Source organism: Anomalospiza imberbis, chromosome 20 (genome assembly GCF_031753505.1).
Source record: "Anomalospiza imberbis isolate Cuckoo-Finch-1a 21T00152 chromosome 20, ASM3175350v1, whole genome shotgun sequence".
Taxonomy (NCBI): domain Eukaryota; kingdom Metazoa; phylum Chordata; class Aves; order Passeriformes; family Viduidae; genus Anomalospiza; species Anomalospiza imberbis.
This window is the reverse complement of record NC_089700.1, coordinates 10678732-10788679: the sequence shown is the minus strand read 5'-3', so window position 1 is coordinate 10788679 and position 109948 is coordinate 10678732. Positions and strand designations below refer to the sequence as shown.

The 109948-nt window shown below is 46.2% G+C and overlaps 6 protein-coding genes across 13 annotated transcripts; 3 read left to right on the top strand and 3 right to left on the bottom strand.

The window, feature by feature from the left end:
- Positions 1-3520: 3520 nt before the first annotated feature.
- On the bottom strand, positions 3521-9252 carry TNFAIP1 (TNF alpha induced protein 1). Its single transcript, XM_068210766.1, has 6 exons — positions 8836-9252; positions 7207-7376; positions 6478-6567; positions 6339-6391; positions 5560-5755; positions 3521-5215 (listed from the first exon to the last, which is right to left on the bottom strand). Exons 1-6 carry the CDS (start codon positions 9050-9052, stop codon positions 4997-4999), a joined length of 945 nt encoding a protein of 314 aa, XP_068066867.1. The 5' UTR covers positions 9053-9252; the 3' UTR covers positions 3521-4996.
- A 1426-nt stretch (positions 9253-10678) lies between these two features.
- On the top strand, positions 10679-12722 carry IFT20 (intraflagellar transport 20). Its single transcript, XM_068210769.1, has 4 exons — positions 10679-10880; positions 11082-11167; positions 11753-11856; positions 12289-12722. The coding sequence occupies exons 1-4, from the start codon at positions 10754-10756 to the stop codon at positions 12368-12370; spliced, it is 399 nt and encodes a 132-aa protein (XP_068066870.1). The 5' UTR covers positions 10679-10753; the 3' UTR covers positions 12371-12722.
- A 659-nt stretch (positions 12723-13381) lies between these two features.
- TMEM97 (transmembrane protein 97) lies at positions 13382-16622 on the bottom strand. The gene is made up of 3 exons (XM_068210768.1): positions 16468-16622; positions 14861-15005; positions 13382-14346 (listed from the first exon to the last, which is right to left on the bottom strand). The coding sequence occupies exons 1-3, from the start codon at positions 16585-16587 to the stop codon at positions 14096-14098; spliced, it is 516 nt and encodes a 171-aa protein (XP_068066869.1). The 5' UTR covers positions 16588-16622; the 3' UTR covers positions 13382-14095.
- A 516-nt stretch (positions 16623-17138) lies between these two features.
- NLK (nemo like kinase) lies at positions 17139-52639 on the bottom strand. 3 transcript variants are annotated; one of them, XM_068210729.1, is made up of 12 exons: positions 52457-52639; positions 51888-52323; positions 31391-31520; positions 30305-30360; positions 26005-26111; positions 25242-25327; positions 24164-24373; positions 23740-23841; positions 21178-21264; positions 19939-20137; positions 19304-19397; positions 17139-18842 (listed from the first exon to the last, which is right to left on the bottom strand). In XM_068210729.1, the coding sequence occupies exons 2-12, from the start codon at positions 52310-52312 to the stop codon at positions 18788-18790; spliced, it is 1551 nt and encodes a 516-aa protein (XP_068066830.1). In that variant the 5' UTR covers positions 52313-52323; positions 52457-52639; the 3' UTR covers positions 17139-18787. The 3 variants fall into 3 exon arrangements, with proteins under 3 accessions (XP_068066830.1, XP_068066832.1, XP_068066829.1); XM_068210731.1 differs by having other exon boundaries at positions 19298-19397; positions 51888-52639; XM_068210728.1 differs by having other exon boundaries at positions 51888-52639.
- A 1282-nt stretch (positions 52640-53921) lies between these two features.
- LYRM9 (LYR motif containing 9) lies at positions 53922-83597 on the top strand. 4 transcript variants are annotated; one of them, XM_068210760.1, is made up of 6 exons: positions 53965-54027; positions 64717-64789; positions 75387-75531; positions 76143-76235; positions 77236-77284; positions 79871-83597. In XM_068210760.1, exons 2-5 carry the CDS (start codon positions 64785-64787, stop codon positions 77251-77253), a joined length of 261 nt encoding a protein of 86 aa, XP_068066861.1. In that variant the 5' UTR covers positions 53965-54027; positions 64717-64784; the 3' UTR covers positions 77254-77284; positions 79871-83597. The 4 variants fall into 4 exon arrangements, with proteins under 4 accessions (XP_068066862.1, XP_068066861.1, XP_068066860.1 ...); XM_068210759.1 differs by lacking the exon at positions 79871-83597 and having other exon boundaries at positions 77236-77483; XM_068210761.1 differs by lacking the exons at positions 64717-64789; positions 79871-83597 and having other exon boundaries at positions 53922-54027; positions 77236-77483.
- NOS2 (nitric oxide synthase 2) lies at positions 77264-109618 on the top strand. 3 transcript variants are annotated; one of them, XM_068210714.1, is made up of 28 exons: positions 77264-77284; positions 79871-79973; positions 93341-93517; positions 94162-94258; positions 94842-94964; positions 95055-95203; positions 96639-96801; positions 97203-97294; positions 97652-97793; positions 98197-98336; positions 98881-99055; positions 99390-99491; positions 100079-100273; positions 100619-100701; positions 101009-101153; positions 101378-101482; positions 101650-101699; positions 101801-101975; positions 102443-102575; positions 102960-103038; positions 103485-103663; positions 104267-104430; positions 105198-105408; positions 105747-105834; positions 106236-106357; positions 107262-107410; positions 108099-108293; positions 108819-109618. In XM_068210714.1, the coding sequence occupies exons 2-28, from the start codon at positions 79954-79956 to the stop codon at positions 108897-108899; spliced, it is 3534 nt and encodes a 1177-aa protein (XP_068066815.1). In that variant the 5' UTR covers positions 77264-77284; positions 79871-79953; the 3' UTR covers positions 108900-109618. The 3 variants fall into 3 exon arrangements, with proteins under 3 accessions (XP_068066815.1, XP_068066817.1, XP_068066816.1); XM_068210715.1 differs by lacking the exon at positions 77264-77284 and adding an exon at positions 91837-91925 and having other exon boundaries at positions 78963-79973; XM_068210716.1 differs by lacking the exon at positions 108099-108293.
- Positions 109619-109948: the final 330 nt, after the last annotated feature.

Sequence of the window (109948 nt, the reverse complement as noted above, 5' to 3'; positions counted from 1 at the left end):
GGAGAGGGGGACACGGGGAGAGGGGGACACGGGGAGAGGGGGACACGGGGACACGGGGACAGAGGGGACAGAGGGACACGGGGAGAGGGGGACAGGGGGACAGGGGGACAGGGACAGGGGGACAGGGGAGAGGGGGACAGGGGGACAGGGGGACAGAGGGACACGGGGACAGAGGGACAGAGGGACAGGGGGACACGGGGAGAGGGGGACAGGGGGACAGAGGGACAGGGGGACAGAGGGACACGGGGACAGGGGGACAGAGGGGACAGAGGGGGATAGGGACAGGGGGACAGAGGGGACAGAGGGGACAGAGGGGACAGAGGGGGATAGGGACAGGGGGACAGAGGGGACAGAGGGGACAGAGGGGACAGAGGGACAGGGGGACACGGGGACAGGGACAGGGGGACAGGGGAACACGGGGACAGGGGGACGGGGGGACAGAGGGGACAGAGGGACGGGGGGACAGGGGGACACGGGGACAGGGGGACAGAGGGGACAGAGGGACACGGGGACAGAGGGACAGGGGGACAGAAGGACAGGGGGGGACAAGGGACAGAGGGCCAGTGATCCGTGGAGCCGGGGGGACAGCGGGACACGGAGCAGGCGGACACGGACCCCCGCTGCTGCCGGCCCCGGTCCGGGAGCTCCAGCCCCAAATCCTCGGTGGGGATCACATCAGCAACCCGGAACAAAAGTTCCGGAGACCCACAATACCAATAAAATGTTGGAGAAAAATCACAGAAGACAAAATATAGCACTTTATTATTAAAAATTAGTGTTCTATTTCCTTTTAATGCACTGGCAAAACACTTTAATCAACAGATAATTGATTAATTACCGCATTAACTAGGTACTTTGTCTGTAAAACTGACCCTTAAAAGTTAGACATGAAAATAAAACAAAGACTGAATCTCTAAGAAAATAACTTGATCCCAGAATGTCAGTTTAAACAAGATCAGCAATCATATTTGTTATCCTCTGGATATAAAATATCATAGAACTCCAGAAGAATCCTTTACTCTTAACAAACAAATTAAGTGTCAGCCACCGTGTGAGGTAGGGAAGGGTCTCACTACTGTCCCAGTGGATGAGGAGAAGAGACACACGTGCAGAAAACAGCCTGCCGTCTGTCCCTGGGGGAGGACAGAGCTGGAACAGGACTCCAGGCACACCTGAGCTGTCCCACAGCACGGGGGAAGGCTGAGGCTGTGAGGACCGAATGCCACGGATTGTCACAGAACACAGCCTCGCTGTAAGGCAGGGGCTGCTGGGCACACCCACCCAGTTCAGGCATAGCTCCAGTATTGCCTGCAGAGAATTCTGGCTGAAAATGAAAAACCTCGAGGAGAACAAAAGCAAGCCCTCAGTAAGCAATGCCCATTCAAACACAGGCCTCGGTGACAGCACGGCCCCTCCAACACCCTCCCTGTCCATCACTTATTTTCTATTTTAACCAAGAAGTGCACAAGGTGAAGGCCACTGGAGTGGAACGCTGCAGCAGGATAAATGTCTCGCGTTCAAAACACAGAACGCCAAGGTGAAGGTGAAGCAGTGATTTTGTCTGGACGCTGACCGGCGGCCGGAGCCGAGCCCTGCCCGGCTCTCCTCGGCACTGCTGCCCCATTCACGCCGCCCTGGAGCTCCTTCCCAGCAGCCCCGCTCACACACCGAGCCTCCCTCCTGCAGAGGGCTGGCAGGGCACGGGGGCTGCTTGGGAAACAGCCCACAGCCCTTTGGCACCGGGCTGGGCACGGCTGGCACCGAAAGGCTCCCATCCACTCCCCCCGCCTGCCTGAATGCACAAAGGTTTGACTAAAATTAGGAGTGAAGAAGACAGCGAGTCCTGTAAGAATGACAGCTAATGTAGTCACAATTCACACCCCACAAGTGGGGCAAAAAGGCTCTTTTTTCTCCCAAAGGCTACTCCAAATTGCCGGGTACACCATGAATGCACCCACTGGTGATGGTCTGGGTGGAAGCCAGCACAAGTCTCAACTTGCAAACACATATAATTAGAAACCTGTATTGTCTTAATCTGTGCTTAATTTGAGCAGAGATCCTCGGAGAGCTCACTGCAGACCCACCAATGCTGCCTTTGGACTGCATCATCCTGCTCACTGCCGCTGCTTCTGCACCACACTGGCTGTAAACTCATGTCCTAGAATGTCTAGAACATTCCTGTCCCAATAATTAATAGCCTCCAATGATGTAAAGACTGATTGAGGTGAGAATACAATGCATGTGTTACATCTCAACTCCAGTACTCGAAATGATCAGAACCTGGTGGGACAGAGACTGGACCAGGGCATGATTTTGGGGCCAGGGAGATTCAGTGACACCCTGTGCTGGAGCAGCTCCAGACAAACAGGACTCGGGAGAAACTACAGGGAAATGAAAAGGATATCTGCACGTCTTTTAAACATGTGCATAACTGCTGACAGCTCTTACTGGTACTCACATTCCACAAACACCAAGAAGATCCTTTGCACTTGGGTAAAAGATTCTCACAACCCAGATGGTTCTCAAAACTGTTTGCTTCCCAGGTTAATGAATCTAAATTCAAATCAGAAATCAATACTACTTGTTGGCTGTGGGAAGTAGGGAAAGGAGAACTAAACCAAAACACAGGCTTTTTCTCTGCTTCTTACAGTGTAACAATTCACAAGCTGGATCCATTTCGTTAATGAATCCTGCGAGTACAGAAAGCCTCTGCAGTAGCACACGGCTCTGACATTCTCTTTCACACACTCCTTCCCACACCTGTCCTCCCCAGAAAAAAATAAAAGCAAATGTGACATTTTTCTGCTTATAACTTCATTTAAACGCAGTTTTGCAAGGCTATCAGCATCACTTACTTACTCTGTTAACATTCACTACGATAGTAAGAACAAAAAAAAAAATATAAATCATTTGCCAAGAAACTGAAGTGCCACATGTTTTTTAAATGGCATCAGCCTTTGTTACAAGACAGAAAAAGCACAAGATAATAACTTGAAGCTATTAAATGCAGCACAAAGACCCCATCACTGCAGCCTCTGCTGGTGCCTTCTAATTAAATAGCATCAGTGGAAGGAAAAATCTTTAAAAATCCACATCACACTCTAGCAGAATTAGAGAGAAATAACACAAAAATCTTTGTTGAAACTAAATCTCAACAGCTGTATTTTCCCTGGCACAACAGAATAACCAGCTGGAAAACAAAAACTTACAGAAAGAAATATAAAAGAGGTTGTTAGGATTATTAGAGATTTCAAGAGGCCTTTCACAAGAAGGCAGGTGCATCCCTGTGCAGTGCTGCTTCCTGAATGTGAGGAGAATGAACTGAATCCTGCCACGTGTAGAGGCAAGAAAATCCTAAAAGTCTGTTAGTGTTTTCTTAATAACCCACAACATTTTAATTTTCTAAATGGGTGCAAATAATTTTTTGTTCCCTCCCCCCTTTCTATTATGCCCAAACCATCTACATCTCAATTTTCCTTATGAACTCCCTGCATTAAGTTGGGATTATTTTCTTGTCAGGCTTCTGCAGTAATTTTCTTTAAATCTTACAGGTAGATTTGGCAATGGTCAAAGCAGTTCAGGACTGACCATGGTGGAATCTGGAGCTTCATGACCGAGTATGATATGGGAACACAAAGGCAGCTGTGGAATATATCCAAAATATCCCTGGCTCCCAGGGGGCAGCCAGCAGGAATAACCATAACAGTGGCAAAACTGCTACTTACAGCTAAAACATACAAGAAAATGTTTAAAAATACGACAATGGCTTTTCATACTAAACTTGAAACTGTTTCCAGAAAATTTCCAGAAATTCCTAAATTTTCAAATTTCCAATTTTACTCCCACCTCCTGAAGTGCCTTGTTCAATCAGCACCCAGCCAAGCACTCATAATAAAAGTGATTATTTCAGTTTAAAATCCAGTATAAGCCACCTCTCTCCTGTGCCCAAAGCCTCTCACAGTTCCATGCTAGAAAATATTTTCATGGCTGTTTTTCTTCTTCAGCTTCTACACTCTAGAAGGGATTCAGGACACAGAACTTGAATTCACATGTTCTAGCCCTAGAAAACACTGTTTAGCCTATACTTCTCCAGCCACTGCAATTATTCCCCCGCTGCTCGAGAAATTTAACATTAAATAGCACTTTTAGGCCACAGGAGGAAAAGAATGTAAAACCAATTCCCCAGATTGCCCTTGTTTATATAAACAGGATTTCACAGTGACAAGCCTCAACCAGGGCAACAGTGCCACAATCTGCTCAAGTTTGCTTACTTCAGGTTTCTTCCCGCACCATACCCATTTCCCCCTCTCCCAGGACAAGTCATTACCTACACATTTACATTTTCAGAGATTTCCATTTTTCACATGGAGAGGTTGATGACTTGGTTTTTACCACTTTGGAAGAGCTTGCCTTGGAATCAATGAGTTTTAAAGACACTATCCTGGAACACAAACCTTTGCAGGTGTTCTGGGAACAGGGGTGGGAGAGCACAGGAGCAGCTGACCGGCCAGCCAAACGTTTCTCCCGGGGTTTATCCCGTGCAGGGTCTGCCGAGAGCAGCCACATTCAAGTTCTCTCTTCAGTATCTTGATTTAATAACTGCAAGTTCCACTATACAAGGCCCTGAAAGGGGAGCTGTCTGGAAAGAGCTTTTCAGACCACCCCACCTCACTCAGGAAGAGCAGTGCTGCTCACGGCAAGGGGGAAACTGGCAAATCGTTAGCTAGGAAAGAGCAACCACAAACTGAGAACCAGCGTCCCACATCCCCTCCCCGGCAGGAAGAGGGGCCAGCCTGCAGGCAAAGCACAGGGTGCACAACTCACACCTCAGTTCTCCAAGCCCTCGGCCTTTAGTGCTGCTTTGTGCACACAAATCCCCGTTTGCTTTTCCAGGGGGCCGAGGCGCCCCATGAAGATCGATGTGCAGGGGATCCCTCCCTGCTGGCCGAGGACGAGGCCGTGAGCTGGAGCAGCCCCGCTGCAGGACACAGCACAGCTAGTGGCCGAGCTGGCGGTCGTCGTAGGTGCTGTATCTCTTGACGTGGATGCGGCGCACGCGGTCGCGCAGCTCGAAGCCCTCGTCGTCCTCGCTGTGCGAGGCCTGGCTCCGGCTGCGGCTCGTGGCCTCCAGCAGCGAGTTATCTGGGACTCGGGGCGTCTCGTACAGCAACACGTTTAGTGTTTCCTCATAAATCCGTGCCTCAGGGAACTCGACCTACAAAAGGCAGCACACGTCCTGTTCCTCATCCATCCAGGATAACAACTGGAACACACACCCACACGTGAAAAGGTACTGAGCCATAAACCCACACGTTATAAAGAGTAAAAAATTTCTGGTAGAGGGTTACTCCCACCACCAAGTCACCTCCCTCGCCTAATCTTTTAGATTGCTCTAGAAGGGAATACAGTATCCCTGATTCTTGACATTGGACCCTGGTAACCTCAGCTGCACCACTGCAAATTCAAAGTTAACTCCTCAAGTTAGAGAAACTCTGCAGACTCCTGAAGCTAATCACGACCGTTTCTAACCCGTAGCACGGGCAGGTGAAGCTCCATTACCTTGGTTTGCTTCTTCTCCGTGGCGTAGACGATGGAGGTGCAGCAGACCTCGGCCAGCTTGCGGCCCTGCCCGTAGAAGGACCAGCAGCAGATCTCGTCCCCGATCACGTCCTTGATGAACAGCACTCGGCCGTTGAACCGCAGGGACAGCTTGTCAAACAGCTCGATGTTCTTCAGCAAGTTGTCATCAGAGTTACTGAAACACAGCAACAAAAGCAGGAACAGGGCTTTTCATGCAGCCATCTCTGCCTGTTCCGCCAGCTTTCAGCACTGATCCAACTGCAGAATACAAATAAGTAGTGACTCACTGCCGCATGCTGCCAAGAAAAGAGGGGTAATAGCCCATTTCAGATACAAATACACTGCTCTGACCCCATGAGCAAACACACCATCCTTTAGAGGTCAGCTCACACAATTGGTAAGGACAGCACAATGTCCCAGACCATTACATCAACTACCCACGCTCAAGATGATCAAACCCCACTTCACTGAAGTTCTCTGGCTTGATGACAGCAGAAGTCCAGAGTTGGTGTGCTCAGAGCCATGTGCTCTGCATCCTGCACACCACAGACACACTGCCAGCATGAACACATTATTTTAAAAACTAAGGTGTATTGACAGACATGCAATGTAGGACCCTAATTACTTTTCAAAGCAAGATACAGTTGTCAAAACCCAAAACAAACCAAAAGAAGTGAAGTTAGATCATCATCGTCGTCCACTCCCAGAGTCAAAAAGCAGCTTTCCCACTAAAGTGAGGGGGAAAAGAAGGGACATACCTGGTGTAGGAGTATTTATTGTTGCTTCTATTATACAGCAGTTTAACAACAGGCTGTTGGGAGTGACAGAAAAGAATACAAGGTAAGTTCCGTGTTTCAAAACATTTAGCATAAATCCACAGTTGATAAGAGCAGTTACTTTCATTGATGACTCTATCAGTCTCTCCTCTTCTTTCGGAGAGGTGATAATAGGGATGCTGCAGACAGGTTCATACAAGTCTTTCTTGTCCTGTTTAATGAAAGAAGAAAGACAGGAAATAAGAGAGGAATGCTAAAGCTGACATTGCTGCTGCTGCCTCCTTCAGCCCCTCCAGCCACGTTCCCAAACGCTGTGATGCACAGGAAAAGAGCTGGGTTGCTACAGTAACCACACAGCTTACCTTGATCTGCAACCCAGAACCACAGCAGAGATTTCTTATCCCCGGAAGGCAGCAGTAATTGAAATATTGAGATGCAGGTGGATGTCCTCAGCTACAGTGAGGACAAGGTCTAGTCATACTTGGTTTAAGTGGGTTTAATATTCCATCCTTTCTTGAAGAAAAGGACAGAAGGAGTCTGCAGTAGTTTTAATCAGCTCAAACCACTGCACAGAAGAGCATCAGCCACTGTGAACTGAACACTTGGCAGAACAGGATGTCACCAACATGAGCCAGCCCTAGGGACACAGAGCAAAACCCAAGTGTGGCCAGGACAGGCCATGTCCCCAGATCCCTCACCACCTATTTACTAAATTGTATTTTAAAAATGCCTTGTACACCTCGGACTTGGTGCCATCTCTAAGGCCATGAAATAATCTCTCAAGTTGTCTTAAGTAAATTTTATAAGCAAAACACCCATGAAATTCTTCAGAGGATGCTTCTGTTCTTACCTGCAGGGCTGCTTGGCACATGTCCACTAAGCCCTGGATGAGATAGTATTTGGCTTCTGCCATCAACGCTTTGATCTCCTGCCTGTGTTTTGGAAGTGCAATCGTGTCATCTCTGAGATAATTTAAAATTGTTCCAAAGTGCTTCCCACAACGGTCTATAAGGATCCAGCCTGAAAAATGACCAACACCTTTCAGTCACCTCAACACTAGAGGCTAGAAAAAGCTCCCTGGAGAGGTTAAACAACACTGAGGTTTCCTGATAGTGCTCAGGACACTTCTCCCATTTCACCCAGTGGAAGTCCCTACTGCCTTTGAGCAAACTGAAGCTGGTTCCAGAACAGAGCCTGACAGTGGAGCCCCTTCGATATTGCCCAGACGTTCCCACTGCTTTCCAGCACCCCAAAAGCAAAGCTCCAAGCGAAAAACATTCAGCTTCCAGCACAATGCACTGAGATTGCTGCAGGGACCCAACTGCAGTGCTACACTGTGATGCTGGGCAGTCAGACACTTCTGACAGCCAAGGAAAGACTAGAAGAGAGAATTCACCAATGACTGCAACAAGTAGATCTGGGTAAGTTCTGTGGCCTAACAAGGAGGATTTGGCAATTCTCCAAATACAACTGCTACTGCTGTTTGGAGGTAAAAAGAGAGAAATGTTCTGGAGATGATAAAAGGCAGATCAGCCCAGAAAATCCAGTGTGGGGGGATAAAGTTGCTCTAGTCCCCAAACAGGAGCAAAGAACAGGACAGACACATCAGGAGGAAGCACAGAGGGGATGAAGCAGAGGAAACAGTAGCAAACGGACAAATTCTTGCAATTTTACAAATCCCTGAAGTCACATTCCTTAAGGAAACAGGATGTCTGATTGCTGCCAAACAATAGCAGTGTAGGATGCAGGCACACACAAGGCTTAGTACGGTGCCAGACCCTTTCCCATAACGCGTAAGGCAGGAAAAAGGTGTTATTTTAGAATCTAGGTACAGAAAACAACCTAGGAAAGCAAGCTAAATCCCTGTTGGACTCTTCAGCTGGAGCTATCAGAACATGACTCCTGTTTTCCATCCAGGCTGAGGCTCTTACACAAAATTGCCTGTTCTGCCCTTTATAATGTATCAGGGATTTAAAATACCCTGTGTCCAGCTGGAGCTGACACACTGCCTGACTGATCCCTAAACGCTGCCATGGCACCATGAGCCACGACAGAAATATGCTGCTCAGGAAAAGGGAGAAAAAAAAGATTTTCAACAAAGCAAGGCAGGCTATTCTGAGCCTCAAAGCTGAAAACTGCACGTCCCTCCTTACGTGCGTGGTTTGAATAATGCCACTGCTCGATGTGACAGAAATGACAACCCACAGACTGTCTGTTCAGTCTTTACAACACCACCACCAACCTGCTCACCAGCTGCGAGGGCAGGAAAGAGGACCAGACCATCCCCAGTTCATTTGAGTAAGAAAACCAAGTATTTCTACGAAGCCAAAGGATTGCTAGCACCAACAGGAGGACTTGGCTTCCTAATGTTCCCAGTTATTTTTGGCATATATCATTCTCTACATCCTTAACAGAGTAAAACCACCACCAAACCCCAGCTGTTTTACAAAACTGTCAGCAATGAAAGCCATACCCTTACCTTCCTTGTCGGTGAGCACCTCCATCCTGCCGCTGAACATGGCCTTGAGCATGGTGTCGTGCCTGGTGAGCACCTGCACCGTGGTGTAGTACAGGGAGCCGCCGACGTTGAGCCGCACGTACTTGTTCCCCAGGTTGCCGCCCTTCAGCCCGCCGGCCTTGGGCTTGTGGCCCGCGGCCGGGCACAGGGCGCTGCCCAGGCACGTGTCCCCCGACATGTCCTTGTCCTTCTGGAGGTAGATGACCACCCTGCAGCGCGTGGGCCGGGCCGGCCCCGCCGTGGTGCCGCGGTCACGCCTCAGCGGGCCGGGACGGCGGGGCAGGGGCTGGCATCACCTCGGGGTCAGCGCGGCGAGGGGCCAGCACACAGCGCGGTCAGCACGGCACCCCACGGCCACTCCACACACAGACAGGGATGTCACTCTGCGGAAGAGACACTTCCTAAGGACACAACTACACACATCCTGACAAAACTCGATTCAGCCATTTTCCAGACAATTGATGAATCACACTTCTGAGGCACGTGAAGCTCTCCCGACTTCCTGTTATTGTATCTCCAGCCAGCACTGCAAACACCATACAGCAGAGAGGCTCAGACGCTGCTGGAATTCAGCTCCCCCTCGGCTTCCCAAAAGAACCCAACTCTCTTTGAGCCCAGCTGAAATGCCCTGGTAGAGCTTCCTGCCCCTCCTTCAGCTGGGGTGCATGTGCGTCCCCCTGAGCGGGGTTTGTTGACGTTGGTTTGACTTTAAACTGGAGACACAAATATCGCTTCAAATGCCTCAGCGCCGAGAAGATGGATCACAAGGTTCTATTTTCTGGTAACTCCTTTCATTCAAAACTGTCCTGCATCCATCCCGGAGCCCTGACCGGTGAACGTAGTTCTAATTTGAAAAGAAAATAAACAAGACTCCCCATCACGTACACCACTGTTTGTCACTGCTGTCCTGCCTTGCTTTAAAGCCTCAAAACGCCCTTTTCAGAACAGTGGCATGTTTGCAACAGCAGCCAGACCGAGCCTTTGAGGCGACAGGAATCCAGCCTGTCCGACCAAGCTCCTCAGAAGAGCTCGCGGTCAGTTCCGTCCCTCCAGGCACTTTCTCACTGCTCTGACCGAAGAACGAAGCTAAACACGAGCAAAGAAGCTAACCCCCCTGCCCAGCCAGCGCAGGCAGGAGCCAGCACAACTCCGGTACCTGGTCCCCGAGGAGCTGCGAGGCCTCTGCTGTAAACAGCCACCAGATTTTAATTACCCCTTTTGACACGGCCGAAAGCTCCCCACATCCCTTCCCGTCCCTTCCTGCCCCGCGTGGGAGGCAGGACGGGCTGCGGAACAATGGCCCCGCAACGGGACCCGCCCCGGCTCGGCACCGCCGGGAAAAGGAGCGGCCCGAACGGCTCGGGGGGAGCCGGGGGGACCGAGGGCACCGGGGGAGAACGGCAGCAACCCGAGGGTACCGGGGGGGAACGGGAACCCGCCCCGCCGCGCACCCCGGGCAGGGCCCGGCCCCGCGCGGGCCCCGGCGAGCGGCCCGCGGGCCCGGGCCCGGCGCTGCCGCGGCTGCCCGGCGGGCACGGCCCGGGCCGCGGCCCCGCTCCGCCCGAGCCCCCCGGGAACGGCGGCACGGCCCGGGACGGGCTCCGTCCGCCCCGGCCACCGGGGAAGCGAACAGAGGCGGCCCGGCCCCGCACACCGCCCGGCCTCTCTCACTCACCCGCGGCCGCCGCTCAGCCCCGGCCCGGCCAGCCGCCCGCCCCGGGAACCGCCGGCCCGGAAGAGTTTCCCCGGCTCCCGGCGGGCGCAGCGCTGGCGGAGGCGGGGCCGGGCCGGGCGGTGCCGCCGGAGCCCGAGCCCGGCAGTGCCGGCAGAAGCCCCGCTCGCCCCGCTCGCCCCGCTCCGCTCCGCTCGCAGCCCGGCGATGGCGCGGGCGGCGCTGGGCGCGGCGGGGCTGCACTTTGACGAGCTGAACAAGCTGCGGGTGCTGGAGCCCGAGGTGGCGGCGCAGACGGCGCAGCTCCGCGAGGAGTGCCGGGCCTTCGTGGACAGTGAGTGCCGCGGGCCGCGCCGCCGGCTCCCGGACACCTCAGCGCTTCTCTCGCCCCTTCCTTCCGATTCCGCCCGAATCTTAAAACGTGCCTGTTCACTGTAAATGCTAAACGGACACCTAAAAATTATACGACAAAGCAGGAGCATGAGATCTGTTTAGGGAAGTTCTGGGTATCACTTGATGATATTTTTCTTTACAGAAACAGCAGAATTTCAGAAAATAGTGGGCAGCTTGGTTGAGCTCGTTGACCAACTGGCCAAAGCTGCGGAAAGTGAGAAGATGAAGGTACGGTGCAGTAAGTTCCTCGCTTCTCGTGTGCCCTGCCCTTTGTGGGGCCTCTCTAATCCCTCCCTCCCTTTACAGCAAAAGCAACGATTCCCTATCAGCATCCTGCTGGCATTCCCATGGATTAACTGGGCCTTTTGAATTGATATTAATGATAATACTAATCAATAATAGTGAATTCATGAAACTTATGACAGTGTCACATTACTCACACGTGTACCAGTCCTGCTCTCCCTGCTTGTCTCTGTTTCTGCACAGAAACAGAAGGTGTGCTTTTTAATCGCTCCATCTCGGTAGAACTTGTCCTCCAGAGGCAGGAGCGGCCTCTGGTAGCCTGAGCCTGGCTGTAGGACCCGGGCTCAGTTTGTGTGTCCAGAGGAGCCGCTGACTTGGTTCCTGGAGTCTGGGGGAAGCCCCAGAGGCCTCGCCCTGCCCAGCCCCAGTCCCACCAGCCCCTCAGGGGCACGGCATCGCCCTCCCTACTGCTGGCATGGCTGAGATGCCTCACAGTCAGCCTGCTGGGAGGGAAAGGGGCTAAAGGAGTTAACCAAGAACCCTCCACACATGCCTGCCCCGTCCTGCCAGGCCATCGGGGCGCAGAACCTGCTGAAGTCGATCGCAAAGCAGAGGGAGGCTCAGGAGCAGCAGCTCCAGGCTTTGATAGCTGAGAAAAAGATGCAGCTGGAAAGGTGAGTTTTGCGTTCCGTGCTCTGGGGTGTTGTGCAGGCTGCGACGGCTCAGGGTGCACACGGGTGACTGCTGCTGTGCTGTGGGACCCTTGGCTGGTTCAGACAGCCCCACCTGCACCAGAGGTGTGTCCTGGCCAGAGCACACGGGAACAATGCCACAGGCCTGGAGTTACCTCCAGGGGTTACCTTCCCTGAGGACTTCGGGGCTGAACAGAGGCAGCACGGGCAGTGCAGAACTCGGGCCCCTGCAACAGCCCCGTGCCTGGCTGGTAGAGAGCTGCTCTGTGTGACTCAGGCACCTGCCGCTCCCAGGGGACTCACACAGGTAGCCCAGCTCCTCACACAGGTAGCCCAGCTCCCCTCCCACCTCCCGGGGGCTGCCCTGACCCACCCCGCACAGGGGGGTCCTGGAGCCTCTGTTTTGTCTCGCAGGTACCGGATCGAGTACGAGACTCTCTGCAAAGTCGAAGCGGACCAGAACGAATTCATCGACCAGTTCATTTTCCAGAAATAGAGGATTTTCAGATAAAAACCAACTCACATGGAAACTTAACCATTCCAGAATCTTGAGAATTTCAGAAATATGCAATTAACACTGAGCAGGAGTGCAGATGGGTTTGTACAACGGAGGGGCTGTACCTCGGTTTGAGTGTACCATGGCAATAAGGAGGGCTGACAGCTCACAGCTGCACAGACTGTTCTGGCCTTTGATTTTATACCAGTTTTGTACAGTCAGTAGTTCTAATTCAAATTACAGCTGAATTAATGCTACTGGTGCTTTGTTGTGTCGCTTTTTGAAGTCTACAGCTCTTTCATAGAAATCAGAAAATAAATTATTGTTCTCCGACTGTCTGACTGTACCAGAATTAGTTGCTCCTCCTCTGTTATTTTTCAGTGTAAAGATTTACACACGAGCAGCAGTATTGGATCTATATCCGCTTATGTTACTTTTTCTATAGAACTATAAAAGAAAGACGGAAATGTATGACTTCCAGAATGGACCAATTACAGATAGAAACCAGCAGAAACTACAGGATAATTAAGACCTTTGAACTGTTCCTGAGGAATGTCCATTCAGGACTGTCGTAATTTGAGAGCTGAATCCTTTTATGGGCATTATTAGGATGGAACACCAGACTGATGAGGGAAACCATTCCAAGTGTCAGTGACACCAGGAGTGCACTAACTATATCTAAACCACAAACACAAGTGTGAACTCGAGCCTCATGTTGGAAGTGCAAATAGGTGCATTTTGTGTGCGTCTGTAGCACTTCAGTACGGAAATGTTGCCCTTTCCAAAGCCTGGGGAAGGATTCAACTTTACACAGTGAATAAAATGTGCCAGCAGTGTCTGAGCAGCTTCACGGGGCCCGCCACCTCACCAGGCTCCAGGTGAAAACCAACCCCAACCACAGAACTTCTATCTGTAGTTGTAACTTACGCGTGGATTTACTCTGTGAACTCTCCACCATCTCGTGGTCACTGTAAGTTCCTTCAGCCATTCCCTGAAGAACAATGAATGCAGTTTAATGCATTTAGTTATTTATTTCCATACCAGAAATTATTTTAGGGAAGAAAGAAATTTCCAACTCCTTGGTTACAATTCCCAAAGGACTTCAGAATCCTCTAGGCAATACTCCTGGTTGTCAAGGGTAACTTTAAGCATTCATGAATCCAGATTTTGGCACATTTATCATTGATCAGACATTTATAATTAATCAAAATGAAGCAGAGCAAAGGCAGTGGAAATTTTAAAGGAAGGGGCGAGGAAGTTAAGAATCATGATATGATTTGAAATGCTGCAAAAGAACAGCTTTGCAAATCTGTGTGTAATGGGTTGGGGATTCTTCAGAACATGTGGTTGGAAGACAGATTTCCTACTTGAGTGGTTTCCAAACAGTCATTTTGGGAAAAGGGACCTTGGAAGAACAGTATCAGCTGCAGTGTGTGTGTGAGTGTGTGTGTGTCCCCTCACAGAGTTACATGTCGAAGGGTTAAAAGACCATTTTCCTGGGAGACAGGCCTTGCACAGACCCGACCCCAGGCCCCTGCCAGAGCTGTGTGTGGTCGAAGCAGGGTTGTGCACTCCAACCAATTCCATTTTTCCTTGCAGCAGCCAGTGCTCTGGGAAGAGCCGCTGCAGCCAACACGAGGGAGACGTTTGTCCCAGAGGACGCCGCCAGCGTAGGGTCGGAACCAAATGCAGCACAGGTGTGGTGTGTTCGACTTCCAGAGCCGGCTACTTCCTTTTCCTCTTCTCCACGTGTTTGTAGTGGGGGTTGCAGAGCATGGTGAACAGGAGCAGCAGTGGGATCAGCAGGTACGGCAGGTAGATGGAGAGCAGCACGAGGCGCTCGCGCAGCGTCTGCGGGCCCGCGTGCTCCGACTTGGAGAAGTCGTGGAACAGGATGTGGGCCAGGATGGCAAACAGAGTGGTGGCCACGTGGGTGGAGTAGATAATGGCAGGAGTCCTGATCCATCTGCAGCCACCTGTACAGAAGCAAAAAGGAAACAATATTTAGGTATTCTGAAACAACCAGAATTCCGAGGCTTGTGACAGAACACTGACTGCTGCTTCTCTGCCAGGGTAAGCCATCACTCAGATCGAATAGGGAGCAGAAAAACCCCTCAGTACTAGTAGAACCAAGGAAATTTCTCTCCCCAATGGCAATTTAGAACAAAGGGGTGATCCTGAAAGTTCTGAAGTAACAAAATGAGTACACAGGCTTGACCCAGACCTTTAGCTGCCCTGGAAATTAGCCAGATGTCAAATGCTGATGGTGCTTACACAAATGGCTGCACCTGACAAGGGCCTGCAGTTACAAGGTTTTGTTTCTGACAAACTTTATTCCGTGCTGCTTTCTCAGGTAGAACGCCCGTATGGGTCCCAGCAGCCCAGCCCTCCGCAGTACCTCCCTCAAACCCCCTACTCATGATACAGAAACGTTCTCTGCTGCAAAAATGCCCCCAGGACATGCCCTCTGTCACTGTGGTTTCCCCCCACCTTTCAGGAAGGCGTAGGCAGCGATGGGGAAGAAGGGCAGCTGGAGAAAGGCTTCGCAGTAGATGAACGCCTTGAACCACTCTGGGGGCTGCAGCATCATGGGGTCCCTGAAGGCAGTTGCATACTGCTGCAACAGGTCTGTCAGCTGAAAAAACCCAAAACAACAGTCAGTCATTGAGCATCCACCACAGCAGGGCAAAGCTCATGGTTCTCCATGGGATGAAGCCACCAGGGTGTGACCCCTGGTCCTGAGCGGGGCTGGGGGCTCCTTCTCGGGGCTGCTGCAGGGGAACAGCTCAGCACCAGGATTTGGGCTCAGTCAGTTGCAATCGGTTTCTGACAGAAATGTAAACTCCAGCATGGCTTTACGTTGGACTTTGAACAGAGAGATATGCATTGAGATCTGCCAGTTAACTATTAATTGGAAATGGTTCCTATACCGGAGTAGTCCTACAGGCAGTTCCGATGGCAAGGACCAAATCACCAGTTGTAAAGCTCAAACAGGAGGTGACAGCCCACTGCACCCTGACGATGAGGGCTGAACTAATTACCTGCCATCCAACTGTTATTTTAATTGATTTTATGATGCTTATTGTCTTCTATGATTTTGCTCAAAACCCAGCAAACCAGAGACTTTTACGAATAAATTCGGGCGCTGGCATGCCCGCTCCTGCAGCGGCAACAGCTCCCTGTTGCATTTTTGGCAGGAATTTGAGGAAAACTCGGTATCGGAGAATGCCGGGGCCGCTGGAGCCACGTCCGGCGCACGTGGCGCCGGCCCCGCGCTGCCGCAGGGCCGGTGCCGAGGGCGACAGCGGGACAGCGAGGCCATTCCCACAGAAAGGCTGTCCTTGGGCACTTGTGAAACACCCTCAGCCCGCTCTGGGCAGAGGAACGGCCCCACCGCCCATTCCCGGGGGGAGCGGTGGCCCCGCACCAGTTCCCCGGGGGTTTCCGTGGGACGGGGACACGGAGCGGCCGCCGCATCCCCGTCACAGCCCCGGCAGCAGCATCAGCCGCAGCGCCGGACGCGCGGCTGAAGCGTCCCTCTCCCGTTCCCTCTCCCGTTCCCGTTCCCTCTCCCGTTCCCGTTCCCTCTCCCGTTCCCGTTCCCTCTCCCGTTCCCGCTCCCGTTCCCGCTCCCGTTCCCTCTCCCGCTCCCATTCCCGCTCCCGCTCCCGTTCCCGTTCCCTCTCCCGTTCCCGCTCCCATTCCCTCTCCCATTCCCGCTCCCATTCCCTCTCCCGTTCCCGCTCCCGTTCCCTCTCCCGTTCCCTCTCCCGCTCCCATTCCCGTTCCCGCTCCCGTTCCCTCTCCCGTTCCCTCTCCCGCTCCCATTCCCGTTCCCGTTCCCGTTCCCGCTCCCGTTCCCTCTCCCATTCCCGCTCCCGCTCCTCCCCAGTGAATGACCCGGCTGTGACTCATGCCGTGGGCACCGGCTCCGCTTCGCTCCCAGGCGCTCTTGCACACCTTCGCTGCAGTTTCTCCCCCCCACGACGTCTCCACACACGAGACTCGGCGAAGGCCGCCCCCGGCCCCATCAGACCGGCGGATGCCCCGCACGCGTTCGCGGAACGAGCCCCGGCCCGACCCCCGGCCCCACTCACGGCCCGCGGCGCGATCCCGGCGGGCAGCAGCGGCTGGAGGTCGATGAGCGCCGTGATGGGGATGTGCGAGAGGAAATAGAGGGCGAAGAGCCGCTCCCGCCACCGCGGAGCCGCCGCCATCGCCGCGCCCGGGCCCGCCCCCCGCGCTGGCCCCGCCCCCGCCGCGGCCACGTCCCGCGGCACCGGCCCCGCCCCGGCCACACCCAGTCCTAGCTCCGCCCCGGCCACACCCCCCGGCCACACCCTGTCCTAGCCCCGCCCCTGGCCCTTGCCCCGTTCTCTTCCCCTTTCCCCGTTCTTTCCCCCGTTCTTTGCCCGTTCTTTCCCCCGTTCTTTGCCCGTTCTTTCCCCCTTTCCCCGGGGCAGTGCCGGCAGCCGCGCCCCCCCGGCCCGGCTCTCGTCCCCCGTGCTCCCGCACCTCGGCCCAGCCGTTTCTTCCCCGCACGCGTCGCTCCCGAGCTCCGGCGCTGCCCGCTCCCGTCACAGCCCGGCTCCCCGGCTCTCCCGGTCCCGAGCGGGTCCCGGCCCCCGGTCACAGCCACGGCTGCGCTAGCCGCACGGGGCCGGGAGCGGCGCCTGCCGCCCCGCCACGCCCGCGAGGAGACAGGGAAACGCTACAAAGAGCAAGCAGCCCGGGGGAAGCAGGCGGGAAGGAAGGACGGCACCACCGCTTTTCAAATGTCACATTTAATGTTTTCACCACTGTACTCCAAATCTACATTTTACAAAGTGACCAGCAAGTGTGCCACATTAACTGACCAACCTCTGAGATTTTACCTTTCATACCAGTGTCTTCTGGGGCTCGATAATTAAACACGTTTCTCATTCAAGTGAATTGAAATGCTTCAGTTGGTTTTATTCTTAGGAGCCTCATAAAAAACAAAGATATTGCACCATCTTTGTTCAGTTATTCAATGTTTGTCTCTTTCACAGCAAATAATTACTTCATTGAAGTTAAAACTTCCAAACATAACTTACTAATAGTCTCCAATTCCAGCTCAGATCACTCTTGTTGAAAATACTCTGCTAAATACAGATAACTTACAATAACTTTAACAGTTAATTGTCCATAACAAACACCATGGTTTCTCTCCAGACCAAGGCTCAAATTTTAAGACCACCTTTTAGTATTCCTTTGTACAGGTGAAAAACAGTCTTCAATTTTCTAGTCTTGTTTTAAATACAAAAGTTGGAAGGGACATTCAAGTTTCAAGTCTCCACACTAAACTTAAAAAAAAAAAATCATGTGGAGGTAAACAAACCAAGTTGTATACTCCAGGAGGTAGAGGCCTTCAATTTGTGTTCATATATACATATGCACAGAATTCAGTGTTCCAACAGAAAAAGAATTAGCCAAAAAGTAATAAAAGTTATTTACTACTGTGACATTTCAAGACTTCCACAGCTCTGCCTAAAGACACGAACACAATTAACAGAATTCCCTATGTGCTTTTTTTTTGTCCTTTTCTTTTTTTTTTCTCTCAACTGTCCAGTGCAGGAAAAAGTTCTCACAAAATTTCACAGACCTAAAATGTGCAAGCTAGTTGCTCTCTATACAGCAATGATGTCAGGGATCTCTGAAATTAGCCCATAAATGGAATTATTTACACACATAGAAGATGCATGCTGGGGGGTTTTATGTAAGAAAGAGCAGAAAAACTTCTAATAAAAATAGATTAAATATATATATATATTTATACTGGGTAAGGAAACAGAAGTTTAGTCTCTCCTAGTCACAAACTCATTCTCTCTACTCACAACATTTGATTTTAGAACAGCACACATCACCATCACAGCTCTAGTGAGAAGCTATTTATAGGGTTGGGTATGAGGGGACGTGGCCACTTCCCATGGCCACAGCCACCCAAAGGGACTTCATGATTGGTCGCAGTCAAGTTTTCTGTATTCCTTAGTTTTAGAAAACCCAAAATCTTCAGGAATGGCTCAATATCAAAATGTACGTCTATCTGTTTGTACAATCTCACTTCAATAAAAAAAAAAAGAAAAAAAAGGAAAAAAAAAAAACCTCCCCGAATTTGGTTCACTTCTGTTTGTTCTGAGCTGAGCCATCACAGCTGCACTAGAATTCATAAAACACGTGCAACTCTGGGTAAAATATTTTCTTCTAAAAGCACAACCACTTTACAAGATTAAAAGTCTAGTACATTTCTAAGTATTATTCATATTGTACAAGTAGTGGTTGTTAATTTAAAACTTCATTAGTAAAATTACAGTACAAGCATGATTAACCTCCAGAATTGCAAATCCCAGACTCCAGTGGAAAGCTACATTACATCTTCAGTAGTACGGGGCGCTCCGGTCACTCCCACACCAGCGGCGACGGCGGCATCTCGGAGGGCTGGGCGACCGTGGAGCTGCACGGGGGACAGACAGACAGACAGCTCACTGCGGGGCTCAGGGCCACAGCCTCACTGCTCAGGGGGACCAAACACCCGGGACGGCGGCACCCCAAACCCCACCCGAGCCCGACAACGGCCACCAGCACCCGCAGCAAATGCTCCCTCGTCTGCGCACTCTCACCCCTCAGCCCCTCCTTCCAGCGCCTTCACCGTGCAGCTCCACAACCAAAACTCAACTTGCCAACCTTCCCACTTCCAGTTTCAGCCCGACTGCTGCTCTCTTGCACAAAAACATTACTTGACACTTTTGCACATTTTACTTAAATTCAAGAAGAATTCATAAATACAGTTCACAAGGGTTTTATCTATGGGCCCTTCCTCCTCTCGGGAACTGAAAACCTAAAACATTCAGGATGTCTGAATTCTGTACTTCTAATAAATGGGAATTAATATCAGATGTGATTACATACAGTTACCTAATAAAGCTCTTAAAAGCAGCAGACTGAGGGTTGATGCAGAGAGGCACTCTGTTTCCTTTCTGCTGTTCCAAAATGAACTGATGAATTATTTCTGTACACAGGAGAAAAATACAAAACAACACAGCATTAACACTTCTGGCTTCAATAAAACGCAATGTCAACTGGAGGGAAACAGAACTTCCCTTACAGAGAGTACATTTTAGTGAGGATAAAAGAGCTCCAGCTTCCCTAAATCTGACTGCTCAGCTTCAGCTCCAGGCTGCAGGACAGCTGTGGAGGTCACACCTCACAGCCCCAAAGGCCACACAGTACATCCCCTTCCCCAGCGCCATCCTTCAGCAAAAGGAGGAGGAACAGGGCACCAGGGATGGGCACTGGTGAGGTTTGAAACCCACAGACTTCTGCAGCTCAGCTCATGCTTGTGCCATTGCCTTATCTCAGAACACTTACAATTCTGTTCTTTTGGTGAAAAGAAATTCTTTCCAGTGTCTACTATGGAAAAATACCTAACAGAAACCAGCACTGGGGTCACTGTGTGGATCCAGAGCACAAATCCCAACTCCATCCCACGTTCCCCTGCTGCAGGGTGGAGCAGGGGGACAACCGCACGTGCAAGGTTAACTCCTGCTCACCTTTAACCTGCCGAACAGAACTGAGGTTCTTCTCAAAAGTGTCATCGAATTTGGGATTAGTGATGGGCTCAAAATCACTGGTATAAACTCTGCCAGTCGACGTGGAGAAACAACATTTGCACATACAGGTGTGGTACCGCAACCGGCCCTCGTCCAGGTAGGGGTGAGCTAAGGCATCCTTAGCAGATATCCTTTTGGACTGGGAACACATGGAAAGGGGAGAGAGCAGCAGTGAGGGTATGCTCAGAGCTCTTGGCACTGCTCCATGCATCCTCAGCGTTTCATAAACCCATACTGGTGTGAAAGCAGCTGCCACTAGAGGGGAGCTGAGGCTCACAAACCAGCCTGGGTGGCACCGACCTCCCGCAGCCACCACTGATCACACAGCTTTAGGAACATGCCTTTACACGGCTTTTTTCTCCAGATAACCTTACAATTGTGACTCCTGCAATAAATCAGAACAAGCTGGGAAAAACAGCATTCTAAGTGTTGAGGGAGTCAGAAAGGAATTTTTATTTTTAATGTGGAACTTATGGTTTAACATTTCCACGGGTCTGTTCAGCAAAGCAATCTTAAGGTTTAAAAAAAATACACTCCAAAGGCAGTGCTTCTAAACGATTCATCAACCCCCAGCCTCCTCCTTTGCACTGCAGTCGCTCTGTTTTACATTTTCAATATTGGGGGGGGGGGGGGGGGGGTTTCTGTGGGAATGAAATAATTAAAATTATCAATTCCAATATCATATTTTCTTGTGACAATTCTCTACAATGTCCCAAGAAACAAAATCCAAAATCCACAGCAGCACATTTTTATTAGAAAAACAGATGCTCAGTGGAAAAATGATCCTGTTCTGTGACTGGGGATGCAGGAGGAATTTTTTGTGTGTTGCAAGACCAGGAACACCCCCGTGTCCCTAATTAGAACTGCATCAAAGTAGCTGATGTTCTGCTACCTACACCCAGCTCGGAAAAGAGCGTGAGTCATGCACAGCCTCATCCTTCCCACTGCCAGAGCTTCCTTCCCAGGACCACTTGTTAGAAATGTGAAACCCCCATTCCAGGGGGAACTGATCGGCCAATTATACAATATTTTTACTTTTTTCATGGACCAAAAGTACTGCAATGCCATGCAGAAGGAAACCAGCTAAAGCAGTCCTTGACTTAGAACACTCATTTGAGCACCAGACAACAAAAACTGTTCAAACCCGAAGTATTAGAGGTGATTTTCAGTCCTACTTACTGGATCAAAGACCAGCATCCTGCAAAGGAGATGAACTGCTTCATGTGTAGCTTGACTGGAGAGTGTATATAGGACAGGAAGGGATGGCTGTAGGGGGAATGGGAGGAAGAGAAGCACAGAGTGTCCTGTCAGATCCATCAGCAGGAAAACCCTGCTCCCGCACGCGCTGTTCCACAGTCAGCAAGGACAAACTCCTTGTTAAAGGGGACAAGTGGCACCTAACACTTCCCAGCATGACAATAATCACCATTACAAAACCCAGCAACTGTAATAAAGGCCCAATTGATCACCGTTCCCCCTAGTTCAGATGTAATCCCTAGAAAAACCTGCTTTTCTTTATGTATTTTTCTCTACAGACACCACTCCCAGCAGTAGCTGCTCCAGGGTTTGATTAACTCCATCATTTCCAGCAGTTCATTTTTTAATCTCAATCCCTCCCAAATCATGGATCACTTTGATTTTCCTTGCCCAGGCAATCCACAGCTGACTGACAGTGACAGAAGGACTGTACTGGATGTCAGGGCTGCTGTAATTTCCCAGTATAAGTAAGAATTACACCTCCACAGTGACTTCAGTCGAAGTTAACCCTGAAGTGCTGCACAGAGCGCTGAGCACTTCCCAGCCTTGGTTTCTCAGGGCAGCCTATGGAATATAAAGCTGCAGTGTTTGGTAACTCTCCTCCTCCTGGCTCGCTCTCCCACAGCAGAGGGATCACAACAGGCAGGGGATGGACTCTACACGTTTTCCTCTGGGAAGGAGGTCAGCAGGGGCAGGGACAGGGACAGCTCGCTCACCCTGGGGCTGCCAGGGACACGATTCACTTGAACTTTTAAATCCCAAACTGACAAAGTCTACAGAGTATGTAAATACCCATTTTGCCAGCACACAGTGGGGTAGAGGGGGTTTTAATCAGAAACTTCTCGCATTAATCTATTTTTACACAGAGCAGCAAAATGCCTCACCCCTCTCTCCCACTGCGCTCACCTACGGCGAGTAAAAATAGTTGGTGTGACAAAGCAATCGCCTGTTTCTAACTTGGGCTTCTCTCCCTATTAGTCTAATTAGGAAACCAGTAACATTTAACCATTTACAACCAGCAAAAGCTCCATTTCAGAATATGAAAAGCCAGGAATTTGCACCCAAACATGAAGTGTGCTTCAAGTTGAAAACAAAAATATCATTAATCACCTGGATGCTCTATATCCCCTGTCTCCAAGGTGCAATGAGCACACCAACTCCCATGGCACTCCAGAGAGAATGAACACTGTTTTCCCCAACACACGCACAAATAACTCTTAGAGCATATTTCTTACAACTTTGTGGCTACAGGACACTAAATCTGTAGTGGAAAGTTTTTATACCATTTCACCTCACTTGCTTTTTAGGATTCCCACCATCCTGTGGGTCACAAGACACTGGGTTCAGGAGTCACAACTCTTCTAGCACATGATAGCAGAAAAATATACTGGACTTAAAACTGGTGGAGAAAATCTGAAGGAAACCCTCCTGTTATTAATGCTCAAATTAAAAAATCTTGTAATGAAATGGAACAGCGACAACTTTATGTAGTGGATCCAAAGTGCCAGGGAGGCAGAACTCCCACATGTCAATAATAAAGCAGAATATACATGCAATGCTCATTTCTATGGTAACTACTATTGTAGCGAGCAGACGTGAGAAATTACTTCAACATGCAGAAAATAATGATGCAAACTTAACTACTGGAGCAAGTACAGGCCAATAATTTTGTTAATTTCATTAGCAATCATAAAAGTTATCCTACTGGAGGGCCACAGAGCCTTATCTAGCTGAACTAGAGATGCCTGCACGAGCATTTCTTTGTATCTGTTAACACTACATTGCATTTGCCCTTTTTATTGCCCAGTCAGCACAATGACTCCATCCTGCATTTTTCCTTTGGTTTGGTGTCTTTGTCAAAGCTAACTTTTTACTCCAGTTGTGTTGAATGCTGTATCTCAGCTTTCAGCCTCTTGTCGGGCCTTCCTGAGCAGTTCAGGTCTGAGCTCAGGTGTGCAGGGACCCTCTGGGCTTGGGGAGCTGGAGGTTCTGCCCTGGGCTCTGGGCAGTGGGTGAATTCCACCTCGAACACTCCTGATCCTGGCAGTGCAGCAGCCCTCCAAGGCTTTCTGAAATATACTGTCAATTTTAATTTATGTCTCTTGCCAGTACTAACACTTAAATTTAACATCTTCATTCAAAGTAGGTATCAAAACACTGCTGCCTCAGAAAGGGAGACTGTCACCTGGGTCATCAAGTCCAACAATCCCCCAAGGCAGAAGCCAGAAATGCCCCTGACTGGTGAAAAGCCCCCTTGTCTCCAGAGCAGGTGGACTGGGCACACATCAACCCCCATCCCAAGCACCAGAACCCCCGGTGCTCAACTCCCCGTTCCCAGCACACTCAGCTCTGAGAGCAAACATCCAAGCGGGGCATTTTTAACCAACAGGCCATGGGGATTCAGTGAGGATGGGAAAGCCTGGCCCTGCCCAGAGGAAGCCCTGCCTGGTGGGGCTGGGGGGCTGCAGCCAGCCCTGGCAGTACCTGTTTATGAGGACCCCTGAGTATGTGTGCCTTGGCGCCTTCACAAGCCGTCCTCATCGCCTCCAGCGACGGCGTGCCCAGCAGGTCTGTGATCAGATCCAGCTGCACAGAGCACACAGGACACAGCTCAGACATCAGCCGGGGATGCTCCCACCGGAGCAGCACATTCCCCAGCTACAACAATCCACATCCTGTCCCTGCCCCCTGGGAGCAGAGCCCAACCCCCGGCTGTCCCTCCCATCAGGACTCGTGCAGAGCCACAAGGTCCCCCCTGAGCCTCCTCTCCTCCAGGCTGAGCCCCTTCCCCAGCTCTCCCTCAGTTCTCCAGACACGCTCCAGCCCCTGCCTGTCTCCCCCGAGGTGCATGACTGCCTCCAGGAGCAGGGGCAGCAGGACGCTGGCAGGGAGAGGGGAGGGTGGATACCTGCTGGATGGGACTCTGTGCCTGGAACAATATCCTTCTCCCAAGCAACTCTGCAAAGATGCAGCCAACAGACCAGATGTCGATGGCATTGCTGTAGTGCCGGCTGCCCATCAGGATCTCCGGAGCGCGGTAATACTGAGTGACAACTTCCTGAGTCATGTGCCGGGATTCGTCTAACTCTTCCACCCTGGCCAATCCAAAATCACAAATCTAAATTGAGAAGGTAAATAAAAAAATTAAAACAACCAAAACACCTTCTGCATTTCAAATAGGTAACCTTCTGGGAAGGAGGCAGGGGATCCCCAACCAGCATTTAAATACATCAGATAATCTGCTGTAACCGCGTAAGCCAGGGGAGAGGGGATAGGAGGAAATTATGTTGCTTTGCTCCACAGCCATTTAAACTTCCTACAATTTGATTTGAAAACACAGGAAATTTTAAATTGGCATTACAATATTTATAATCTGAAAGACTAAAATGCTTTGCACTACAAAAAACCCAACTTCTGTGTACAGAGTATTTCAACTCAAACAAACTTCATATGCTCATGACATGTCTCAAAATATTAAAGATTCAGCTTTACTCATCTGGGCTTGGAGAATTGTTAAAAATATCTTGAACCAGAAGGGTTAAGAAAAGAGACCAAACTTTGCCAATTAGAATTCTTAGCAAAACCCTGTAAACAACACTGAATTTTTGTGTTTGGCACAGCTGTAGGACACACCTCAGTCCTCCAAAATCCCAGACACCCAAAGTTAATGGAAGTGCCTTGGGCATTCGGTGTCATCTTCCCCCCAGGAGCACAGGGACACTGAGAACCCCCTGCCCCTCCCAGGCACAGGACATCCCCCCCAAGCCACACTCAGGAACTGTCTCTCTCTTGCTTTCAGAGATCTGGGGAGAAGCAGGGACAAAAGGGGAAAGGCAGAGGTTTGCTTCATTTCTACTTTTTAAAAGGTCTGTAGGATTTTTTTTCCATTTACATGGACTTTCAGGGAAAGTGTTCACACTGAATGTTTTTTGTTCAAAAATTAACAACATACACACACGAACATCTTCAATAAATGTAAGCAGCACCTTAAGGACACAGTTGCTGTTCACAAGTAGGTTCCCTGGTTTAATGTCTCGATGTAAAATGCCAGCAGAATGTAGATATTTCAGACCTGAAATATTAAAGAAAATTTTTTTTTTCCTTTTAAAAGAAGTTTAAGGCTGACAGCATTTTCCTGGAAGGTCTGGCAACTCCTGATCAGCAAAGGCTTTGCCTGTGCCTCAGTTTTTATATGAGCCAGTCCCAGCCACTAGTACACACTCAGTCACTTAATGACAGGGTAAAATTCTGGAGTATATAAAATACACAGAAAAAGGAATTCAGCAGTCTTTTTAAAAAATCCCCCTCCCCACAAAAATCCAGCAAACAATAAATCAAATGCAAAACATCGTCTCTCTGATTACGGCATGGATACTCTGCTAATCCCCACACTGGAATTTTTAGATACTCTTACTGCTCTGTTTTTCAGTAACAGAGCCTTAAGGGGATACAATTACACATATTTACCCATCTGGCTCATTCTAGGTGTCCTTTTTGTTCCTTGATTCTAAAAGCATGACTTTTCTCTCCCTGACAATGCTTTAAGGCAGCAGGGGTGCCATGCTCTTGTAGCTACAATAGTTCATGGTATTGGTATTGGTATTCATGGCTTGGTATTTATTCAAATATGAAATTAAAGAAGTTCCTACAGGAAGCTTATTCAAGACGAGAATATCTTGAGAATAAACATTAAGAAAAAAAATGTTTCTACTACACAATTTTCATTAAATTTAGAGGAAGAAAAATTACCTCTTAAAATCTGGTAAAGAAAAACTTTGACATGATCCGAGCTGAGTGGCTGAGGAGAGACGATAATCTTATGGAGGTCACTCTGCATCAACTCAGTGACAACGTATCTGCAGGTCAGTGTTAAGGGAAAGCAGAACAGGCACAGAATCTCCTGAAACATTCACTAACTCCTACTCACTTGAGCTCTTACAGGTCAGAACTATTGACTTAGAGAGAAGAAAGCTGCTTCCGAGGTCAAACCCTTACAGGAATGAAAATAAAAAACGGCCTGTGAAAGAAAACAGACTAGTCCATGAGAGTTTGCATTGAGGTACTTGTACAAAGTCACTGAAAGGCACAGCACAAGTGAGACTGCGGGGAGGTGGCTCCCAGAGGGGTCTGCGTGTTCGGGGGGTTCAAAAGCAGTGAAACAGGGTGAAAGCTGCACACAGGACAGAGACAATCCCGCCGGTGTCCTGCCTGTGGGACAGCAATAACACAGAGAAACCATGCAATAAATACTGGGGGCACCACAGGCATTAATTAAAAACATTACTGCTTCAACAGCTTCCTTTAGCACTCACATTTGAAACAGAAGTCGCTGCTGTTATCACGTTTGTGGCTGAAGGAGGTAAAACACATTTGCCCCTTGTTAACTGATACAGCCAGGTACTGAAAGCTCATTTTCTTTCATCTCTGCCCAGTCAATGCTCTGCTTTCATCTGTTGCTCTACAAACCCTCTCCAGCCAAATCCCTGCTGGCCCAAGGGTTCATCTGCCAACAGAACACCACACAAAAACTCATTTTATAAATTAAATATCTCCAACTTTTTGAGGAAAAAAATATTAAAATTACATTCATAAAGAATTCATAAAGAAAAAACCCAACTCTGCAGCACCATAATTTGTAGTCCTCTAATTTTTCTTTTCCTTTAGCAAAGACCCTCTTAAATATTTATACCAGACTATTAAAATTTGCAACAAATACCTGCAAAAAATCTTAACATTCAATTTAACGCAAAATATTTTTAAAAACCCAAAAGCATTACTCTGCACTTTATTATGATAAGATTTTTGTTTTGCTACGCCACAAATCCTCCTAAATCTCAATCCCGAGCATAATGTCTCCCAGATGTCTCAACTAGTTGCCATGCCAACTAAAGCAGCTTAAATTAAATGAGGGCCTGAAATGGCACCTGCACCACTGCAGGTCTGGGGCGCATTCAATCAAGCCCTTGACAGGGCTCAGAGGTGCCATTAACCCCAGCAGCAGCCATCTGATTATGGTCTCTGCATAACTGAGCCAGGGCTGAGAGCAGGGGCAGAACGCGCCCAGACCCGGGGGATTTCAGGCGCACAGGTACCTGCAGTTTGCTTTTTCCAGCGCCACCGCCGGGCCCCGGCCATGGGGCGCGCCGCTGCCCAGCGCTGCTACCAGAGAGAAATTGCTCCTGACAGCACTAATTAGTTAAGTAGCTGTATAAAATTAGATCTACAAATGTACCAATTTGCTTCAGAGTAATTATCAAAGCAAACGCGCGGCACAAAAGAACTCGACTTGCTCTGCTGGCTGGGACCTGCTGAGTTGGTAGATTTTATAAAGCGACAGATGAACGTTAGAAAGGGATGAAGTGCCCTTGGCGATGTGGCACTCTCACCGTGCCTTGGACCGTGCTTTACGTGGTCTCGGCATCCCTCAACCCCCAGCTGTCTGGCTCAGGAGTGACCCTGGCAGTCCCTGCCAGCTGGTCTGGGTGCTGGCCCGGGGGAACTGGCCCCAGTGATGGCAGAGAAGGAAAGCCCTGTCCCAGGGCGAGCCCGAGCTGCTGGTACAGCAGGGCTGGCACTGACCCTCGGTGCCCGAGCAGCCCCTCTCCCCTTGCTGCTCTCTGCCCTCCTCCACCCCACAGACACGAGGGACCTACCCCAGCATCCCCCAGAGCACAGTTCCTTCAGCTCCCTGAATTTACTGCACACCTTTGCTTTTACTGCTGTTCAAGCCTTTTCCAGACCCCACCCTGAAAAGTGGTGACTTTTCAGCAGCTTCTGATACCCACTTTAACGGGCAAAGTTTCCAAAAAGTTACTACAGAAACTTTGGATGGTTCTTAAAGGAGAACATCCGTGGGTCTGCAGTTGCTGAATTCAATATTTCAATCAACTGTGGAAGATTTTGTAACTGGAAAAAAGAGCTATCGATCATTCATTTTTGCACTAGGTGATATTGGCAAAAACATCAATACCTGTAAGATTCAAAATGGCCACAAAGATTTTCAACTGAAAACCTCATCATTAATTCAAATTATATCTTAATCTGAGTGTTTGCCAGGAATTTTCATCCTAAAACAAAAATCCCGCTAGATTAAAATTCCTTTATTCAACACCGGTTTCCTTAGAAATCTTTTAATTTATCATTAAAATGTTAAGGTGGTTTTATAATTAGTTCTCTTTTAAAAAATACACTGCAATTCTTGCTGGTACCTGTGAAACACTGAATAATTGAAATTAACTCTACCAGCTCATTTGCAAAATATCATTCATATAATTTTAGTCATCCATTTATTACATTTCTTTCCCCAAAAAGGGCACTACAACTCTTTGGAAAGAACAAAGGAAATCATTCAATACCAACTCCAGCCCTTTACACTTTTATCACTGTTCAATATGTCTTACTGTAAAATGGAACAACCCTATGATACCTTTGGGAACTCTACTAGTGGGCCAACAAAAGAAGTTTTGACATCTACACTCCCCCAAATACGGAACATCTTTACCTGATCTTCTTCAAACCAATCTCAAGTAAGTTCTCCTTACACCACAGTAAGCAGAAACATATGCAATTAAAAATGGCTATATAAATCAAAACATTTACTAACTCATTCTTTTAAGGAATTTAAGGGTCCTAAGTGCACTTCTGTAATTATTTCAAAATAAAGGACAAAGAAGACTACACAGAGCAACAGTCTTTTGTTGCCAATATTAAAGTCAAGAAATTAACAAAAATATAAAAGAAGACAGCCCTAGAGAACACAATTCAGAATGACTTAAAGTCAGTTAGCCATGAAGGAAACTAACATTTTGGTTTTATATTCAAAACTTGGCAGTAGCTAAGCTCATAAAAATAAGCTTATCCCATTTAAATATTCTTGATTGTACAATTACACGGAAGGAGTAATCCTTAACCTAGATCTGATTTATAACTCCTACGACTTGTTTTAAATGAGGGCATTGAACTAGTGCACATAACCAAAATCCAGTTTTTGAAGGCTACTTATATGCTCTCATGTGAAAGAAATATCAAAGCAGAATTTTAAAGCCTCACCTAAACTCATATGAAAAAGCCCCAGTACAGCACAGCAATATTTTCAACTAAATATTGTGTTTGTCCACCAGCAAGTTGTGCCATACTTTGGTTAAAATCACCACGTTGATTACACCTCCTTTCTTCACCAATCAATCCAAGGTATTATATAAATAGATCAAACCATACTTGAAAAGTTCAGGTTACCTAAAAATAATGACAATTTCCCACCCGTTAATTGTAAAGTGGGTCACACAAAAAAGCAGCTTAGACCCACCAGCAACGAAACCCAACCTGGCCAAGTCTAACCAGAGTGGCAAAGCACTTCTCTTCCCACAAGAGTCAGAGCCCTCCCAGCTCAGGGATTCACTTTTCAGGATTTCAGAAAGCAGAAATTCCCTACTTCACAACTAGAAAACAGCCCAAGCCAAGTCAGAAAAGGAAAAAAACCAAACCAAAACATGGCACGCCTGTGAAGTTTTCCCTCAAACTCCCTGCTAGAACAGAGCTCCCCAGAGGCAGCCGGTACCTCTGCAGCAGGGACACAGAACATACGTGGGACACAGCTCTGGGCAACGTGCTCTGCACCAGGACAGAGCTGACCAAGGAAAGCCACAGCCCTGCCAGCCCACGGAAACCTCTCTGATAACTCAGCGTTTCAAAGCCTCTGAAACCACCACAAAGTCTTCTAAAGCCCTAGTAACTGAGAGGAGATTAATTACTGGATATAGTTTTCAAACAAATATTCTGGGGGAATCCCCGTGAGCAGCAGCAGGGCCTGCTGGTCAGTCCCACACTGGCCCTTGTGCAATCAAAGGCTCGGTCCTGCACCATCCCACCCCCAACAGCCCCTCAGAGTTTGGGATGCTACGGGCTCACTTCTGGAAATAAAACTGTCCACACGCAGGCTCGAGGCTTCTGTGGCTCCATTTCATAGACTACACCAAACGCTGGCAGCTCCTGAGCTAATGAAAAATCACACTACCTCAATTAAGATGTTCTATTTTTATATTAAGGATACATTTCTTCAAAATAGTCGATGTGTGGAGGCTGGAGGATGTCGAGGGCAGAGAGTACCTAGGAAAACACCACACAAGGTCAAGGCCTACTCCAGAACAAATCCCTTTCAGAAAGACAGACTGCACATTTCTCACACGGCTTCATTTTATTCTACCCCACAGGCAGACCAATGTTCTGTCTCACCAGGTATGTAAATTTAATAACCCACCATGTCAGATATTCTGTACACTCAATGTCTCTCTTTTTTTTAGCTCAAAAAATTTTTTCCAGCTGTTTGAGTAGTAGTTTGAAAGCACAAATTTATCTATCCAATAAAAAGTGGTTTCTTTACAATATATATGAGCATAAAATCTTTGAAAGAAGTCATTCCAACAAAGAAATGTAAAAGCAGAAGATACTACACTTTGTTCTGCCTTTAGTCTTTCAGAGTTTTGTGATTCACTGCTTCCACAAGGGAATTGCAAACCCCAAAGTTGTTCCCATTCTACATAAGCAGCTCAGTGGTAGGAAAAGCAAAAGGCAAAAAGGTAGAAAAAAGCAGCAGCAGAGGATTCCCATCCTGTCACAGAAAAAGATACTCCTTGGTGTGGTCATTTGGACACTATCCTAGAAAGGTTCATGACATTTGGGTGAAGCACCCAAACTTCAGATGCACTTCAAATTCATGGGTCAACCCAAACAGTGTTCAAACGTTTTACCTTAAGCTGACTGACTTTACCTAAAGCAAGCCTGGGAGAGGACCAGCAAAGGGGACAGCACCATGGAGCACAGAACAGCCCAGGAGGAACAGTGTCCAGCTGACACAGCCCTGTGCAGCCTGAAACAAGGCTGGGCACAAGTGTACTGACTGTCTGTTTGCAAACACTTTGGAGGGGAAATGATGAGTATCCTGAGATTCTTGACGGTTTCATTTTTATAGTGTTTGTAACAGTAATAGCTGAGTTTCCAGAAAATCTGATCACTGTAAAATCAGAGAGCTTTTAAAGCATTTTAGATATTCTGCAACAAAACACACTTCTGTTACAGAGACCTCCATTTTACATTTAGGTTTTCTCAAAGATTTCAAGATTCCTTTGAATTTACTTACATTGTCATGCTTAAAAAAACACAACATCTTCAGCTCCCGGAAGACCCTTTTACAGGAGACCAAATTCTGGAAGACGTTGGGCATCTTTTTGAGTGCAACTCTCTTTCCATCTCGTGGATCTGTTACTGACCTACAGAATAAAAGATAAAGAACATCACATACTCCTGTTAGACAGTTTTTCTAAAGAAGAAAAGAGTATTTTAAAGTTTCTTATCGTTCTCAGCTCAGTGAGTCAAAACAAAGGGAAGCCATTTCTAGGGAGAAAAAGCATGACTGTGAGGGCACTGAGCAGTGTCCTGCAGAGCCTGTGTCACACCGATGTGCCCATTCTGCGGACGGAGCACACACCCAGCCCAGCAGTGCCACACACTGAGCTCATCGTGACATCACCACCTGCAGAGGATGTCAGGATAAACACCTCCTTCACCTCCCAAAAACACCTCATTAGGACGCTCTCTCAGTTGCCCAGATCAGATTTTATGTAGCTCACTTCTTCCTCTCCAAAGAGGGTAAAAGATCTAATAATCCCGTTCTGAGAGAACACTGGCAAGTGTAAGACTATTTATTGGTCTACCACCAAATCACTTCACATCTGGAGAAGCACCAGCACGTGGCATCCAGATTTCCACAAATGTAAAACAGGCGTGATACTGGTCTTTCTCCCACACAACTTATGGAATGCAAGCATAGTAGCTCAGGAATTATAAGGTGCTTTGCACATGGCAAGTATTTTAATTTAAAATAATTGGATTCTGAAAATAGAATTTTATAATGAGAACCATAAAACTAGAGCAAGGAGATTATGGTGCCTCAATTCCCAATCCCAGTTTTTAAGGTGAGTTTCTCAAACGTCACTACAGAATAGAGATTATGCATATTTATACTGGGATGACCAAAATAACTTCAATAACTTGCAGTGTTGAACCCACAGAAGAACCCACATCCAGCTATGCACCCTGGTAACTACATTTGTTTAAAAAACTGCTGGCTTTTCTCTCTCATGTGACTCAACAGCAGACATGCAAGGCAGCTTCTTATGCCTCAGGTCCATGCTTTAAATATCTAAATAAAAAATTAGACTGGAGTGTTCAGATATCTACCTCAGTCCCATGTACCACATCTGATTTCAAAGCCATTCAACCAGTCCAAAGTCAGTCCCAACACCTCGGGCAGACACCTGTTAACAGCCCTGCACGCTTGTGTTTTAACCAAGGGGCAAGGGAGGACTTGGGAAAGGTGATAGCACACTATTTCTATGGTGAGAAACACAGCTAAAAGCAATCTGAAAATGTCTTTTAATCCAGGATAGATTTCCTATTTTCTCCAGGACTTTTGCCTCTTGCCTGAAGTGATGAGAAAGGGCAGGAGAACTGCAGAGCTCCAGCTCACACAGCTCCACGCAGGGCACGGGGGACCTGGGGGCACCTGCAAAACAAGGTGTTCTTCATCACCATCAGGCACACTTGGGGCTCAGGATCCAGCAGAGGCAGAGGCTGAACAACACGGGCACGCAGCAGGGTGCCTGTACAGCTCTCTCATCTCCTGCCTGCAAATTCAGGCCGTATCCACAGCAATCAGCTTCCCAATTCCTGCCACACCAGCAAGGCACCACTCTGGTTAGTCAGAGAACATCCCATCCTGTGCACAGTAACAGCACATCAGAATCAGCTGTGGAGTTTTAGGTGGTTTTGAGATATTACAATTTCATAAACTGCCCAGCACAGGCTCATCCATGCCCAGGAGCTGATGAAGCAGGGATAACAAGTCCTCCAAAGCAGCTCCCACCATCCCCAGTGGGGATGTCCCTGCTCAGTGTCCAGCTCCACAACCAGCTCCTTAACCAGCTCTTTGTCAAAGCAAACGCCACAGAAATTATTTAAATGTTCCGTACAGGGTGTTTTGAATGCATATTTAAAAAAACACCTGATTTTCACTGTAAAACATCTGCTTAAATAGTTCCTATCTAAGAAAATTAAATTTAAAAACTGCTAGCATTTCCATTTTATTAGTCTAAAAATCAAGCTAATAAAGCTAGAATGAACAGTCTTGTCTCAGTCTCTCATAGAGGAAGGAGTTCAGTGAGGTTGATGTGGCATTCGCATTTAAGACCAGTTTCTTTTTTCTTTTAAACAACCCACTTCCACAAACAAGTGATGATCCCCTGCAGTATCCATCTGGAAAGCAGTTCCTCTCCTTTTTCCCCCACAGCAGCAGCAACGCCAGCCTGCCCCTCACCTCCCTGCCATGGGCTGGGAGCTCTGTACTATTCACCAGCAATTTCACTTCAAGGGGCAGCACAAATCTAACTGTCCAAGTTCTGAAGATCAGAACTGTCAGGCTGGCATTCCAAAGAACAGAAACAAAGGAAGAAAGGAAGAAAGGAAGAAAGGAAACAGCCTGTCTGAAAACCTGGTATTTACAGCATCCAAAAAAAAGATGCTGAAAATGTTGCTTTGTGTTTGTGTACAGTACCTACTTTGATACTAGTAAAATAATTATTTATAGCAATATGCTATCAGGTCACATATCCCCAGGAGAAACTAGAAAAGCAGGAAAATCTCCTAGGAGCTAATTGAGAGAACAGCTAGAAAGGCAGCTTTCCTTACTGCTGCTCTCAGAAGAACACATTTGAATTCCCTGCCCTGCTTTGTGAGGACATTCCAGCACGGGTGAATCCCGCAGCAAAGGGCCCAGCAGGCAGGAGCCATCCATCACAAGGCACTACTGAAGCCTCAAAGGGTCCACTTACTAACACCAACTGCAGCTGGGGATAAAGAGATCACAGACCAAGATTCAAACCAAAAATAACTTAGCAAAAATTTATATATAGGTATGGGGCAAAAAGTAAGTTATTAAATCTTGTGTCAAGGCAGATAGCTCAGCTCTAACCGTGCCTTTAGGAGCGACACTGGACAGCGACCCTGAGCTGGGAGATCCAGCACTGAACACTGCAAGTGCAGGCATCCCAAGCCCCCACGCCTGGAGTGACAGAGCGGGAGCTGGGCCAGCACACAGCTGGGGAAAGGGCAGGACGTCCTGGGGAGCAGATCACCACCAGAGCAGGTGGGGGACAGCAGGAGACCAGCCCTGGGGCCAGCACACCAATGGGATGCATCCCCGAACTGCAGCAGGGCCACTCTCCTGCCATCAGAAACCCTTTTGTTCTGCTGATGATACATAATGTATGTATGACTTGCTATATTTAAGAACTACATGAAAAGCTTTTAAAATAGTCTGACATGAAACACATAAAGAAAAAAGATACTTTACAATACCTGCACCTTCTATTTACTTTGCAAGCTAATCACACCAGAAATAATACAATTTTAAAAAGTAATAGGACTACAGAAGAGATTAATGACACAATCCAGACCTCTAGTTAAAATGTTTTCAAAGACAATCCTTATCTCAAAGAATCCTTGCAGGCATTCAGCCGTTTCAATTACGCATTATAAGCCTTTAGCAACTCTCTGCCATGTTGATGGCAAATTTTCAAGGTGGAGTCTATGCCAACAGTGACTTTTTCTCTCCCTGAATCCAGGTCAAGGCATACACATTGTTCTGTAGTTTCAACTGGTAGAAAAACAAGTTTGTGACTGCTCCGTGCAATTATTACACAGGAGCAAGATAATGAAAGAATGCTCTTGGGGTGGTGTGGGAAACTGCTGGTGGAGTTTGTTCTATCACGGAAACAAACCTCCCTTCACATTTATAGAGACTATCTATAAATTTACATCAGAACTCACCAGAAGGGAGGGAATTTAATAGGATTACTCTGCAAGTTTTTCTTATTAGTCAGTGAACTTTTTTTCTCAGTTGCTTGACTCGTAATCAAAAGCTTTTCCAGCAAGCCTTACTCTGAGATATGTAAGTGACCTGGTCCCACAAGCATTTCAGCTGCTCACCCAGGCATGTTTGATGTACCACTTTAAAACAAACAGCACAGCTCATACTCAAAGGCATGTGATCCCAATATGCCACTTTTTCAGCACATGGTACTGCAATCAATCACATCTTGGCATATTTCAAAATATACTTGAGCATGGGATGATATTAAAAATCCCTTAGAAAAGCTCACAAACCCACAAGATTCCCAAGATTGAAGTGGAAGGGCAGGGAGAGGCTGTGCACTTATCAAATCTCTTATCTGGGAAATGCTTGATTGAGTACATAAAATTTGCACACAGGCACAGGTCATGGGACCAGGCCCTGTTCTCTGTAAAGTCACTGCCAGGCACTGAGCCCTACCAAAATGTGACAAAAACTGATCCACAACATTTAATGGACTGTTGGGTAGCAGAGGGGAGAGGTGAGGAAAATAAGGACGTAAATGTGAAATCCTTAAGAAAACAAACCAATACATACATGTGGATTTAGCAACGGATGTCTTACTGAAGGAAAAAGAGGAAATGCATCCACACAGGCTGAGTTTTTACCCGATAAAGATTCAAGCACCAGGGAGACAGGACAAAGGTGACGTCCGGGCTCTCCAGTGACCTTGCTTGCTGACAGCAGTGTTTTCTCCCATCACAGACTGCAGTCTGTCCCACACCGCTGGCCAACGCACACAAAACGCGTTTTAAAGCTCTGTGACAGCTCCTAATGGAAGTTAAATTATTCAAATGCTGAACGGTTCTAACTTCAGTAGCCTGAAAGTCAGTTTTCCAGCCCAAAGCCGCGAGTGAGGCGCTCCTGGCCCGGGCAGCGGCTGCTGCAGCTCGGGCTGGCCCCAAACAGCTGTGCTGGCACGGTGACACGAGCAGGGAACAGCCCCGAGACAAAGGACAGACAGACAGACGAGCAGGGAACAGCCCCGAGACAGAGGCAGGACAGACAGACGAGCAGGGAACAGCCCCGAGACAGAGGCAGGACAGACAGACGAGCAGGGAACAGCCCCGAGACAGAGGCAGGACAGACAGACAGGAACAATGGCAGCCCAGGCATATGTCAGAGAGGCTCTCAGTCCCACTCTGCTCTGCCAAGTGAACAAGGAGAGGGAGAGGTGGGATTAATCTCTTTTTGAGGGCTCCTGGGTAACACATGAACTGTTTCTCTGGAGGTGCCTCACCCCAGCAGTGAAAGCAGAGAACCAGCAGAGCCTCCTCGCAGATAACCGGGCTCCTGGTCTGAGGAGCCCAATTTTCTAATCTCATATGAGTTTTTTCTCCCGTGCTGTGTGTCACAGCCCACTGTGCACCCTGTCCTGCCAGCGTGGTGACCTGGGCTCCCCTCCAGCAGTGCTGGGACAAGGATCCTCAGGAGCCAGGTTTTGTTTTGGTTGGATTTCTCACAGGAGAGTTTTAGCACAGACACTCATGCAATTAGTGTAGCATTATAATGGGTTTTACCCTCTGGCTGTATATACATTGTCTGAAAGATGCAAAAGCTGATACAATCTCGTTTAAAGGAGATATTCATAGTCATTTCAGCTATAATTTTTAAAGGAAAAGCCACCCACAGATTCGTTAGGAAAAGGAGGAAAATAGGACAGCAGAGCAGCGCTCAGTCCTCTTCACTTTAGTGCCGTGACCAGAGCTCTCTGGAAGGCTGCTCTGACCTTACAGCGCGAGGCCTGTCCCCACCAAGAGCAATAAAACTGGCAGCCAGGAGCCCCAGAGCCACAGCAGCAGGGAGGCTGCAGGAGGAGCGCAGCCAGGGAAGCACACGCAATCCCGGGGTGACCCCACGAGTGGGGAACCGACCAGAGGAGGATCCTGCACCCACCCACGGGCCAGAGACACAGCTCAGGGACAAATCACATCATTCCCTGTTAAATCACATCACTCCCTGCTATCCCTCCCACCTGTGAGCTCCGTTAAATACCTGCTCACCCCACGAGACTCAGACACTGACACGTGTGGCCACCTATTCACATCAGCACTTCGGGGACTTAAAAAACATTCCACAACTTGCAGTAAATCATTGCCTACAAAACGTCCCAGTAGCTGCACCACAGAAGAGTCTGAAACACCGAGGCAGAGTTGTTAGCGACAGCACAATTTTTAGCACACAAGCATGGAAAAATAAGGTTTCATTGTTAAAAGACATTATCAAAAAGAACAGCTGTTATTTTTTGAGCTATTTAAGCACTGGATGTGCTGTTGATTTTCAGGTCACTATTGCTCTGTAGCAGCCTCCAGCTGGCAATACTTCAAAGATCCTAAAATGAAATATTTACAGTGGGGAAAAAAAAAAATCTTTTGAGAGATATGATATGAAAGCAAACTGCAAAAAGATAGCTAAGGGGATACTACAGAGCAAAACTTCGATTTCACTTGGATTTAACTTGGAGGCAGAGAAGCCAAGTCACACAGTTCCCTGTTTCACCCATCCTTGGGGATCAGCTGCAGGAGTCTGAGTTGCTCACTGACACAGCTGATCACCCGACAAGAAGCCATGGGCAGGCTGATAGGGATTGACAAAAGCTGGGTGAAGGTGTTCACAGACAAAAGTAAAAACTTCTTGTACTTTTACACATCTGGGACATATAAAAATATACTCCACCTGCTAAATATTTTCTTAGTATTTTGGCAAGTAAAGTAGGTTTTGCAGGCAGGAATCTGCATGTGAACAACAATTTGTGTTTGTTGGAAAGGCACTGAACAGAAAATAAGTTACTTAAGAAGATTACACAAAAAGACAATTTAATTAACTGACTACCAATGTGCATTCTCAGCATTTCATTTAAGTTTTCTCAACATTCTCCATGGAATACTGTAAAGCAATCAAAAAATACCCAAAGGCACTTCAAGAAAACCTGTAAGTTACTCCAAACAGCCAAGTCTTTCTAACACATATCCTCAGGAGCTGGTCTGTTCAATGGTATGGGATCTGTTCAGGGAAAGAACTGACTGAATGCAAGCTAACAGATTCATGTGGAACTTTCACATGAGCCTGAAGAAAACATCCAGATTTCCTTTCCACTTACAGGTATTTTATGGGAAAGCATTAAGTGACTTCAGAGGTGTGCTTCACTCCCTCCTGCTAAATGCAGACCTCTCCAGAGCTCCTTTTCCAACCACGATGTCCTAAAAAAGCCTTTTAACGTTGGTTCTAATCACACCCTCCAGCATGTGTGCCATTATCACTTATTCTTTACAAATCAGGGCTAAAAGCAAAACTGATTACTGCAAGAAATCTGTCTCCTTGAACAAAAAGTGATTCAGAGTATCTTACTTAAAAGAAAGGAGTGAAAATTAAAGGGATCCTGTTATGGCTAATATCTTTAAAAATGTTTAATTTGTCTTCCTTCATGGAAGCTTAAAACTGAAACTGCTTTCCAAATCAAATTTATTTCCTCATTTACACAAAATTTTCTGACTATGCTTCAGACCTTTTTGTTCACTTCTCATCTGCCTATATGAACCACAGCTACAACAGATTACTATACTACACGTGACATTTATTTGGATACATTTTTAATTTCATTTTTAATTCTTTTTTTCAGCCAACGGCATAGCTCTGGATGTGATGCTCACAAATAAATAACACGCCCAATAAACACATAAAGCTCCATGTATTTTTACAGTTCTTTTTTCTTTATTTTAAAAGCCTATACCACTATAACATGCACATTCCTGCCCCAATTCACTGACCTCTATTCCCATTCCCACCAGCCAACCAAGAAAAACCCCGATGAGAAACCTTCCTCTCCAGGTCCAACGAGCCTGCAGGCCTTGGCACAGTTGCTGGAGTATTTCTGCACCCCCAGAGCAAAGTGGGTTAATAAGGCTTCTGGTCATCCCAGCACCTCTGCTTGACCAGCAGCTTTCCCCTGCACCTCCCACCCTCCCAGCACGGGACAGAGCAAGCCAGGAGGAAACGGTGACAGCTCCCTTCTGCTCACCGCTCGGTGAAATCACACAGCAATCCCAACAACACCTCCACGCCTCCTCTTACAGGGGAAATCTGTCCTATTTCAGCCATTCCTCCTTTCACCACCATCAAGTTTGGCTGTTTCCTGACACAGGAGAAAATCAGAAGAGGATTCAAACCAAAGGCTACCACAAACATTTGAAACTCAGCACTTCAAAGGAATTACACTGCAGTGTTCCCTGCTTCCACCAGGGAGATATTTCTATCTGTTGGTTAAGGATTAAGCCTCGGGACTTTGATGTAATTGTAAATAAACACACAAATAAATAGGTATATATGTATGAGGCTGAGGGTACCTTTTAATTTTATGATCTACTGCTATTTATATTCATCTCCCCAAATTCTGTAGTGATGATAAATACATGAACATTCATCAAGTTTTTTAGCTGTAAGAGCCAAACCTTACTTACCAGAAAGAGGTGATCAATTCCCAAGGAAACCCTCTGAGATCAGATAACACCCAACTGCTCCCTCTCCATGCTATAGCAACTGGAAGAGACCCCTTCTCCCCTTCTCCCTGGAAGAGACTCCCTTTCCCCCCTTACCAACCTTTCAAGTTGCAATGTACTCTGCCCGTTCCTTATTCAGAGGAATTCTGTATTCTACAGTAATACAGAACACAGAATTGAAACCAGAATGCTTCGTAGCTGACACTTTCTCTTCCATTCTCTTTACCAAAAATTATTGTAGATAACAGTATTTTATTTGTCTTGCATAGGCATGGATATTAGAATCACCAAACTTTAAAATATTACTCAGAATACACACTAAGCCTGTAAGATGCCTAATTCCCAAGCCCAACACTTCACAACAGCCAAAGTAAACATTAAGCAGAGACGTCTCAACTGCTCTGCTGCTGAACAAACCACAGCAAGAGCTGAGAGCCAAGGGAGCAGCACATCTGACCCGAGCTGTGCAGCTTTTCCCAGAGTGCCAGCTCAGGATCATCCTTTGGGCTGTCTGACAACGGTGGTAAAGGCCCAGCCACATCAGCAGCTGTGTCCTTGTAGCTGTACACAAGGCATTTCACATCAGCTTTTCCAAGGCTTCCTCTGCACATTTTACTCATGGAAATTATTGCAAACTGCTGCCATTTTTTTTCTATGTAAAGATTTCTATGTGCTCAACCCTGCCCAGTCATTCCTTCTCTGAATTACTGTAGGAACAGAAGGGACATGTCAAAACACAAGTGTGAAATAAATAAATTCATAACCTCTACAGTCCAAAAGTCTAGAAGATGTCTCAGATGGGATATTTTTGGAACATGAAAGAAGTGCTTTATATTTTAGTACATGTTAATGAAGATTTAAGAAAGACCCATAGCCTTACAAAAAAAGAAGGAAAAAAAAAAAGTAAAAATCAGTCTTCTATTTATTGCCAGGGCATTTAAAGACACATCAGTCTCCCATTACCATGGGCCAGTGAAGTGAATGATCCTCTGTCACATACCATCAAGTCTCATGGTGCTGTAAAAATTCCACCTATTTCCTTGACAGTCTCAATTACACTGGAGCCATAACCACTCCTTTTCAATAGATTCAAAAGGCAGTTTCAGAAACCCGGAGCCATTGGAGTGACACACTGAAGTGGAGAGGTGAACAGCACCTTTGAGTGAACAGCCTGCTGAGAGTGGGATGAGACTGCTCAAAATTCTTCCGTGTCTGCATCAGCAGAACACATAACTGATGAATTTCTATGAGAGGTCGTTTGGTTACTATCCAAATGCCTGAAATACTGTAAAATTTGCAAAATCCAAATTTTCAGGTAAGCCAGCCAACCCTGTTCATGTGTTGGTGCTGGGGCCAGGTGACCTGTACCAGGTGCTGGAGGAAGCACAGCTCCAGTGATCCTCGGCCTTTTCCCCCTTCTAAAACTCACCCACAAAATGTCATCTCACTGAACTGTTTTAAATATTACAAGATCTTCAAGGAAAGTGTGTCTCTCCCTCTTCCCACCAGAAGAAAACCAGCCTGAAGTGTTATAAACCGAATTAACTGACATGCTACGATGCAGTTGGTTTGGTTTCACATCTCCATCCACAGAAACACCAAGGTCTGACCTGCAGGACTCCCTTCTGACCTCCTCGTTTCACAGCTGTATTTAGCTTCCAGTGATCTCCATGAACTGACAGGAAAATCCTAATATATGTTACTCTATTCTGAGTCTGTCAAAAACCCTGTGATAACAGATGGAATCACTACCATGGGTGCAATTCCAGGGGAGTGGAATTAATGACTCTAAAATACTTCAAACCCAGAGTTTAAACAATAGTTCAGGATGAAATAAAATTATTACAGAAGAATTCCCTTTACTGGGTCATATGGTAAATGACAAAATCTCCTTGGGAACAACTGTGGGAGTGATGATATATACATTTAATATTCAAATTACCAAACACCTGTCAGTTCTCAGTGTTTTAGATGAGGTTTCACATGAGTAAACAGTAGCTTAAAAATGATAAGGTGACATGCCCAAGACAGAGATCAGAAAAAAAGCCACAAGTAGGTCAAAGCTGGTCCTGATTCTGTCAACATTCACCTACTTTTCCTCAACTGCTTCAGAAAACAATAAGCAATCCAAACCCAAAGAACATACATGCTTTGTTTCTTCAGCAGGGGCAGAAGGGAAGCTCAGCTCAGCTTACAGGCTCGCGTGAGGATGTGAATGCCCTGCCAGCAAAAGCACGGTGCAAGTCCTTGATCCTGACTTCTCAAGTGCAATCAATGAGCAAATATGCTCAGAAAAGCACTCTGATACCTTGAGGTATCTATAATAATTGAAAAAAAAATGAAATGTACTTTCCACTTCATAATTAAAATCTGCTTTTAGTTAAGCTCTTAGGTAGAACTCTTGCTGTCTTCAATTAAATCAAGTGATCCATGGTAAAATAGATTTTTTTAAATACATTTTTGCCTCTCAGAGCGGCTGTAGGACATTCTCTTTTCGAACAGTGGTGCACAAAGACTGGCAGGATGCAGGATCTGGGCTGGTCTTGCTTTAGTCACTGACACAGAAGGATTCCCCAGCACATACAGACACTCCCCTCTCCACACACCGTCCGGATCTACAAGAGAAGATAAAATTCCTTCTCTGCCAAATCATAAATGGCAACTTTCAATGGCTTTTAGATTTAAACCTGAAGAGGATTCTAGCAGGTCTAAATTTTACATCCTTTTGTTCCAGCTCATCATGTGGATATTCACTGGTGAAGCAGCACTGGACAGAGCACTAAGGATGCAGGCCACTGTCCCTTTAAATTAACAGCAATTATTATGTGGGAGCTTCTGCCCCCAACAATTTGAATTTAGACATAAGAATAAAGTAGATGCTAATCATTACTCACTGCCATTTCACTTAAAAAGCTGGGTATTATTTTTATACTAGCCTTGGTTGGTTCTGTGTTTGGTAGTTGTTTTGTTGTTTTTTTTTTTTTTTCATTTCCATATGCTGAACTACAGCAGAACAAAAAGCACTAAACCCCACTGATCTTTACCTGTACATCATGTTTACAACAGCGACTCTGAGAACAATCACTTAGAAGACACGTGCCCTTGACAAAACCATGGGTAGATCTTCATTTTTTGGGTCCATTCCTATCTGTCCTTGAGATTGAGATACGAGCGGTGACTTGAGAAATGTGAATTTATCGGGAGACTCCCCACTTTTGTTCAAGAACAGGAATAATATCTCAATTCCCCTTGCGTTGTTTTGACTGTCTTTATGGTGTTTTTTCTAACGAGCCCAGAGCAGGTCTGAGCTGCCCTCCTGGTGCCGGGATGCCCTGCACACAGCCCCCGTGTGACCTTGGGCAGTGCTGCTCTGTGCGCTCACGTGAGGAACACACGGCTCTGCCTGATGCACAGCCCTTCCTCCAGCCAGAGCAACAGCAAAACCAGAAATTCTGCTCCAGCATCATACCCACCAGCTACAAATCAACACCCAGGAGGGCTGGTCTCGACTTCAAACGCATCGGGCAGAACACAGGGGAGCCACAAAGCACTGAGAGGCTCAGGAAATTCTTTTCTTCATTTTACCAAAAACGCTAGCCTAGGAATTGATAAAATTAAGAAAGATGGACGGCAAGCAGCCCGGAGATAATAATGCATTCTCTTCCCTGTCCCGAAAAGAAATCTCCCTTCCAAAGACTGCTCTGAACGAGCCAAGCAGAATTTACAGAAACACCCAAAGAGAAGTTATACTGCAAGAGGAGAACAGCCTTTAAACAACGCTTTTGTCCGGTCACCATGCAATCTCTGGGGGAAAAAGCTCTAATTGAGGGCTTTCAAATAGTCTCACATGGGCTGCCAAGGGCCTTGAAAAACGAAGGCAGGAGGAAGCCAAGCAGGTCCCCAGTTAAAAGGCAGAGACACACTCGTGCCCAGAAGCCAGTGACCAGCAGCTCCACTCCAGACAGGAGCGCCCTACATCAATCACGGGGTTCAAAATGCACTGGGAGAGAACTTTTTCTGTATTTCCTGTAGCATGCCTTAACCCATGAGGAACCAAAAGAGCTAAGGCTGAACAGAATGGTTTTCAGAGAAAGCCAGTCCCCTGGCCCAGAGCGCGTGCCAGGCTCCCCTCCCTCACGCACACGAGTGCCAGCACACACCTCAGCAGCTGTGCACGGCAGGAAAACTGCTCCTTGCTGAAAGCTGCTACTGCCTTTATGGAGTAAGTTTTGCTACTCACACACAAATACTCTTCAAGAGTTACATGAATTTGTATCAGATAAAACACTAAAGTGCATTACCTGCAACAGCCAACTCCACACACGCTGACAAAGGGAGAAGGCAGAGTCAGTCACTTTTCAGAAAAAGCATAATAAACTAGCTCAAACCCTGAATAAGTATTTGGCCACCAGCTCAATACCATCCCCAACTTCACTGGTCCCATTAAGCAAAGGCTCTACCCTGACACCACTTAGGTTGGAAAACTAAGCAAACCCTAAGAGCACCGCCTGGTGGTACCCGGATAATGGAGACAAACTGCTATGAACCAGGAGCAGATTGAGGATTAGCACCACTCCAAAGCGACAAGGAAACTGGAACACCTGTTTCTCTGGTGAGCAATTTTTAATTTTTTTTTTTTTTGCAACTATTAAAATGCATTTTCATGTAAAAGAGAACGGAGGAAAGAAAATCCTCCTCTAAAGTCCAAGGATTACTACAGTTCCCACTATATTTCACTTTTCCATAGAATTTCCTCTAAGAGTTTTTGAACAGAATGCTTTTCTTGTTTCGAATTACACCAAAGTACCATCATATCATGTTCTAAGAAAATTAAAGCAATAAGAGAATATGTATTTTACACAATGATTCTGCTATAACCATTCTGATGTTATATCCAACAGCATAAAGAGCATAAAAATTCCACTCGTACACAAGTGCTTCCAAGCCTTTATAGAACAACACCACATCAGGAAATTAAAGAATGATACTACCAGGACACACTGATTCTGCCACAGCCCACAAGATTAAAGCTCAAGTTCTTACTAAGCACTTTTAAAGACTGTACATGGCCATGTTCCAGAGCTGTAGCCATGGAAGTTGTTTCATATCAAGGCTGGTCTAAGTCTGCTTTTATTTATCCATCACAATTGCATAAGATGATGCAGCTCTAAATAGTGAAATGAAGTCCAGACTATTCTGGTAGGTTTGGTGCATTGTTCTGGTGACTTTTGGTACCTGGCTGCCCTTCCCCGCAGCTTTCTGCCCTCCTGTCCCCTCTCAGGGCTGTACCCACACCAGCCTGAACAGCACCACGTGCACTCACTTCACACACCTGAGTTCACCTGAACACGACTGGCATTTTTCCACAATTACTGAAACCCCCCCAGGCAATTTGTAGCAAAACTGGGGAACTGTGAACCTAGAAAACTGAGCTGACAAACTCATTGACTGAGGCTCTCAGCAGACTTACAATACAAAACCAAACATTACAGCATCAGCACCTCAAGTGATTTTAAGGCATCTGTGACCATGGGCAAGTTGGGGGTTTCCCCAGATGAGACTCAGTTCTGTGATCCACATGCTGGAATCACAAGTGCTCACACAGTTTGCAGCCACAGGCTGCAGCCCATCCACCCTGTGTGCCCACAGGACACACACACTGAGGAGGGCCACGTGTTTCTGTAGAGGAGATGACTCTGCCCTTTTCCACGTTCCTCCTGCAACACACTGTGGATGGAGCTCCAGTGATTTCCACAGGGAAACATTATTTATTTTCTACAACTTACCCCTCGTCTCCAAACACTACTGTTTTCATTTAAGCATGCTGTTGGTAAGCTGCACTTCATACCAAGTACCACAGACAATGGCAGAAAATAAGAAAAATGAGCAGAAGTGATAAAAGGTCAGAAAAGACAGTGGGGGAAATAAAACTTCAATAAAATATATTATCTGTGTTATTAAAAAAATACTGCTACAACACATTAGCTTTTCTAACCCCTCTTAGGTAATGGCTATGGTTTGTACCACCTGTAGCTACCACCCATTCAGTCCCCATCCCATCCCCTTTTTAAACCCTGCTACTGCTGATTATGAGCAAATATGATCATCAATAAACAAAGCATTGTTTCCAGAAGTCTCTATCCTTTTCATACAGGTTTGTACTGCCTGCCATCTGCCACTTTGATTTAAGCATCTCCCACCTTACTCAGGGGTCTACTTTTACAAAACAGGTGCAGTAGCTAATCTGACTACCAATAAATCAAAACTTACAGCATCTACTGTAAGATTTTCTAGCACTTCAAACTCTTTGTGGATTTAACATACCTTGTAAAAAACATCACCAATTATATTAATGAACACAAATGCCATTTAAGCAAACTCGACACACCTGTGAGCCAGCTTTTCTCACAAGAACAGCTGCACATTACCTACTCCAGACCAGGAGGCAGAACTTTCCAGAGGATTAAAGATACATGAGACCCAGATACAACCATTACAAGTAATCAAAAAACACTTCAAACACATCCCCAAGGTTTCCTCCACTTCACCTGCCCAAAGCTATTCTTTCTATCCCATTGTTCCCTGAGAAATGAAGCAGCCCAGGCACACCCAGCAGCCTCCCCCCAGACCCTTTCATGGCCTTTATCTCCTGCTCTGGGGGATCCCACACTTTGGACTGCACCCTCACAAAACACCAACAGCTCTGTTTTGGATTAGGGAATTCAACAACTTTAATAGCCTCTTAAAAAGAGATGAAAGAGTCAGGGGAGAGAGAAAAGAACATCTGAAATATGTCTTCTGGAAAATCAATATTAGACTGCAGATCCAGTCACAAGCTGTAACATTCGCAGAATTCAGAGGAAAGAAGAAAAAACACTGAATGCTACCAGGATCTAACTGGATTATCAGCATCCAGTCCTGTGTGGATACAAACAACATCAAGGTCTGCAGGTGCTGCAAAGCAACTTGCATTTCAGGTGACCTCTGAAACTCTGACCTTGGCAGAATTTACAGTGAACTAATTTATCCCAAATGGTCCTCGCCCAACTCTGAGGAAAAAAAAATGTTATTCACATTCCTTCTTTCTTGCATCATGTTACAAGACAATAATGAACAATCTCATATATTACTTGGATAGAATTTCACCTAATCCCAACGTCTAATTTGAATGCAAGGAGTTATTATATCCATTTCATTTAATTCACTCCATTTGGGAAACAGTCATTTAAATGTGAAGGGAATTTTTCTTTTCAGGAAATTTGAAAAAAAGCCCCAAGCACTCAAACACATAAAGCTTTGCAAAATTTCCCATACAGAAAAACCTGAATAAGGTCATTGTTCTACTACATTTCTTCACAAACAAGGTCAGAATCCAATTTAGATAAAGCAATCCCATAAAAAATACTGACATAGGGATCCAAGATCATCACCCGCAGCTCCTTCCATTGTGATGGTGAATGTGAAACCCCATCCCCGCTCTACTCCGTGCCCATTGCCAGCCCTGCCTCCTTTGCCTTAGGCATCCTCCTGGTTGCCTCCAATAACTGGATAAAAACGACTCTGCCTCCTTCTTATGAAATCACTGTCTATCTGCATCATCCAGACAACAGCAGAACTCACTGAAGTAGAACACAAAGAGTGGAAAACTCGTGGTCTAGGCCTGGCCCCACAGAGCTGGGCGCAGGCGACCTGGGGAGACAAACACCCCACTGCCAACAGCCCCTCTCTGCCCCCCTGCTCTGTGCCCTGGGCACGGGGCCACGGGGCTGGAACAGCCCTGAGCCCCTCGTGCCCCCAGCCCTCTCCTGTGGGCTGGGTGAGGAGCAGAACAGCGCCAGCCCTGCTCAGCAGTAGCAGAAAAGTCACTTCAGACTAACACAAAATGTCACATTGCACCGTTCAAAGCAAACCACTGTCCACCTGTTAATTAACAGAGAACATTTCCTGATGGTCAAGCACTGTCTTCTGCTAGCAGGTGAGTTTTGAGGGACTGGAAAAAGATGACACAGACAGCTTTAACTTCAGAAAAAACCTCTCCCACCGAAAGTCCTAATGAATTTCATAAAACAAATGTCTATAGTTCAGCTTTTGCTAAACTTTCCTTGCTTACCAGCCCAGGCATCAGTAATAGGATTAACTATGCCAACATCATCGTGGTTTTCAGCAATAGCAGATAGCAGAAGGGGAACTTCTCCTGCCACTTCTCAGACTTCTCTGAACCCATAAGACCTTTTTTCCCTTAGTATACATTCTGGCAATTGTGCCCCAAACACATTATCCCCACTGTATCCTTGCTCAGCAGGACAGGTTCCTTTAAAGGAAAGGGAGATTATCAGTTTATCCTGGAAACGTCTTTCCTGCTGCTGTGCTTAGTATCAGTGCTGGGATAAAACCCTCTTAAAATAGTTCCAGGGTCCAGGCAACAATCCCCTGTATGCAATATTCTTTTGGGTTTTATGGAGCAATGACTTTGGCATTTTCAGGCCTTTGGAGGCCAGGAATGAACAGTAGATTAAGGCTAAGTTATTTCTGCCCTTAAAGTTATGACAGCCTGAACATGATGTCCAAACAGCCAAACTGTTTGGAACACTGTACTGTCGTGTGACCTCCTGAATAAAAAGGATTAGAAGCAAGTACATTAACCCACACACACAATTTCAAATGGGGTAAATCAGGAATTTAAAAATATTAATTCAAATACTTTCTTCTATTGTCACTTGTAACAGCTTTCCCACAGAGATGCATTTTAACATGGATTTGACATTATTAAGAGAGATTGCTTGGTTCCACAGCTTTTGATGAACGACAATAACTTTTCAAAATTAAGACACACAAGGAAGACAAGTAGAATTCCCCCACACCTTACATTCCTATCCCACTGGAGTAGATATATCCCAGCCAACAGGACATTTCCACATTTCAGCAGCAGTGTTACCACCCTGAACCAGCAGCAAGGGTCATTATTCCCTATCTCCCTCCTGCAGCTGCAGAGCCTCTTCACAGGCTCAGGAACCCTGCATGGAAACAGCACCAGCACCTCTTGCAGAGGGACTGAGGCCTCACCCCTCCTTTCAAACCTACCAGCCTTGGTCGATTCAATCGATACATTTTTTAAATTATCTTTATTATTATTTTTTTAGGAATCCCACCAGATGGCAGCAGCATGTCTCCCCAGCAAAACTGGGAGCACTTCTCCAAAGGACAGCTCCTTATTCTTGGAACAGACATAAGATTTCCAAAAGTCAGCCCTGCTCAGTCTGAACCACAGAACACAGACAGAGCTTGTAGCTGACATTAAAATCTGGGTTTTTTCAGCACTTTAGGAACATGAGAGCAGGGAACACTCCAAGAGCAAATCACTCTGGTTTTGGCAAATGAGGAACATGACTGTGTTTGCAGCAATTCACCAAACCAGAGCGTGGGGAAACAAACCTGCAGGACCCGGGGAAAGTCCCTGCACACCTGCCCCTGCTTCAGCAACACCGTGCCCGCGCCAGGTCAGCAGGCAGAGCAGATGCTGTGCCAGGGACAGCTGATTTCCACAGAAGTGGTGCCCAGCTGAGCGAGGCCACGGCCTGTGTGCGCAGACACCAGCGGCAGCAGCACCCGCCCGCAGGGGTTAATAATCAAAGTGCTGAAGCACGAGGCTTTGGCTCTTCACGAGTGAAAAGCTCCAGCAGCACATTAGCTACCCCGAAACATCATCGAGTACCAGACAAATGAACTAATGACAAATGCTAATTCAACTGCCAGGAGAAAATCTCTCTCGGTGAGGTAACAGGAAGTGCAACACCACACGCTGATCGCTCGTCTGATGCACTGAACTGAGCTGCAGGTCAGCTGTACCTCCCCAACAAAGCAGGGACACATCAGAGCAGATGAAAGACTTCTGCAAACACCCCGGCTGTCTATGGAATAACATCCATTTCCCTCAGAAGCACTGAGAAAAACTTTTCAGTTACCTATTAGCACACATAATGTTCAGACAAGGTACTGAGAACAACGAATCCTCCTTCCAAAGTCACTCAGCCTTTGTGAATCCCGTGTCATGCTTGAACCCAAGAGCACATTGCTCATGTCCAAGTCACCTCAAACTATAAATACTCAAGTCAGTGTTTACTTTATCTCACATAGCTAAAATTCAATTACCTGGGCATTCTACCACATTTTGAATGAAACTAAAATTCTATTTAATTACTGCTTACAGACTCCTAAATTGAGCCTGCACTCACCAGCAGAAGCTAACATGAAATGCCAAAAGCTGAGCAGGGACCACTGAATTCAAACACACGTGAGCAAAGAGGAACTCACTCCCACCAATGACATCCTCAGCCAGAGCAGCCGCAGCTCTGCCGGAGGGATCCCAGCTCCCAGCTTCTGCTTTTAGCTAACACCCTCCCCCTTTGTTGTTTTCTCTTTCCCAAGCTGTTGTTACCTCAAAGCAAAGCTGTAGCTGCAGCTCTGCAGGCACAGTCCCCCAGGGGCAGGTCCTGCCGGGCGGCCGCAGGTGCGCAGCCCAGGGCTCGGGACGGGCGGATGCTTTTGGCACTGTCCTTCCTACCTGATGTCAGTCAGACCCTTCCCTCTACACCTCCTTTCTCCCCTCAGCACTCCTAATGATATTATATTTGAATATGCAAGCGTGACCTTTCATTCCACTGAATATTGTGGAAGCAGATCTCTCTTTCTGCACCTTGTTTTTTGGCGAACAGAACGGGGAAAATGAAGACCTGGGAAATGCACAGGCAAACAACAAAACACCAGTAAAAAGGGCTGTTCTTACATAACGACACAAATTTAAGCAAAGACCGTAACAAATTAAGTTATAAAACTCCATACTTTAAAAAATATACAAACTGATGGAAGTATCTTTAGATAACTTTTTACAGCAGATTCCTTGTCAGTTTTCATTCTTTTACACCCACTTTTTAATGCCGTACCACAGCCAGAGCACGGCAGTGCTGACTGCACAACAGCTCCCCTCTGACTGGGAGAACTCGGCGTCTCAATGAACTCCCCAGCTCTGAGGGAAGGCACACAGAGCAACCACAACACTGACCTGCACCTCGCTCCTGCAGCTCCCTCGGCCTTCCCAGAAAGCACCGTTTTGCTGCCAGCACTGGGCTGGTGACCTGTGGCCAACTCGAAGGGCTGGGCTGCAGGCAGAAGGGGCTTTGCTCTCCTGAGGCCTGCCCTGCTGAGCCCTCTGTCTCCCTCCAGGCACACACCGTGACCCAGCCACTCCTCCCACTGAAGCTGCAGCTCGGCCAGTGCCTAAAGCAAAACCCCTGGGGCACCCCAGAGGCTCGGCTGGGAACGCTGCAGAGGGCTGGGACACCACACACAGCTGCACGCTGCAAACTTTGCATTCGTGCTGCAGGAAGTGCACTGCAACACGCCTTGCTCTCCAGAACAACCCCTGCCAGCCTTCATGCTTCCCAGGCACCGCTCAGAACAGGGCACGCTGACAAACATTTATATACAAATATATATACACTGCTGCCAGCTTTGTGTCAGTGCTCCTGAAGGGCACTAATTACACACATGGCTCTAAGGTAGTCATAAAATGCATTAGGAGAGATTCCACTCCGCTGACAGACTCCTCTGAAACGTGGCTGGGGGATAAAAGGGCCGGAGGCAGAGCTACAGCGAGGCAGGAAATCCCATTTCCATTTTTGAGAGGGGAGCGGAGTTCAGCTGTGCTGTTTTAGGTAGCACACAGCATTACCGCGGGTCAAACCGCCGTGAGACAAAGATCTTGACAGGTGACTGCACAAGGAAGACATTTTCATACGCTTTTCATTTCTGACTCTTAAGCCAGGTCAAAATGAATATTCCAGTGCTCATTTGTTAACCTGAAATTTTAGGAAGCACGGCTTAGCTGCACGGATGCACGCTCTCATTAAAGGTACAGAAAGGGCATAAACAAGCTGTATTGTCTCAGAAGAGAACGGCAGGGTGGGCTGTTAGTCAGAAGTGGCTCCTCACCACTGGAAACCTCGTTCTGCCAACGCAAACAAGCGAAGCAACTTTCTAAGAACGGAGAAGAACCAGCAAAAACACTCTTAGTAAGCAGCTCTCTTGTATTCTGATTCAGATGACAAAAACAAGGATGAGTTATGACCAGGTAAAGAATGACAAGGAGGTATCGGTTCACTTTTGTCTCTACTCACCAGACAACACCAAAGGCTCCGTATCCGATGGGTCTGTCCGGCTCAATGTCCAGTTGCTGCTGTGGATGTTGTGAGTGCTGATGATGGTGCGCTTTGACTGCAGCAGCTGCTGCAGCCTGTACCTGAGCTGGGGCTGCTGCAGCCGGTCCGGGGGCCTGGCCCGGGGCCGGGGATGGGAAGTACGGCTGCTGCTGCCCTGGGTTCAACATCGCGGCGGCGGCGGCCGCGGCGGCGGCGGCCGCGGCGGCCGAGGAGGCATGCTGCTGCACGGGGTGCACCGCGGCCGCCGAGCCGGCGTGCAGGTGGTGCTGAGCATGGTGGTGGTGATGGAGGTGAGGAGGAGGGAGGTGAGGAAGGTGGTGGTGATGGTGGTGGTGGTGACCTGCTGCTGCCGCAGACGTACCGCCATTGTAAGCCGCCATCATTTTTGCGTTGGCTGTTGTGCCACAAAGAGACATTCAAAAAAATGCCCTTTGATTGGATAACAACTGGGTCAAGCTGTCATTTGGCCATAAAAATTAAATCTGCTACACTTTAAAAGAAGTTGGGTTTCATCATACACGGCCCACCTTTAAAAACATGGAGCTCCACTGGCCTTATCTCCTCGCGAAGCCAAACAACTCGGGGAGTCTCTTCATGTGTGCGGGCGCCAACCCCTTCCCCAGCATCCAGCCGGGCTTGGCTACTCCAACTCCATCCTTGGGCAGCTGGGGTGGGGCTGGGGTGGGTTTTTTCCTTCACTTTTGGTTATTTTTGTTGTTTTTCTTGTTATAAAAATTAAACACCGTGATCGATCCCCCTTCCCTCCGGAGGGAGGGCTCGGAGCCTCTGCCCTGAACACGCCGCGAGGGCTGGCCAGCCTAGCCCTGCCATTCCCACACCCTCTCCATGTGTCCCCCGAACCTCCCTGAGCCCGGGCACCTCCTACATCGCTCCCTCCTTCCAGACACCTGCTCCCTCCTTCCAGGCACCTGCTCCCTCACAGCAGCAACAACTCGGGAGTTTGCAACTTTTCCTTGAAGGCCTGAAACACACACAAGGACCCAGAGAAAGTGAAGGGGGGGGGCCGCAGGGCGAGGAGAGGGGGGCGAGGGGGCTGAGAGAAGATAAAAACAGAAAGAGGAAGGGAAGGGCCGGGGCAGGACAGGGATGGCGGGGCGGGGGAGGGGGGGGGGATGGAGGGCGAAGGAGGGGGAAAAGCGGCGAATGAATGACGGGGCGGAGCGGGGCCGGGGAGGGGGCGCAGGGCAGGACGCAGCGGCCCCTGACAGCGCGACCCGCGGCGGGGCGGGGCCGGCCGGGCCGGGGGGGTCGGGCCGGGGGTGGAGGGCAGGGGGCCCGCGGCGCGGGCGGCGGGAGGGTCTGGGGGCGGCCCCGGGTCCCCGCCCCGCCCGGCCCGGCCCGGCCCGGCCCCGGCCCCGCTCTCACCTGGTCCCGCCGCCCCGCGCCGCGCCGCGGGCACGCGCTCCCCCCCCCCCCGCGGGGCGCGCGCCCGACGCCGCCCGCAGCCAATCGCGCCCGGCCCGCTGGGCTGCGCGAGAGCCGCCCCCGACCAATCACCGCGCGGCGCCCGGCGCGCCCCGCCCACCGCGCGCGGCCGTGCGGGCCCCCCCCCCCCGCCCCCCCCGCGCGGCGCGGCCCCGCCCCCGTGACCCCGCCGGCCAATCACCGCGCGCCGCCGCGCCCGGAGCCGCCGAGACCCCGCGAGATTCCCTCACCTCACACAACCCTCACCCCGGGCGGCCCCGCCTCCCTCACCTTCCTGCCACTCACCGCGGGCCGCCGGCCAATGGACTCTGCTCCCCAGCCAAGTCCCGCCCCCGGGACCCGCTTTTCGCCCAATCGCAGCCGCCCGTCCAATCCAATTAGCCAATGAAGAGACACGAAAGCCCGAAAAGAGGTTACTGGGCCAATGGCACTGGGAGGCGGGGCGGCGGCGTGACCGACAGCTCTCCTCACCAGTGGTCGGAGCCGGTGGGCGGGGAAGGAGCCGCCGCTCCACAAATCGCGGGGCGCGGCGCCGCGTGACGCATGCGGAAGCGGCCGTTGCGCCCGCCCTCAGGCGGCAAGCGGCCAATGGGCGGGGGCGATCTGCTGACGGGCGGCGGACGGGGCCAATAGCGGCCCGGGGCGGGGTGAGGTGAGGACGCGGCGCGCGCGGGGTCACCGCGGGCGCTGAGGGGGCGGCGGGAAGCGGAGCGCGAGCCGCGCCGGGGGCGGGCTGAGGGGCCGCGCCGGGTCCCGGTGTCCTTGTGCCCTCGCACTGCCCGCTTCCTGTGCCCCCGGCGGCTCCCTCTGTGCCCGCTCTGCTCCCGCCCGCCTCACGGTGCCCTCGGGCCTCGCTGGCTGCGGGCCGACCCCGCTCCGTCCCGCCGGGGCCGGTCCCGCAGCACGGGGGGCCGAGCGGGGCCGCCCGCGAAGGGCGTGGGGGTCTGCGCGGTTTCGGGGCCTGTTTTTCCAGTCTCTGAGGACCGGAGAGCGGCGGCAGCGGGGCCGGCAGCGGGGCCCCTGGGCTGCGGCAGCAGGGGGTGGCACCCTGTCAGCTCCCCTTGGCAGGAAAGGGAAATAAACCGCTAGTGAGAGCGTGTAGATGCTCCCAGTGCACGGCCGTGGCCCATTGCCCGAGGCAGTCCCTGCGAGGCTCCCTTCAGCGTGCTCAGAGCACGCTCGGGGCTCACTGCGAGGTACGTGCTAACCAGGACCGAATATCCTTTGGTTGTTCGAGTTCCCTCACGCTGTGAATCTGCATGCTTGGGGACTGCAGTGACTTGGGCAAGGCATCAGTGTTCCCTGAAACACAGAGGTGGATAAAAACTCGACACTTTTAACACCTTCCATTTTCTCACGTGAATATTAATCATATCTGATTGATGGCTCTACCTCAGAAAAACTCTCCCAGGTTACTGGAGCCTTTCCCATGGTGGTGGAGTTCATGACCGCGAGGGTGACAAAGAGGTTCTTTCGGGTGACCGAACTGAGCAGTTCGAGGCAGTCCGTGACTGACAGGGATCTGCTCTGCCGTGCTGCGAGGAAGCTGACAGCCTCTCCTTCGTCGGGGCAGAAGAGAGCCCAGCCGGGCTGTGACAGGACAGCTGCGGTGCTGAGCTGTTGCCAGCAGATCCCTGAGGGTGCAGTCCTGTCCTCTGTCCTCTCTGTTCGCCTCTGAAAGCTGGACAGCATCGGGCTCCTCTGCAGGGGGAGGAAGAGAGAGTAGAAATGTGACAGCCTGTTGTGACTCCCGAAACCCCAGTGCAAAATCTTTGCAAGTGTGGGTTTGATACTTTGGGGATACTTTATAACAATGGGGTTTGGGTAATTTTTGCCTGCTCTTTGAGAATGTAATGAAGAAAAATCTTGCAGGACTGAAGATGGGTTCCTTTGTTAAAGCTGTCCCTGTTGCTTTTGGAAATATGGTTACTAATAGTCCAGTCTGGAATTATATCGGAGTTTTGCTGTCATTTTACCATCTTAAAAACTGAGACTGCACTTAAAAAAAGAAAACAAGCAAATTTTGGTTTCCAGCCATTTTATATTACCTATTGGACTTAGAGACAGAATACTTATTTAGAACTCACATTTGTAGCTGTCTGAGGTTTCTGTTGGAGCTGATAGCAAGCCAGGTCTGAATATGGTGCACCCCAAGGGTTCTCCTGGTTTCTGCTTCCCCTGGGGCTCTGGGGAGGTGTGGTGTGGGGGAGAAGGAAGGAAGTGGGTACAAAAGGGCATAGAGCTGTGGTGGCAGGACTGGAAGACTTTTAAAACTCTCCCACACGTTTTCACTATGGACTTTTCTTTTTTTCTCTTCTGCAAAACCTTTTCAAGTAGTAAAAGGGAGCAGTGGCCTAATAATCCTTGTATGGGAAGCTGGGTTCTCAGTGTATTTGCAGGTCAGTGTCTCAGTGCCATTATTCAAGTCTAAGCACACAGTGTCACCTGAACTGTTTGTTCAGTTAGGTGCTTTACTGGGTAAATAAGTGTCTTGCCTTAGAAGTACCCTGAAAGTGTTGTTAGATGCTGTCATGTCGGTGGATTCTAAGCAGCAGCAGCAGAAGTGCAGGGTTTGCAGTCCTGGCACTGGCACGTGTTTCCTGACAGTCCTTGACCAGATCACTCCAAACCGCACTCCCCAGCTTCCATCTGTAAAGTGTGGGTGAAATCTGGGACCCACTTTATTGATTTCAGATGCACTAAATGCTACAGCCATGTTCTATTTGCCCTTGGAAGCTGCAGCAGCCCTGCTCAGTGAGGTGAAGCCTGGTGAGGGATGTGCTTATCTTGGTGCCCATATGGAGTTCTGTCAGCTGCCAGTGTTGGGTGGCCCACCCTAACCAGAGTATCTTCCTTGCACACTGGGTTCATAAACACTTTCAGCTGGTGTTCCTGGCCCCTGTCACACTGTGAAACTTAAGAGCTCCCAGTTCAACTGCTTTTTAGGCTGTTTGTGCTGTGAAGGTTAAGGAGGACAAGATCGACTTGATTCATAGGGAAGTATGTATAAGGAAAAAACAGAAGGGTAGTAAGGAAAACATGAAACTTGCAGAGTGCTCACCTAATGGACCCTTTGTTTCCTCAGCAGAGGTCTGTTACTGCATGTAGAAGTCAATACTGTGCATCAGAAACACAGGGCTCACGCTTGTTCATTTCTGAAAATCCACAGCTTCAAGTTTAGTCTTTTCTGACTCTTGAAAGGTTTATTTTCCTCTTGGATTTGACACTTGGTTTGCAGGGGTGTAATCTCTTCGACAGTGCTCTGCATACAGGCAAGGGATGGTAGACACTTTGTAATCAGCTAGTCCTGTTTCTTTGATGCTCCTCAGCAGTGTTTTAAGCTTAAAATTCTACATAAAAGATTGTATCATCTTGAACAATATAAAATGTAATTGTCCGGTTCCAGACATAACTTGTCTGCATTTTTTTCTTGACCCACATGAACTAGCTGTGAAAACAGGACTTGAAATATTAGAAAAAGTCTTTTGATCTTGTGTTGTGTATAAATGTCCTTTAGCATTTAGGCACGTAGGGGTTTTGTGAACGTTTAATGCAGAAAAAAAACCATTAAGTGGAACAAAGCATAATAAAATGCACAGATTTATCTCTGATCCACAAAAGGGGTGCTCTGAGCTGCACTATTGATAATTTATCATGTGGGTGTTTGACAAGCCCACACATACCCTGATATAACACTCTGCAGATACAGTCCTCAGTGTTCTGTAACACCCTGGAAATATTTAATTCATAAATCCTGATGCTGGAGCCCTTAAGGTGTCAGAATCATGGTGCTCACGCCTGTGAATTTGAGCAGGTTTGGTTAGTCAGATAAATACCACCCTCCAAATAAACTGTGATCCTGACGTCAACAGAATAAGCACGTACACGAAATATCATGGGATTAAAATTGCTGTTTGAGTATGTTAGCCCTTTTCTTTGCAAGGAATAATTTTCCAGAGTTTTTTGCCTTCAAAACCTTTTCTCCATGAAACTGGAAAAGAATAAATTCCTCTATTAATAAAATTCAGAGAGGAGCAGGGGAATATTTTGGTTTAGCTTTGATTGTGTATAAAGGTTTCTGTCTTAACTTTTGAAAGGATGGCAATATTCCTTCATCTGGGAAGAGGGCAGAATCTGCTTGTCTTGTGGAATGAGGGACAAATCCCTGCCCTGCTCAGGGCAACGTTTTAATAAGTTAGAGGGAAAAGAATCGAGTAATCCAACCGAGCAGGTGAGCTATGGTGAGGCTGTCAGTCAGGCCAGCAGGCAGGGTGACTCTTTAGCAGCACTGTGGGAATGGCACTGCCTTGGACAGCAGTTAAATGATGGAATGGTGCTTCCTGCAGCAGGGCAGCATGATGTGCCGGGATGGGGTAGGGGACAACTGGTGTGAGTGACAGATGGTGTCATCCAAGGCTGTGCTTCTCCCTCATGGTGGATATCAGACTCTACGGGTACCTGTGTTGTTTCCCTGGCCCGTCAACCCCCTCTGGCTCTTGCTGAACAGTTTTATGTGGTGGGATCACAGCCCTGCCCCAAGTCTGTCCAGTGTGCTCCATATACAGATATGATGGTCAGGATTAGCACTGCAGCTTGAAATCATCCCCAAAATGTCACCTCCTAAACACTGAGCTTGTGCTCTGCAGAGCTTTCTAGCCAGAAGTGTTTTCTTTTGAGAGTTCTAAGGACTTACCGAGTTCTTTGCTGACTGCAGCATTTAAGCATGAACTTGGCTTTAAGTGGGAATGCTCAGGTGCTTACAGTTGGTTTGTAATAATTAGTCATTTACAAAGTTAAGCCTGATTGTTTAGTCCCTTCCTAAGCACCAGTTGCAAGAGGCAGAGGGGACATCTTTATCCCCTGCTGCTTTCTGGAGAAAGTGTCAGTTCTGCAGTTCTCTCTGTTCTATATTTCTTTGCACCAGAAATGACCCTGCTGCTCTTTGTCGACAGGGTTTCCTTTTATCCCTCTCCTGGCAGCTGCTCTTGCTCCATTCTGATGTTGGAACAGCAAATGAATTCCCTCTGAAGCAAATGTCAAGCCAGTAAAGATGTTGAAGCAGCAAGAAAATCCTCTCTGTCTCTGAAGATGGAATTGGAGACCTTTGTGAATGAGATGTTCTTAAAATAGCTCCACAGTGTGTTATCTTCCCTAGAAGGTGCAGAATAGAAAGCATCGCCACAAGGCACTTGTCCTTGTGCGAGCAGCATCCCTAAATGATGGGTTTTGGAGAGGGGAGAGAAGCTACTTCCTTTCCTCCTCTCCAGGCAAAAAGCAATGCAGGATTTTAATCTCTGTGTGGTGGTACATTCATGTTTTGTTCCAAGAGTTGCATCGCTGTTTGCTGCTTGTTTAAATATGTCACATGTTGATTGACCTCGTTCTCCATGATCCACTGTTTCTGATGTAAACTGGTAGCTGAAATAATGCCAAGCCACAAGTTGAGTAGAGGTGCTCTGAATTACCCTAAGGTTCAGGGTGGCTATGGCTCTTGTGGAGAGCAGAGATTCTCAGCTGGTGGGGGTGTGCCACAGGCTGGATAGGCTGAACTCAGCATTGAGTCACATCATGCAGTTCGTTCCTGTCTTGATTCAAACCTGCTGTCCAAGGAAGATAGCAGCTTTGGAAATCTTCCCTTCCACCGAACTTTGGAGTCACCGGTTCAGGTGATGGAAGCTCCGTGTCTGCGGTCCGACTGACAACAGGCATTGGTTGTACACGGAGAATTTGGTTCGTTTGGGAGCTCTTGCTGAGATTTTTCCACCCTCAGCTAGTTTGGGGTGTTTGATTCCCTGAGCCTCAGGAGAGCGTTGGGCCCAGCAGCAGAACACAGCAGCAGGGATGGCGTGAGCTGCTGGGCTGTGACATCCCATTGTCCCTGAGTACAGCGCAGGGCTCACGTCCTGAAGTCCCACAACTTGATGAGCCAATGCTCCACGGGTTGCAGGTGCCTTTGGAGAATTCATTGTTGTGTTGTTGCTTCATAATCCTGTCCTTGAAATCAGATGCTTTTAAGAAAGTATATCTGGCATATGTGCACTTTGGAGCAAAAAATGCAGGCTGCACGTGTGACATGCTCATGAACTGCTGTTATTTTGTTTAATGAAAAAAATTATTGTAATGAATGGAATTGAGGGTTTGGGCAGTAAAATTAATCCAGAAAAGTCTGATACAACCTTTCGCCAGAATCATGAATAGAATCTTTTGCATGCCTGTGAATACCTGAATACTTCTATTTTTCTTCAACTTGGTGGAAGGGGAATTGATAGACAAAAATACTAGATGCAAAAATTAAATCACTAATTGAAGAACAGGGATTTTTATAGTAGTTTCATAATTATATTCATAACATAAGTTTAACTAGGAGAAATGTTAAAATTTTGACATCTTCAGTTTTTCATATTTTGTGTGAAAATGGGAGTAAGTAGCTATACTGATATAAACACAGTTTTCAGACGTTTCTCGGTTGTCTTAAGACTGGTAATGTTTTTCCTAGTCCTGTTTTTTGACTTGATAGTATCTCTTTAAGGGCTTTCTTTACCAGATCAATTCCTTTCCTACCAGGAGAACTAAAGCTTTTCAGCTGTCTGTCCAATTTATCCTTCTGGACTAAATTTCTCATCTTGAGATAACCAGCAGCAACTCTCCCCTCGGGAGATTTGTATCAATTAGTTCTGCATCACTAATTCCTGTGGTACTGGGGGACCAGTGGGTTGTGAGAAAGCTGCTCTGTAAACAGTTATGGCTGTTGGGGGTTTGTCTGTACTTTTTTTGTTTAGAGGCCATGAGTGCCATCACTGGAGCCCTTGCTCGTGCTTGCCCTGTCCTTGCCTGCGAGGCCGGGCACTGCAGAGGGCGTGCAGGGCTGTTTTGGGCTGGTGCTGCCTGGTGGGTTCAGGGGACGTGGGCTCTGGGTGCTCTCTGGCTGCAGCAGTGGCCCCGCAGCCACCCCTGGTGTCACCAGCTCCTCAGATGGCTGGCCAGGTGGCAGGTGGGAAGTCACTGCCTCTCTTGATAAGGGGAGTGGTAGATGCAGTCTGGCAGGAAAGCAGGTTAGTCTGCAGCTGGAATGCAGGCCAGGCTTCCTCTAATCCCTCCCTTAGCCACAGAAAGGTGGCTTTAATCCATTTGTTCTGCATTTGGTTGTTTTTTCAGCACTGATCTGTCTGCAAATGCCATTGCACTGTTAGTCTGTTTCTATCCGTTTTCCATTAGCAGATGTGGCGGGACATGAGGCTGTTTTCAGTCACTCAAGTCTAATCCCAGCAGTGCTGTAAGATCTTGAGAATTGCTCCGCACTTGTACAGAAGTAAATGATGTATACACGTGTCATTTTTTAAGAACCTGCTTCCAGCAATTTTAGGATTTTGTTAGACAGGTGATTTTCTTTTTGCTGATGTTTTAGACAAAACTAATTTGATAGGATTATTAGAGGAGGAAAATTAACAGGACAGAATCATCCAGGAAGCTCATTAAAATGGAAACCCTGAAAAAACTGGGTAATTGGGCATTGATTCTGTCCTCCCCCCCTCACTTCATGAGCAGTATTGTATTAAAAGTAACACGTCTGCAGGATGCTGCTTCAACATCTGTTAGTGCTGAAACAAAATGATTTGCTTGTTTTTTCCTCTCTACATTCTTCCAACATCTGTATGTGTAGATCTATCCTGTACATTTTTATCCCATCTAACACTTTTATCCCAAGCTCCTTTCCAGGGAAAAGGCATCAAAGGGAATGGGATCCTCCCTTTGGTTTGGAGGGGGATGCTGCATTGCCGCTCTCTTGTATTAGCTCTTGGGTGACTGGCTGTGAAATGAATCATGTGAGCGAGGACTCAGGCTGCTCAGGAAGCCCAGGCACAGGTTTGGTGCTCTGAGATGTGTTTATGTGCAGCAAAGAAGTTCACAGGCTGTTGGCTGTCTGGCTCCTGAAATATCAGTGTCACATTATGTGATTTAGCCTATGCAAATAATCGTCCTTATTTTCTGTTCTCAGAATATTTGCAGGCAAATCACATTTTTTTAAAAAGTATTTCACTCTGAAGATGCTTGATAATTGTGCTGGGATTTAGATTTTTTTTCTTTATAGGCTGATTCAATAAATTGATTCTAAATCTAGCTTGCTGAATGTTTGCTATTTTCAACCACTCTGGCTGTGATTATTGTGATAATAAGCAGTATAGTTTCTCTAGTTTAAGTTTTGGATATTTGCTAAAATATACATAGTTGCTTGTGCCAATCTTAAAATTCAGTTTATTTACAAGTGTGATGTTTTTCTTTCTCTTCAGTATATGTACTATAAGAATACAATTGCATAAAGGTTCATAGCAAGAAAATAGAAAAAGCTGGGCAATAGATTTGAAATAATACTGGGAAATATTTTCTGATCTCTGTGATGTTGTGTCTTCCAGACTTGAAAGTAAGCATGGAAATGTAAGCCTGGTAAAGCACATGATTATCCCATTCCTATCCATCAAAATTCTTGAAGTTGATTTGAAGCACGTGCGTTAGTTATACTAATAACTCATAACTATTCCTTAAACACAGCCAGTGTCAGAATGACTAAATATTAGAATTGTGAGGCAAATACTGCAGTAAATAAGATAAATATGCGTGCTGGCTTTTCCATGAACTTGTCAGTGGTTTTGACTTCTACAGTCATTTTTATGGCACTTGAAATAAAAAAAGATTGAAATTTCAACTAATTTTTTAATATGCTGAAATGTATTAAGTTACACAAAAGAATCCATATTATAGTAATCCTGCATATATACAGGGAAAGAGTACCCAGCGTGCATGGCAGATGGTTTCAAAGGAAATCCTCGAGAGCTAGGATTAAAAAGCAATTTTCAGCAAGTTTAAAATGGGTCTCCATATTTGGGTCACAGATATTAACTCTTTCATTGCAATCAAACGAGGGAGAAGTCTGGTCACATTGTTATGGAAATGTTTCTCCCAGTAGAAGCTGAGCAGGTCATGCTGGGGAAGAAAGGTGTGAGCAGAGCAGTTGATTCCGCTCCTGGTCCTGTTCTCACACCAGTGGGAAGCAGAGTTGTGGCATACAGAGACAGGGATGTAATGCAACAAATGGGATTCATCATTCCCTCAATCAGCAAACACTGGCAGCCCTCTGAAAAATAATGTCTGTGTGGCTTTGATCTTTGCCCACTGAAACAAATTTCCATAAAGACAAACGGATAAATAAGTTTTAGCATGCTAGGGACAGCAGATTTATAGCTGTTTACCTTCAGTAAATTATTACCAATCACTTTATTAAAGTGTAAAGACTTTACATTTAGCATTTCTGTATTCCTTTTGAATATGGCGAGCACGTATGATACAGGATAAATAAGAAATTGAGCAGCAATATTGTTGCTCCCTCATAGACAGCAATGAACATGTGCTCCCAGGTTTTGCTTGGAAGTATGTCTGTGCCTGGAAAGTAAGTCTGTTTTTCTCAAACATCTTTTAGGGGCACACTAGAATTTTATTATTTGTTCTTAAAGGTTATATAAAATCAACAGTACCACACAGCCATTGTTCCAGGCTGCAGCTGGTTGGAGGTGGCATATGAACATGCAGAAATCTTGTCGCCAATCTGATGCACAGAAGGGATTGAGTGCAGGTCAGCTTTGCACTGGAGGATCACAAGAAGGCACTGGGCTTTTAGTAGATAAAAATAGGGCAGCAAGTTGGAGATTATTGGCTTTAACAACTTATACCAGTTAATAACTGTGTCAGGAGTGTAATTCACATTTACATCAGTGCTCTTTATACACTTTGGCAGCACAAAGGAACCTCAAGTTTGACATGAACTTTTCTTTAAAAAACACTTTTAAAGTGGAAATTCAGGTTAGACCTTAAGCACTGTTTATCACTGAACAGTGAAACAGAGCAACTGATACTGTTTTATTGTGTTCCCAAAGCTCAGCTGGGTGTATTTGGAGTAGGTTTGGAAAGCTTTCTGAGCCCAGGTGCTTCATGCTCTGCTAAGTGAATTATAGAAGTAACTGCTGGTTTGAATATCAGCCTAAGGAGAAGTTAATTGTGTTGCTCTCTGGGTATTACATTGGCTATGAGTTAACAGAGGAGGACTGCAGTTCTGAAGGGGCATGGTGAATGTCCTGGTGGGATAGCTAACTGCAGGTGTACCTGCTAAGTGCTAATTAACAATGCTAATGAGAGGTGTTTTCTGCAGCACTCAGCCAAGGTCTTTATCAGAGGTCCTCTGCTCTCAGAAAGGAAAAGTTAGGTGATGGATGAAAATAAGGCAGCTTTTTGTGTTTAGTTCTTGTACCACAGCTAGAAGATGTCAGTGGACTCAGGATGAGCTTTGAAAGTTGAATCTGTTCTTCTGGGTTTTTGTTTCACACTGCCTATTGCAGTAAGTCTGCCTGTGAGCATCTTGATATGGCCTTCAGAGGGCAAATGTAAGTGCTGACATTAGATACCAAAACTTGAACGTCAACATCCCAAGCTGCTGTCAATCATCATATGTCAGCAAGTTGTGCTACTGTTAAATACTTGGGGGGAAAAAATCATCTGTGGCAACAGCTTTCATCCATGTGTTTGTAAATGTGCTTGAGAGTTTTGCCTTAGATTTTTCAAAGATTCGTGTCTTTCAAAGGGAGGCAAAACAGATCAGTTCAGAGTCTCTGTCGTTGTTATCTTCCAGGACTTTTGTTTTAAGTAGTTTTTGAAAATCTCTGTGAAGGATCTGAGATAAAACCCTATCCAGATGTCTTTGGCTAGCCAGAGAAATCTGGCTATCAAATCTATCAAGTTTGCTTGACTTCAACAAACTTAGGAGAGGTTCTAAATAAACAAATTAGTGTTGGCTTTAGAGAATGAGTTGCTTTGCTTTACTCGCTGTACAATCGTGTATTTGAGAAAAAGCAGTTTCTTGTGTGCAGTCTGTTGTTGCCTGGGTCCAAAGCAGTTTTTTGTATGCAGAATACTGTAAAGTAATTATTATGTCATTGTACAGCGTTCTGAGTGTGAGAAACTGTGGCTCTTTTAAAGGAGGTAAATGCTTTCTTAGCTCCAGCAACTCTTATCAGGAAATATTGAAGGGTCAGTTCTCCTCAGTCAGAATTTCTCTCTACTTAAATCTTTTTGTAGGGTATATTTTTTTAAGCTTTTCAGAGTAGATGACTGAAAGCAATAGCCTGTTCATGTTAAAGCCATACATTCATGTCTGGTGTAACTGGTCAGATGAAAGTGAAAGCTCCCATAGGAATAAATTGAGCTATGGATGGGTTTCTCAGCACTTCTTTATTAATGGCACTTCAAGTACCAAGTTAAGGAGAAACAGATAATGAAAATTGATTATTCTCTGCAGGTCTCTTGCTTACTTTTGGACTTGGACAGGGCTAATCTGTGAAGACAATTAAAGTTCCTCTACTCTGGATGCTGTAAGTGAATTTTTCTTGTGTATATTGTATCTGGTTGAGAATATGCACCTGAAGTATCAGCATTGACCAAAATATCATGTAGAGAGGCTAGAGGGCTGAAAAAACTTGTGAATGAAGAATGTTCCCACTGGCAGTGACACAGGCTGGTGGACCTGGCTGTCAGCATGGCAGTTGAGTTCCAGGTGCCATGATAACATAGTGGGACATTTCCAATACCTTATACTATTCAATAGACTTCTCCCAGAAGAGGCCTGCCCACTTTAAAACCTGTCCCTGTGGCAGCAGAGTCTTTGGAGCATCTGGGATAATGCCCTCCCTAGAGCAGGGAATGGGCTGTAGCTGGCACTGCGGGAAGGCAGAGGATGTGTAGGAGGCTGGGAACAGAATGCCATGGCTTTGACCTTGTTGCAGCATCCCTTCGGGATCCACAGGACACGGCTCTCTGCTGGCTAATTCTCACCAGTGGGGGGAATGACACATTTCTTGTTTCTAGGAGAGTGTCTTTAAAACATCTGATATTCTTCCACCAATGAAAGCATGCAAAAAGCTCTTGGGATCCCCATTTTCTCCCCAAAGCTGTGGGAACAATTTTCTGGCTTGTGGAACAAAGAAGCTGGATCAGATGACATAGCCAACATCTGCACCTGGCTCACGGAGGAAGCGAATATTTGGCATAGAAGCTGAGCTCCCTTCTGCCAAGAGAGCCGTGCCGATGCAGTTGTTCAGGGATGAAGATGGCAAAATGTCTTTTCCTTATTGACTCACCAAAGCAATTTTATTGATCTGTCAGAGTAAAAAAAAATTCTTGGGAAGTAAAATGTCTTCACTTTTAAATATCAGAGTTTAGTCAATGGTTAATCAAATGCTGTCTAACCAACCCCGTTAAAATTTTGATGGTATATCACTTCAGTTCCGATGGCAGACACATCACATATGGGTTGCCATTTTGATGGCTTTGAATGGTAATCTGACCCATAAAAACTGAAGCATAATATGCAAACTGATTTTTTTCTGGCCTGCCCTGTTCTTGGTACCATCTGTGTTAGGATGGAAACGAGCCTGCTCAAAACGTGGGCTGCCGATTTTGAGCCGATCACAGATGGGTTTGAAAGAATAGCCTTGTGTGCACAAGGAGAGGGAAGATGCTCCTGAGCAGGAAGTTTCACTTGAAACCATATTCTGTCTGCTAAAGCCTGTGGCCTGTGGAACAGCTACCAGACCTTTCCCTGAATTCTTCATATGGATTAAGTAAACTAAATTTACCTTCTAAATATCAAGAAAACCCCCACAACTTCTAAATATTGCTCTCCTTCTCACTACTGCGTTCTACTGCTGTCATCAATAATGGAACAGAGTACAGAAAGCTGACATTACCTGACCCTGTCAGGCATTTGCTGTGCATCTGTTCAGCAAAACTGGGCACAGTAAATTATTTCATGAGTTTTGTAGATGAGTTTTTATCTGTGGTGTGAATCCTGTTGAACTTACAGGATTTGGGCTGCTGTTTCTGGATTTCTGTCTGTGTTGTAGGTGAAGGTGAGTACCTGTCCTCTGCTGTTGCATCTCAGATCAAAAATTCAGATACTTAAGTGCCTAATTCTCACTGTGGTCAATGAGATCTTGGTTTTCTCATGTTGAGAGAGCCTGTGCTCTAAAGTTAGAGATTGACTGGCCTTGTCTTGCGTGGAACCACAAGTGTCCTGGTACTATTTATAATCCCAAGAAACACATGAAATAATTTTCTCTGGTTAGGAATATGGTGTATAGAACTCTGATTTCTTTTTTTACTCTCTTTAAATCAATGACATTGTTTGAGTGACCGTTTCTTTGTCAGAAAGGAAGCCCATAGAAGGCGGCACTCATTGATGAGTTTCATGGTCGTGACACACTTGAACATCCCTCTCAAGACATCTTGAAGCCTTTTATTTCCAGGCTAAATAAACACCAATTTCAGCAATGTCTCATCTACTCCCTTTAATTACTGCTACTGAGAGAAAGTTTCTGCCAATGCAAATGTGCTATTTTGTCATGTCACATCAAATTGCATCAGCCTTATATTTAGGAACAAAAAGAGGGGGAGGCTGAGACAGGATGTGGCTGCAAATGGAACCAAAGGGTTTTCTTAAATACAGGCTGAAAATAGACAATCGAGGCAGTGATGCTTTTTCAAGCAAAAATCCATGGAAGGGAAAATGAAGGCAGTGACGGCAGAGCAGGGCTGGGGGTGGGCAGAGGGAGTTCTGGGGGAGGCGGGTGCTGCCAGGGAGGGGCTGCTGAGCTCCTCACGCTGGAGCGCAGACACCCTTGTGTGTCAGATGGGCAGGAGGTGCATTTGGGCTAGGTAAGCCCACAGCTCGCTCCTGTGTGCTGGCTGAAGGAGGGGGGGCTGTGCTTCCCTCCAGCCTGTGCCTGCCCTTTCCCCGAGGATGTCTCCCCATGCAGCAATAACTCAGCTCTCTAAACTAAAGAGACTGTAGGAAAGAGGCAAAGACAAAATTTGAGTGGCTGTCCAGATAAATGTTGGAGCCTTTGAAAAATCCCTCACACCACGTTAAAATGTAGCATCTCTACAGAAATAATATTTTTAAAAACTTGTTCTTTAGAAAACATTAGCATCTTCCCCATGGAAAACGCTTTTTGCCCCCTCAGTATTGGGCACAAAAGGATCTGTTGAAATCAAATGCATAAATTATGGATGTGATGGAGCTTGCTTTGAACTGATGAGTCTGATCAGTGCCTGGCGGCAATTAAATCCAGTTCTGAAAAATCAGCTGTGTTTGAGAACCAGCAGAACTCAGGGAGGAAGTGATCTGGGGGCGTGTGAGCAGCACCTACTTAGCAAATTGGAAAAATATTATTCATTTCTTACATCTAAGCACTTGGAAGCTCTCCTCAGAAGCAATTGGTGATGATAGAGGTAATATTTTTATTCTTGTCACCAAGGATAATGAAAATGCAGTAGAAGCTTGGAAATTTGTGTATTTACAGCATTATGACAGGGGTAAGTCAAGCAGCATTTCAGGCTGAAGCCAGAGAGCAAAGGCACCCGGGTCTCCATGGCTGGGTGTCACTGGTCCTGCAGGACTGTAAAACGTTAAATAGAGTGATGCTGCCAGTTGTTAAATTCCTTACAGCAGGCAAGTAGTAACCGCAGTGCTGAATCCATGCACACAGTGCCCCTGGAGGGGAAGAAGGCCAGGAAAGTTTGCCTGGGGCTGTGTCCTGCCTGGGTGCTCTGCCCTCGCTGGGCGCGGGGTGCCGCAGGCTCTGTCTGACCCTGAAACAGGGGTGCCAGGGGTGCTTCCTGCAGGGTGAGGCAGCAGGCCACAGTCCTGAGGCATTCTGGCACTACTTCCAGCATTAATTTGCATAGAATTCCTTGGATTTCATTGTCATTTAACCCACTTCCCAAGACTTAACCACATCTGATTTTTGCTTCCACTGACATTTTCTTTTCTTTTTAAACACGTAAGCATTAAAAAACCCTCAGTAAAAATGTGTGTATTTTCATAGCAAGGAAGGCATTTCTGTAATACTTTTTCAAAGCAAATCACAGAAATATTAAATGGGGGTGGAAAAAGATAGATGTTTGGTTTTTATAGTTGGGGTTTGTTTGTTTTGAACTGATTAAGTCTGAAAATACTAGATAAAAACTGCAGATCAAATGAAAAGACTTCATAAGCAGCATCCTCCAGACTGTTCCTCCAAAAAACCACCCAACTGACAACAGTACAACAGAAAAGTGTTCTTAATTAACATCTTCAGTTAAAGGAGAAGCATTGTGGATCTCTTAAATGTATTATTAAATCTTCATTGTTTAGGTAATTGGATGGGGACAGACACTTGTGCTGAGTGCTATGTCAAATTCATCAGGGCCTGCTGTAATTCTAGTGCATTTGCTGGATTTCACAGCTATTTGTCTGGGTACAGGGGTAATTTGGAGGGTTGAGTGAAGCCAGATGACTGTAATGAACTCATTTTGTGTCTTCGACTCAGTTTGGGGGAAAAAAAAAGATGCTATTTATAGGATATTTTGTATTGTTAAGACTTCTGTTCTTCCTGTCTCTCAGAGTTTCTCTGGGTCGCTGTCTTTGCTTCATCACCAATAATTATATCACATTAATTCAGCATAATTGAGTTAATTATTAGCACTGGAGGTTATCACCAGGACTTCGATTGAACCAAAGCTTTTATCCCCCTTTTCCTGAGGTTACACCAAATGTAAACAAACCAGAATCATGGATGAAACCTAAGGCAGCTCCATTTCCATCAAATGCTTTTGCCATTCAGAATTGTCCTGCCATACTCATTCACTGAGATGAGTATTGATAGATGCAAAGGGAAAAGAGTTTTCTCTCACCCCTCTTCATCTCTGCCAGAGCTCTAAATCAGTTTAGTTACTCAGTGGAGTTGGTGTGTCGTGTGTAATCAGTTAAGAGCAAGCAAGTGCCACCGAGAGCAAATGTCCTGCGGGGTTCTGAGGGGTGTCTGTATTTGTGAGGGCTTCTTGCTGCCCACACCTTCTTTTTCCTTAGATTGCCTTTGAGCTGGACTAGGTCTTGGAGAGTTTTGGGGAAAACTTGAGCTATGGCTTTAAGAGCTCAGGAGTGTCCCCAAGATGTGGTGGGATCTGCCCCTGATTAGCTGTTGGTATGGAAACAATCCCTGATTAGTGAGCTGGGCCAATCCCCCTAAGAGGCTAAAGGCTCCCAGACTTACACGTCCTGTAATAATGCTGCATATAAACACTGCTCCCAGGAACGTGGATTTTGCTCAGGACGTGGGGGGTCAAATTCATCCGTGGTTTAATTCCACCACAGACAGGGTTTATGCCAGGAAAGGGGTTGGCTCAGATTATTACTGTGATTGAGAGTGAAGGATTGGCAGATGCTAAATTTCAGCAGGTGTGGATTTGGAATAATAGACATTGAGTTGTTCTGGACACTGCTGTGAAGGATAGTGTGAGCTGGGAAGGACAGCTCCAGCATGAGGTGTAGATCCCAGGGCAGGGTACAAGCCCCATCATCACCATCCAGGGATTATGCACACAGCCAGGGCTGGAAGGGATGTGCTGGGGGAGCAGGAAAAGGAGAGGTCACACTGAGCAGGGTTTATTCCCTTGTAGACTGGGGGGATGTTTACACTAAGGGAAGGCTCAGAGGAGTATGTTAGGTATTTTTGGTTTAAAAAACCAAATATTTTTAAATTAAACTTTAGTCAGTAGTGTGGATCACAGTGACTTCTTTTGCTGTTTTAAATTCCGACTCTCCACCTTTATGAGTTTGTCAACTCTTGTACTTTCCTAAGAAGTGCTCCTTCTGCACTGACAGCTTCTTGTTTTACTGTCTTGAGTTTTTCTTAAAAAAATTATAAAGCTGAATTTCATGAGCAAAGTAAGCATGTGTTAAAGAATAATGGTAAAATAAACTTTAACCAATTTCAGTCCTTCCTGAACAGTGAGAAACCACTACAAAACCTTATGTAAGACTTCCTGTTCTTCCCGTGCTTGTCTGAGCCATAGTCCATAGAGTTAATGTGGTCATTAATCAGACAGCATGGTTTTGCCCTTCAAAGGCACTTCCATGCCTTATGCTGCCAGCTGGGTATCTGTCTGTCAAGAACAGTTGTGGCAGCTTATTTGGTGCCCAGCTGGATGTTTCAGAAGGTGATACAACCTCAGCCAGAAAGTTGTTGCACTAACTGACATGAAGTAGTTGGGAGAAATCACAATTGCTGAACTGGATCTAAGCACTGGATCATTTCAAAATACAATATTTACAAGAAAGGAATGAACAGGCAGTTTTGGTTTAAAGTTGATAACTCAGTTCCTCTTCAGGCATGATCCCAAAGGTAAATATGTACAGATTTGGCCACTGTGAAAAAAAATTAATTTTAACAGCAGTTGAACTGAGCAATTCAGAGCTGTGAAGAAGAAGTTATTTTGAGACTGTGCCTTTCAGAATTTCCTTTAAGCCAGGAGAATCATTTTCAGGAGAAAAAAGTGGAGAAGTTTGAATGGCACCTAAACCAGGAAGGTTCCTGTCCTCACTTGTGAGCATGCACCAAAGAATGTTACTCTAATTAGTCTGATCATGCTTATTAATTATACAGAACAAGGTAATCTGGCCTCAGCATGGGCAGCATGTTTCCTCACTGGTGTAGGATTGCAAAAGCCTGAGTGTTTTATTTGCAGTATTGCATGTCTGTGCTGTGTGATACCAAACCAGGCCGTAAGGTAAGACATCTGCCCTGTGGCTTTGGTTAATTTATACAAGTAGTCATTATGCCCAGCTCTAGCACTCTTTGTCATTCTCAAGTTTTATCAATTACAATTCTATATTTTGTATTTATATTTATAATTTCTTTTGTTTTATATTTCTAAACATTGTTGAATAGCATTAGGCCTGATCCTGATACTGTAGAACTGCATGAAGGGTGTCCAAGCAGTGGTGATTCCTTGTCAACAAAGAGATCTTCATGATCTGTCATTTGCCAGTTCTTAACCCTTCATGTGCTCTACAAATATTGTGTAAAGCAAACTTTACACTGCAGGGCTGTGCCCACCAAATTGTTCTGCAGAGCCACCTGACATTGCTTCTGCCTCATGCATCAAAGCATAAATCAAAATCATAGCAAAATCAGAATCAAAGCATAAAGGGGAGAGGAGCAGAAATAGAAGTGAAGAGGCCTGGCTACCATCACTCATGCAAGGGGACTTTGCAGCTTGTGTTTAGAAAGGACAAAACCCCAACAATGCCCGGCCCCGGCTCGTCAGAAGCGATCACATCAAAGCCACCATCTCAATAAGAGCCAGCGAGATGTGGCTGCTGGAAGTGACTGCAGCATTGTCCGTGCTCACCCACACAGCAGGGCTGGGGCTGCAGGGCAGCCGTGCCGGGGCTGCCAAGCGTCCCGAGCCTCTCGTGCCTGTGGGCAGGCAGGGACAGAAGGACAGACAGACGTTGGCTGGTTTGCCTGGGGCAGCAGAGCCCCTCACACTGCCCCGGACACGCCGGGTGCTCCCGTGACCCACTGGGGACTGAGGGGAGGTGTGACAGTGTCCTGAGCAGCGAGGGCAGCTGTGTCCCAGAGTGGGGAGTTCTGGCCCTGCTGCAGGCACTCGGGGCTGGACTCACAGGCCTGAATCTGGGAAACCTGGAAGGGAGGACGGATGCGACCAAAGAGGAAGAACCTTCTGGGCAGCAGCAGTTCACTTGGGTGCCTTCCTGGACTGATGTCACAACGTGAACGAAGATGTTTTGTGGTTAAAGAGGTTTCAAAAAGGCTTCAAATTTCTTCGTTACTTTGGCATTCTTATTTTTCCTGAGATGATGAGGTTTGATGAGGATGGGGAATAATAAATTCCTGAGTTAAGACTTCTGAGGATGTAATACTTCAAAGTAGTAAAACACATCTCTAGCCTGTATACTGGGGAAAGAGAGGGCTGAGCAGGAAGGAGGAGCCAACCTGTAAACAGGAACAGCTCAGGTAACTCTTGCAGTCCTTTAATTAACACTTCTAGTCTCTGGAGCCCAGCTTTGGTGGCTGTTTAACTGGTTCGGAGGGATTGGGATCGTGACTGTTGAACTGTGGGGATTTGCTTGAAAAACACTCACAATAGCAGGGAAAAAAAAGTAAACTGAGAGCAGTGGCATAGTGTCAGCTTCATCAGGGTTCTGCTGTGCACGGGGTCAATTGCCAAACCTGCTAATGCGGAGTGAAGATTAATTGGCTTTGGTCAGCCTTTGCTTCACTATCTGAATATCATTATCAGGAATGTAAATGATTATGCAATGCAGAGAAATGCCACAATAGTCTCAGTGTCTCCTTTTATACTTGTCTCTTTGTGAACGGGGCTTTATCTAAATGCAAATGTGATTTCAGCCTTCTGATTAGGACATTATACAGTCATCCATTCCAGAAAAGCACAATTAGCGGATTATTTTATTTCTGACTCAACAGTTCTTGGTGTTTGTTGTGCTGTGCATGATATTTAAGTTATCAGAGGGATATTTACATTATTAGTCAGGATTATAGCCAGATTCTGTGAGGTTGAGAGTTTTTGCGTGGCAGATAAAACTGGTAACATTTGTGGGATTCGAGGGGAGATGTTTTCAGAACAAAAGGCAACAGTGCAGATTCTTACTGTGCTTCATTGTCCTTTTTGTGCCGAGGAAGGGGCAAATCACAGTAGAGGCTATGCAGATTCTCCAGTGCATCAGGGTGCACAAGAGCAGGGTGTAGCATTACCTGTTGTCAGGATATCGTCCCTGTTGAGGTGTGCTTGTACAGGGCACCAGTATCTTAGAACTTAACACTGGGCAGGTCATGAGATTATTTCTTATTAAACAGCCACTTTACCAAAATAGCCATCAAGTTTTCCATGTGCTTTGGTAGATTTCCAGTGAAGTTTTCACTGGATGAAGTTACATCCTAAGGAAAACATAGATCTTTGGTGATAAACTTCCCCGTGAAGCTTGCCCGTATCACAGCATTTGTAGCATTTTTGGAGATGTGTATCTGTCAGAACTCAGGTGGTTTGGTTTTTTAATTTGAATATGAGAACCTCCTAGGAGTTTAGTTTTGATAACAGATGGGGTGAAAATTTCCATCTTCAAACCTTTTAGAAAGTCCAGTATTTATGAAAGGCAAAGGATATTTTTTTCCCCAAAAAAATTCATCCATGCAAATGTGTTTGTCACAGAATTTGAATTCAACAGCTCATCATTTTCCCATGAAAAATTACTGCAGTGGAAAATTCCTAATTCACTGTAGTGAAGCATTTTCAATTCCATTGATCAGCTTCATCTTCCCATATCCATATGTTTCCATGACTGGTTCCTTCCTCTCTCCCAGAGCTGCTTTTCTGTGTGCTGGAGCAAGCTGTCCTAGACAGTCCCAGCACATGAGGGATCTTTGCATTTGTGACAGGAAATCTATTGCACCACTTAGGTTTAATTAGAGCACAGTGACATATGATGAGTTTACACATCAAAGCCTAGAAACAACTTCACAAATTGGCTCTGGTCCCAAAGTGTATTTTGGGATCTGTATTGAATTTTGGGATGTTTCACTGTATTAAATGGGAATATGTGAAATGCAGGGTTGGATTCTTAGGGTCAGTGGAATTATACAAATTCTTACCAGCCAAGAATATAGCCCAAAAAACTTGAGTGTAAAGTTAAATTTGGACTCAGATCAATTTGAATCCAACTACATGTTCCAGTTTTCTGTAAAGGATGATAAAAATTCTCTCTCTCATGGAGAGAAGGGCAGGGAATAATTCAGTCTATATGTTAGGAGTCATATTTTGGAGTTGCTTGTCTTTCTGCTGCTTGAAGGGGAATGCAGGGATCTCTCAGCTGACTGCTGGGCATGTCATCACCTCCCATACTTGAATGCCAAAGTGAAATGAATCCAAACCAAAAATGCATGGAGTTGCTGCCCAGCATAGGTTTCACTGCAAAGAGAAAAGGATATTTTACAGAAAAAAACATTGGAAGAAAACAAGAGATGAATGTGTTGAAGTTTGGCAGTGTTTGGATCCCATCATGATGGGCATTTATAGGTGCATAGAGAGGAGATTTTCCCCACTGCAACAAGATTTAGTCTGTGCAAATATACAGCCCAGGCATGTAATAGCTGTCGTGGTGTACTCTGAAATACATTTGGCTAAAGGACTTAAATTACTTAAGAAAAGGGAAAAAAATTATTTCAAATAATGAGTAGGTATCATAATGGGTGCTAAAACAATGGCATGCACCTACTTCATTATTCAGTTGCTTATTTATTACTTTATTCTTAAGAGTAATGATGTAAAAAGTGCCTTTTTCCAAATGTTAATTTAGTTCTTTGCAGATGGCAACCATCTGTTAAATGACAAGGCATTTACAGTCTTTGATTAGCACTTTATAGGACTTGGATGGACTTACTGTTACGACATGTAAATATAGTTATGGACGTGAAACTTGGTAGATTTGTTCTTTTCCTGTTGCTGTTACCAATACATGTAAAATTTCAAACCTAACAATGTTTTTGTCTGTCCTCTATACTAATCGGTGTTAGTTCCAGCTGAAGCCTTGAAACTCTTGACAGAATGACAGAATAGGAGATACTGTTAAAATCCAGCACCATTTGTAGCCATTGTGAGCGTCCTCGTTCTAAAAAGACACCGTGTGGATGAACTCCTAGGGATGCTCAAGGAAAGCACTGGAAGTTTGAGGGACTTTAAGGATCCTGGCTTAGCAAGTAGGAACCTCGCAGTGGGCTGTGGTACAGGTTTGGGTGCTCACCAAAAGCCACACTGGCAGTCTGTCTGTAAAACACTGTGGCTCACGAGGCTATTCCCACCACAGAGCGATCCTCTGGAGTGAGCTCTGCACCTTACTCCCTTGAGCAGTGACAGCCAAGCCCCGTCTGTCCATAAACTCAGCAAGTTCTCATTCATTTCATTTGGGGTTTATTCTAAAGTTTCTGCAGGCTCTGCTGCCGAGCCTCAGTCTGCGGGCCCTGTTCTCGTTGTGTACTGTTGCTTCGCGCTTTTATTTCCGTGTTGTCGGTAAAACTCACGGTTGTTGTGGTTTGTTGTGTGTTGCAGAGCCGCGGCGGGCCCGGCCATGTCCCCGCTGCCGGAGGCAGAGCTGGTGCGCAGCTCGGTGCAGCTGTACCGGTACCTGCTGCGCTGCTGCCGCCGCCTGCCCCCGGGCCCCATCCAGCAGCACTACAGACACGCCATCCGCCAGGTGCGCTTCTGCACTGCACCCGCAAAAACTGCTCTCCTGCGAGCTTGAGACCTTCGTGCATTTGAAGGGCTATAGCGGGAGTGTGTGAAGGACCATTTCTTTTTGTTTGCTTTGAATCGGAAACCTGTTTTTCTTGGCTTTCATCTCTAATTCTTGTGCTAGTCAAAAGTGTGAACAGTCATTACTTACTCCATAAATACATATTTTATGGTGAAACCTACTGGTTCCATGTCAGTAATTCATATATCCCCCCACCAGGGAACATCTCATCTGACTGTTCATATTCTATACTTCATATGGAAGTAATTTCATGCCTTTGATCACACCTGTTGTCCTGTTTCTAGTTTTAACATACCAGGCAATTTCAATTGTTCTGAATTGAAGTTCTCTGGGGTTTTTGCTGTTGATGTATGAAAGGAGTAGAATACTTAACATGAAATTCCATATGACCAGATTTGTTATCGAAAGATGATGGCCAGGTGCCACAATGTGTAGTTTTACCTTTTTAAACCAGCAGTTTATTTGCAACAAGTATTTTTCTGAGATTTAAATGCTCTCTTTATTTTGACAACTGTTGTGTTGACAAGTCAGTGACACTTGGAATGTTGCAGAGTTTCAAAGTCCATGCTGATGAAGACGATCCTGAGCGAATCCAGCAGATCATTAAGAGAGCCATTGAAGATGCTGACTGGGTGATGAATAAAGTAAGTGCTTCGGATTGCCTGCATTTTGCTTTCAGTTCAGAACAAAGAAGAAAACATTGGAAAGCAAGTTCTGAATAGCAAATTGCTGTCCTAGATGTTGAAGTGTCTGGGTGAAAGGAAATACCCAGATGGGAGGGATCTGTGATTGACATTTTTTATTTTAAAATTCTCCTAGTCAGTATAAACTAATGGTGGGGTTTTCTCAGAACCAGTAACAATTTAGGTTGGTCTCTTTGTAAGTCTTTGTTTCCATGAAGAATTCTATTAAATATCAGCAGTGGTGGCTATTATCACTCTATTATAGGACAAAACTTTAAAATACAGCATTTTACAAGCCCCATTTTGCTATGCATCATCTGCTTTCCTAACAGCATCTATCCTCAGACAGTTTACATGAACTTCCAGAACTACTGTTGCTTTTCCTCAGACCTTGCCCATGGCTGTAGAGATCAGGGATAGACACACACAGTGCAAAGCCTCTGTGCACAGTTGTCACCCAGTGGATCTGCCCCTGTGCTGTCAGACTGGTTTCTCAGGTGAAAGAATAAGGATGGTTTCCATTAGACAGCTGAGAGTCACCTGTGCTTCCTGGGATTTCAGTCTGCCTGGGGAGTGTGATGCCTTAACATGGTGCATAATGGAACAAGTCAAAAGTCCAACTTTAAATATCTGTGATTTAATTTACTAAGTGACTGTTAAGTCCTTCTCTCTGCCAGCCCATGAAATCCAAATGAGAATTGTTACAGGAGCAAGCACAGATTAGTCACAGATTATGATATTTTAGCAGTAACCAAATCCCAGCAGGTACAATCTAGTCAATAACCATGCCTGATTTATTGTTTTATACTGCAAAGGGAAAGCCTACCAAATTTCAATCTACCTTAAAGAAAATGGACATAAATTTATGTGGATCACGAAGAAGAGTTGTAAATAATTGTTGGTATGAGCTTCTACTTAGTTATGTGCTCTTTCCCACAAAAAAATTTCTTTTTTTTTTCAGTATAAAAACCAGAAGTAGAAGAGGAAGGATGAAACCAAAGAAGACATTGGTAAACATCCTTAGAGGACTTGCAGTCAAGCCCAGTACTATATTAGAATTATTGCCTGAAGTTTTCTCTTGGATAATATAAATACAATAATTTATATTTCACTGGGATGTCATGAAGCTAATTTAATATTTCTGAAGAAATTTAATTTTGTAAATTGCTTTGTATAATCACAAACTTCTAAGTTAAAGCCCACGCTTGCATTTGAGTAACTTACTCCATTATAGTGTTAGGCCTGGATCAGCCCTAGCAGTGTGTGATAACACTTGTTGTGCAGGCTCTTTGGGGACAAGGCATCAGTCACCGTGGATTTGGGGACTGAGCGTTTCGTCCTCTGTGTGTGTGACACTGGTTATGGCTGTACTCTGCTGGGTCACATCGGCCTCTGCTGGGATGGCCCATGTTGTCAGAGTGCCCGCTGAGCGGGGTCTGTGCCCGCTGAGTGGGGTCTGTGCTCGTTCAGCCGGGTCAGTGCCTGCTGAGTGGGGTCTGTGCCTGCTGAGTGGGGTTGGTGCCCGTTCAGCTGGGTCTGTGCCCATTCAGCCAGGTCTGTGCCCTCTGAGTGGGGTCTGTGCCCATTCAGCCAGGTCTGTGCCCTCTGAGTGGGGTCTGTGCCCATTCAGCCAGGTCTGTGCCCTCTGAGTGGGGTCGGTGCCCATTCAGCCGGGTCGGTGCCTGCTGAGTGGGGTCTGTGCCTGCTGAGTGGGGTCGGTGCCCGTTCAGCCAGGTCTGTGCCCGTTCAGACAGGTCTGTGCCCGCTGAGTGGGGTTGGTGCCCGTTCAGCCAGGTCTGTGCCCGCTGAGTGGGGTCGGTGCCCGTTCAGCCAGGTCTGTGCCTGTTCAGCTGGGTCTGTGCCCGCTGAGTGGGGTCCATGCCCATTCAGCCCAGGTCTGTGCCCGCTTAGTGGGGTCCATGCCCATTCAGTCAGGTCTGTGCCCATTCAGCCAGGTCTGTGCCCTCTGAGTGGGGTCGGTGCCCGTTCAGCCGGGTCTGTGCCCGCTTAGTGGGGTCCATGCCCATTCAGTCAGGTCTGTGCCCGTTCAGCCGGGTCTGTGCCCGCTGAGTGGGGTCGGTGCCCGTTCATCCGGGTCTGTGCCCGCTTAGTGGGGTCCATGCCCATTCAGTCAGGTCTGTGCCCGTTCAGCCGGGTCTGTGCCCGCTGAGTGGGGTCAGTGCCCATTCAGCCGGGTCTGTGCCCGCTGAGTGGGGTCAGTGCCCGTTCAGCCGGGTCTGTGCCCGTTCAGCCGGGTCTGTGCCTGTTCAGCCGGGTCTGTGCCCGCTGAGTGGGGTCGGTGCCCGTTCAGCCGGGTCTGTGCCTGTTCAGCCGGGTCCGTGCCCCAGACGGCGCAGTCGCTGCCTGTGCGATGCTGTGCAGCTCAGAGGCTTCGCAAGGCCTTGCAGCACGTAACAAATGTCCTTTAAACAGGGGAGTCCGTGTCCCTGCGCAGCAGCCCGCCCTGCCAGAGCCGGGCTGGGTTTCCCGAGGGAGGGCAGCTCGGCCCGCGCCCGGGCTGTGCCCGCCCGCCTGCAGTTGCGGCGGGCCGCCCGCAGGTGGCGGTGCCGGCCGGCCGGCCGGGGCCGGGGCCGGGGCCGGGGCCGGGGCCGGGGCCGGGGCCGGGGCCGGGGCCGGGGCCGGGGCCGGGGCCGGGGCCGGGGCCGGCAGAAATGAGCGCCGGGCTCGCCCTGGGCGAGGAGAGCTTGGCAAGGCCGCAGCAGAAATGGGGCTGCCACTGAGCTTCAGAAAGCACTGTATCAAAATCTTCCTTTTCTCCGCTAAGCCTCCTCTCCTAGCATTCCTGCTCTCTGTTACACTTCCCCCTGCCATTGCCACTACTGTTCCTCTCTACTCCCGCGGCTTTCACATCACCCTTATGCACCCTTAACTTTTGCTGTCTTTGTTTTACCTATTCCATAATGCTGTTCTCATCTTGTCTCTCTACCTCCCTTATTTCTCCTTCTCAAGTCCTTTTCTGCACCAGATGATACTCAGTATTGTGCTGGAACCGGCCTTCTGCTTAACTTCAGGTAAAGCAGGAAGGTAATAGACTTTCTCAACAGAGGAGGTGTTTCTCCATGTGAGGAAAGCCACTTGTCTTTCTACCTAGGTACATTTTTTTTTTAATTGCAGCCATTCTGGTTTAAACTTTCAAAATAATTTTGTGCAAGGTAGAGCACAGAAAGCTTCAACCTTGGCAGTTGACAAGGAATATCCAGTATGATCTTGAACACTAATAAAAAAGCTCAAGCATTTTTGGTCGAAGCTCTCTGAATGTGCTGCTTCTGATCAAGACCAGCAAACAGGTGACCTGTGCTGTTCTCCAGGTCTGTTCTGTGTGTGTGGTCTGTAGCACGGAGATGCAGTGAATTTTGTATCACTGCAATAGTGATTAAAAACTCTAAGACTTAGTGGGATTAACAGTGCACGGAAGCATGGCGGTTTCCTGAACTTTAAATGTGGAGTGATCACACCCCTCTATGGCTTTAATTGACTTTTGGTAGTGTGAGATGTAATATTTTGTTCAGTTACAAAAAGGATAATTGCATGTGTTTAAATCATTCTTACATGCCTGTTATTTAATTTATGGCTAGTTCGAGAGGGAAAGGACCATGGAGCTGGAAGGTACAGCCATGGCTTGTCTGCAGCTCCAGATGTCTGAGGTGCCAGCTGGGATATGGGAGCATCAGACCACAGGTATGGTAGATGTAATTGACATGGAGGACCAGGATCTGTGAATTTTAGGGTTTGGAAAGTGATAGAGCATTCAATTCTCAGTAGGGTGCAGACGGGGAACATGGTTGGTGAGGCAGGAGACATGATGACTAAATATTTTGATAGTAGTGATTCAACTGGAGGCATGAGGAGATGTCTGAAGGACTTTTCTACAAATGTAATCTGGTTTTCAAAGTAAAAAGACTTTTAATAGATCAAAGATAACTTTATTTACTCAATATACAAGTAATTTTCCTGCTGGTGAGGAGATACAATGCTAGCAACTATTTACTTCCTTGTAATAGTAACCCCAGTCCCTCAGTCGTGTTTCTGTAATGACTGGACTGAAGAGTCCTTCAGCTGCAGAGCTGAGGCATTTATGTTTTCAAGACATTATAGAAATTCCATTCTCCAGCAGCATAATTTGAGACCAAAGATGTCATAGTAACCCAGATGTAGATGAGAACCTGAACTCTGAAAGGGCTTTTGGGCAAAGCTTCAGTACTTTCGACCAAAATTATTATTCCAAAAACTTCTGCTCAGAAGTCATTTGACCCTGGAGTTGTCCAAATTTATCACTCACTGACCTGCCTGACCTGAGAGTTACACAGTGAGTTCTCTTTACCTGTGTTTAAGCAGCTCTCTGCCACCCAGCCCTGCTGAGCCTGAAGAGCTGTTCCCGATTTCCTTGGTGCTGCTGTGCTGGCAGCTACTGCCCATGGTGACAAAGGCACAGTCACAGGCAACGTCCTCTGGGGTACTGCTGTGGCAATTGGGTAGAAAATAGCAACCCCAAAGAGACTGGTGCACTTGTGTTCCCGTTTTCAGTCCTCCAGAATCTTTGGCCCTAAAGATGGGGGTAAATGAGACTATGATGTGTTTTGTAATTATTTTTGAAGAGTTTAAAAAACTCATGATGCTCATGAGGCTGCTGACAGAGGAAGGGATAATGTCAGTAAAAGGAAATAAGTATATTCATAGGCTTCAGTTTCTTTTAATGCAATGAGGAACCCATTTCTGAGCCAGTTCTGGTAAGTGATGGGCTGTTGATAGGTGATTCCAGTAACCCAAAAACACTGCCAAAAACACTTTTGCAGCTGGTTCCAGTGGGATCTTGAGTCAATAACTTCTCCTAGGTACTCCACAGTTAGGAGTTGAGTGAAGTTAACAGTTCAAATGTTGTGTGCGGGCAACTCTTGATTAAGGTAGTGAGGGTTTCACTGGAGGCTTGTTATGCAAGAGCAAGACAAACATTAGAACAAGGAAAGACAGTGGGAGACTTCTGATTAATAAAGTGATACCATGCTTTACGTTCTTGAAGTATGGAGAATTAATAATTTAAATCACTTTACAGACTTACCAACGTCCAGTCTAAGGCCAGAACCAACACTGGTGCTATACTTTTTGTTTTGTGTATACACAGCCTTGGAAACCTAAAGCTGAAATTGTGTGTGAATAATCTGACATTACAAATATGAAAGTAACATGTCAAAAGATGGAGCAGTAGCCGTGGGTTGGTCAATGTATTTTTAGTGTTTATGTTCCTGCTCTTAAGTCCACAGAGAAATTGTAAAGACCACCTTGGTTATTGCCAGCCTTGAAGCCTCATGCAGAACCTTCCTGTGTAGTGAAAATCTTTCCCTTTTATTCATTTTTGTAATTCATTTATTCATTTCAGGTTTTGGTATGGACGAGATTGTAAATTCATGTTTTATGTAATATCCAGGATAGCATTCTGCCCTTCACGTGGCCAGAGACAAATACACTTCTGATCACATTCTTGTGTCAGAAGTGTTACTGATTTCCATTCACACTCGCCACCAAAGTCATTTGAGCCCTATGGGTACTGAATAGAATATTTCCAACCCAGGCCAGGCCTTGCTTAGCACCATTTGTCAGTAATGGAATATTCTTTAAATCATTCTTTAGCACTTTGTAAACTTCCTCACGTGGTGGGTTATATCACAGGCATTGCTTTTTGTTTAGGGGCACTTGAGCATGGGGACTTGATGCTAAACAAAAACCTCTCCTCTGTGGTGTTTGGCTCATTTTCAAATGTCATAAGGAAGTAATCTTTACTGTGATGCTGTAAGGAAGAGGAATGCACACTATTTCTGGGAGAAACAAATAATATTCTCTCACATCTTTTTTAGAGGAAACAGTTTCTTATTTGTAACAGCTTTTAACGTGGCATTATAAATTGTGCCTTCATATAAAGCTTTGATAAGCTGCAAACTGAACAGGCAGCACATCTGTGTCTTAAATACTCAATATCATAATACTTATTCATTGTGAGAGTCCCTGACTTTAAACAGTAAGAACAAGTCGTTAGAGCTTTATGCTCCACAATGTCATGTCCTCAGTGTCACCCCAAAGACAGGGGTGATTTGGGGTGAGCAGGGTCTTGGTCAGAGCAGTCTAAAGCAAGTCCCTGACACACAGCACTGCTGCACACAGACCTGCTGCCACTTGGTCTGTCCCTTTCCTGCAGCATTGCCTGCTGCTCAGAGCTGATGAACCTCTGCTGGAGCACGAGCCAGCTGGAGCATCTTTCAACTTTTGTATTATTTGATTAATTTATCTTATACTTCTGTCAAGCCAGGCTTTATGAAATAGTGTTAACTGAAGTATACACCAGTCATCAAGTACTCCTTTCAGCTTGTGATTAAGCAGGGCAGGCACATTAACTTAAAAAAAAAAACCCTGTTCTTTGAGGACTATTTTCTGTTTTCCTCATAATTGTGTTTGATATTTTAAATAGTTTTTAAAAGTTTAGAAGCAGAGGGAGACATCTGTCACTTGCACCTAAGAGCTTAACAGTGTTTGTGTTTGTCACTGGGGAGAGGTCCCTGGCATTGCTCACTGCACTTGTAGAGTCTGAAGAGGAAAGTTCTGGGATTGCTGTTTGCTGTCCTCACCTGTGGGCACTGAACTTACCCCTTCTGTAACCATCAACCTGGGTGTCTTTTCCCCCAGAAGAATCTGCCTTCATGTTCTGCATGAATCCATTCTGAAAAGGATTCCTTTGATTTTTTTTTTTTTTTTTTTTTTTAATCAGCAGCTTCTGAGCCAGCTTGGTTTGGGTGCTGCACAGGATCATTCAGGCAAAAGACTTGCCAGCCCATTGAGTCTCAGTTGTGCCCAATCCCCACCTTGTCCCCAGCCCAGAGCACTGAGTGCCACATCCAGACCTTCCTTGGACACCTCCAGGGATGGGGACTCCAAACTTCCTTGGGCAGCCCCTGCCAGTGCTTGACAACCCTTTCTGTGAAGAAACTCCTTCTGATGTCCAACCTGAACCTCCCCTGGCACAGCTTGAGGCTATATCACTACCCCATATTAAATATTTTCTTTCAGCTGCAGCTGCACAACTTAAGACTGAGTGGTCTCATTACCTTTGTGCTTCCTTCTGCTGGGGTTCTGCATCATCTGTTGGAAAAACAATGCACTTAATATCTTTATATTGTTACACCTTATATTTTGCACCATGTCTGGTATTCATTCTTGTTGAGAGGAGTTTAAAACTGCTGGTGTTTTGATTAATATTCTCTCCTTCCACAGAATGGATTTTAAAGGATGCAAAATTGACAATAAATTCTTGTGGCTCGTGAGATTGACTCATGTTCTGAATTAAATAAAATCACACAGGATCTGGGATTTTCTCAGTCTTGCTTCAATTTCTTAGCAGTCATTTCATCTACAGAAAGTGGGCTGTGTCTCAGCTCGGGTGAAACAAGGAACAAGAAAAACTGTTTGAAAACAAATGTGAAACAGAAGTTAGTCTGGAAAATATTGTGTCATGATGGTGGGCACAGGCAAAGGTTGTATATTTTGGAGCCACTTTCCTTATACTGGCTCAATCTGGGGACTGACTTTTCATGCTTAAAAATAGATTATTTAGTTTCCACAGCTGTGCAACTGCAAGAACTGCTTTCTCTTTTATTTTCTGTTTTCCCCTCCCATTTCTAGAGGTCACAGAAATGGTGTGTTAAACCACAGTTTGCAGTACAGAATGCAGATACCTGTTGAGTCTTAAAACTTTCTCACCCCCAAGAGCTCTGTTGAGTTTGTCCTTTTCCTAGCTGGAAGTATCTCACAGAGTACATTGCAGCTTTCTGGCCAAGATTTCAAAAGTAATTCTCAGATTGCTTTTGAGGTGCTTAACTCAGGAGACCTTTAGAAGGCACACAGCAGCTGTCAGACAGGTTGGGACTCAGGGGACAAACAGCAGGAAGTTGCTTATTCTCCACTAGCATGGCTCTGAGTTAGGGGCTCCTGACATGGTAGTGATCATTTTACAACTGCTTCAGAAACATGGTTGAAAAATATTGAGATCTCCAATTCCTGCTCCCAGCTGACAGAATAGAGCCTGTAGGATGTCACAGTGACACTATGCCAGGTCTGCTTATTTCTAATTGATTAAATGCAGTGAAAAGGCATCCAAGGTTTATTATTAAATTTGAGATGGAGAGCCAGTCCCTGCACTCTACCTTCATTATCCTCATAAGCAAAGGTGCAGATTTTATAGCTGGCGTGATTATACAAAGAATGTACACAATATGAGTGGTATTTAGCATAAAAAGTAACTTGAATGCAATCCATGTCTGGTTGAGAGAGGAACAGAACCACAAACCCTTTGATGTAACAATGAGGCTTTGAAAGGAATAGATTGGGTACAGTACTGAACCTGTAATCTGCTCACTTTATTGCACTATATGGGGAGGGCCTTACTTATTTACTACATAGGAAGTGTTTTCAATTTTATAAGTATCTGAAATAAATCACAGCTCATAATTATGTAGCTTTGCTCCACAGAACTCTGTAACACTCATAAGAACCTCTGGAATTCATAGGGACTGTCTGTTAAATGGGAGACACCAATCTTGCCTTCATGCTCCATCAAATTCTGTCTTGGTCTATACTAACAAAGGCAGTCTGGATATTGCTTGTCAGGATGTTTACTTTCCATGCTGTTCTTGGGTTCTGAGCCAGAGCCACTGGAATCAAAGGCAAAGACTCCCATGTACACTCCATGACTTCAGTAGTGTTCACCATCTTAAGCCATTTTTCACTACCTGGAATACTCAGAGCAGTGGCCTATGCTCAGTCATGGTTACCAGAAGTAAAAGTGAAACAGTTTTGTTTTTTCAGTTTTACAAAACATAGTGTCTGCAGCAGCCTGGGTAGACAAGTTCAAGAGGTGGGTGTGATGCTGAAGGCAAATATTCCAGATATCAGCTTGGAATCTGGGCCCAAAGGCATGACTTTATATGAAGGGAAGGCAGAACGAATTCTGAAGTTTCTTTGTCCAGTAATTAGTTGCTTTCTTTTCCCATAGTCATATGGTCTTTTGGGAAAATATATATTAAACATTCTGCTGCTGCCTTTAGTGCTGAAGAACTGCCTTCCTTTTTTCTTGTTTTCAAGTTTATCAGTGTTAAATCCAGCAGTCTGTTTAAAAATAAGCTGATGGTTTGCTGGGCAGTGGTTTATACTGTGCTCATTTGTTTGTCTCACCACTGGCCTGGGTCCTTCCTTCTCCACAGTGCACTCAATTTGGTGGTTAGTCAGGGATGGGGTGGTGTGTTTCCTGCAGAATTATCATCCACCTGGATAGGAACTTATTGCAAGACCCTACCAAAACCATGCACAAGCTGTCATTTCTTATGTCCTTTTCCAAAGGTGGCAGAACCTTGAGAAGTCACCTTTTCTGCAATGGTTGTTCTCCCAAATAAGACATAAACTGTGAGGATTTCTCTCTTATGAATGTGAAGTCATTGCAGTCGTCTGTCTTTCACACATGCAGCTTTGCTTTTCCATTAAAAACAAATGGGACTTCAAAAGCAAAAAAAAGGGAGAAAATCAGGATCAGAGATGTTACGTTGAACGAGGACTTTGACACTTCATGGAAGCACAGAAACTGTTGATCCCCAGAAACACCACCAGGAAGAGGAGTGGTGTGTTCTTCTGGAGAATTCTCAGATTGCAATTAAGTCTTCGAAGCTGGTACCTGAGAAGAAAGAAGGAAATGTCATAGTGGTTTTCAGCTTGTACTGGTCAGAGAGGTCTCTTGAGTTACCCAAACCTAATGGACAGTGTTGTATGTCACAGAAAATTCCCCTTTATTTTCCCTTCTGCCAGGTTTCAGATGACTAAATCAAAAGTAATCATCATAAAAACAAGGTGAGGCAATAATGTATTTTTGACCAAGAAAGTTGCTATTTCTGTCCCATAAATTACATACACATTCTGCATCAGCTCCTCTTGCTTTGGGGGCTGTGGCCCAAATACCCCTCGCTGCAAGAGTTGGGTGAAACATTTAGACTGAATGAAGCAATTGTTTTAAATCTTATCCTTTCATAAATTGAGACAAAAATTTTTATGGCTAATAATAGCACCTGCTAATTAATCTGCAACAATCCTTTGATGTGTGTACTAGGACTGTTTATTATAGATTAACCCCTGTGACGTAACCCACTCCATAAAGCCACCCATCACTTTCTAGAACCTGACCTTGTCAACACATATTCCTCCACATCTCTTTTTTGTATTTTCAGTAAGTGACTTTTCAAACTCCCAAGTGGTGTCCCCCATTCCAAATGTAGCTTCAAAGACCATCCTCTCTGTCACTGTGGTCAACAGTTGTCTCCATCAGCAGCATGTTCACCGAATGAAAACCAAGCTAAATAGTATGTCCCTAGCCTGGAATTCCTATGGAAGGAGAGAAGGACAAGCATCAGCATTGGAGTATCTGCATCCTTCACTGGTGAACAGCTGAGTCCAGTTTGGGCCTCCAGAACGCAAAGCGTGAGTTCAGTGGAGGCCATCGAGGTGACTGGGGCTGGGGCACAGTGCTGCCTCATGAGGGGAGGCTGGAGGAACAGGGCTTGTTCAGCCAGGAGAAGAGGAGCAGCCTTCCAGCGGTTTCCAGGTCACTGAGGAGATGGAGCCAGCTTCTTTGCAGGAGTGGGAAGATGAGAACCAATTGAGCTGGACTTGCAGCTCCAAATGAATGAAAACTGACTAAAAATACTCTGAAGAATGTGTCGTGGAAATTGTCTTTTTTAGTAGGGGAAGGTAGATAGTTGCTAGAGAAGGAGCTGTAAGCTCACAGCCCACACCCTCTGGCACCACTTCCCTGTCGGGAAGGGCAGAGGGGAGGCAATTTCACTCTCATGGAAAGTTTTGAAAATGTGATGTAATTCATGCAGACGCTGATAGTTGTGCAGGCATAGGCAAGGCTGGCCTAAATGTAGTGCTTAGCAAGGACTCCTTAGAAACAATTGAGGCAGTAAAACAGTGCATATAGATAAAGCAGAGCCATAAAATTAGCTGAGAAAACCCCTATCTCCGTGCAGGAAGCATGGAAAGCAGGTCAGCATGCTTTGGTTTTGTGTAGGCTAAGGTACACTGTCCAAAGTGTGACACCTGAATGTGCAGGAAGCAACTGAGTGTATGTATAAAGTCAGGTGTAAGGAAAAGAGACTCAGGGGTCACCAATAAAGAGAAACACACACGTTTTACTGAAGTTGGTCCAACAGAGCTGTGTGTTGTGGAGTAAAAACACCGAAGTTTTTAGATTCGGAACTCAAGTTACTTCTATACTTCAATATTTTGTTCTTCATTTTGGCCCAGAAATTTATGGGTTGTTTATTCAAAACCAGTATTCAAATCTCTTCTGTTACCTGTCCTTGATTAGAGATTCTACTGGCCTCAGCCAGTGCTCTGTTACTGAAATTGGAGTTTCTTCTTCAGACCATAATTTTACTAAAGAAGAAATTTGCAGCTCTGTAGTTCACTGTTATTTTTCAAGCATAAAACTCTTTTTGCACACAGTAATCTTGCAGTATTTTTTTTCCTGTTCTGCTGTGACAAGCATGGATTGCTATATACTTTTTCCAGCTCCACATGCCAGCTTTTCCTTATGCTCTACACAGGGACATCTTCAGTGTAGTTAAATGATGTCCAGGAGTGCAGGACACAGAGCCTAGATTGTGACAGCCACATGCAGGACACCAGGGTTGCGGCCCAGTCAACTGTTAATTGCTATTTTGCTCTTTTTTTGCTGTAATTTTGTCTTTGCTGCTGCAGCTGTGGCTGAGGATCTCGGGGTGGGGGGTGAGTCAGGAGGTGTCAGCAATCACTTCTGTCTGAGCTAACGTGCAGCCAGGCACAACAAAATCTGGCTATTGACTGCCTTTGGTCCTCCCTCACTTCCTCATCCCTGGGAATTTTGGAGAGGTGACTGATGAGGGAATTGTGCGTGCCTGTTTGGCCAAACTGACAGCAAGCAGACCGGAAGGAATGGGTTTACCAGCACGTCTCTGCAAATTTAGCACTCTCCTCAACTTTCGTTTTCGCCCTCAGATGGTCAGACTGGGAAATTTTCCACCCTGCCCTGCCATCATTTGACATTCAGTCTTCCACTGGAGAGCAGGACCTGGTAAACAAAACATTGCACTTTCCACACTAAACTGCTGCTTTAAACTTACCTTAAATCTGCAGAAACTGAAAAACAGTCTAGACTGGGCTGGGATCCTACTTTTATTTGCATGTTTTCAAGTGCCAAGGCCTGGATCTTTTGCTTGGCTTTTGGTGGAGTTGTTATCCCCACTTTATCAGGAACACTTTGCAATAATAAAAATTATTTAAGCCAATGAAGAAGAGGCTACAGTTTATGGTGAATATCTTAAAGCCCTTAAAGGAATAGTCAGCAATCAGAACACAAACGAAAAAAAAAAAAACAAACAAACAAAAAAAACAACAGAGTTGCCATTGTAAAGTTTGAAGGAAAATTGAAACCAAACAAATTTTCTTTGGGGAATGAAAAACCAAACCAGTGTAAAAGAGGATGACTGATGGTAGTCAATGAGAGGAGATATTTGGGAACAGCAATAGTTATTATTGTTATTAATTGTATCTTTGTCAGAAACCACCAGATGTGAGGGTAGTTACACAAATCTGAGATGCCAAGTGTTTACAGGGGCTGCAGTACTGTATTTATTGTGCTGTCACACAGAGCACTGCTGCAAGAGACATCTCAGACAACAGTAACATTAGTTAGGAAAAGAGAGAGTTCACTAACAACCTCTGAAATGTTGGGACAGTTGAATATCTCTTCGGGTTCTGTGAAGCTGGGAAGATCAGCCCTCCTTGTCATCAACTTTGCCTCAGTGTCAAGAGAAGAATCAAAATGCCCTGATCTCAGAGGAGCAACCTTACAACCAGAGCTTGATTTGTAAATGTTTTCAGGAATATGACTGCTTGAGCTCAGGCAGAATCTTGCAGATATGATGTATATTGTAATATCAGACACAGAATATGACTCACTTGGAAGGAGATTGCATAGAGCTGATTGTTGAAGCTACAAACCATCAGACACTCAGAAACAAAGCAAAATTTAAGTCAAGATGACAGCATTGAATAGGTCAAAGTCTGCTCTGAAAGGGCACCTCTTTCATCAAAGTTAATGCAAGGAAAACAACCAGTTTTTGCACTCTGATATGGCAGAGGAAGAAGTGTCTGTTCAAATGGGCAGAATTGGTTTTCTGAAGGAAAAACCTTCCAAGCCCTGTAGAATATTTGTAGGAGTGCCCAGTGAGCTTGTTTAGTTAATCTCTGATCCACCTGAGGATTGAAGGGTTCTCTGTTGTTCTTACTGTACAGAGGGAGTTTTATTATTGATTTCAAGTGAGTAAAATATCAGATCCTGTTTGAGCAACCGGAGTGATTAAGTAGTTCCCTGAATGTCTGTACCTGAGCCAATCATTTTAACAATTCTCCTAAGGAAAGTTGTTTCTCCTCCTCTGGTTATCCCAAATCTGATTTTTCATATCCAATCCCTACATGACCTTTCCTAGATTTCAGCAGTCCCAAGCACAGGAAAATGAGGAGGGTGAATACTAAAAGCTTAGAACACACGGAATTCAAATAGACTTCTACAAAGATATGTTCTTTCTTACAGTACTAGACATTAAGATTCCCCATGTTCTATAGCAGAAGGATGTTAATAAGAAAGGAAAGGATGAAAAGAGAATTTTTTAAACCCTGTTACAAAGTAGCAAATGCAAAAGAAGAATGTAAAGGCAGAATTTTCTGGCATGGCATTGAGTGGCACAGCTCTCACACATGGTTTCTGCCTGCTGATTACATCTGCCTGATGACTGGAATATTTTAAACAAAGGGATTCACCTGCTAATTCTGGTGCGAAGAAAGGCATCCCATTAAAGAAAAATCCAACTGTGAAAAATCATGTGCAGTGGATGCTAAGCAGCACAGGCTTGATAGAGCCGAGCAGATGAATGCTCAGGAAACTCAAGTCTGTTTATCAAGGGATTCATCTCTAGCAGTCCTGGATGGGATGCATACAGGGGATCTCGTGCATGAACGCGTGTGCACAGCACTTGCTTTGCCTCTACAAATGTTTTACACAATCATCTAATATTCATTTTCAAATAGAGAATCTAGACACAGAGAGAAGAAAACACCTTGCCCAAGCTTGCCCGGTAAAAGAGTGACAGATGAGAAAAGAACACACATTTCCTCATTTCTCTGGCTTCCTTATGCCTCATTTCTGTAGATCTTTGGTCAGCAGCTGTAAATCTTTCCCTAGTTATCAATGTACTTCATTTTATTCATATTATTCAGCAGATTTATTAGTCGTCTTTAATTTGTAAACAGTTTCCTTAAAATAGCCATACATAATATCAAGAAACAAATAAGGCAGGTCAAAATCCTTGTTGGGGCACTATCTGGCACCAGACTCGTGGGCTGCAGGTGCCTGACAGCACTGGGCACTGCTGCCAGCCCTGTCCCGAGGGGGTTCTGCCTTCCAGACTGCAGGGAGAAGCCTGGTTCTGTAAAAGGTTCATGGCCACATGTTGTCTGACACTGAAAATCAGCTCAGCAATCCCATCTTCCTCATCCAACTGTCCCTCTGGTATTCCCACATACAGCATGGTGGGAATGATTTGTACTTCAGGAAGTTGCAGTTTCCTTCCAGTATTCCCAATACTTTGGAAAGGCACCAAGGGACAAAGCTCACAGGCAGCAACAGGCAGAACGGGGAGCTCTGGAGAGCAAGAAATTCTACAAATACTGTATTGAGAAAGATCCTTTGAAACTTGATAAAAAGTAAGGAAGTTTGTGTAGGTGAAACTTAAAATACTTGTCCTTACTTATAAGCATGTGGTTAAATGCTTTCCTGGCCTGTACTGTAAAGCTCTACGGCTCTGTAACATTCCTCTTGAAGTTGCTCACTCTCTTCCTACAGCCGTGGGTGGTATACAGGAGGGTGCCTGGAGACTGGCCACACAGGGATAAAAGCTGTAAGAACCCCTTCAGCATTTATTTCTTTCAATTTTCCAACTGTGTGCAAGGCTGCAAACAGCGTTCGGTGTGGTGCCCTGCCCTTTCCAGGAGCACAAGCAGGAGTCAAGGCTGCAGCACGCCGAGGGATGCTGACAGCAGCAGGAGCTGCCTCCCTCCCTCACACAGGTTAGGTAATGCTGCTAACGCAGCAGCCACGCACCCTCCACTTCTCCAAGTGGACATGACAGGAATCAGGGGAATCCCCAGTTGCACTACCCATGTCCAGCCTTGCTCAGAGCTGTTTTGCATACATGTTCTGCACTATAAATGCTTTGGCCTCCTGGGAGGGATACAGAGCCTGAGAGCTGGAAGGCAAGAAACTCTGAGAGAGAGGAGTCTATCCTGGCAGGGTTGGGACACCTCTCACAAAAGCACGGTAAGAAGCGCCATGTCCAGGTGTTCATTCTGTCATTCATTTACTGCAGCTCACAGGCAAAGTAATTCTATGGCAAACTGTGTCTTTTTTCTGTATTAGGAGCAAAGTGTCAGACTCGGTCTCCTGCTCTAGTTCCAAGCTGTGCAGCTGCTCTGAAAACTTTGTCCCTCCTTTCTGCTGAATTAAAGGTTTGTGCGTGTAACTGGTAACACCGGCGTGCCACCCACAGAGACCCACGGGGCAGGACACAAAGCAGCTTCTTGCTCTGAGTGAAGGGAAATGTGAGTCTGCTCTCCTTCTGTTTGCTTTTTATTCTTGTTTTTTCTTTTTATTATTATCTTTCTTTTTTCCTGATATTGTTTTTCATCTTTTTCCTCCTTATGCTTGTTTTTTTCCTTTTCTTCCTTTTCCTCCTTTTTCTCCCTGTGTATTTTTTTATGTTTGTGTGAGGTTTTCTGTTCTTTCTTTCTTTTTCTTTCTTTCTTTCTTTTTTTTTTCTTTCTTTCTTTTTCTTTCTTTCTTTCTTTCTTCTCCCTTTCTCTCTTTCTCTCTCTCTTTCTCTTTCCCTTTCTTCCTTTCTTCCTTTCTTTCCTTTCTTTCCTTTCCCCTCTCCATTTCTTCTCTCTTTTCCCCCTGTATTTTACAAAATTTTATAGGCACATCACAGCATTTTTTATTGCAGAATAATAATTTCGATTTTTTTTGTATTTTGTAACTGCAGATAAATGCTTATAACACATTATTTCTCTCACCTGGAATAGCAAACAATCCTAACACCTTCCAGTTTCTGCACAGACAGTTGGATGGATTTCTCTTCATGTGTGACTTTATAGGAAAGAGTATCTTCAGAGCCCAGCATAAATGTAACTTTTACTGTAAAAGTAATATAAATATCAAAATAAGACATAATTTACATCAGAAATATGTGACAATGTCTGCTTTCTTCCTTTGTCTCTAACTTCTTGGAAACATCAGGTTTTGATTTCTCTTATGAACCAGATTCAAATGCTGGGGCTAACTCTCTATTTCCCTGCAATTTACTGGCTGGATCTTTCTCTTCTGTCACACCTTCGCTAGCACAAAATCCATCCTATGTTCAGAAATGAGCAGAAAATGTATGTTGAAATGAATAGCATAAACTTTGTGCACTCTTGTGTAAATGCTGTGTGTTACACTGAAATAAGTGCTACAGATCTTAGAAACTGCAGACTTCAGCCTCTCAGAATCCTGTTTGTCTCTGGCAGGTGGATACACTGCAAAATGGTTAGGTTCATATATGTTCAAGATTTTTTCATTACTGTGTGAATAACACAGCAACATTTCACATCCCTTTTCTAAGCCTGTAGTCTGCTCTGACACCAATATTTGCTGCTTTACATGACCAGGGGTCATCTGAACTTCTCTTGCCAGTGTTTTAGATTAGTGCATGGCTGCACGTTACACTGACAAAGTGTTAGTTTTAGTATCGCTAGCCTAAGAATCGAGAATTTTCGTTTTAAATGCAGGATGTTAGCTCAGTTAGGCGGATGAGTTTCTGAAAGTTGTTAAGGGGAGTTGCCCTCTTGGGTAAAAACTGACCTTGTTGGGTTTTTTATGTCCTTAGAAGTGTTCCCACATCACACAAAACAAGGTTTCAGCACAGTGAAGTAAAACCACCAAAAAAACCATACAAAATGCTGTGCCCATGGCAGTTTGTGTTCAAATCTCGTGCTGCCAGGAGCCAGTACCCGAGAGAGAAGGATATCAACAACAACGTGGAGAAAAATAGGAAGATCCATGGGTAAGATCCTGGTTTTTAATGCTCTCACAGTTTATCTTTGATTTGAAAAGGGAAGATGTTAAGTGGTTTGGGTCCTGGAGAAACCTGTAATGTGTTTCCAAAATACTGATATTAACCAAAGAACTGTGGGTCTCTGGGTGGTGTAACTTGGTAATGAACATTAAACACTTGTGTCAACTTTAAACAGTCATTGAGGATATAAATCATCTTGCTTTCTCTTTCATAATCCTAAGTTTATTTGGTGTGTTAACATGGTTTCATGTATTCTAAGTCTCAGGAGGTGTGAATGGTATAAAAATAGCAAAGTGATTATTTATACTGTAATTAAGTTGGTGAAGTAGTCCTGTGATGCAGTTCATACACAAGACTGTATAAAATAAGTTGCACATGCATCTTAACTTTCTGTCTTCAGGGTGTAACTTATTTCAGGTTTCATACCCTGCCTTCCTTCCTTTCCTTCCACACAGTGCTCTGGGAAGGGGGGTACTATGGCTTTACTACTGATTCCTGCCCACTGCCACTGCTGGGTTATGGGCTCAGTGCATATTTCAGAGACAGCACTGAGCATCTCCTGCTGGTGCTGAAAGCACAGCCCAACGTAAAGGCTGTTGCCTTGTACTGACTGTTCTTTCTCTCTATTGAAGCTCAGAAAAGGATGATGCCAAATTGCACAACCCGAGCAAGAAGCAGATGGAGAGGCTGCCTATCCTAACTTCAGCAAAGGCCAGGGAGGGAGGAGAGGTCTGTTCCCAGCATCTTGGTTTGATGGTAACAGTTCACAGGAGTGGTGCTTGCTGCTCACAACTGCTCCACGTTCTCCTCTGAGGTCTGACTGTGGTTGCAGGAGGTTAGGGCTGCTGGGACATCTTTGGGTGAAAGTTCTTTTCTGACAAAAATGAAGCATTGATAAGACTCAAAGGAAGAGGTGAGCCCACAAGGGACTGGGATGCCTCATTCCTTTATATACCTTTTCAAACCTTTAGTAACAAACCTCTCCTGTCTCTAAAATTGGTTCACTGTTTTCCTGAGACTGTGACTATAATGCTCAGAGATACTCAGAGGACTTATTGAAATTATAGACGTATTTGCAGTGGCAGACTCTACTTGATTAGTACAAAAATACTTTTCCCCCCATTTCATATCAAACTGTAGATTAGCTCAGTAGTTTTGTAGTCAAATAATCATGTAGGAGCAGATCACATTTATATCTAGTTTCTTGAGTTTAAACTGAAATATTTTGATGTTAACAGTAAATCTAAAATGAAACTGAAAGTTATTCAGTAGGTCTGAAGACAGTATGCATTTTTATCTGTTCTCTGCCCAGAATCTCCCTCCAAATGACATCAAAGTTTCAAACCAAATATCAGGATGCCCAAGACATGTAAGAGTAAGAAACTTGGAAAATGGATCCAGCTTTCTTGACACACTACACCTGACTGCAAAAGAGGTAATATATGGAAATATGAATAGGGAGTGTTCATTCATTTTAAAATACGCAGAGTGCAACATTGTTTTTTGACATTTTATTGTTTTTCAGGTTATCAATTGCCAGACCAAAGCCTGCCAAGGGTCACTCATGACCCCAAAGGGCCTGGTGAGAGGTACCAGAGATGGGCCAGTTCCACTAGAGGATCTTTTACCTCAGGCAATAGACTTCCTCAAGCAATACTACAGTTCATTTAAAGAGTAAGTCAACTTGATTTTTGGGTATACAATCCTCTACCTACCTGTCTGTCTGTGAGCCTCCAGGAGGGTTTGGTTTCTTCACAGCTCTTGGTAATTCTCCTGTTACATAGCATGCATTCAAAAATATGTAAGGACTGTTAAAAATGCCAGATAAAACTGTCACTGCACTTCGTGTGCTCCATCTGCCAATCCCAGATCTTGGGAACACAGGGAAGGACTCGGGACCATGCACTCCTCAGCTCCATCCCTTTGGAGTGTGCTGCATTCCAGTACATTAAGGACTCTCTGCCAGAGCATTACCTTCTGTTTTCTTGGGATTAGCTGCACTCAGATCAGCCTCAGTGTGGATAATGACTTTTGTTTGTGCTGCTCCAAGTATCTTTTCTCTGTGTTCCTCTCAAGGCTTTAGCCAAAGATTGGAAGGCCAGTGTTGCTTCTCACCCTTTCTCTGTGCTATCGGCATAAGCTCACTGAGCATTCTGAGAGGAGTCTGTGTTTCCACAAAAATGGCCATGGTGCAGAGGCATCTTGTTGCAGGAAGTGCTGGAACAGCTGGTTGATGTCCAAGGGCTTGCAGTGACATTCCACATGATGAGCTTTCAAGCAACAGTTCAGTGTTTGGTCATCCCATTAGAAAACATTATCAAACTTTCAAAGGGACTCAGCCACATAATGGCCACTTCCTTGGACACTTTGAACTCCTTTCAAATCTTTCTTCCCTCTGAATCTTTCTGAATGTCCCTGTCTTACACACAGGCTGTCCTCACCAGCCTATTGCATTTGCACATCCCTGTGTCTCTCTGCTCATGGCTGTTTGATCACATTGATTTACACTATCTCATATGCTTGCCCTTGATCTTTCATCTTGCTGAAAATGTGAAAACTCTCAGACAGTGCAGGCTATTTTCATTCTGTCTGTAAGACAACAAAACAATTTTTGTCTCTGCTGTCATAAATATTTTCTAATGTTTTGACTTCACTCTCTGTTATCAAACTCAAGAATTTTAGAGTTGGTTTCCCTGACAAAGGAATTGCTCAGCACTTCCCTTTAGGAATGAAAATCTTACTTTAGTCAGAAGAGCTGTGGCCTTGTAAACACAATGGATCTTTGAGAGGACAGTCACTCTCAGCCTACATGTGCCCTGAAACTCACCTGTTCTCTGTGATTTTTTTCAAATTCATCTAGAAAATCCAAATTTAAACCAAAACCTTAAACAGAATAGCTTGTGGCCAATCCATGCATGTATTGGGTGGTGAAAGGATGGTGTCACTACTTAAATTTCTAGTGTGTTAGTTTCCTCATGGGGCCAATAAGTTCTGTCCTTGCACTCCATAAGGACAAGTCTTAAATTCTGAAGCCAAAATATAAAGAGAACATCTGCGCTTTGCATGAAATTCTCATTGTTGCTTTTCATGGCTGTTTCCTGTTCAAAAGGCCAAAAATCAAAGAACAGCTGGGCCGGCTGGAAGCAGCGACCAAGGAGATAGAAACAACAGGAACCTACCACCTGACAAAGGAGGAGCTGACCTTTGCTGCCAAGCAGGCCTGGAGGAATGCACCCAGGTGCATCGGGAGAATCCAGTGGTCCAACCTGCAGGTGAGCTGTGGATCTACACCTAAGCTGTAGCCAAATAGTCCTCTGCTGTCGCTCAGAAGAGTGGCCTTTCCTACGCTAGAACATGTCACTGTTTTGACTGAGGAGGACTCCCTCCTGTCCATATCAGGAGATTGGTTTCTTTGTAGTTCTCTGCTTCATGGCTGAAGGAAAATGTGTAGCAGTGTGAGCCTAGGAACCAGGTGTGTCATGGAACCTGATACATGTTTTGGTCCTTGGTGGATTGTTATGGGTGAAAATGATGCATATAAGAACTATAAAAATGAACCTTTCCTAGTGGAGCCACAATCTTTCCATTCCTTAAGTGCATAGGAAAAATAACAACTTTGCATTACTGTTTCAAAATTAGTCTTCTTCTTTACATTTCTGTTGGAAACACACAGGTGTTTGATGCACGAGACTGTAAAACAGCCAAGGAAATGTTTGAGCATATCTGTCATCATATTCAGTATGCCACAAACAATGGTAATATAAGGTAAGTCTCTAATTTTAATTTTAAACAACGAAAATCACATCCAGATCTGGCATCAAAAACACATGAAATGGTCTGTCTAAACATTTTGACAACTTGTCTCTGCTCTTAATTTTCCTGGTACTTATAGTTTCCTCTCATGTGTTCTATCAACCATCTTGAAAATTTATAACTTTCATGGCTGATGTTACAAAACCTTTTTCAATTCCTTGGGAAAAGAGATGACTTGAAGGTTTGGGGAGGTGGGTGAAGAGGATGAATGATTTTATTTCTACTGATGTTCATTTTATAAACGTAAAGCACTTTCTGTTGGTACCGGTTTCTGTGTGAATGGTGAGGATGTGTTCTCTGTCCCGGCAGGTCTGCCATCACGGTGTTCCCGCACAGGACGGACGGGCAGCACGATTTCCGTGTGTGGAACAGCCAGCTGATCCGCTACGCTGGCTACCAAATGCCAGATGGCTCTGTCCTTGGAGACCCTGCCACTGTGGAGTTCACTCAGGTACAGCTCCAAACTCACCACTGCAGCTGCTTCCCATCTTGGCTAACCCACCTCCCTGGGGCTCCTTCCTCCCATGTTTATGCAGAGTGCTAGGGAGGTGAGGAGTGAACGGGATGTTCTGCCCCAAAAGTTCCAGGTGCAGGCTGGAACAATGATTTCCTACAGTTCTGATATAAAAGTGCTGCCCTCCATCTTAGAACAGGGTGAGCTAATACTGTCAGGGGACACAACCAGGCACACAACCAGTGTTTCATCAGCATGGCTCAACATTGTTTGAATAGCAAAGAGAACCTTTTTCACTTAGAATTTACCTCAGCAGGTTTCAGAGGGTTAAAATTTGTTTGTCTTCAGATCTGGTGGGGAAACCTGAAAAGAACACAAAATGTGCTTTCTGTATTTGCAGTTGTGCATCGAGCTTGGGTGGAAGCCGAAATATGGCCGCTTTGATGTACTTCCACTTGTTCTCCAAGCAAATGGCCAAGACCCAGAAATATTTGAATTGCCTCCAGAAATTGTCCTCCAAGTGCCAATGGAGCATCCAAAGTAAGCACACAAGATTTAGATAATTGCATTTTTGCCTCTCCTCACCTTGGCAGGTTATTGGGCTGCGCCTGTGGCAGTAGTTTTATGAGTTCTTTGTCAGGATGAAATGATGGTAAATCATCCTGAAAGATAAAATGCCTGTTAGAACAATGAAATGAGGTTTAAATGAAGGAAACAAATGACTGTTTTGCTGGAAAACTTTTTTCCCCAATCTACATTTCAATTATATTCAGAATTTTAAAAATCCTAATTTCTTATGCTAATGCAATACACATGTAACACCGCACTCATAAAGTGTTTATTGCCTTTCTCTCATTGCTTTTTTCTTTCTGTTTGCTTTGGGACTGGCCTGCAGATTGCAGAACTTTGTAATACGGTTCTGCAGTTCCTCTAGCTGGTGAATCCCAAATACTGCACTGAAAACTGCTGTTTCTGCAGACCCTGGTCCAGGGGTTCCTCCAAGAATTGCTACTCTTCATCCTCCCGGGCTTTTCTGGTGTTCGAGGAAAAGACACACCAATAATACAAACTGTTTGTTGGGCAGGTACGAGTGGTTTAAGGAGCTGGACCTGAAGTGGTACGCGCTGCCTGCCGTGGCCAACATGCTGCTGGAGGTGGGAGGGCTGGAGTTCACCGCGTGCCCTTTCAATGGCTGGTACATGGGGACAGAGATTGGAGTGCGCGACTTCTGCGACGCTCAGCGCTACAACGTCCTGAAGGTGACCTGCTGCAGGGCAGCTGGGCTGGCCTGCAAGGGGAGGGAACTTGGTGAGGAGGTTTTGGAAAAGAGACACTATCAGTGTTCACTGGGATGGGAGAGAACCGCTTCCTGCTTTGTGAAGCTGGAACATCCTCCAGACCCAGAACTCCAAATTTCCAGTTTACCTTTAATCTCAGGTGTTTCTGCTGCCATCTTTCCCCGGCATGAGACTCACTCTTTCCCCTTCTGCACAACCTTTTCCTGATACAAAGCTGATGAGGTTGAGAAATCATGGGGTCTAAGTTCCATATAGTAAATTTGCTTTTCTCTTTTCTCTCTTTTTTCACATGTAGGAGGTAGGGAGGAGAATGGGACTGGAAACAAATAAACTGTCATCATTATGGAAGGACCGAGCTGTTGTAGAGATCAATGTGGCTGTGCTTCACAGCTTCCAGGTAAGCCACTGAGTGTGGGATCTGGAAAGACACTGAACACTCACACTGTCCCTTCTTCTTCTCACTCAATGGAGATGGCATTCTGATTCCAATAGAGTTATTCTTTATTTTCACCTGAGAAAGTAGAGGAATCCATATTTCCTCACAGGTAAAGCAGAAGGAAGAGAAAGAAGCAAAGGAAGTTAAGGGCAAGATTTTCCATCCTTTCAACACATTTATCTATGTGTTTCTACACCTATGTAAAGCCCTTGGATTAATATATTTTATTTTCAGCTCCAGTTTAACATATCATGACAATATGAAAAGTGGGTAAAAGTGAGTCAGAGGCTTTGCAGCATGCACTCCCAGTGCTGCAGAGGTAAAATGCTGATGTTAAAGGAAAGATAAGAGTTCTTAATCAAAGGCCCTCATCTCAATCTCTATCTTTATAGTAACTGCTGATAGTATTTATATCCCATAAATACTCCCTTTACTCTGAGTAAAGTCCTTGAAATATTGACCAAAGCAAGAGGATTACTTTAGCTACAGCAGGTAGAAGGGCAGAATAGTGTTTTTAATGCATGCTTTTCTTTTTGCCATTGCTCTAGAAACAGAACGTAACCATCATGGATCACCACTCGGCCTCCGAGTCCTTCCTGAAGTACATGCAGAGCGAGTACCGCGCGCGGGGCGGCTGCCCGGCAGACTGGGTGTGGATTGTGCCTCCCATGTCAGGCAGCATAACCCCCGTGTTCCACCAGGAGATGTTGAACTATGTCCTCACTCCCTTCTATTACTACCAGGTACACATCATCAAAAAGAAAAACCGACTCTAGCAGACAACCTCAGCAGTGCAGATGCGATACGGGACCCAAGGGAGTCTGGGTGCCAAGCCCTGTTCATCAAAGTTCACTAGACAGATTCAAAGGTGGCAGACAGGAGCTATTTTATGTGGGAGGTGCTGTTAGTTCTCTTGAATTCTCTGGCTTTAGTAAAACACAGTTTAATGCAACAGAGACTGATACCATATTTTTACTCAGTTAATTGTTTATACAGATTCCATTTGATCTGGTCCCTTAAAGATATACAAATTGTTTATTTACTATTTTGCATTCCTTACCTAAAGCATAACTTTTTTTTTTTTAAAGGTAGATGCATGGAAAACACATGTGTGGCATGATGAGACCCGAAGGCCAAGGAAAAGAGAAATAAAGTTTAGCATCTTGGCAAAGTAAGTTGCTCAAATAAGATTCTTCATGCTTTGTCCAAATATTCTATTCTTGCAATGTTTCTGCTCTACTTTAAAAAAATTATTACAGTGGGGACCACTTGAGAGGTTTGAATCATAGCCTTACCTGTCCACCCTGAGGTAACATTCCTATCTAAGGTTCTTGCTCAGGGCTGTCTAGAGTGTGTTGCTACTGAACCATCTTCCAAAGAAAAGCCGTGCTCCAGCTCAGTCTTTCCTAGCTTGTTTGTGAATCAACCTGAATTAGTGTAGCTCCATTAAAAGCTGTGTGTGATTGTTCTTTTCCCAGGGCTGTGCTCTTTGCATCCTCACTCATGCGAGGGGCAGTGGCCACCAGGGCCAAGGTCACCGTGATCTACGCGACAGAAACGGGCAAGTCGGAGACGCTCGCCAACAACCTGTGCAGCCTGTTCAGCTGTGCCTTCAGCACCAAGGTGAGCTGTACTAATCAGCCACACCTCGTGGAGACAGCAGTGTGGCTTCTGCAGCCTTTTCCATTCTCCAAACCTGTGTTTGGAATGTTCTGTAGATACGAGTTGGACTAGAACTTTGATTTTGTATTCATTTAGCATAATGCCGTGTAAGTTTGCTCATCTGAGATATCTAAGGCTAGTTCTTATGTGTGCTAGCAATGTCTCATGAGCTTTATTCCTTCCAGATCCTCTGCATGGATGAGTACAATATTTGTGACCTGGAAAAAGAAACACTTCTTTTAGTGGTTACTAGCACTTTTGGAAATGGAGATTCTCCAGGTAACGGAAAGGTAATGTTCACCTCAGAAGTGTGTGAGACTCAGCTCAAAGACCAAAGACAAACCTTTCATTTATCTCATGTCCTTCAGTAAGATATGGATCAGTTTTCAGATCAGAGTATTCTGTCTTAAATCAGAGTATTTTTCTAACCTTAAGTGTCTTATGTATTCTTATACAGACCTTGAAGGACTCTTTGCTCAGACTGAAACTGCTGAGAAATAAAATTAGGTAAAAATACTTTGTTGTTTGGTTTGCATGCGATTGAGTCCTTCAGCACTCCATATAGCATAAGAATAACACAGCAATCTTCTTTTCATCTCCTTCTGCAGGTATGCTGTGTTTGGCCTGGGGTCCAGCATGTACCCAGAGTTCTGTGCCTTTGCTCATGCCATCGACCAAAAACTGGCCCAACTCGGGGCTTCCCAGCTCACTCCAGTGGGTGAAGGGGATGAACTCAATGGGCAAGAAGAAGCCTTCCGCAGCTGGGCAGTCAGTGCTTTCAAGGTGAATATAGAAATACATCTCATATTCTAGTCACTCATCCATTCATTTTAGTTCAGTTCCCATAAAAATGAGAGAAAATGAAGGAAACTAAACGTCTGAATTTATATCTGAATTTGGAACTCCCCTCTTCTCTACTGCTTGCCTAACAAGGAGAGGGAACTGGGTCCCTTTTCTATTATTTTTTAATATCCACACAAAATTGCGTGAACCCTTTTGGCTAATGGAATGATGGAATGCTGTTAAAGTATGAACAAGTGTAGCATCAAACTTCTGGATTTTTTGCAGAGGATCTTTTTTGGCTATACTGTTATAGAAGTGGAACTTTACTGAACTCACTGAACCCACACACCAGAGGCACTAAAACTAGCAATCTGTGAAACTGTTAGCTCCTTATTGGAATTATGACAATGCTAAGAATATTTTTTTTTAGTGTGAATAGCCTTTATTTTTGTGTGTTTTTTACCTAGGCTGCCTGTGACACTCTTAACGTCCGTGGGAGACACAGTATTCAGTTGCCTAAGATCTACACCTCTGAGGAAAGGTGGGACCCTACCAGTTACAGGCTAGTGCATGACTCCCAGCCCATGGACCTGGCTAAAGGTAGTGCTCCCACCTTCCCCTCCCTCTGCCTTTGCTGCTTCAGAGGGGCTGCACTGTGAAGGCTTTTCAGAAGTGCTCCTGGCCCTGCTGGATGGTAGAATGCATATAATGAAGTACATGGTCAGATTTAAAAAGACACTGGTTCACATTGAATAAGTTACCTTTTCCAGCACAATAACACTGGAACTATCACACATTTGGACAGCCCCAGAGGAACAAAAGCTGGGATGAACTGCTTTTAGTCAGGGAATGGGGCACACACAACTGACTGATGGCTGGTCACCTTCTAGGGCAAGCGTGGTTCAGTTCTCCATATCATTTGAAGACATTTTAAACAAACCTAATCACAAGGTTACCAAGAGTCATATCCTCTTTTCTCACCAGCTCTTGCAAACATTCATGCCAAGGATGTAATTCCCATGAAGCTGAAATTTAGGCAGAATCTTCAAAGTTTGAAGTCCAGGTATGCTACCTCATTCTTTTGAATATTGCAATACTACATTTTATTAAAATCTTAAACATCTGAAGTGCCTGGTTATAAACATCTTCTCCCTGCAGTTATTACAAAAGATACTGGATTTTTGGTAGTGTCCTTAGTAGCAGCATGTGAGCTGCGCAGTCTGCAGTGGGGCAGCACTTCCACTGGCTGATTGCAGGCATGTTTATTCTGTACTGGACAGACCAGGCAGAACTTCAGCACCCAGTTTGTCTGGATACAAGTACTTCCCATGCCAGGACTCTGATTTGTTTAAGTCTCTGTGAAGCCCTAAGCTGGTCTGGTATTTGGTAATGAACACACGGGAGCCCTTGCCAAGTGCCGCTGCAGATTTATTCCTTTCCTGTGCAATCCAAGGGAAATCCTGTCAACGTAACCAAGATCAGTCTCCTTTCTCTTTCTTTGCCATCCAGTCGTGTCACCATTCTGGTTAAACTTCACTGTGAGACTAATCAGGAAGTGCACTACCTTCCCGGGGAGCACATCGGGGTTTTCCCAGGCAACCAGGCAGAATTAGTCCGTGGCATTATTGCACATGTCAAGGATGCCCCTCCAGCTGACCAGACTGTCAGGCTTGAAACCTGCATCGATGGTAAGTTGGGTCTCTTTAGACAAAACAACAGAGGATGTTGGACAGATTCCTTTAAAATTCCTAAGAATTTTTGCTGACTGAATTTGATTCTATGATCCTTTTCTCAAGTTTCAATAGGATTTTATTGCTGCTTTTTAGTTATTCCTGTAATTATTGGTTCTGATTTTGCCCTTTCTGGAAAAACTTCACCAGGGTTTGCAAAGGTACCCAAGGTACCTGGCCATTGACTGCAATTAAATTAATTAACAGTTTGCTTATTGCTACATCTAAGAGTCCTACAATAGACATATATGTCCTGCCCATCTTTCCCATATTAATAGGAACAATTATAGGATTCTGGAACACGGGAAGATGGTTTCCCTAAGTGAAAGACTGTGCCTTTCCAAGTGGTGTTTTGTTGTCATGAAGTTCTCTGTGTCAGATCCTCCCCTTACAAAGCATTCAAAATCTCACAATAACCTCTTTCAGAAGAGCCCTGTGGTCTAGACCTGCTGCATCCTCACCTTGAAGGGGTATTTTGAAGGGCACTGAGTTTTGCAAAGCTCTACAGCTGTCAAATACCACAGATGTTGCTAACTGTCCTTTTCTTTCCTTCATTTCCAGGTGGGTACTGGGCAAGTCACAAAAAGATTCCAGCCTGCACACTACCTGAGGCTTTGACATACTTGCTTGATATCACCACTCCACCCTCCCAACAACTGCTAAAAAAACTCTCCCAGCTGGTGACAGCAGAAGGAGACAAGCAGAGGCTGGAGGTGTTGTGTCAGGTGAGCCTTAGGGCTGGAGTTTTGTTTGCAGTACTGTCCACTGGGCCCCCTGATGCCCTTTGACTCTGGAGCAGAAGCTTAAGAATTGTTTGTAGTAATGGATTTTTATGCCTCTGTTACATATTCTGTGGTCTTAGAAAGCCAACCACAGTGAGGGAAGGAGGGGTCTGAGGCTCAGCTTGGGTGTGGGAGCCAACATCTGCTGTTTCCTGTGTGGTTCTGGGTGGGTCACCTGCCTGCCTGGTTCTCTTGCCTCGCAGTGGTTTCTGATGAGACACCTTACACTTTGCGTGTGGAGGAGCTGCAGGGGAGCTGGTAGATGTTTTTGTCAGAGAACTTGCTACCCTGAGAGTCAGAGGGATGCTGCTTTAAGTAATGACTCACAGGTGTGGTGAGTGCTGGCTCCTCCTGCCAGGTCCAGGGAGGCTCGGGAGGGGTCAGGACCTGGGACTACACAATGTCATGGATGTGCCGTGACAGGGAGCTGAGAAATGAATTCTCCTTCAGTTTCTGCATCCTCACCGAGACAGCAGGTGTCTGAGAACTTTGTAGTGGGGGTTCTGAGCTTCTGTGTTCAAAATTAAACCATTTCTTAGGAAACCCCGGTATTGGTCCTGGCAAAGTTTTGAGAGCTTTTTGTTCATTTGCCTGCATATTTAATTGATTGTAAAGCGCGAATCTTATCTATAAGTGACATTTCAAATATGCCTGCTCTCCTGAACTCAGCATGACCTGGTAATGTTGTGGTGATGCCCTTTGGCTTTTAGAGCACAGAAGAATACAATAAATGGAAGCTTTACAACAGCCCAAACATCCTGGAGGTGCTGGAGGAGTTCCCCTCTGCTGAGGTCTCCACAGCTTTCCTGCTGACTCAGCTGCCACTTCTGAAGCCCAGGTACTATTCTGTCAGCTCCTCCTGTGACATGACAGCCAGAGAGATTCATCTGACAGTTGCAGTTGTAAACTACAGAACAAGAGGTAACGAACTGTTGTTTTCATATCTCTCTTAATTAAATGGTATTTAGACTACATTGTGGTTCAGGAAAAAAAAAAACTGTCTGCCATACAGCATGAAGCATATCTATAATAAAAAATTTGTGTTGTCATACCTGCAGAATAGTACCTGCAGGGCAGGTGTTCCTCCTGGGCCAAGATTTGCTAAAATCCTGCACCATCATTAGTGTATCCATGTTTTATAAATCATTACTAGACATACATTTATTTTAAAGCTATAATTTTAAGTATAAAGTGTGCTTTTTAAAAAACAGAGGGCTTTTGGGTGCTATCAGAGGTGTTCTGCCTTGCTCTGCTTTTAGATGGAGAAGGGCCTTTGCACCATGGAGTCTGCAGCACGTGGCTGAACACCATAGAGCTCAACGAAACTGTTCCCTGCTTCATCCGCAGGTAAAGAAAATTTAACAAGTAAGAGCAGCTCGTAGTTCAGCTTCTTCAGTGGGGTTTCCTTTGTTTGGATGTTTTCAAGTGACTGGTGAGTTGAACAGCTGGGTCTGAGAAGAGAGGGAATTCCCTGTCTTCCAGAGATTAGATCTTTTACCATGCCTTACATTTAGTAAAATTACAAATCACTGGAAAACTCTGAAATAATTCTATTCCTGTGACCCCATCCCCACTGTTGGCTTCTCCACTGCAGAGCAAGGACAGGGGAGGGAACAAGGAGCACCCAGTTCCGCCCCACTGCTGCTTTCACACTGGGCACTCGGGCTGGGCTGCTCAGTCACTCAAGCAACTGAACATGAGTTTCAGTCAGAAACCAGTTACCTAATTAACATATTCTTGCCTTTTAGTGCTAATGAGTTCCACCTCCCGGAGGAGCCAGCCAAGCCCTGCATTCTGATCGGCTCGGGCACGGGGATTGCTCCCTTCAGGAGCTTCTGGCTGCAGCGCCTCTATGACCTGGAGCACAGAGGTACCCGCGGGGAGCCGGGGCAGGGCTGGCTCAGGGGCACCCCCGGTCCTGCAGACAAGGCTCTGCAGCCACAGGCACCCACAAACGCCAGCCCGGAGCCGCTGCGGGCACCCCCAGGCTAATCGGGCGCTGGCACAGCCGGCTCGTCCCCAGGGACCGTTCCCGTGGGCGGGGGTCGCGTGGGTTCGTGGAGGGCACAGCCTGTGTGCCAGTGCTGTGTGCCGGTGCTGTGTGCCGGTGCTGTGTGCCGGTGCTGTGTGCCGGTGGTGTGTGCCGGTGGTGTGTGCCGGTGGTGCTGTGTGCCGGTGCCGTGTGCCGGTGCCGTGTGCCGGTGCCGTGTGCCGGTGGTGCTGTGTGCCGGTGCCGTGTGCCGGTGGTGCTGTGTGCCGGTGGTGCTGTGTGCCGGTTCTGTGTGCCGGTGCTGTGTGCCGGTGCTGTGTGCCGGTGGTGCTGTGTGCCGGTGCCGTGCGCCGGTGCCGTGCGCCGGTGCCGTGCGCCGGTGCCGTGTGCCGGTGCCGTGCGCCGGTGCCGTGCGCCGGTGCCGTGTGCCGGTGGTGCTGTGTGCCGGTGGTGCTGTGTGCCGGTGGTGCTGTGTGCCGGTGGTGCTGTGTGCCGGTTCTGTGTGCCGGTGGTGCTGTGTGCCGGTGGTGCTGTGTGCCGGTGCCGTGCGCCGGTGCCGTGCGCCGGTGCCGTGTGCCGGTGCCGTGCGCCGGTGCCGTGCGCCGGTGCCGTGTGCCGGTGGTGCTGTGTGCCGGTGGTGCTGTGTGCCGGTGGTGCTGTGTGCCGGTGGTGCTGTGTGCCGGTTCTGTGTGCCGGTTCTGTGTGCCGGTGGTGCTGTGTGCCGGTGCTGTGTGCCGGTGCCTGCCCCGGGCTCCCCGACGGTCACTGCCCCGCACGGTTCCAGGGCTCAGAGGAGGCGACATGACCTTGCTCTTCGGCTGCCGGCATCCAGACCTGGATCACATCTACAGGGAGGAGACTGAGGAGATGAAGAGGAGGGGAGTCCTGAGAGACGTCTACACAGCTTACTCTAGACTGCCTGGCCAAGAGAAAGTAAGGCTGGTTCCTTCGTTCTTTAAGGGTTAACTCCTCCAGAATCATCCCTCAAGATCTGGGCTCTGGTTGTTAAAAAATGTTAGCATTTTGCTTCAGTTAACTGTGAGCAGGTTTGAGCTTCTTCAAATGAAGGAAAATCTCCCTGTGCACTCCAGCACAAGCAAGCTGTGCTATAAATTGCAATAAATATAATCCCTCACTGCCATAGAGAGGCACATCCAGTGCAAACAGCCCTTGGAACTAGAACTGGAACATTTTCAGAAACCTTGTATTTTGCAGGATTTGATTAGCCCATGAGGTAGAAATGAGTTGGCACTGGCCATTTTTCCCCATTTCAATGACACAGTGACCATGGAAATTAATTTTATGTAGAAGAATCTTGACTGGGAAAAAAAAAAAACAGAATAAAAGTTATCCTCTTTTTAGCTCTCCTGGCAGGAGACTTTGGCATGTAAAAGAGTTTTTGTCTGCTCAAGTTTGATCAAGAGACAGGCCCAGCTTCCAAATCTGGGCTTGTAAAGGGCAACCTGAAGACATTTTTCACCTTTCCTGTGGTGCAGGACAGAGCTGGAGCAGACAGGGCACTCAGAGCCTTCGTGCGCAGACCCACTACGGACTCAGAGGAGCCAGCAGCCCAAGCAGCGTTTCGGGAGCCTGGTGTGCTGACGGCTTTTGTGTTTCCCAGGTCTATGTCCAGGACCTGCTGCAGGGCCAGCTGGCGGCCCGCGTGTGCCAGGTGCTGCACGGGCAGCAGGGCCACGTGTACGTGTGCGGGGACGTGCGCATGGCGCGGGACGTGGCCAGCGCGCTGCGGGCGCTGCTCGCCCGCGCCCTGCGCCTCAGCCGGCAGCAGGCCAACGAGTGCTTCCAGCAGCTCAAGGTAGCTCTCACCGCAGGCCGTGCCCCCCAGCGCGGGGGCACAGCCAGGCTCGGGGGCTGGGGCTGCATGGGCTCCTGTGTGTGCACGCACGGGAGCAGGCTCCGAGGGAGCGGCTTGGTGCCCCCGGGACTGCCAGCCCAGCTTCTGTTCGGTCGGGGTGAGAGGGGGATTGCTGCTCTGCTCTTACACGGGGGTCCTGGGGATCAGCACTGCAGGGCGTTGGGAACATCAGGAGCTTGGGCTTTATTGTACCAACAGAGGAAAAGGGAGTTCAGGAGTTTCCTGGGTCCATCACTGAGAACCCAGTGCCTGGGGCTGCTGCTTTTTCAGACCCTCTCGTTATCAGAACTCATCCTGGTGCATTTGTGCCTCGCATTCAGGGAGCTCCCTTTCACCGGCAGTGACAAAATCTACAACCACAGAACCAGTGCTACAAATGCAAACGGCCTTTTAGTTACCGAACTGATGGGTAAGGAGTAGCTGGCAGCATTTCATTCATCTCTTGGGTGTCCTTTCTTTTTGCAGAGCCAAAAGCGATACCATGAAGATATATTTGGGGCTGTGTTCCCACATGAAGTCAAAAGAGCTTTGCCACCCACCAGCTGAAGAACAAATCCACTCGTGTTTTAGACAATACTTGCACATTTGTTGTTATTTTCAAAAAACAAAGAGTCACATCCTCCTTCTTACACTTGTTCAATCATGCACGTGTATAAGATTGTAGGATTTGACTCTTAAACCTCAGCCTTAATTATGTCAAATATTAAATTTAACTTTTGTTGCTATTTATTCTGACATTTTAATACATTATCTTAATAGTGAAACAGCAAATTATTTTTAATACCATCTATGCTAGTATAAATCTGGTCGTTTTTATACATACAAGGAAAATCTACAGTTTTGTACTAAGTTAACTAGAGCTTGAAATCTTTTTTTAAAATGTACTGTGTATCTTTGTGACTTTATTTATATCAGATTGGTTTTACTTGCATGTTATCTTCACTTGAAAGCAAGTGAATGCATGGTTGTGTTGCTGGGAGTTGTCTGGCCATGTGCCTGGATCTGGAGCAGTGTTTGCAAATGAAATAATAATGTGCTGGTCCCGAAGTGGCAACACCTGCTGCAGCCCCCTCAGATGTGTCTGCTCAGCAGGTAGCAGTGGGGAATTCTGCTTTGTGGGACTCAGGTACATGAACCTCAGCTGTTGCTGTTGTTACAGAGCCTATAGCAGGAAGATTCCAAAAATTCCAAAGCACTTTGTACATTTGAATGCTCTGGTTTACTTGATTTGTTTGTAATAAAATCTGCCTTTATACTGAGACAAAGCGTGTGGATCAGTGAACCTCTTCTTGCTCTTGGCTCCAGCCTGCAAAGGCAGAGGTAACAAACAGCTCTGGGGCTGTGGTGAGGTGGGTTTGCTCCAGGCAGCGCTCCTCCCTGAGCCAAGGGCATCTCCAGGAGTTACAGTCTGCCTATGATCAGTTTTGCATTTTTGTTACTGCTGGGCAAATGTGACTTTGCACCAGGGAGTGAGACTGGCTTGAAACCGCCCTCGTTGTATTTGGCCTTGGGCTCTTTCTAGGCGTTGTAGTTACATCAGAAATAGTTCCTTCTCTGAAATTACCAGGGCTAGATGAGCATATTAAAAAGGTGAG

Coding starts and splice junctions, on each gene's coding strand:
- TNFAIP1 (XM_068210766.1), bottom strand. CDS start 9,052: ATGTCGGGGGACACGTGCCTGGGCAGCGCCCTGTGCCCGGCCGCGGGC. Junction 7,377..8,835: donor GGTGCTCACCGACAAGGAAG/GTAAGGGTATGG, acceptor GTCATTTTTCAG/GCTGGATCCTTATAGACCGT. Junction 6,392..6,477: donor TGATAGAGTCATCAATGAAA/GTAACTGCTCTT, acceptor CACTCCCAACAG/CCTGTTGTTAAACTGCTGTA.
- IFT20 (XM_068210769.1), top strand. CDS start 10,754: ATGGCGCGGGCGGCGCTGGGCGCGGCGGGGCTGCACTTTGACGAGCTG. Junction 10,881..11,081: donor GTGCCGGGCCTTCGTGGACA/GTGAGTGCCGCG, acceptor TTTTCTTTACAG/AAACAGCAGAATTTCAGAAA. Junction 11,857..12,288: donor AAAAAGATGCAGCTGGAAAG/GTGAGTTTTGCG, acceptor TTTGTCTCGCAG/GTACCGGATCGAGTACGAGA.
- TMEM97 (XM_068210768.1), bottom strand. CDS start 16,587: ATGGCGGCGGCTCCGCGGTGGCGGGAGCGGCTCTTCGCCCTCTATTTC. Junction 15,006..16,467: donor CCGGGATCGCGCCGCGGGCC/GTGAGTGGGGCC, acceptor GGGTTTTTTCAG/CTGACAGACCTGTTGCAGCA. Junction 14,347..14,860: donor TGCCTACGCCTTCCTGAAAG/GTGGGGGGAAAC, acceptor GCTTCTGTACAG/GTGGCTGCAGATGGATCAGG.
- NLK (XM_068210728.1), bottom strand. CDS start 52,345: ATGTCTCTTTGTGGCACAACAGCCAACGCAAAAATGATGGCGGCTTAC. Junction 30,361..31,390: donor GTTTTTTTAAGCATGACAAT/GTAAGTAAATTC, acceptor GTGTTTTCCTAG/GTACTCTCTGCCCTCGACAT. Junction 18,843..19,303: donor GCTTTTAAGAGCTTTATTAG/GTAACTGTATGT, acceptor TCCCCCGTGCAG/CTCCACGGTCGCCCAGCCCT.
- LYRM9 (XM_068210760.1), top strand. Junction 75,532..76,142: donor ACAGACACGCCATCCGCCAG/GTGCGCTTCTGC, acceptor GGAATGTTGCAG/AGTTTCAAAGTCCATGCTGA.
- NOS2 (XM_068210714.1), top strand. CDS start 79,954: ATGGGAGCATCAGACCACAG. Junction 97,794..98,196: donor CCACTGTGGAGTTCACTCAG/GTACAGCTCCAA, acceptor CTGTATTTGCAG/TTGTGCATCGAGCTTGGGTG. Junction 104,431..105,197: donor GGCTGGAGGTGTTGTGTCAG/GTGAGCCTTAGG, acceptor TTTGGCTTTTAG/AGCACAGAAGAATACAATAA.